This window comes from Triturus cristatus, chromosome 10 (assembly GCF_964204655.1).
Source record: "Triturus cristatus chromosome 10, aTriCri1.1, whole genome shotgun sequence".
In the NCBI taxonomy this organism is placed as follows: domain Eukaryota; kingdom Metazoa; phylum Chordata; class Amphibia; order Caudata; family Salamandridae; genus Triturus; species Triturus cristatus.
The window spans coordinates 477,488,001-477,632,179 of record NC_140593.1 but is presented as its reverse complement, the minus strand read 5'-3'; positions in this window follow the sequence as shown (position 1 = coordinate 477,632,179).

The window sequence follows — 144,179 nt, the reverse complement described above, 5'->3', positions numbered from 1 at the left end:
TTACAAGTCTGAGAAGCGCCCAAACAAAGAGAAGCAGAACTTAAAAGGGACCAGACCATTGGGTGCAGTGCCAGAAGGAGCATTAGAACAAGGCTCAGGGCCATGAGGACCAGGATAATCCAAACCAAGAAGACAAGGGCTAAGACGGTAAGGCCTAAGCCAACGAGAACACAAGAGGAAAGGTAGAGTGAGGGGACCAACAGGACCAGGAATAATGTGCTAGGAATCAGATGAGGAGAGTGAGAAAGATCGGAAGGATCAGGTTAAATGGATGAGGGTCAAGAGGATCAGAAAAGAAAAGCTAGGAGAATAGGGCCTGAAAGCACCAGGATGGCCAGAGGGACCAGAACCAAAGAATTAGGCACACATAGACCCAAAAAAGGATCAGAAATAAAAGGACAAGGAAACAAGGGAACAAAACCAGGTAGAGATTATGGACTGTCAGGACCAGAAATAGGAAGACCACTGTTCTGCAAACCAGACTGAGAGTGAGGACGACTAGGAGAAGAGGACTGAAAAATCAGGAGTTGGTCAGGCTACCAGAGCTAGCAGAACAAGAATTAATGGAACCAGGGCAAGGACGACCAGAGGGACAAGAATAGAGGGAAAGCTCAAGTCACAGAGGCCCAGGCGTATCAGGACCTTGCATACCAGGATAAGCAGGACCAGGACGTGATGGAAAAGCAGGACAAGGAAGGCCTGATGACAGGAGCTGTGATGACCAACCAGGTGGCTAAAAACACAATGACTTGAACAAGGAGGAACATGACAAAGTGGACATGTTATTACAGGATGACAAAGAGCAGGAAGCCCAGAACCAAGAGTATCGTGACTTGTTGGAGAAGGACCCGGAGAACTTCTCAGGTCAGGAGCAGGTGGAGTAGGGCCATTGAGATCAGGGACCAGATGGGGGAGGATTAGGTGGACTAGAAGGATCAGATTAAGCAGGACCAGGAGCAGAGCTAGGAGGACCAGAGAGGTTAGAACCAATATGACCAGGACCAGAAGTTCCACGTGGAGCAGGAGGACTGGGAACTCGGGGATTAGGACCAGCCGGGCAAGGATTTGGACAACCAGAGCCATGAGAACTAATGGGACCAGAACTGGATCAAAATTGCCAGTCCCACCCAATAGGACCTAATAAGGAGGGTCAGGACCAGTGGACGCAGTACTAGGTAGAGCCCAGGGACCAGGACACGGAGAATCAGTATGACCCAAACCAGGAAGACTAGGAGTGCCAGGTCTAGGAGAACCAGGACAACAGGCTAGGTGGATAAGGACCCAGAAGACCAACAGGTACAGGTTAAGGATCAGTAGTACAGTATCAGGAGGTCCAGCAAAGAATAATAGAAGGATCATCCAGGAGAAGGGCCAGGAAGACCAGGGTCAGGAAGGACTACAACTAGGAGCACTAGATTCAGGAAATTAGTACCAGGGTGACCACAACTAGTTAGCCAAGGGCAGGATGAGGAACAAAAAGGGGGACTTAGAACAGGACCAGGCAAAGGATCAACACCTAAAGGCACAAAAGGACCTGAAGGAGAAAAGAAAGACGACTGAAAGCAGGAGGACACCTATATGAGTCTAGGCCACATGTATTTGGATATCCCTTTTATAAATAGTTGTTATTCATCTTTCTTATGTGCCAAACCTGAGAAATCCCCACCTCTTCAGCCCCCATATAGAACTGCTAAGTATTTACTGAAAAAATCAGAGCAAACAAAGTGAGTAAAAAGCCAGGACTGTTGCACAGACCTCTCAGTGATAGAAGATGCTGTCTGATGCTGGCACAGTCCTCTGAGAGTGGATCAGAGAGCATAGGGGCTGAAACTTGGGAGAGGAGTTTAAAGGTGGATGGGTGAAAATGAGAGTGGTATGTGAAGGATGGCAGAGAGTGTTTGAGAAACTTAGATGGCTGAAGTCAGGAAAAAGTATCAATGGCTAACAAAGGGGCCAAGAAGCTATGACAATCAGCAAAGGGGAGCTGAGGATCATAAGAGGGCTCCAACAATATCATGTCAGATAGCTCAAAGAGAGATTCTGTAAGACTCCCAGATCTATGCGCTGATACCATGTGTGTGTATGTGCAGTGGGTATGTAGCTAGTGCCTATTACTAAGACTCTGTGAGTGATGAAAATCTATGTGTGTGGAACAGTGGGATGCATTTTGCATGACATGATGGAGAGTAGATATAGCTTATCTACACAGTAGTGTGTATTGACTGCATCACTGTGAATGGAGGGTGAAAATTGAGAAAAGGCTACTCAAATAAATGATATGACGTTCGTTTTAGCAAATGGCTGCTGATTAGTTCTTCTTGAGTGATGACATGGGGTAGATGGTAGGAGTATGGTGTAGGTCATAGGTTTCTCTTGTTGAAAGTTTTAAAGTTTATAAGCTGGGCTGCCCTTTTGTCTGTGCCTAATGACTGCCCAGAAAGGCTATTGATGGCCAGGTGGCTCCATTATGCCTTTCTTTTGGATTCTTCTGCTTAGAGCCAGCCCTATTGATCCTTCTGTGAGAACCATTACCTCGCTGTTTCTGAGTTACAGCCAGAGAATGATAATTGAAAGAGAATCACCCCAAATCAGTTCTGAAACCTCGCAAGTGGATGCAAATCCCCTGTCTAGAAAATTTATATTAAAGGGCAACTGTGAAATGATCGATCCGTAGGTTGCAAGAATGGAAGTAACAAAAGATCTCTGTTTAGTCAGTGTCTTACTTCTTACAATATTTTTAATAAAGTCGAAGAATAAATATCTCTGTGAGTTTCTTTTCTTCTGTGTCTTTGATGCCTATATGTCTTTCTGTGATCTACTAGGAAGATCCATTCATATTCCATTGACATTCAGTTCAATTCATTATAGTCCCATTCCTAGAATTTTCCCTCTAATGGCCCGACAGAGTTGGGACCATTGAAGGAAGGACTTGGTACTATCTACCGTATTTAGAATAAAACCTGGCTGTAAGGGACAGGAAAGAAAAATAATGACCCCGTCATCCTGGGAGAAAACTCCCAGTGTGTGAGACCATTAACTTTTTTGTTTTTATAAAACATACTCCCGCTTTCGGAGTTTGTTTTTGAAAAACTAAAAAGTTTTAAAGGTTTGCTGACTGGCCATGATGTCTGATGGTGCTATCTTTTATATGTTTTGTGCATTGACAGGAACCCCCATGACAGCAGTTCCTACCAATGTACAGAATTGTCCAGAGGCCAGCGGACAACTTAGAATTTGGCAGGCGGAGGTCCCTCGGGGTGGTGCAGGTATTGTCCTCTGCCATCCTGATGGAGTTAACTCTGTCCTCGAAACTCTAATCAGGCCCATAGTTTGTTCTTCCTTCTATCATGAGATTGGAGTGAAGCTCAATTATACTGGGTTGGTCCCTTCGTGAGGGGCCCTAAGCAATTGTTTTTATTTTGATATATTCACCTTAAATATCAGATGGCTCTGTGTCACTTGGATGCAGCATTTCCAGTAGTTCTGGATTTTTTATTTTACAAATCATTGTTTTCAGGTGTTTTAGTCTGATTTATTTAACTGAACTGAACTGGAATTAATCATTCAAGAATGCATTGATCTGCTGCAGAAAAAGAGGTGTTCTGATAGCATGGAGCATTTTGCTAACCCTATATCTGGCCCTTGTACATTGCCATGGCTTTGTGAGTAAGAGTGAGTACATAGCTTTAGAAGAGTAAACAGTTTCAACTAGTCATGCGAAGGTTCTAATTATCTTTATCATTAGTCACCTCTGCAGGTAAATGTAAAGGAGCAGGAGCATTTGTAGAGCACGAGACAGCTCCATATTGGGCCTCCCAAGTCGCTATGTCTTGTCCTATAGTGCAATGAAGCGGTCTTCTGTACCATGTCTGTCAAAATAACTTGGAAACATTCAAATATTTGGGACCTTTAGACATACATGCTCGTGTCTGCATCTATGCCAGTTTTAGCACTAAGGGACTCATGTCGCAAAGGGCCTCATGTCGAAATATTACAGGGTTTGTGACCACAAAAGTGCTTATCATTATGTACAAAACCCTTTTCATGAGCTGGCAACTTCTTTCAACTAGTAAAAGGACTTTTTCGATCATTTCCGAATTGCAAATTGGAGGGTTTACTGAAAGAGGTTTCTTCCCTCCCCTTCCCAAGTCAGAAAGGGATTTATTGATAGTTTATGACTGCAATTGCTGTTGTAAAAAGTGATGCGCTAAGGCCCCCTGAGTTGAGGTGGTAAATAATTTGCAATGGGAAAGGGGTTCCCTTAGGATCCCCTTCCCTTCTGGTATCATGATGTCAGACTTAGTGGGAAAACGGTTTTCAAACCGAAAACCTTTTATTTTTAAACCAGCACTCATTCCTTTAATGAACATGGACTGCTTTGAAATATATATATATTTTCCATTTTGGAATGCAGTCATAGGATGATGGTGTGCTGTCCCATGCAGGCCAACATCTCTGTGATTACAGCCAATCACATAAGGTCACAAACTGGCACCTGCCTTATGAATATTAATTAGGAAGGTCATTGCAATCCTCTGCTATTCAGTATTTTGTCAAACATCTGAACAGTGCATATCTTGGTTTACAAGATACTATTCCAGTTACAAAAAGTATGTGCATAAATTGTGACCACTTTCTGCAAATTAAATAATAATACATCAGCACCCTACCTTTCATAAGTAGATGGAAGCCAATTGTGTTCACTCCTTGTTTGCAGTTCTACCTAGTGTAAGTATCTGTTAAAATTTGCATAATGCATAATTAATACAAAATCAGGGCTGGACTGGCCGTAGCGGGCACCGGGCAATCCCCCGCTGCGCCGCACGGGTGGGGGCCGGTTTTGGGCTCGGCGGAACTCCCCCCCCCCCCCCCCTCGGCGGGGGGAGGGTGGGAGGGGGCCGGCCGGGCACGTTGCCAGGGCCGGTTGTGGTTCTCAGTCCGGCCCTGTACAAAATTACACTGTTTAGACAGAAGCTGGGTAAATAATTAGGTTCCTCTGCCTTTTGCATGGCTACTGGCCTCAGGAAATAATAAAGTTTCTTTTCAAGTTATTTTTTAGGTCACCAACCATACAGAGCATCATTTCTGTTAATTAGCCAGCTCCCGGTTAAATATGGAAATTTCTTTACTACTTGCCAGGCTACTGGTCAAATAATATAATATTTCTGTTATTTAACCAGCAGCCACGTATATAATTAAGTTTATTTGCATCACTGTTGGCCTAATTGTAAATTTCTGCTGTTTTGCCAGCAGCTAGGTAACGAGTGAAGTTTTTTTGTTTACTTGACTGCTGGACAAATAGTACAAAACCTCTACTATTTAGCCAATGGGCAGGTAAATAGTGAAGTTTATTTATTATTTGTATGACTGCCAGCCAAACAGTGCAGATTCTCTACTATTTAGCTAGTGGCTGGGTAAATAGTGAAGTTGTTCCGCTATTTTTATGGCTGCCAACCAAGCAGTGCAGAATCTCTACTATTTAGCCAGCGGCCGGGTAAATAGTGTGGTGTTTCTTCTATTTACACACCCACTGGCCAAACAGTGCAGATCCTCTACTATTTTGCCAGTGGCTGGGTAGATAGTGAAGTTTTTCTGCTATTTGCATGGCCGCAAGTGACCGAGTAATTAGTGAATTTGTTTTGCTATTTACATGGCTGCCCACCGAACAGTGCAGAATCTCTATTATTTAGCCAGTGGCCGGAATAATAGTGAAGTTCTCCTATTTTCAAGGGCTCCAGCCAAAAAGTAAATCATATCTACTATTTAGGCAGAGGCTATCTAAACAGCAGAGCAAATTCACTATTTACCGGGTGGCCGGGTAAATATCTGCGAACTTAAATCAACTCTACACATGTAGCAGACTTACTACATCCCTGTTGTGCTTATGAGTTCATGTTGAATAACAATACCAAACCATGCCGACAACAAACGTGACCTGAAATGGTAAACTTTTTGGGAACGGAGGTCAGAAGTCAATCGGCATCCCACCGGAACGTAAACATATCTTGCAAGATATGCTGGCTTTTGTAGGAAATTGAAACCCCAACAAACTTACTATATTAACGGTGTCTAATATTAAGGTGCCGATTCCAATCCTGTAAAACCTGGGTACAATTAGTTGTATGGAGCGTATACTCCATACGACTCGTACCCGGGAAATCCACCGTACAATCCAGCAAGTACGATTCGTACAGAAATAGCATTTCCGTACGATTCGTACAAAACACCGTACGGCTAAAAAATACCTACGAGTCCGATCCTGGACAGCGCGTATGCGACGTCCGTACGGAGTCAGGCAGCGTTTTACGGACCAGCAAGTACGATTCGTCCCTACGTCACTCCGCACAGCAATTTTTTTACGGCAGCTAAAAAAATCTGGAAAACTGAGTCCGATGCGAAAACGGAGCCCCGGTACGCAACGAACAGCCATGGACCCCATTCCTATGTGTCATCCCGGCCCTCTTAGCCTACGACCTGGTGCACCGAACCCGACGCACATGCTGCAGACGGTGAGAACAACACCCAGGGGCCAAGGGGGGGTGAGGGGCAGGAAACATACCCCCTACCCAAAATAAGAGCTACAATATTGAGGACATACATTACCTCCAGGGTCTGGTCACTCCGGGGGGTGTGTCCACCAATCCCTGATTCACGCAACAACGGAAGTGGACGTGTACGCGTACCCCTACGGCAACACTACAATAGTGATACGCACCGTACTCACACATCCATAGCGTGGGTACGGTCTGTAGCACTATATTAGTGGTGCCGTGGGGGTACACGTGGTATGGACCGTACACACGCCCTCAGAGCGTGTGTACGGTCCGTATCACCATTGTAGTGGTGCCATAGGGGTACGCGTGGTACGGACCATACACACACCCTCAGAGCATGTGTGCGGGCTGTAACACCATTGTAGTGGTGCCGTAGGGGTATGCGTGGTACAGACCGTACGCACACCCTCAGAGCGTGTGTACGGTCCGTATCACCATTGTAGTGGTGCCGTAGGGGTACACGTGGTACGGACCGTACACACGCTCTCAGAGCGTGTGTACGGGCCGTACCACGCGTACTCCTACGGCACCACTACTATAGTGATACGGACCGCACCCACACATACATAGCGTGGGTACAGGCCGTATCACCATTGGATTTGGGCCATAGGGGTACGCGTGGTACGGACCGTACACACCCTATAAATGCGGGGGTACGGTCCGTATCACACGTACCCCTACGGCACCAGTACATTTGGGATACAAGGCGTACACACGCAACGATTGTTGGCCTACGGCCTGGTGCAGCATATTACCTTTATATTGGTGTGTGTGTAGGCCCAGGACAGCAGTGTACTGCACCAAGGGGGTGGGTGGGTGGGTGGCTGCATAGGACCCCCAGCAGTGGACAGACATGTGAGGGGTTGGTGCAGAGGACTCCCAGCAGTGGACAGACACATGTGTGTGGGTGCAGTGGACTTCCAGCAGTGGACAAAGACATGGGGGTGGGTGCAGAGGACTCCCAGCAGTGGACAGAGACATGGGGGGGGTGCAGAGGACTCCCAGCAGTAGACAGAGACATGGGGGTGGGTGCAGAGGACTCCCAGCAGTGGACAGAGACATGGGGGTGGGTGCATATCACTCCCAACAGTGGACAGACATGTGAGGTGTGGGTACAGAGGACTCCCAGCAGTCGACAGAGACATGGGGGTGGGTGCAGAGGACTCCCAGCAGTGGCCTGCACTATGAGGGGTGGGTGCATATCACTCCCAGCAGTGGACAGACATGTCAGGGGTGGGTGCAGAGAACTCCCAGCAGTGGACAGAGACATGGGGGTGGGTGCATTTCAACACCAGCAGTGGACAGAAACATGGGGGTGGGTGCAGAGGATTCCCAGCAGTGGACAGAGACATGGGGGTGGGTGCATATCAACACCAGCAGTGGACAGAGACATGGGGGTGGGTGCAGAGGACTCCCAGCAGTGGACAGAGACATGGGGGGTGTACATCATTATCAGATGACCACAACTCCATGGGTGTATGTACGCATCCCTAACTTTTGACAATGATGATAGTGCCATAACAACACATCACTGACAGCAGTGTCCCACTCCCAGGAGGATGGATGTCCCTCCCCCACTGCATGACAAACCACATGTGGGTGTGAGGACAAATAACACATGCATACCCACCCCTGGCGGATGCAGCACAATACACACACTGAGATCATGCCACAAGACTATATAGTCATGTCACTGCCTACTAAACTAAGAGAGCCAAAGGGAACACACACTGTCACGCACATCCCAGGACTGATAGGAATGTTCAGGTGCTGGGCCAGTCACCAAGATGTTGTCTCTCATGGAAGGACTAGGGTGGAGTTCCCACAGATACAATGCCCACAATTGTGAGTCATGTGCCCAAATACCCTGCAGAACAAGTACCATATGTGTGCTGGGCCGGGAATACACACATGCATAGTGCTGAAAAGGGAGAATTTCTCCATGAAGGCATTTCGACATACTCAATACACAAGTACAGTGTCTAGCAAGGATGGCACAGACGATGCAGCCGGAGACATTGCTGAGCAGGCATGGCCATAGTTGAAGGGATCCGTCACCAACAAAGGAAATGTAGACACAGGTCAGCACAACAATTGTGCAACTCTTTGCAGGGAAGATGTCAGGTGCCACAGAGGAAGCAACACTCCTTGGGACAATGTCTCAAAACCAAAATAACACACACTACCAATGATTATTTGCAGAGACCTTGTGATGGCACGCAGATACCATGGTCCACCTCATGACCATCAGACTAGAACATTTCTCAGAACCATAACACATTACCACAACACCAACTCCTGGAGCCTCAGCACCAACATCAATACCTGAAATGCAATAGTGTTCAAAGTAAAAATAAAATGCTTTATTCAGCATAAAAAACAAATAATGAAATGACACTATATACACAGGCCAATGGCCAGTCCATAATAGAAGTCCTTGGGGGGACACATGGGCACGCGTCTCCCCTAGCTTGCCTGCACAGTGGAACCCTCAGGTTCGTCGACCGGGGGGGAACATCATGTGGGGAAGGACCAGGCACCGCAGGGACAGGAGGGGGAAGGGCAGGTGTGGTGGGTGCAGAAGTGGACATCTCCACCACAAGGGGTGGGGCAGCGCCAAAGGTGGATGTGAGCATGTCGCTGCACACTGCTGCCAGGGCGTCCAGGGTAAGCCCTGCACCGGAAGAAACCCCAAGGCCAACGGAGGGGGGGGTGGCCGAGGGATGGGGTGCAGCGCTCTTGGGGGAGGGGGTGGACAGGGGGTGGGACTCAACTACCCTGCCTGGGGACTTCCTCGCCCGCTTGCGGGGTGGTGTCACAGTGGTGGTGATGGGCAGCTCACCCATGTCGACCTCTTTGGGTGTCAGTTTGGCAGGGGAGCCAAAAGGAGTGCTTTTGGAGGGACTGGGTTGTGAGGCCTGCGGACTCAGATTGTGGCTGCGTGTATGTCATTTTGCCCAAGACCCAGTGGGTGTGCCTACATCCCCCTGAGTGTGCGTGCCAGGAGGTGTGCGCTTGCCCTTACTTGGTGGTGTTCTGCCTGTGTCTGGTGGGGTGCGTGCTTGGGAATGTCTGGGTGTGCATGGGACAGGTATGGGAGAGGGAAGTGTGGATAGGGCTGGGGTGGGGAGGACGAAGCGCTGCAGGAGACTCACTGCTGCCATCAGGGAAGAGTCCATGCACCGCAGAAACCTGCGTTGTTCAGACATCGCTGCTGACATGCCCTCCATGAACGACACCATCTGTGTCAGAAGTGTGGTGTGGCCATGGAGGACAGTCAGCACCGATGCCTGCCCAACCTGCAACTGCCGCAGTATGTCCACAGACTCTGCACTGAGGGCAGCAGGGGTGACAGGGGCAGGGGGTGCGGTGCCTGTCCCGAAGGAGACATGGTGGTGCCCTGCACGGACAGAAGGGACCGGATCAACTGGGAGGGCGGTGATGGGAATGGAGGAGGCGGGGACAGATGTTGGGCTGCTGCCAGGTGTTGTAGCAGCCTCTGCCCCCTCGATGAGGTCAGCCTCGGACCCGTCTGACTGACTCCCCCCACCCTCCGTGCCACTGGCTCCCGCAGACTCGCCAGCACTGGTGGCACTGGTGCTGGGTCCCTCCTCCAGGTCCGTACCGGTGTCTCCCTCGGTTTCCAATGATGATGCTGTGGGCAAGGTGAAGATACAGAAAAACATCAGTCACCTGTATACATCTGACACATGAGTACAAAAACAATAGGTCACAGTGCATATCAGGCAATGCATCATGAGTAACAGCTAGATTAATCCGCACATATGTAAGCCCTGTACTCCCCAGTTGGTAGACCCACCATGCCACTTGGACACAAGGAACAATAGGACACACCAGCCCAAAACTTGAATGAGAAAATACTGATGAGCTAGTGTCTGGGAACAGGTGAGCACAGCAATTCAATGAAGTCATGCCACCTCTTGTTTACCCTGAAATAAACAGTAGTGGTGCCCCCAAGACAAAGTAACACACCTCAATACCAAAGGTGTCCCCACACTCAGAGACCTGTAAGTACTTTTGAACACAAAACGAAAAAAAGTTTGTCCCTTGTGAATCACAATCGACATGGTCAGAATGTGGGTATGTGCCATTTTGTGAACAGAACACACACGTGCCTTCATAACAGATGGCTCCCAAGGAGGTGCACACAAAAATACATTTACCCAGTCATTGTAGAAGCTGGCAGCCATCCTTAAAGAAGCCACTGTTAGAAAGAAATGTTGTTGCAGAAAGTACATATACATGGGCCCACGGAGGTCTTGATGACTTGACACTCGTAAGTTGGTATCACCAACAACTAAGGACTTACCCAATTTCCACAACACTGGGGGAACATGTATATGTATAATCTGAAAAACAGTCTCATTAGAACAGTGCCTTCTGTTAAATTGTGCCAGCGTGTTCCCTGAAAGTGTAAAGGTGGTTTGTTGTGCACTTCCTTGGGAGACATCTGTCATGCAGGCACATTATTGTTCTTAACAACAAAACATCAAACTAAAGCATTTAAAACATGAAGACCTGTTGACAAGTGTTGTGAGTGCCAAGGTACAATACCTTGTGACTAACAACTTGAATTATGTCAGTTGTCACATGGCCATCCATTACCTGATGACACAGTTGCCAACACATCTGACCCACTGCCTGTCATGTGGAGTGGCACACATGTCCAAACCCAGGACAATGCATGAGCTAATGGGCCTGCAATTGTGTCGTAAAAAGGCATACCTGCACTGAGGAGACACCCCCATGGCAAGCCAGAATGTCCACACAGATGTCAGCACACAAAGACCAAACTACGTAGCATCTGGACCACACACTGGTGCAAAAAATGTATGAGCAGGAATCATGTATTTAAACAATTGACACATGCTGCAAAGCACAAACATTAAACCCTGCACAACATCACTGGGTCACTGCACATGGAGTCTCTGTCCAGCCAATCATCACACACAGGTCAGAACTGGCAAGGAGACATAAGGTTTGGCCATGCAGGCCTCGCCTGCACAAATCCCCCATACCTGAAACAATGTGATTGAGACAGATCAAGAAGTGACACCTCTTAATCAGGGTTTACAAAAATGTGCTGCAAGAATTCCCAAATGTACTCCACATCACCTCGTGAGGCCGCCAACACATATTTGTGACAAACAACCATGGACAGATAGTTGTGAATAGACACACAGTCACTGCCCAGTGTGATTATGCACAAGCCAAATGGGCTCTCCCTGTCCAGTCGACACATGTAGCACACTTTGGATAAATACAAATGAGGCCAGGGAACAATGCCACAGAGGCAAACATATGCGGAACACACTGAGAATGGACACAGTGTTGGATGACACACATGATTACGAGGCAAGGGTGTCTCAGGGGACTGTAGTGGGCACACTGCTCCTTGTACCTGGAATGATCTGACTGTAACATGAGCAACCGTCCTGGCACTATGCATATCTCCCACTCATGCACATCATGTCTGAGGCCACAACATTGGTCATGCATGCTGCAAGTGTGTTCATTTGAAACCTCACACTCCTATGTTGAGACTCATCATCAGTGCCAACAAATATGGACCCCCAACAAAGTGAACAGGACAGGGCACAGGCAAGGTACCAACACATGTCACAGACCACCCTCCCACATGATGCAGAAAGCAATGTGCACTTGGATCAACTGGCAGGCTAGATGACCATGTGCAATTGTGATTACACGCAGACCAGGGGACACATGTCGAGCAGGGGAAGGGATGAATAAGAGCAACGGTTGACTTAGGGGAACAGAATATGCACTGCACATATAAACCCTGGCAGTGTATCCAGGCTACAGAGCACTTCCAAAAGCTGGGGACACACAACACAACAAATAGACATGTACCTACCCCCTCCTTGCTGCTGTCCCTCCTGTAACTGCCTATCCAGGTCAGGGAAGACCACCGCCAGGACATGCATCAAGTGGGTGGTCAGGCATCGGCACCCGCCGTGGGGGCGTGGAGGTGAGAGCCCCAGCTGGACCTGGGCGATCCGCCGGGTCCAGCACCGGATGTCCTGCCATCGTTTTCGGACTTGGGCTACGCGCCGACTGCGACCCCCCGCCACTCTCACGGCCCTGACGATCTCCTTCCAGATCCCCTCCTTCTCGTAGGCAGTTACCTGTGAGGATGACAAAGTGAGACAACATCACTACACCTGCTCCATGTCACAGAGACACAAATTTGAACATCGATGATATGTTGAACAGGGCATAGGATGCTGCCAAGGAATAGCATCTTACTCATATAGACATTGGCCTCTGTGGAAGCCCCAATGCACTACATGGCATTGAAAGTACACAGGTGGCAGGAGGGGTGCGACACACTCCCTGATCATGGCACACACTGTGCATCACATGCAACACCAGGCTGATGGACAGCACCTCAAAGCAGTTACATGCCCCAGGCCACTGACGCAACCTCAGCAGAGTACACAGACACACACAGGCACAGATCAATCACCTGCCATTGGCAACAGCGGATACATACCTCACTCTGCACATGTGCCACTTGCCTGTGGGGTGTCACAGGTGTTGGGCTAGCTCAGCAAGTCAGACACACAGCACGGCTTACTTCTCACATCAGATGGGTAGAGCTGTTGCCTCCTCCATGCAGCTGTGGTGCAACACTTCACATAGACACTCACCCACATGACAAGGAAACTTCACACACATCAATGTCCAGGAGGGCGTACACATCACTTGGACACTCTCACCACAGCTTCACTCAACTCATACACATCTGTGGGTACAGTCACCTGTCACACCGGGGGGGACCACTGAATCACCTCAGGACAATAGCCAAAAAATGCCACCAAGGATTTGCCAGGCTGAATGTGTCATGCACTATGCAGTGAATGTCACAGTAAGCACAATGCAAGTGAGGAGTGCACACAGGAACTACATCATGCTCTGCATGACAGACATAAGCCTCCCCCCCCCCCCCCCGGGACCCACTCTAAACCACATTGCATGTCTGTCACATCTGGACACAATGCCAGAAGTGACAGTCACCAAAATGGTGCACAGTCAAAGGTAGTGGAGTTAGTACTCACCTGCTCCCCTGGTCTCCCATACAGGCTGGGGTACTGTGGGAGGAGGACATTCAGCAATGCCTCATTCTCCTCAAGTGTGAATGCCTGGGCCCTCTCCACAGTCCGCGACATGGTGCCAGAGGAAGCAAAGACAGCAGCAGTGTGGTCGACAGGAAAGTTGTGCAGGCAAGTGCCCTCTCATGGGTTCTGGCTGACTTATATCTGTTTTGCTGGGGGCTTTCATTTACAGGAGTACAGAGTGATTGGTCAGACTCATTTGCATCCTACGTTTCCTCCAATCCCTTTAAACATACACCAATGACACGAATTTGCATGGTTCAAATTTTGAGCATCATAGCAATGCAAACACCACTTTGCAATATTGTAATTTTTGGGCCAACTGACTTTTCAAGCCCACATGATGGCCACATTGCAACTGAAATCTCTGTATCCATGACAACCAGCATGCATTTTGGGCCTCATACTTGTCCCCTATGTAATTTTTGATTCAAAAAAACATGTACGGTGCGTTTCACACGTACCCGTACACGTACGGCACCACTACTATAGAGATACGGACCGTACACATGATGTGTGTACGGTCCGTACCACGCGTACTTGTACGGCACCACTACTATAGTGATACGGACCGTACACACGACGTGTGTACAGTCCGTACCACGCGTACTCCTACGGCACCACCGTACACACGCTCTCAGAGCGTGTGTACGGTGCGTTTCACACGCTTACACTGGTAATAGGAGGCGCACACGAAAGGAATGGAGGTCTCCAACTCGCACAAGGCTGTACATCAAGTCATTGTCATTGCAGACTTTCATGTGCAGGGCCTAGGTGTGTCAGGCAGTGATATTGCACATGTCTCCTCATGTAGTTGCACAATTGATGTGTGATGACCTGTGTACACCTGTCATGTGTGATGGGGCACTATGTGGCACACGTCCCCTTCACACTTTGCACATGTGTGCCTGTAGTACAAATGTGTCAAGCACAGCATCACTGGTATGGCACAGTCACCACCATCCGCAACTGTACCCTGATGCCAGGGACAGGGACACTAATAACTGACATTTCACGATCAGCGTACCCCGATGTCACTATGTCATATGTGTGTCATGTGTTCCCATGAGCTTGCTGTTGGTGTTCCGTCAACTACAACTGCTGTTGCTGCATCCAACATGTGTCTGTTGGAGATGGGCATGGCACACATCTACGCACACCATACCACATGTGGATTCCCACGTAAGCAGGGTCTGTATGCATCGGACATGATATTTTCACATGAGGACATATCTGCGTCGTCTCAATGTCTGTGTTTTCTGTTTTCACGTGTACCCCTTCGTCGCAATGTGTGTGATCTGTACATTTGACATTCCATGTGACCTGTGCGTCTAGCTTGCCGTCAGCTGTCTGTATGAGATGACATCCTTTAAATGCAGATATGTGGATGTTTGTCACTCCTGTGATGTCTCTGGCTGTTCACTCAGACTGGCCCCCAGCTCGTTTCAGGGCATGTCATGTAGACTTGCCAATCAACGGGTGTATCTGGCTTTTCGTAGGAGTATCACCAAGCTGGCATACGTGACTCTGTATTTAGCAGATGTGTAGTAGCAGTTGAGCATTTGCTCTGTTCATTGACATTGATGTTGTTATGCTCTCAATCTTCGTTATTCATTACAATTTTCTGCAGGGCACCGCCTGTCCCCCGACCAATGCCAGACTTGGGTGCCATGAGGGAACGTGCCTGCATCCGACGTTACAGATTCACTCAACAGTTGAGTGAGGACTTGACCACCAAGGTGGCACCACACCTCCAACCGCGACACAGGTATCCTACTGCGCTGACCCCCAAGATGAAGGTGATGGCAGCCCTACATTTTTTTGCCACAGGTACCTTTCAATTCACCATAGCTGATGTTGGTGGCATGTCACAGACAATGTTCGGTCGTGTCCTGCATGATGTTTTGGCAGCCATGTTGGAGCACCTTGATGAATTCATCCATTTTCCGACTCCTGAGGAGTTGACAGGTGTCAAGGGTGATTTCTATGCCCTGGGAGGGATGCCCCATGTCATTGGGTCCATTGATGGGACACATGTGGCTTTGGTACCACCACAGGCATAGGAGGTAGCCTATCGCAACCGTAAACATTACCACTCTATAAATGCCCTTGTGGTGTGTCTTGCTAACATGCTGATTTCTCATGTCTGTGCACGTTTTTCAGGGTCAGCACACGATGCCTACATCATGAGGCGTAGCAGGGTGCCGCAAATGATGCTGCGGCTGCACAACAAACGAGCATGTCTTGTTGGTGGGTATACTCTGTTTGTCCTGTGTGTTGCAGTATCTTTGGCTCTTACGGCATCTCCTGACCCACTTATTTACATGATGTTTCCATGTAGGGGACTCTGGCTATCCCAACATGCCATGGCTGATGACGCCTCTCCGCAACCCAGGATCAGCTGCAGATCACGGTACAACAATGCACACGGGCAGACCAGGCGAGTGATTGAGAGGACGTTTGGCCTCCTGAAGAGCCGATTCCGGTGCCTTCACAAGAAAGGCGGGTCCCTCCCATATGCACCGGCGAAGGTCTGAAAAATCTTCCTCATGTGCTGCATGCTGCACAACATGGCAGTGGAGAAGGCAGTGCCACTCATCCTGGAGCAGGATGAGCAGGAACATCCACCCGTGGAGGATGAAGGGCTTGGTCACGAGGCAAGTGAGGAGGAGGAGGAGGAGGAGGATATCCGGAGTCAGCTCAAACGCAACTTCTTCTCATAATGGTGAGTCACTGGGTCTGAGTGTGCACGCTTGGAGCCTTGGGTGGCATGTGTTGCAATGTGTGTGACCAGCTGACTGTATGCTAAGTGACTTAGATGTGTGTTCTGATGTGTCACTCGAGTGATGATGTCATTTCACACATTTTAGCTAAGACACTTTCTTTTAAATTAGCATGGGAACAACATTGTTCCTGGTTAGTAAATGATCATGTATGCGGAGAAAAATATTTTAGCTGACTTCTTGTGTGTCTGTCATTCCCAGGTTCTTGCGCATGTTGTCTGCTCGTGTCATCGTTGTCCTCCTGCTATTCCTCATGAGTATTGCAACGTGTGCTGAATCAGCGTTCCATGCACGGACATGGGGAAATGTCATTTTGGGTAAGGATTGCAGCAAGGCATTTTGGGTGTGGTACGTGTTTGTAATGTGTGGGGACTGCTTCTGTGCATGTTGTGTTACCATGCATACATGTTAAATCACCATGGGGCACATAACATGTAGCATGACTCACATGAATTGATAGTAACCCTTCGTGACAGTCATCTGTAATGGTTTTTGGATTCTAATGAAGGCATCAATGCGTGTAAAACTTCCCTCTGAAACATACAGGATGCTACGGGTGGACATAGTGTGGGACATCCCCATAACAGGCTCAATGGGGAATTGCAGCCTCTCCGTGTGCAGCAGGAGGTGTTTGGCTCATCCCCTTAACTTGTGTACCAGTTCATTTGGATTTACAACATCCGTGTTGTGAAGGGGGTGTCCAGCGTAGGTCCCACATGTTCAGTCAAATGACCTGTGAGTCTGTTCATATTGATGCATTTCCCTTGGTGTGAGCCTGAGTAATAAAGGTGTTTCTCACCCTCCAAAGTGCCTCATCTCTGTCAATGCAGGTCTCTTGCCACTTTGCATGCGTCATCTCTGGCATAGTTGTCAAAGATTGTGCATATGAGTCTATGTGTAGTTTGGCAGCATGCATGCAGTTCTTCATGACTTATAATCTCTATTGTGCATGAAGTCCATGGTTGTGTATGTATTTGGGCAGGTTGCTCCCCCCAACGGGCCGTCAACGCCTGCTGAGGGTGTGTCTCCTGTGCACAGCTCGGCCTTCTGTTTCCTGATCCTGTGTCAGTCATCTTTGGTGATTGTTCATCCATTTTCTCTGGGTGAGCCATGAGTAACCTGACACTCCTTCCTTTACATACGCCTGTTGCAGTTGTCCTTTCTGACATCCTTGTCTTTGTGTGCTACTTTCGGCCTAGTTTCCAGTACATGCCGCCTGCTGCTGCGGCCCCTGCGGCAAGGGCCCACCAAGTTCCCGGATTCTGCAACCCACACACCTCCAAGATGCTCCTCCCTTCCTCCCTCCACCCATTCATTAGGCTGTCATCAGCTTGTCTGTGCCACTGTTGCTGCCACGCGGTGCCAAAGGCAGGACCGTCAGCGCATGCAACGTGCACATTGCACGACCCTCATGTCCTTGCATGACCCACATCACCAAACAGTCTCATGTTGCAGCCACCCTCCAAGCAATGTCCAACCGAAAATCAACCGCATGCTCTCAGGCATACCCTAAGCGCACACACGACACCTTCGCATGCTGAGTGTGCAACTCCAACTGCTTACACAGCGCTGCCCCGCCTTCCAGGCCCTGTCACAACCATCAGGTCATGTCCCTCCTACTCCACACCGGCTCCGTCCACCAGCAAGCTATGGGACTCTGTTACCTCCTCAACATAACAGGCCCACACATCACCTTCATGATAGTGACCTGGATGAAAGCATCCTCAGCACACAACTTCTTCATTGCCATCTCAGACGGATACAAGAGCACCCGCAGGGACAGCACTAACAATCCCGGAGGATGAATTGATATCTATTCCCAAGTACGCACTCAGGTTCACAAATCCGGTTTAGCACAAACCCCCTGCAAACCCTCAGAGTAACACTCATCTACAAACCTCCAGGCCTACATCCACAATTCCGCAAAGCCATCGACACGTCCATCGTCACGCACGCCCACACATCCACAGGATACATGTGGCTGTGGGCCAGGAACTTCTGGCTGGATGAGAACCACAAGAAAACAAAGAGAGGGAGAGGGACAGGGTCACTCTTGTTCCCCCTGATATGTTTGCATAAACAACAAAAGAGTGATTACTATTAGACTGATAAAGCTAATAAAGTCGAACAGCGTGGGAAAAACCAAACAGATTGTTAAAAGAACCCTCACTCACCAACCTAGTTGGTGACATGCTTCATCATCGGGTTCCCACCAAGGAGGCCGAGTACCTCCCTGGTGTGCTACAACGCCTGAGTTACAGAGGAGCTGGTTTTTTGATGGAGTGGTAGTGCAAAGCATGAATTTAAAAGGTGAATGGTTTTAACCGATAACAATTTTTATTCTAGGTAAACCAAAGACCGTTAAAAATCAAGTGGGACGGACAAATACTGGCTGGTTAGGATAACCAAAGGTTGTCCGATTTAAGATCAGTGAAACTAGGTGGTCAACATGTTTCTGCTTGTCGTGCCAATTAGCTAAGCATTCTTCAGGACCAGTTGAAATTTCACGGCGGTATGCGCACGCTAAGGCGCACCCTAACCTGTGGAATATTGGTAAAACTTACGGTTCTGCCGAAAAGCCTTCTGGTATTTCCTGGGCTACTAAATTCTGTGGGAAAAAGAAAAACACAAACAAAACACACATAAACATATACATGTGATCTGTTGGTTATTTGCTGAATTAGCAAAAATTCGGGTGAAGAATAAATTTGGTAATCCCGTGCTGTGGAAAGGGAGTGGGTGTCTTAACAATTGAGCCACTACTGCCCTAAGGGCGAGTAACCTCTTCCTAAAATTTTTTGTTCCAAATTGATCAATATTCGAGGGAACTGAGCACACGTACATTGCCTGTGTGCAAAAAGCGGCATTCTGTAATTAGAAATGGCTTAACAGAAATATGCTTAAGTAGTGGCTATTCGCCGAGGTATTGTTGGCGACAGCTGACTCGTGGAAGTGATTTGCATGCGGCTCAAGCGCCTATAGTTTGTGCCAAGCGCTGAGGCACAAGTGCATGCGCAAACAAATCAAATGAGGATAAAATAAAACAGTATCATGAAGAAAATAATGGTCTGCTTACTCGTAAACAGTGTACGATATACGTCATGGGTCCGAGAGCAGGGTAGTGAGCTATAGTATCTAAAAGGAGGTAACAAGCACATAGATGAGTTAAAGCTTGGAACTCCGAATAAATTTCCATTGGACAAGAACCTCTGTGCCCCTGCAAGGACCCGGACTTACTTCCATGCTCACACACTCCCGCGATGGACCTGCCGGTATCCTACTCGGCCCGGATGTTACTGAGTTGTGGATAGACCTGGAAGTAAGTAGCCGGTGGAAACGATCACGTGACCTCCAACGTGTACACGTGATGTCTCGGGTCTCTGTACTAAGTGTGTGAACCTCTAGAACGTTGTTGTAAGAGTGAACTTTATTGGGCTATTCCGGGGACAAATGAACAAAATCACAGAGGATTGTGATGCCTATTCCAAAGCAATTACTGCGATCATTGTAGTACCCCTCTAGCGCGCTTAAATGTGCACACTAACATCTATACGAAAAGGGAGGTCGTGTGTAATTCAGAATCCCAAGCGTGATACTCCCTTGGGTTTGGAAAAGGCTAGAAAGGGAACAATTCAGCTGCCTATTTTGCCAGTTATGGTTAGAAACTAAGCAAAAAAGGGGTATTAAGGGCATCTTTAAAGATATGTCAAAGAGAGGCGGACAATTAGTTACCAAACATGGTGGGCTAGGTAGTCAAGGAAAACAGACTCTCCGAGGCTGGGTTGGCAGTGTTTATTAAAATCGCTGAGTTGGCACTTCACCACTTAATTACAGAGCTCCATGGGATATTTTCATTCAATCCAGCTCGATGTGTGGACAAACAATAAATCCACCGCTGTTCCTTCTCAAAGAGGGATTGTTGTGTATTGGGACCTGAATTGAGTTTCTCAATTATAGTCCATCTCAAATCATTAGTGGTGTGGTTCAGAAGTAAGAAATGTTCCGTGAGTTTGGTACTGATCTTGCGACACCGGATAGTACTACGGTGTTCGCAAATGCGCTGTTTAATTTTGCGCCCGGTCATACCCACGTATCTCAAACCACATGGGCAAGTTATTAAGTAAACCACATCCGTGGAATTACAATTGGTGTGGGTTTTTTGTAACCACTGTTTGCCTGGTTCCGGAGCAAGGTGTTTAGTGGGAGAGGTAAGGTGGCAAACGCTGCATGAACCACAAGGGTGGCGGCCAACCACTGGGGGTAAACCCCATGTACTAAGAACTGACTGTTCTGATACTTTATCCTTTGTTCTTGGGCGGGTGTGAACCAACGCATCCTTTATACTTCTCGCTCTCTTGTACGTGAAAAAAGGTTTTTTCCAATTGTGGTTGTTACCTTTTTAGAATATTCCAATGTCTCTTAATGGATTTACTCACTGCATTGGAAGCTGCATTGAAGGTGGTCACACATGTGAGCAAACTCCATCAAAAAACCAGCTCCGCTGTAACTCAGGCGTTGTAGCACACCAGGGAGGCACTCGGCCTCCTTAGTGGGAACCCGATGATGAAGCATGTCACCAACTAGGTTGGTGAGTGAGGGTTCTTTTAACAATCTGTTTGGTTTTTCCCATGCTGTTCGACTTTATTAGCTTCATCAGTCCAATAGTGAATCACTCTTTTGTTGGATGAGAACCACACCAGCATCCATCATTGGTCCATCCACATTAGCATCCACGTCTCCAACGAGCAACACACTGCCACACACCCCGCTACCAATCCCCCAAAGATGCTTGATGTAAGTCGACACAGACATGCTGTGTGGGACACTGGAACCAACACCACCGCCACACCCTGCAACCTCACACACTGGATCAGCAACTGATCCAACAATCTAGCCTTGTTGACGGACTTTCCTGTGACGCACATCAACAATTAAGCTACCTGTGACAAGGCAGACCTACTGAACTCATACACATCTAGCAGGACTCTTGTGCACAGCTTGCAACACAAATTACCATCAGTGGCCTTACAACCCTGGAAAACGGCACACACAGCCATCACCATATCATCAGCAAGGACAATTGGAGATCCTTCAGATGGGCCCGAGGCCCAAAAAACGCACAACATCAAGGAGCTCATCAGCATCGTGAGTGCACTGACATCAGCTCTCCATCCAAAAGACACCTCACCCTTGCAAGGCTGAGCCAATCCCTTACAACTTTCTACCACTGCAAGCTCATGGACATACACGCAAGCCTAGGCACACAGAGGCAGAACGCACTATTATACGCGGGACCAACCACCCTCAGGTTTTGGACTTCCATCATCAGCAGATACAACACACGGGTCATGTGCAACATTCCCTGGGGATCTCCATCAGGCTCCTTCCCACACAACATCTCAACCACATCATTCCCCATCCTTGTAGCCCACGTCCAGCACGTCATGTGTGTATCATTGGAGTTAGCCACATTCCATGGTAGATAGAGGCATGCAGTGACCCAGGCCCTTCTTAAACAATGGACAGCAGGAACGCTGGCTCTCAAGGAACATCACAGTGCTTCCCTAGCCAGCAAATGTCATCAGGAAGACAGTCAATGAGCAACTGACAAACTTCCTCCACGCAAAGAGCTCCAGGCAACCTGCACAAGACCGTCTACCACAGTAATCACCCCACTGCAACCGTCATCATTGCCACCAACACCGACAACTATGCCCTGCTCAACAATGGTGAGGCCACGCCCCTTGACCTCTCCACAGCATTATGCATGATGTGCTCACACACTGTCAGCTCACACATCTCCAACACTGGTATCCAGGGGATGGACCAGGATGAAATCACCAAGTAGCTCACCAGCAAGGCCATGGGAGTGGGACTCAAGCCTTCAGCATGTAGTACAGTGGCGTCATCTGGCACATGGCCCAGGGCTCATCTCTCCGCATGTCAATCTTCAATGTGTCCAGGACCATCCCCCAGGTCCACGACACCAGCCGTGTCAACTACAGCCCCGCCCTCTACGGAGCAAGTACAGCCAAACTCCCAGAAAACTTGTCCACATCCAGGGTGCATCTGCACACCTCAGCTTCAACATCCCGCGCCCCAGCCACATCACCGTCCACCTGAGATAGCTGCAATGGATCACTGTCTGCTGCAGGATAACCTTCATTCTCCTCACCCACACACAGGAGGCAGTCCACAACCCCAGACCCCAAACCAACCTTTGACGTTTGTCATCCAAGACCCCGTTGGGCCAACTCCGTGCATCCAACCTTGCCCATGCCAACATTCTTCACATCCACCGAACTCCAGCATGCAGGACATAGTTCTCCCACCTGGCCAAACATACCTGGGACTCCCTCCCCGGGAACCTCCACATGAGCCACGACCTCTACGCCTTAATGATACTCTTCCAAATTGGTCTGTCCGCACAGTATGGCAAGCCCCCCCTCAGCAGCTTGAGGCCATCACGGGTGAGTATTGTGCTCCATGTCTGTTTTGGATTATACATTGTGACCAAGGTGTGTCCTGTACCCGACTCAGATCCCAGGGTATGGATGACTGGAGTTAGTTCAACATTCAGGCATAGTTTGACATTTCCCCACACGTATGTTGTGGACTCATGCAAAATGACTGCAACATCTAATTAAAGAAATGTAGTTTTATTCTCGGTGGGGGGCGTGTTTTGTGGGAAAAAATAGGTGCTATACAGTGTGCCTAGAATCCAAAGTTCACAGGGGGAGATGGGATCCTTGGCATTTGAAGTCATCAGAGTCCAGACCACAGTGTTTGTCATCATTGGTCAGACTGTGACCAGCAAGTCCATGTGGCAGAGAATGTCAGTGAATGAGGTGCTGCTGTTGCGCATGAAGGCCAGGTGCCAGGCCAGGTGACCTGGGAGATGTGGATGGTCCGCTGCCTCTCACGGTCTTTTCCGTGGACGACCCACCTTCCTCGCGGGACCCTCAGATGCAGGCCTTGACGATGTTTGGGATGCTCCGTCGGATGAATCGTCCTCCTCCTCCCTCCCTGTGGCTGGTGGTGGTCTTCGCCTGGTGGCACAGGGAGGGTTGGCCATGTTGTCGGCGATCCGACGGAGTGAACGGCTGATGTCCGTTTGCACCGCCAGGAGCTTAGCCAGTCTTGAAATTTTGAAGTCTTGAAGCCAGTCACCTTCATGATAGTGACCTGGATGAAAGCATCCTCAGCACACAACTTCTTCATTGCCATCTCAGACGGATACAAGAGCACCCGCAGGGACAGCACTAACAATCCCGGAGGATGAATTGATATCTATTCCCAAGTACGCACTCAGGTTCACAAATCCGGTTTAGCACAAACCCCCTGCAAACCCTCAGAGTAACACTCATCTACAAACCTCCAGGCCTACATCCACAATTCCGCAAAGCCATCGACACGTCCATCGTCACGCACGCCCACACATCCACAGGATACATGTGGCTGTGGGCCAGGAACTTCTGGCTGGATGAGAACCACAAGAAAACAAAGAGAGGGAGAGGGACAGGGTCACTCTTGTTCCCCCTGATATGTTTGCATAAACAACAAAAGAGTGATTACTATTAGACTGATAAAGCTAATAAAGTCGAACAGCGTGGGAAAAACCAAACAGATTGTTAAAAGAACCCTCACTCACCAACCTAGTTGGTGACATGCTTCATCATCGGGTTACCACCAAGGAGGCCGAGTGCCTCCCTGGTGTGCTACAACGCCTGAGTTACAGCGGAGCTGGTTTTTTGATGGAGTGGTAGTGCAAAGCATGAATTTAAAAGGTGAATGGTTTTAACCGATAACAATTTTTATTCTAGGTAAACCAAAGACCGTTAAAAATCAAGTGGGACGGACAAAAACTGGCTGGTTAGGATAACCAAAGGTTGTCCGATTTAAGATCAGTGAAACTAGGTGGTCAACATGTTTCTGCTTGTCGTGCCAATTAGCTAAGCATTCTTCAGGACCAGTTGAAATTCCACGGCGGTATGCGCATGCTAAGGCGATTTGCATGCGGCTCAAGCGTCTATAGTTTGTGCCAAGCGCTGAGGCACAAGTGCATGCGCAAACAAATCAAATGAGGATAAAATAAAACAGTATCATGAAGAAAATAATGGTCTGCTTACTAGTAAACAGTGTACGATATACGTCATGGGTCCGAGAGGGGGGTAGTGAGCTATTGTATCTAAAAGGAGGTAACAAGCACATAGATGAGTTAAAGCTTGGAACTCCGAATAAATTTCCATTGGACAAGAACCTCTGTGCCCCTGCAAGGACCCGGACTTACTTCCATGCTCACACACTCCCGCGATGGACCTGCCGGTATCCTACTCGGCCCGGATGTTACTGAGTTGTGGATAGACCTGGAAGTAAGTAGCCGGTGGAAACGATCACGTGACCTCCAATGTGTACACGTGATGTCTCGGGTCTCTGTACTAAGTGTGTGAACCTCTAGAACGTTGGTGTAAGAGTGAACTTTATTGGGCTATTCCGGGGACAAATGAACAAAATCACAGAGGATTGTGATGCCTATTCCAAAGCAATTACTGCGATCATTGTAGTACCCCTCTAGCGTGCTTAAATATGCACACTAACATCTATACGAAAAGGGAGGTCGTGTGTAATTCAGAATCCCAAGCGTGATACTCCCTTGGGTTTGGAAAAGGCTAGAAAGGGAACCATTCAGCTGCCTATTTTGCCAGTTATGGTTAGAAACTAAGCAAAAAAGGGGATATTAAGGGCATCTTTAAAGATATGTCAAAGAGAGGCGGACAATTAGTTACCAAACGTGGTGGGCTAGGTAGTCAAGGAAAACAGACTCTCCGAGGCTGGGTTGGCAGTGTTCCTTAAAATCGCTGAGTTGGCACTTCACCGCTTAAGTACAGAGCTCCATGGGATATTTTCATTCAATCCAGCTCGATTTGTGGACAAACAATAAATCCACCGCTGTTCCTTCTAAAAGAGGGATTGTTGTGTATTGGGACCTGAATTGAGTTTCTCAATTATAGTCCATCTCAAATCATTAGTGGTGTGGTTCAGAAGTAAGAAATGTTCCGTGAGTTTGGTACTGATCTTGCGACACCGGATAGTACTACGGTGTTCGCAAATGCGCTGTTTAATTTTGCGCCCGGTCATACCCACGTATATCAAACCACATGGGCAAGTTATTAAGTAAACCACATCCGTGGAATTACAATTGGTGTGGGTTTTTTGTAACCACTGTTTGCCTGGTTCCAGAGCAAGGTGTTTAGTGGGAGAGGTAAGGTGGCAAACGCTGCATGAACCACAAGGGTGGCGGCCAACCACTGGGGGTAAACCCCATGTACTAAGAACTGACTGTTCTGATACTTTATCCTTTGTTCTTGGGCGGGTGTGAACCAACGCATCCTTTATACTTCTCGCTTTCTTGTACGAGAACAAAGGTTTTTCCCAATTGTGGTTGTTACCTTTTTAGAATATTCCAATGTCTCTTAATGGATTTACTCACTGCATTGGAAGCTGCATTGAAGGTGGTCACACATGTGAGCAAACTCCATCAAAAAACCAGCTCCGCTGTAACTCAGGCGTTGTAGCACACCAGGGAGGCACTTGGCCTCCTTGGTGGGAACCCGATGATGAAGCATGTCACCAACTAGGTTGGTGAGTGAGGGTTCTTTTAAAAATCTGTTTGGTTTTTCCCATGCTGTTCGACTTTATTAGCTTTATCAGTCTAATAGTGAATCACTCTTTTGTTGGATGAGAACCACACCAGCATCCATCATTGGTCCATCCACATTAGCATCCACGTCTCCAACGAGCAACACACTGCCACACACCCCGCTACCAATCCCCCAAAGATGCTTGATGTAAGTCAACACAGACATGCTGTGTGGGACACTGGAACCAACACCACCGCCACACCCTGCAACCTCACACACTGGATCAGCAACTGATCCAACAATCTAGCCTTGTTGACGAACTTTCCTGTGACGCACATCAACAATTAAGCTACCTGTGACAAGGCAGACCTACTGAACTCATACACATCTAGCAGGACTCTTGTGCACAGCTTGCAACACAAATTACCATCAGTGGCCTTACAACCCTGGAAAACGGCACACACAGCCATCACCATATCATCAGCAAGGACAATTGGAGATCCTTCAGATTGGCCCGAGGCCCAAAAAACGCACAACATCAAGGAGCTCATCAGCATCGTGAGTGCACTGACATCAGCTCTCCATCCAAAAGACACCTCGCCCTTGCAAGGCTGAGCCAATCCCTTACAACTTTCTACCACTGCAAGCTCATGGACATACACGCAAGCCTAGGCACACAGAGGCAGAACGTACTATTATACGCGGGACCAACCACCCTCAGGTTTTGGTCTTCCATCATCAGCAGATACAACACACGGGTCATGTGCAACATCCCCTGGGGATCTCCATCAGGCTCCTTCCCACACAACATCTCAACCACATCATTCCCCATCCTTGTAGCCCACGTCCAGCACGTCATGTGTGTATCATTGGAGTTAGCCACATTCCATGGTAGATAGAGGCATGCAGTGACCCAGGCCCTTCTTAAACAATGGACAGCAGGAACGCTGGCTCTCAAGGAACATCACAGTGCTTCCCTAGCCAGCAAATGTCATCAGGAAGACAGTCAATGAGCAACTGACAAACTTCCTCCACGCAAAGAGCTCCAGGCAACCTGCACAAGACCGTCTACCACAGTAATCACCCCACTGCAACCGTCATCATTGCCACCAACACCGACAACTATGCCCTGCTCAACAATGGTGAGGCCACGCCCCTTGACCTCTCCACAGCATTATGCATGATGTGCTCACACACTGTCAGCTCACACATCTCCAACACTGGTATCCAGGGGATGGACCAGGATGAAATCACCAAGTAGCTCACCAGCAAGGCCATGGGAGTGGGACTCAAGCCTTCAGCATGTAGTACAGTGGCGTCATCTGGCACATGGCCCAGGGCTCATCTCTCCGCATGTCAATCTTCAATGTGTCCAGGACCATCCCCCAGGTCCACGACACCAGCCGTGTCAACTACAGCCCCGCCCTCTACAGAGCAAGTACAGCCAAACTCCCAGAAAACTTGTCCACATCCAGGGTGCATCTGCACACCTCAGCTTCAACATCCCGCGCCCCAGCCACATCACCGTCCACCTGAGATAGCTGCAATGGATCACTGTCTGCTGCAGGATGACCTTCATTCTCCTCACCCACACTCAGGAGGCAGTCCACAACCCCAGACCCCAAACCAACCTTTGACGTTTGTCATCCAAGACCCCGTTGGGCCAACTCCGTGCATCCAACCTTGCCCATGCCAACATTCTTCACATCCACCGAACTCCAGCATGCAGGACATAGTTCTCCCACCTGGCCAAACATACCTGGGACTCCCTCCCCGGGAACCTCCACATGAGCCACGACCTCTACGCCTTAATGATACTCTTCCAAATTGGTCTGTCCGCACAGTATGGCAAGCCCCCCCTCAGCAGCTTGAGGCCATCACGGGTGAGTATTGTGCTCCATGTCTGTTTTGGATTATACATTGTGACCAAGGTGTGTCCTGTACCCGACTCAGATCCCAGGGTATGGATGACTGGAGTTAGTTCAACATTCAGGCATAGTTTGACATTTCCCCACACGTATGTTGTGGACTCATGCAAAATGACTGCAACATCTAATTAAAGAAATGTAGTTTTATTCTCGGTGGGGGGCGTGTTTTGTGGGAAAAAATAGGTGCTATACAGTGTGCCTAGAATCCAAAGTTCACAGGGGGAGATGGGATCCTTGGCATTTGAAGTCATCAGAGTCCAGACCACAGTGTTTGTCATCATTGGTCAGACTGTGACCAGCAAGTCCATGTGGCAGAGAATGTCAGTGAATGAGGTGCTGCTGTTGCGCATGAAGGCCAGGTGCCAGGCCAGGTGACCTGGGAGATGTGGATGGTCCGCTGCCTCTCACGGTCTTTTCCGTGGACGACCCACCTTCCTCGCGGGACCCTCAGATGCAGGCCTTGACGATGTTTGGGATGCTCCGTCGGATGAATCGTCCTCCTCCTCCCTCCCTGTGGCTGGTGGTGGTCTTCGCCTGGTGGCACAGAGAGGGTTGGCCATGTTGTCGGCGATCCGACGGAGTGAACGGCTGATGTCCGTTTGCACCGCCAGGAGCTTAGCCAGTCTTGAAATCTTGAAGTCTTGAAGCCAGTCACCTTCATGATAGTGACCTGGATGAAAGCATCCTCAGCACACAACTTCTTCATTGCCATCTCAGACGGATACAAGAGCACCCGCAGGGACAGCACTAACAATCCCGGAGGATGAATTGATATCTATTCCCAAGTACGCACTCAGGTTCACAAATCCGGTTTAGCACAAACCCCCTGCAAACCCTCAGAGTAACACTCATCTACAAACCTCCAGGCCTACATCCACAATTCCGCAAAGCCATCGACACGTCCATCGTCACGCACGCCCACACATCCACAGGATACATGTGGCTGTGGGCCAGGAACTTCTGGCTGGATGAGAACCACAAGAAAACAAAGAGAGGGAGAGGGACAGGGTCACTTTTGTTCCCCCTGATACGTTTGCATAAACAACAAAAGAGTGATTACTATTAGACTGATAAAGCTAATAAAGTCGAACAGCGTGGGAAAAACCAAACAGATTGTTAAAAGAACCCTCACTCACCAACCTAGTTGGTGACATGCTTCATCATCGGGTTCCCACCAAGGAGGCCGAGTGCCTCCCTGGTGTGCTACAACGCCTGAGTTACAGCGGAGCTGGTTTTTTGATGGAGTGGTAGTGCAAAGCATGAATTTAAAACTTGAATGGTTTTAACCGATAAAAATTTTTATTCTAGGTAAACCAAAGACCGTTAAAAATCAAGTGGGACGGACAAAAACTGGCTGGTTAGGATAACCAAAGGTTGTCCGATTTAAGATCAGTGAAACTAGGTGGTCAACACGTTTCTGCTTGTCGTGCCAATTAGCTAAGCATTCTTCAGGACCAGTTGAAATTCCACGGCGGTATGCGCACGCTAAGGCGCACCCTAACCTGTGGAATATTGGTAAAACTTACGGTTCTGCCGAAAAGCCTCCTGGTATGTCCTGGGCTACTAAATTCTGTGGGAAAAAGAAAAACACAAACAAAACACACATAAACATATACATGTGATCTGTTGGTTATTTGCTGAATTAGCAAAAATTTGGGTGAAGAATAAATTTGGTAATCCCGTGCTGTGGAAAGGGAGTGGGTGTCTTAACAATTGAGCCACTACTGCCCTAAGGACGAGTAACCTCTTCCTAAAATTTTTTGTTCCAAATTGATCAATATTCGAGGGAACTGAGCACACGTACATTGCCTGTGTGCAAAAAGCGGCATTCTGTAATTAGAAATGGCTTAACAGAAATATGCTTAAGTAGTGGCTATTCGCCGAGGTATTGTTGGCGACAGCTGACTCGTGGAAGTGATTTGCATGCGGCTCAAGCGTCTATAGTTTGTGCCAAGCGCTGAGGCACAAGTGCATGCGCAAACAAATCAAATGAGGATAAAATAAAACAGTATCATGAAGAAAATAATGGTCTGCTTACTCGTAAACAGTGTACGATATACGTCATGGGTCCGAGAGGGGGGTAGTGAGCTATAGTATCTAAAAGGAGGTAACAAGCACATAGATGAGTTAAAGCTTGGAACTCTGAATAAATTTCCATTGGACAAGAACCTCTGTGCCCCTGCAAGGACCCGGACTTACTTCCATGCTCACACACTCCCGCGATGGACCTGCCAGTATCCTACTCGGCCCGGATGTTACTGAGTTGTGGATAGACCTGGAAGTAAGTAGCCGGTGGAAACGATCACGTGACCTCCAATGTGTACACGTGATGTCTCGGGTCTCTGTACTAAGTGTGTGAACCTCTAGAACGTTGTTGTAAGAGTGAACTTTATTGGGCTATTCCGGGGACAAATGAACAAAATCACAGAGGATTGTGATGCCTATTCCAAAGCAATTACTGCGATCATTGTAGTACCCCTCTAGCGTGCTTAAATGTGCACACTAACATCTATACGAAAAGGGAGGTCGTGTGTAATTCAGAATCCCAAGCGTGATACTCCCTTGGGTTTGGAAAAGGCTAGAAAGGGAACCATTCAGCTGCCTATTTTGCCAGTTATGGTTAGAAACTAAGCAAAAAAGGGGATTGTTGGAAAACCACCCTCCCACACTGAAAGGGTGGTGGTGGTCTTCCGGACACACTGTGGTAGCTTGGCTCGAGTGGTCAGGAATCAGGCTCCGTGCTAAGCATTCAACATACCCAAACAATAACCCTGCGTGCATCCGTTCCAAAAACGACTCTACACCGTAAAAATTATGAAAATATCTTTCTTTATCTGCTTTTTCTCTTAGTTGCTGATTGGATGAATAAATAACAATCACAATATACAAATAGTGCAGGTCAAATAAATACTGGCTTAATGATTCGATAAATAGGGGTGATCATAAATAAAGAAGGCATAAATAGAAGTGCAATACATACAGGCAATTAAATATTCTGAGGCAATAAATACTGTAAACCAATAAATATTGTGCATCAATAAATACTGTGGACCAATAAATACAGTGGAACAATAAATAGGTTAATTACAATAAATACAGTGCCCCTAATAAATACTTAAAAGCTGACAGTGACACTCATGGAATCAGATCACTTTTGAATTCCTAAGGGCTGGTTTGGCCCAGGCACAGCTTGTGGGGATGTGGAAGGCTTGAGGGTGACTACTCCCTGGCTTGGACAAGGCTGAGGCCTAAACTGAGGTAGATCAAGTGGGGGAATACCAGGGACCTGGCTCTCTCCCTCCACACAACTTCTCTAGATTAGTCCCAGTTCACCCCTGGCACAGTCAGGTTGATTCCAGCACCTCCCTAGCCCCTTAGAGCAGTCTCTCAGGTCTCCACAGGGCCTTAGGCGCCCTCTACTCCACTTACTGCCCTTTTTCTGATGCTCCGACGCCGCTGGAGTCGTGTCGATGCCGTGAGGCGGTTCCGGTTCGATGTCGGCGGCCTCGGCACAATGTCAGTTCTTGACGACGCCGGTAGGCGGCTCCGTTTCGGTGTCGGCGGCCTCGGCTCGATCTCGACCTCCGATTCGATGGCGTCGGGCAGTCTTTACTCGATGTCGACTTCGGGCGGCTCCGGTCCGATGGCGACCTCGGATTCGATGACGTCGGCCGGCCTTGCCTCGATGTCGACTTCCGGCGGCTCCGGAGTGCGATCCTCACTCCCGACCTCCGGTGCTCCTCTCCTTAGGTTTCCGACGACTCCGGAGTGCGACCTCCACTCCCGACCTCCGGCACGTTTCTCACAGGTTCCGGCGACTCCGGAGTGCGATCCTCACTCCCGACCTCCGTTACACTTCACCTTGGTCTCCGACGACTCCGGAGGGCGGACTTCACTCCTCCGATGACGCCGCTCACTCGACCTCGGGTGACTTCCTCCTCGACCTCTGGTACTCCTCACGACCTCTGACGGCGCCCTCTCTCGACCTCTGGCGGCTCCGGGTACGACGTCTGCTTTTCCAGTCAGCGCCGCTTCTCCACCTCGGGCTCCCGGTCTCAGGCTACTCGACGTCGGACTTCAGGGAAACCAGTTTCCAGGTCAGGATCTTGCTGTTCTCTTGTTTCTAAGGCCTGTTCCTGCTGTCCAGGTCCTTAGGATGGTTTTTCTGACTTCTTCCCACACAGGGCTCCAGGCTGGGCTCAGTCAGTAGGGACTAGTATCAAGGGTGGGTTTATGGACCCCACTCCAGGCACAAGTTTCCACCCCTGCTGCTTCACTCCTTCCTCCTTCAAGTTTCTGCTGCTCACTCTTCACCAGTCAGGTGCCAACTGCCAGCTCCAACTGCCAACTCTCTCTCTTAACTTCCCAACATTCTAAACCGCCTCCAACTGTCACAGGGTTCTGGAATGTTCTGGAAGGTGCTGGTAGGTTCCAGTGGATGCTGGTGATGTCACAGATGGCCACCATTTTGTGCTCCAGGCCCTCAGACAGAAGTTTCAGGGGTAGGTAAAATGGCTCCCTGAATCTGCAGCAACACTAAAAATGAAAACAAATGAGGGAAAAAGGGCCAAGTCCTACAGGGATATTAAGGGCATCTTTAAAGATATGTCAAAGAGAGGCGGACAATTAGTTACCAAACGTGGTGGGCTAGGTAGTCAAGGAAAACAGACTCTCCGAGGCTGGGTTGGCAGTGTTCCTTAAAATCGCTGAGTTGGCACTTCACCGCTTAAGTACAGAGCTCCATGGGATATTTTCATTCAATCCAGCTCGATGTGTGGACAAACAATAAATCCACCGCTGTTCCTTCTAAAAGAGGGATTGTTGTGTATTGGGACCTGAATTGAGTTTCTCAATTATAGTCCATCTCAAATCATTAGTGGTGTGGTTCAGAAGTAAGAAATGTTCCGTGAGTTTGGTACTGATCTTGCGACACCGGATAGTACTACGGTGTTCGCAAATGCGCTGTTTAATTTTGCGCCCGGTCATACCCACGTATATCAAACCACATGGGCAAGTTATTAAGTAAACCACATCCGTGGAATTACAATTGGTGTGGGTTTTTTGTAACCACTGTTTGCCTGGTTCCAGAGCAAGGTGTTTAGTGGGAGAGGTAAGGTGGCAAACGCTGCATGAACCACAAGGGTGGCGGCCAACCACTGGGGGTAAACCCCATGTACTAAGAACTGACTGTTCTGATACTTTATCCTTTGTTCTTGGGCGGGTGTGAACCAACGCATCCTTTATACTTCTCGCTCTCTTGTACGAGAACAAAGGTTTTTCCCAATTGTGGATGTTACCTTTTTAGAATATTCCAATGTCTCTTAATGGATTTACTCACTGCATTGGAAGCTGCATTGAAGGTGGTCACACATGTGAGCAAACTCCATCAAAAAACCAGCTCCGCTGTAACTCAGGCGTTGTAGCACACCAGGGAGGCACTTGGCCTCCTTGGTGGGAACCCGATGATGAAGCATGTCACCAACTAGGTTGGTGAGTGAGGGTTCTTTTAACAATCTGTTTGGTTTTTCCCATGCTGTTCGACTTTATTAGCTTTATCAGTCTAATAGTGAATCACTCTTTTGTTGGATGAGAACCACACCAGCATCCATCATTGGTCCATCCACATTAGCATCCACGTCTCCAACGAGCAACACACTGCCACACACCCCGCTACCAATCCCCCAAAGATGCTTGATGTAAGTCAACACAGACATGCTGTGTGGGACACTGGAACCAACACCACCGCCACACCCTGCAACCTCACACACTGGATCAGCAACTGATCCAACAATCTAGCCTTGTTGACGGACTTTCCTGTGACGCACATCAACAATTAAGCTACCTGTGACAAGGCAGACCTACTGAACTCATACACATCTAGCAGGACTCTTGTGCACAGCTTGCAACACAAATTACCATCAGTGGCCTTACAACCCTGGAAAACGGCACACACAGCCATCACCATATCATCAGCAAGGACAATTGGAGATCCTTCAGATGGGCCCGAGGCCCAAAAAACGCACAACATCAAGGAGCTCATCAGCATCGTGAGTGCACTGACATCAGCTCTCCATCCAAAAGACACCTTGCCCTTGCAAGGCTGAGCCAATCCCTTACAACTTTCTACCACTGCAAGCTCATGGACATACACGCAAGCCTAGGCACACAGAGGCAGAACGCACTATTATACGCGGGACCAACCACCCTCAGGTTTTGGACTTCCATCATCAGCAGATACAACACACGGGTCATGTGCAACATCCCCTGGGGATCTCCATCAGGCTCCTTCCCACACAACATCTCAACCACATCATTCCCCATCCTTGTAGCCCACGTCAAGCACGTCATGTGTGTATCATTGGAGTTAGCCACATTCCATGGTAGATAGAGGCATGCAGTGACCCAGGCCCTTCTTAAACAATGGACAGCAGGAACGCTGGCTCTCAAGGAACATCACCGTGCTTCCCTAGCCAGCAAATGTCATCAGGAAGACAGTCAATGAGCAACTGACAAACTTCCTCCACGCAAAGAGCTCCAGGCAACCTGCACAAGACGTCTACCACAGTAATCACCCCACTGCAACCGTCATCATTGCCACCAACACCGACAACTTTGCCCTGCTCAACAATGGTGAGGCCACCCCCCTTGACCTCTCCACAGCATTATGCACGATGTGCTCACACACTGTCAGCTCACACATCTCCAACACTGGTATCCAGGGGATGGACCAGGATGAAATCACCAAGTAGCTCACCAGCAAGGCCATGGGAGTGGGACTTAAGCCTTCAGCATGTAGTACAGTGGCGTCATCTGGCACATGGCCCAGGGCTCATCTCTCAGCATGTCAATCTTCAATGTGTCCAGGACCATCCCCCAGGTCCACGACACCAGCCGTGTCAACTACAGCCCCGCCCTCTACGGAGCAAGTACAGCCAAACTCCCAGAAAACTTGTCCACATCCAGGGTGCATCTGCACACCTCAGCTTCAACATCCCGCGCCCCAGCCACATCACCGTCCACCTGAGATAGCTGCAATGGATCACTGTCTGCTGCAGGATGACCTTCATTCTCCTCACCCACACTCAGGAGGCAGTCCACAACCCCAGACCCCATACCAACCTTGGACGTTTGTCATCCAAGACCCCGTGGGGCCAACTCCATGCATCCAACCTTGCCCATGCCAACATTCTTCACATCCATCGAACTCCAGCATGCAGGACATAGTTCTCCCACCTGGCCAAACATACCTGGGACTCCCTCCCCGGGAACCTCCACATGAGCCACGACCTCTACGCCTTAATGATACTCTTCCAAATTGGTCTGTCCACACAGTATGGCAAGGACCCCCTCAGCAGCTTGAGGCCATCACGGGTGAGTATTGTGCTCCATGTCTGTATTGGATTATACATTGTGACCAAGGTGTGTCCTGTACCCGACTCAGATCCCAGGGTATGGATGACTGGAGTTAGTTCAACATTCAGGCATAGTTTGACATTTCCCCACACGTATGTTGTGGACTCATGCAAAATGACTGCAACATCTAATTAAAGAAATTTAGTTTTATTCTCGGTGGGGGGCGTGTTTTGTGGGAAATAATAGGTGCTATACAGTGTGCCTAGAATCCAAAGTTCACAGGGGGAGATGGGATCCTTGGCATTTGAAGTCATCAGAGTCCAGACCACAGTGTTTGTCATCATTGGTCAGACTGTGACCAGCAAGTCCATGTGGCAGAGAATGTCAGTGAATGAGGTGCTGCTGTTGCACATGAAGGCCAGGTGCCAGGCCAGGTGACCTGGGAGATGTGGATGGTCCACTGCCTCTCACGGTCTTTTCCATGGACGACCCACCTTCCTCGCGGGACCCTCAGATGCAGGCCTTGACGATGTTTGGGATGCTCCGTCGGACGAATCGTCCTCCTCCTCCCTCCCTGTGGCTGGTGGTGGTCTTCGCCTGGTGGCACAGGGAGGGTTGGCCATGTTGTTGGCGATCCGACGGAGTGAACGGCTGATGTCCGTTTGCACCGCCAGGAGCTTAGCCAGTCTTGCCTCCATCCGTCCTTGGTGTTCTTGTTGACTGGCGTGTTGCTCGGCCTGCTGGTTCTTAATCTCTGTGAGGGTCTCCACTACCTGGCTGATGGCCCTGGTGTCACGCCGGTATGCATCCATGATGTTGCGTATGTGTGACATACCGGTCCCTTCAGCTGGCTGGTCAGGGTCTCGCCTCCGCCTGCCTCCACTCCCACCACCCCTGCCCACACGAGCCTGGCCTGCCGTTGTGGGCACATCGGGTCTACGGGACCCCTGAGGGATGGCAGTTGCGGGGTTGTCTGCCTCCTCCTGGGTGCCCGGTGAACCTTGTCCCTCCAGGTCAGACTGGCTCAGTTGTTCAGTGCGGGCAGGGCTCCTGGGTGTCTCCTGGGATGTGGCAGGAATGGGGGTGGTGGTTGGCACAGATGTACCTGAAGCAGGTGCTGCAGGGGCTTGGACACCAGAGGGTCCAGGTGGGTTGGGGTCATCCGCGGAGTGTTGAGAGGCGTCGCTGCCGGTGGGATCAGGTTCCTCCCGAGCCTGGGACTGTGATTCTTCCCCCCCATTGTTGGGGGGAGATCCTTGACGTTGCCCTGTGTGTGAGAGAGAGACAATGTTAATACTGTTTCATGTGACATCCATGTTTCATACATATTCAAGTTGGCACAGTTCCTCCAGGTAGTTGTATGTGCCTAGCATTCCCCTCAATGTTCACTTGTGGATGGGTATGTTGCGGGGGACAGATTGATATGTTCTCCTGAGTGTTTGACATGTAGATTTTTGGCTTGGATGCTTCTTTGGCTATGGATTGATCTTGTTGTGTCACATGTCCATTGTGAGAGTGGGAAAATCCATTGCCTGCCCCGGGGGTGTGTGCTTGTGTAAGGGGTGTGTGTGACAGGGCTTGCTGGTGGGTGTAGTGTGATTTGGAAGTGGGTCTCCCAGGTGATGTATCTGTCCCCTCATGGAGCATGCTGCCATGACAGTGAGTGTGAGTTCCTGTCCTAGATATCTGAGCTTGTGGTGTTGGTGTTTGCGTTTACAGTGGTCACAGGAGGGCCTTGTGCTGCCTACAGCAGGGCCAAGTGTCAGCTACCTTGTCAGTACTTTGCCAGCCCCTGTGCATTGAGCTTGGGCATGGGTATGTACCTGGGCCATATGGGCTGAGGGAAATGGTGTCTGATTCTGAGTTGAAAAATGTGTTTTGTGAGCCCCACCCTCCCAGCATCCCGGACATCCAGTCTTGGGTTTGTGGTTCGTGTAGCCTGGGACATGGCATGGCCTTGCTTTGTGAATGGGGCATACACATGTTAGTGGCATGAGCGTTGTTTTTGAGTGTGGTTGTGTCCGGTGAGGGCTTGGGGGTAGTTGCGTGCATTTGGTGTAGTTGGGGTGTGGATGCCATTATCCCCATGTTACGTAAGTTGTTTGTGTACTCACCAGGCTCTGCAACTCCTTCGACTCCATGTACACCCACCGGCGGAAGCAGGGCCATCACCTTCTCCTCCCAGGGATGGTAATGTACCAGTCTGTGGGGCAGCCAATCTTCAGTGATGTTGCTCTGGGCATAGTCCTTGTTCATTTTCCGCTTGACTGCCCTCCGCAGATTGTACCACCTGGCTTGGCATTCATTCCTGGTCCTTCTGATGGGCGCAAGAGCATTCACCCTATCGACGATCCTCTGCCACAGGCGTGATTTTTTGGCTATGCTGGTCTGTCTGACCAATGTTCCAAAGAGCTGTGGTTCGACTCTGATGACTTCGTTGACAAGGATGTCCAGCTCCTCCCTTGTGAACTTTGGATTCTTGTCTGTGGGCATGGTGTGGGGTGAGGGTGTGGACGGTTGTGGGTGTGTGGGTGTGAATGTGAAGGTGTGTGTGGGAATGTGAAGAGGGGGTATGTGTGAAGGAGTTTGTGTGAAGGTGTATATGTTAAGGTGTATGGGTGCAGTTGTTGGGGTATGCTCTGTAGCTGCAGTGAGTCTGTTGCAAAGGCTCATGGTTTGTGTGTGTGGGCCTTTTTTATTGGTCCATTTGTGGGTGTGCCTGAGTTTGAAATTTTTGTGGGTGTGTTATAAGAGGTGGCTGTGAGTTTGGGCCTCTGTTTGCCTGTTTGAATGTGCCAGGTCAGTCATTTTGATGTATTTTCTACTGTAGACGTGTTTTGTGGTGTCGTGCGAGTCGAATCGACCCTCCTTGTGCTGTTTTACAGTGTCCTGGTTCAGTATGAGTCGTTTTCGCGAATGTAAGGTGTGTACATACGTGATGTTGTTGTACGGTGCTCGTATACGCAATGATGTTGTAAGGTCCGTACATATGCGATGCTGGGGGACGGTGCTGGGGTACGGTGCGTCCAAGTACGGAGCTGGGGTACGGTGCTGGGGTACGGTGCGTCCAAGTACGGTGCTGGGGTACGGTGGTACAAGTATGGGGCTGGGGTACGGTGCTGGGGTACGGTGCGTACAAGTACGGGGCTGGGGTACGGTGCTGGGGTACGGTGCGTCCAAGTACAGGGCTGGGGTACGGTGCTGGGGTATGGTGCGTACAATTACGGGGCTGGGGTACGGTGCTGGGGTACGGTGTGTACAAGTACGGGGCTGGGGTATGGTGGTGAGGTACGGTGCATCCAAGTACGGGGCTGGGGTATGGTGCTGGGGTACGGTGCGTACAAGTACGGGGCTGGGGTACGATGCTGGGGTACGGTGCGTACAAGTACGGGGCTGGGGTACGGTGCTGGTGTACGGTGCGTACAAGTACGGGGCTGGGGTACGGTGGTGGGGTACGGTGCGTACAAGTACGGGGCTGAGGTACGGTGCGGACATGGGGGGGTACGGTGCTGACATACGGGGGGTACGGTGCTGACATACGGGGGTACGTGCAGACTTACGCGGGGGTGAGGGGGGGCTGTACGACTCGTATCCTGGGCACAAGTTTACCCGGGATACGAGTGGTACAGAGTTCGCTCTGTACGGGACGTTTTACATACGCTTGTGTATTCGGAGAGGCGGTACGGATCGTACTTGTGCGCTCTGACTTTAGTTTTATGATTTGTACGTGAAACTGTCCGGGTACGTCTCGTAGACCTTTTCCCGAAGCGATTCGTATGTATTTTTCACGTACGAATCGTACTTCACCGGTGGGACGGGACTTGTACGATTTGTACGTAAAAATATATGGATACGAGTCGTACGGGATTTTTTTTTACCCGATCGGAATCGGCATCTATGCGTCAAGAAAAACTACTCTGGATCAGTCATGTTTTGTTACTAGCATTTAATTCCTGGCATACAGGCATGTAGGTACTGTTTTTGATGAATTGCTATCCTTTTATTTTGTAGGTCCGTTTTCACTGCTTCAAGTTCTCACCGCAACACACCTTTTAACCTGATAGCAGGCCCAATTCAACCTGGATTCACCATTCTATGTCAAGTGACAAAGTCCTTACTATAAACTTTCTACCACACTCAGCCTGACCTCTCTCTCTTGTAACCACCATATTTCATTGGAAAATTAGAGCTGGAGAAAAATATTCCAAGCCACAATGTTACCCACAAACTACCTTAAATATAAAGCGTGGCACCTACACTTCACACTAGTTACTTAGTGAGGCAATGTAGCAGAGTCTCCATGAACATTTACATCAAAGTCATCTCATCAGGCTTAGTGGTGATCAGGAACTAGATGAATGTGGGCAGCCAGGTACTGGTTCAAAAACAAAAGTGTGTTGTATGCAGCAAAAGTCCAGTCAGGTAGGTCCTGTGAGGTCAGATCCTAGGACTGAGAGTGGAGGCCCTGTAGCTGGAAGAAGTGCAGGAGGCTCTGCCGTAAGCAGACCCCTGCCTGGTGCACTGCCCTTTGAAGTCCTGGCTCACCAGGCATTGACTTCACTGGTGGGTGCAGCCCTAAATATGGTGTGATGGTGCAGAAGGCAGGTGAGCCCGCAGTGGGAGTACCAGCTGACCAGATGAGCTCTATGAAAGTTGAAGGGATCCTGAACATCAGGTGGTGGCAATTCTGTCTGGTGGGTTGCTGTGAGCTGTCCAATGAGCAGTTGATGAGTACTGTGCCTGGCAGACATCTGTTGGGTGCATTTTGGTTGTACTGCCTGGGTGGTTGCCAGTGGTGAGATTGTGCGGAAGGTAGGTGCGCTTACAATGGTGGTACCAGGTAGCCATGTAAGCCCTGTACATAGGGAAGGAACCCTGTGTTTCAGTCTGGGATCGTGTTAGCCACTTCTGTCTGGGAGGCTTGCTTTGGGCTGTCAAATGTACAACTGTAGAGGACTGAATCTGGCACACACCAGCATGGTGCCCTTCAGGTGAACCAGTCTAGGGTGCTGCCTTAGACCCCTCGGAAGTCCTGGTTTGCTAGGCAAGGGCTCAGAAGGTGGGGGCAGTTCTTCGCTGAGTAAAGTGAAAGGAGGCACTGTGCACCTCAAGGTGACCTTTTGAACCTTTCACATTGGGCACCTATATGGTCCCTGATTAGCCTTCGTGTTTATGGCATGGAGGCTGGGAAGTGGCTTTAAGCGGGGCCTGGGCTAGGCATTTCTGACTCAGTGCCCTTCCTGTTGAACCGGTGGGGCTGGAGGCAGTCCATGGGTGAGGGGTTACTGTGGTGGGTACACCTGGAGTGAGTCTTGTCTGGGGGCACACCATGATTGAACTTTGGACCTGTTAGGGGACACAGTCATCTCAAGAGGGTGTGGTGGCAACGTAGATCCCAGGGAAGCAAGTTTGGGTGATGAACTGCGGCCCAGTAAAAAGGATTGAATGGTGAACCGTTTAAATGAGGGTACTGGGTTGTGTATTCCCAGGAGGAGGAACACCCAGTGACCCATAGGGCAGGTTTTAGGCCTGTCAGTCCTGAGGCCCTGAACCCTTGCCCAGAAACATGTGGTGGATACAGCATTGCGTGACTCAGGGCAAGGGTGGGTCTAGACCTGCTCAGTCCCTGTGGGCAGTTAGTGTCCTGGATACCCCCGATCAAACATTAGAAGGGTTCTTAGTGCAGTCTGGGTTTCCTGAAGGGATAGGTGGGTGGTCTTAGCATGGAAAGGCCAGTGGAAGATCTCAGTGGCATTGGACAACTGACGAATGGTGTGCCAGGTCTGAATCTACTGCCACTTGTTACCGCTGACTAAGTAAGAGTACCCATGAGTGCTAGCTATCCCTTCCCTACTTTCAGCTGGTGGCTGCATGTGTTGCAATTGGGTTCCGCCTATTCAGTACACCCAGATTCTTTGCTTTTTCGATCACCCGGTTCTGGACTTTTAACTACGGGTGAGTCTCACTACATGTGTCTTTCCGACAGTAATCATATGGCAACTGGACTTCGCATGTTTATCGCCGGTGTCTGCCTTTTAAGATAAGGCTGCTGCAACAATACTAGGGCAAGGGGCTCTTGGCAGTTAAATATGAGCACATGAGCACGTGTGTGCACATGTGTGAGGTCTGTACATGTGAAACTACTGTCATGCCCAGCCCAGAAACTGCGCACAGGTAGCCTAATGCATAGGGGATCTGCCGGATTAGATATTGACCTGGGGTAGGCCTTAGAATGTTAGTGGACATTATAGGGCAAGTCAGTATGATGTGCGATTTACTGTTTTGTAGTGACACTTTACTATATACGTAGGGGAAAAACTGTCTTAGAGCGCAGTTTCACTTCCATTTGGCCTACAGAGTCCATTGACATATACAAATGGGTGGATAATATGTGAGATACCCATATCTGAGAGTTCCAAGAGGATATCTGTACAAACTATGGATCATCCAGGATTGTCATATTTCTCCGACTCAGCTCAGGATCTAAGCACACGTCTTTTGTCACCTGACTGTGCCAAGTTAATTTAATTTCTCTCCAGCAGCAGGAACAAAGGCCGCCCCACACAAGAGGAGTAATTAACAGTGCTTCCCTCTGGTTCTTAGGAGGGAAGGGTGGGATAACAAATCTGCATCTGTTAATTACCTGTCACACTAAACCAGGGCTGGGGACAGCCCAGGCCAACTCAACAAAAGAGGAAGCCCAGACAACTGGAGCCAACAGAGGAGGGGTGTCTCTTTGAACCTTTGGTGAGAAAGTCCCTGGCAGTGATGTCAGCTAGGGGTGGAGCAGATGTGACCAGTGACGCCATGTTGAACTGTCCCAGCATGCTGTGCAGGAGGGTTGGGACAGGGGTGGAGGGTGCCCAGCTTCTAGAACCTTCCACTCCTCCATCCTTTCACATGGGGGAGAAACTCTCTTGGTTGGTGTGTTTGTGCTTTTCGCTGCGGGACCCTGGGACTGTGACAGACATAACCAACTGGAAGGAGGAACCCCCTGATGCACAAATAGGACTAAGCACTCTGCCCCAGATGACTCCAGACCCAGTGGGTTCCCCCAAAGGTCAGTGTGGCTGTCCCCTCTTACAATCCCTTGAATCCTGCACTCAAGGACAAAGACCAGTAGGAAAGCTGGTGCAGGTAGCAAGAGGAACCAGATCCTTGCAGATTGCACCACTTTGCAGGTGAGGAGGTCTGCTAAAACTGCTCCTGGTAGAGCTCACCCCAGGAGTAAAATGAGCCAAGGTTGTCTGAATCAGCCCAAGCTGAGTTATGGCAGATTCAAGGTCTTCGACATTAGACCTTTTGCGAGGACCGGCATGCATGGGGCGTCACCGCATCTTTAAGAGTAACCTCTTGGGTTGGCCAGGGCCTGAGGGTTAGTGCAAGATGGATCAATTAATTTAGTCCAGGGAGGGAGTGTGTGTGGGCCCCTGACTCTTCTATTGGCATAGGGACCCCACCCTGGGCTGCATTTAGTGTAAAGGGGGCCAGAACACCATCCCAGCACCCGAAGCCAAAAAACAGGGGAAACACCATTGTACCCTCCGCCAATGATGGTCTGCTTGCCCCCACTCCCTATGTCAATGTTTTGGGGGAACAGGGCTGCCACCAAGAAGCAACACCCTGCCTGCACAGAAGGGGCAGGGGAGGACAGAGCTGCTGGCTCCTGCTGCAGTGAGAGAGAGAGACTGCTGCCTAAGAGCTGACAAGGCAGCTAGGAGTGGGCTCCCTGGGCTGTCCCAAACATGGGACACTCTTTGGGTACCAATCTGGGACTTGGCACCCCAGGGGAGGTAAAAAAACAGAAAAAAAGAACAAACTGCGTGGCGTGAGGTAGAGCGGCACCGCAAAATCAAGCGGTGAAGCCACCTAATTAATATTCACTGCTTCCCAGCAGGAGCGTCCCATAATGCCCATTTTGGCTAATTTGCCCTATGTGTTCTGTTAGAAATTGGGTTGTTGGATGCCTGGGGTGTATAACTTAGTCAAACAGCAATCACAATAATAGTCAAGTAAAGTGTCAGGGAAATCCTAAATTAACCTTTGCTCATTCTCTGGTATCCTGGTACAGAGCAGTCAGGCCTGACTTGGAGGCAATGTGTAAAGTATTTGTGCAACACTTTTCACAGTAAAATAGTGAAACACCAAACAAAAGGATACCACACCATCTCTAAAAAATGGTTTTGACAAGACCAAATGACAAAGATCAAACAGGTACAACTTGAGATATTGATTTTTTAAGTTTTAAGTAAAAATAGTGCTAAGAAGCATGGACTGCTAAAATTAGACATCTGGTTGCGCCAGACCGGAACAAAGGCAAAAGTTCGGACCAACTACGATGGAGCGTCGGCTGGCTACAGGGACCCAGTTAGGCCCCCTGAACAAAAGTACCTTAATTCGAGGTTGCAGAGCGTTGCATGGGTTTGGGTGTTAGGGTTTGTGCACAGCAAAGAGCATGTCCCCTCTCATTGCACTAGTGGTCTTAGTAATAGCTCTCTTTTAAACATACTATTGAAAGCCTTTCTTGTTATCTCAGCCCCCTCCCTAGGCTTCTGTGTATGTTGCTTAATGTATTCACAAGTTTGTATTTTTCTGTTTGATTGCACATTGGACCTTGCATTTACCAAGGCTTATTTAGAAAAACCCTCCCTAGGCCATGTGTTACTTCAACTCATTTGCTTAATAACTTAAGCTCTGCACCCCTTTCTAGAACATGGGCAGCAGGTGTTAATTCTACTCATTAGCATAATAACAGAAGCTCTGCACATCGGCATGTGAGAACCACACCCAGTTCTTTGAACAACACCCAGCTCTTCGAACCACACCCAGTCCTGTCTATAAAAGACAGCCCCTGAGCCTCATCCAGTCCTTGTGCTCGTCTACCTCCTGCTTACCTGAGGACGTATCCTTCGGCGCTGGCATTGCTGCTCTCTCCTGACCTTCATTGGCTTCAACGGGCGTGACTGCTGGCTCTTCCTTCTTCCGGTTTCCGGCTCCTTCCTGCCTCAGTCCCTCTTCTGCCCACTGCAATCAACCTGCAAAAGAGAAAGAGGACAAGGTTAGACTGATCAGTATCCCTTTCCAGCAACCAGTAAGTGCAAAACCTTTTATTACCTGAAAGAACTTTGACGGCGATTTCTGGATTCATGTATAGACAATTTGGAACAAGATAGCTCCCACGAACTTGTGGAAGAATACTTTGTGGAACTTAGTGAAATAAACATTGTTTTACTTGGAACTTTTGAAAATCGAACAGAGGAAATCATTGGCAGCAAGGCCAACAGTAAAGCAAGGACTTGAACTAATTACCTGCGTTATCTTGATGTAAAAGTACAGTATTTGTTTTATAAAAGTCTGGAAATGTGTGAAAAGTGAGTTTACAATTAAGAACTTCGGCTCTAGTTATATTAAGGTGAATGTTAGATGTTGATAACTCTGATAATGATATTCGTTTGATTTTTATAGGAATATAGGAAGTTTACAGTAATAGAAAACACATCCCAAAACAGTAACACATGCCAAACCTGGAAGCTAAAGACCAGGATCCAAGAGGTACTTGTAGAAGGGAATTTCTAATAGATTAAGGGTTAGTCAGGAACACATGTAGGGATAGGTTGCACTTATCTGTTCTTTGTTTATATTCCAATAGGCACCCGTTTCTACAGAAATCAGAGAGGGCCGCAGCTTGGAACGGCACTTCAACAGTGGAAACGCAAGAACGGTGTTGTCTCTCTCTTTTTTTATTTTATCCACTTCCCCCCTTCCCTTGAGCTTCTGGTTCTTAGTGCACTGTTTACACTAGTGTGCTGGAACAAGCGGTTTCAGGGTGGGGTTGGACTGTCTTCAACCTCCATCAGAACTGAACAGAAACTCAGGTGAGCTAGGCTTTGACAGAAGCACAAGCCTTTAAAATATTCAGTTCTGTTGGACGATGAATGCCGGGGAAGTTATAGAGGGCATTGACGCCACAGATATGGCGCAGGCCCTAAACAAGGACTTGACCCATAATGAATCTGTGTCTGGCATCTTACAACATATGCAAGAGGAAATAGAGAAATTAAAGTTGGAGAACACCTCTTTAAAACAGGAATTAAGCAGGTATAAACCTAGGGAATCTCAGTGGAACACAGCTTTTACGCCGTTGTTTAAACCCCCTTCAGAGACAGGGGCGCAATCTAGACATACAACTTTCCCTCCCCCAGTTGAGGTTACTGTTAATGTCCCTTATGCTGTGCCTTTAGCAGCACCTGACCGTTTTCATGGAGATAGAAACAAATTCCTTGTTTTTATCAATCAATGTCAATTACACTTTGTTTGTAAACCACAACAGTTCCCCAGAGACGCTACGAAAGTGGCTTTCGTCTTGTCTTATTTGGGTGGTACAGCAGCCAATTGGTCAATTCCTTTTGTGGATAGAGATGATCCCATCCTCCATAATTGGAATCAATTTAAACGTACTATGACCGGCCTTTTTGCAAGACACACTTTTATGCAGGCAAGTGATAATGAGCTTTTAAATCTTAAGCAAGGTAACAAGGATTTATTGACCTATCTCACTAGTTTTAATCGTTTACTCACCGAGACACAGTGGCCAGAAGAAAAGCGTGTCTCCCTTTTTTATAAAGGTTTGAGAGACGAGTTAAAAGACGCGTTGGCTCGTATCGTTGATTTGCCAGAAGACTATTCTAACTTTGTAGATTTAGTCGTGAAATTGGAACACAGACTAGGAGAAAGAAAGGGAGATAAATCTAAACTAGAATCACGGTTAACTTTTTTTAGACATGAGAAGAAAGACACAGATAATAAACTCCCTGAACCTGAGCCTATGCAAATAGGAACACTCAGAGGACCACTCACGTCAGAGGAAAAAGAAAGAAGGAGAAAACTTCAATTATGTTTATATTGTGGCAAGGCAGGACATTTTGCCAGAGAATGTCCAGTAAAACCTAAAACTTCATGAAGGGGTACTGCTTCCTCTATCTCCTCAACTGAGTCGGGAAACGATTAGGCTCGACAAGGGGGAGGTTACTTGGTCGAGTAAGCATCCTACTCAAACCTCTAATTCTGCAGCCTTCATCGTACCACACATACCTAGACGTTTCATAATTCAGAACTTTTTAATTGTAACTACCCAAGTTAGACATTCTCTCCCTGTCCTACTGGACTCAGGAGCAACAGGAAATGTTGTGGACAATAAGTTAGCTAAAACGTTAGGTCTTCCTATTTGTTTAAAGCCTTGTCCCGAAGCAGTATATGCAGTGGATGTGTCAGAATTGACCTCAGGATTAATCACAAAACAAACAAGTCCACTTGTCATGGTCTGTCAAAACGGACATACAGAAATGATTAACTTTGATCTAATAGATACCCCTAATTTTGGCTTGATTCTCGGGGTACCCTGGTTTACAACTCATAACCCAAGAATTGACTGGGTGAACCGAACAGTTACTTTGGATTCCTCATTCTGTAGAACCAATTGCTATCAAGAAGCAGGTAAAGAACAAAGCACGGTAATACACTGTGCTAGTGTTTCACAAGATGAACCAAGTCTCCCTCTTGAATATTCTGACTTTAAAGACGTTTTTGACCCAGTGAAGGCTAGTGTATTGCCCCCACATCGGTCATATGACTGCCGTATAGATCTTATCCTAGGGGCCCCTTTACCTAATAACAGAGTATATGCTTTGACTGACGAAGAGACCAAATATTTAAGAACCTATCTAGACGACCTACTGCTGTCTGGGTTCATCCGACATTCCACATCTCCAGTGTCATCTCCACTTTTGTTTATCCCGAAGCCGGATAAATCTTTGCGCGCGTGTATCGACTATAGAAGATTAAATAAGGCTACAATAAAAAATAAATATCCTCTTCCGCTAATACCTGTGTTGTTGGATCAATTAAGACATTCTACTGTATACACTAAACTTGATCTGCGGGGAGCTTACCACCTGGTCCGAATAAAAGAGGGGGATGAGTGGAATACAGCTTTTAAAACAAAGTTTGGTCTATTTGACCCTTTGGGTTGTGTAATGCCCCTGCAGCTTTTCAATTCTTTATAAATGAGGTCCTACACAAATTCTTGGATGTTTGTGTCGTAGTATACATAGACGACATCCTCATTTACTCTAAGAACCCGGAAGAACATACCCAACATGTTCGTGTAGTATTATCAAAGTTAAACGAAAATCATCTCTTTGCAAAATTAGATAAATTTACTTTTAATGTCAGCAAAGTGGACTTTTTAGGATACTGCCTGTCACCTCAAGGAATAACTATGGATGTAAAGAAAATTAGTGCTATCACTGATTGGCCAGAACCATCATCTGTGAAAGATGTTCAGAAATTTCTGGGTTTCGCCAATTTTTATAGGAGATTTATTTCTCAATTTGCAGACATTGCGGCCCCAATAACCACCTTGTTGCGGAAAGGGCAACGATTTCTTTGGTCTGATGAGGCAGCACACGCCTTTCAACTCCTGAAACAAAAGTTCACTTCAGCCCCAATTCTGACACATCCTGATCCTGACTTGCCATTTTTTGTTGAAGCGGATGCTTCACTAGTAGCTTTAGGAGGAGTTCTCTCTCAACGGAATGCTTTAGATGGCCAATTACATCCTATAGCATTCTATTCCCAAAAGTTATTACCAGCTGAACAAAATTACACTGTGGCTGAAAGAGAACTATTAGCTATCAAAGTAGCCTTTTCGGAGTGGAGGCACCATTTAATGGGAGCTAAGTACCCTGTTACCATCTTTTCTGACCATAAGAACCTACAGTTTTTCGGATCACTAAAAGCACTAACTCCACGGCAGATGCGCTGGTTAAATTTTTTTAGTACTTTTGACTTTGTTATAACCTATAGACCAGGTGCACAACAAATTCAATCTGATGTGCTATCTAGATACGGACATACCTCAGACATGAAACAAGACAAAATAGGAGAACCCATTATTCCTTCCCAAAAGCTTTTGGCACCAGTACAACAGAAGGATTTCATCACAGATCTATATAATGCATACATGCAAATAGCACCTCAAGATTGGTTAAAGGATTCCCATAACACAATACAACGAGGTTTATTGTATCACGACAACATGCTGTTAGTGCCCACCACAGAATTACAAACACAGGTGATAATTTGGCATCACGCCTCACCGTTGGCAGGTCATCCTGGCTGGGTAAAAATTCTGGAAAATGTGCGAAAACACTTTTGGTGGGATAATATGAGTAAGGACATTAAGCAATTTGTCACTACCTGTCCAGTTTGTGCAAGGCATAAATCTTCTCATAAGGCCCCTGAGGGTTTGTTAATACCAATGCCATCACCCAAACAACCTTGGCACACTGTGAGTGTAGACTTTATTGTAGGTTTACCACTAGTAAAATCCTTCACAACAGTGTCAGTGATAGTGGATTTTTTGTCTAAAATGGCACATTTTGTACCATTACGGAAATTGCTAACTGCTGCAGAATTTGCCGATATTTTTATAAGAGAAATTGTGCGTTTACATGGTTTGCCAAGTAAAGTGGTGTCAGGCCGAGTTAGACAGTTCAACTCTAGATTTTGGAAAACCATATGCAAAAAACTGAAAATAGATGTGGCTTTATCCACTGCTTTCCATTTGGAAACAGATGGACAAACTGAACGACTGAACCAAACCTTACTTCAAACGCTACGTTGTTTATTGGCTGATTATTCTAGTGAATGGTTGGAAGCTCTCCCAGTAGCGCAGTTTGTTTATAATAATACTGAACATGCAGCTCTACTTTGTTCACCATTCTATTTCATGCAGGGGTGTCATCCAAGAGCTATACCCATTTTGTTAGAAGATTCCCTGTTGCCTACAGTCACAGATAGACTAACGAGATTAGGTGACATACAAGACAAGGCCAGGAAACATTTATTAAAGTACAAAGAAAACATGAAAAACAAGCAGACAAACACAGATCAGTATGGCTCTCTACAAAGAACCTAAATATAGAGGGATCCCGAAAGCTGCAACCACGTTTCATTGGACCCTTTAGTGTAACTGCCATAGTAAACCCGGTAACAGTAAAATTGGATTTACCAAAAGAATACCCAGTACATGCTACTTTCCATGTGTCCTTGCTTAAGCCGTACAACCCAAAAACCCGACCTGAACCACCACCTCCACCCATACCAATTAAGGGAAATCTAGAATATGAAGTGAAAAGCATAAAAGACGCAAAAAATAATTTGGGGACGTCTGTTTTATTTAGTAGAATGGAAAGGTTATGACGAAACTGAGAATTCATGGGAACCAGCATCCTATGTACATGCCCCGCGGTTGATTAGACAGTTTTATCTCAAAAATCCAGGGAAACCCCGTCCAGTAGGAGGGCCTTTGAGGAGAGCGACTGTTAGGGTTTGTGCACAGCAAAGAGCATGTCCCCTCTAATTGCACTAGTGGTCTTAGTAATAGCTCTCTTTTAAACATACTATTGAAAGCCTTTCTTGTTATCTCAGCCCCCTCCCTAGGCTTCTGTGTATGTTGCTTAATGTATTCACAAGTTTGTATTTTTCTGTTTGATTGCACATTGGACCTTGCATTTACCAAGGCTTATTTAGAAAACCCCTCCCTAGGCCATGTGTTATTTCAACTCATTTGCTTAATAACTGAAGCTCTGCACCCCTTTCTAGAACATGGGCAGCAGATGTTAATTCTACTCATTAGCATAATAACAGAAGCTCTGCACACCGGCATGTGAGAACCACACCCAGTTCTTTGAACCACACACAGCTCTTCGAACCACACCCAGTCCTGTCTATAAAAGACAGCCCCTGAGCCTCATCCAGTGCTTGTGCTCGTCTACCTCCTGCTTACCTGAGGACGTATCCTTCGGCGCTGGCATTCCTGCTCTCTCCTGACCTTCATTGGCTTCAACGGGCGTGACTGCTGGCTCTTCCTTCTTCCGGTTTCCGGCTCCTTCCTGCCTCAGTCCCTCTTCTGCCCACTGCAATCAACCTGCAAAAGAGAAAGAGGACAAGGTTAGACTGATCAGTATCCCTTTCCAGCAACAAGTAAGTGCAAAACCTTTTATTACCTGAAAGAACTTTGACGGCGATTTCTGGATTCATGTATAGACAATTTGGAACAAGATAGCTCCCACGAACTTGTGGAAGAATACTTTGTGGAACTTAGTGAAATAAACATTGTTTTACTTGGAACTTTTGAAAATCGAACAGAGGAAATCATTGGCAGCAAGGCCAACAGTAAAGCAAGGACTTGAACTAATTACCTGCGTTATCTTGATGTAAAAGTACAGTATTTGGTTTATAAAAGTCTGGAAATGTGTGAAAAGTGAGTTTACAATTAAGAACTTCGGCTTTAGTTATATTAAGGTGAATGTTAGATGTTGATAACTCTGATAATGATATTCGTTTGATTTTTATAGGAATATAGCAATTTTACAGTAATAGGAAACACCTCCCAGAACAGTAACTCATACCAAACCTGGAAGCTAAAGACCAGGATCCAAGAGGTACTTGTAGAAGGGAATTTCTAATAGATTAAGGGTTAGTCAGGAACACATGTAGGGATAGGTTGCACTTATCTGTTCTTTGTTTATATTCCAATAGGCACCCGTTTCTACAGAAATCAGAGAGGGCCGCAGCTTGGAACGGCACTTCAACAGTGGAAACGCAAGAACGGTGTTGTCTCTCTCTTTTTTTATTTTATCCACTTCCCCCCTTCCCTTGAGCTTCTGGTTCTTAGTGCACTGTTTACACTAGTGTGCTGGAACAAGCGGCTTCAGGGTGGGGTCGGACTGTCTTCAACCTCCATCAGAACTGAACAGAAACTCAGGTGAGCTGGGCTTTGACATTGGGTCAAGGATGCGCCACGCAGCAGAGGGGATGCGCTGGTTCGCAAGATGTTGCAAGGCTGCTGTGTGAGATCCCAATGCGTCGACATTGAGGATCCTGTCGACAGGACTTACGATGCATAGACCGGTGTTGAGGATGCATTGCGTAGTTTAGGTAATGCGTCAGCTCTGATGAGCGGTAAAGCTGCCATGTTGTGTTTTGTCATCATCGCCGAGATTGCCATCGAAGAGAATGGCATCGCATAGTATTGGTCCGGAAGGCGATGCACCGATTCTGATCCACGCAGCAGCATTAATGCATCAGAGCCGATTCACACAGCAGCAGCAATGGGTCGGTTCCTATCCGCGCAGCAGTGGTGAAATGTCAGTTCCGCAGAGAATGTATTTATTCAGCTGGATCAAACACCGTAGGCCCAATTCCAAGGGTCCAGAACTGTGGTGGCACTACTTGGCAGAGCAGACTCACAGGTGAAATAGTCCAGGTGCACAAGTAGAGTGATTTTAAGTATGTTATGTTCCTGAGACTTCAGATCAGGAGGCCAGCCACCAAGCCCTTGGAGTCACTCTGGGTTCAAGTGATGCAGATACAGTCCTTCTCACCCAGGAAGGAGAACAGCAGGCAGCAGCAATACACAGCAAGGCAGGGTCCAGCAAAGCAGTAGTCCAGCAGAGTGGCAGTCCTTCCTCAGCACAGCAGTCCTTCTTCCTGGCAGAGTAGTCACAGGTCCAGAAGTGTACGGAAGTGGTGGGGTTGGAGGTCCAGTACTTAAACCCAGTTGGGCCTTAGACGTGGGGGAGACGTCAAAGATAAGTCTTAGAAGTTCACAGAGGTCCTGCCCTTTCTGCCCTGGCTCCGGACTCACTATGGGGGGGTAGACAGCCCTTTGTGTGGGGACAGATCACAACCTAGTCAGGTGTAAGTGAGGCTGGATCCAGCTCTAAAACTCCCAGGATTGTCCATCATTTCACACCTAAGCTCCCATTGTGCGCAACTGTCTATGATGAATATACAAAGCCCAGCTGTCAACCACCCCAGACAAGTGATCAGAGACAGGCACCAGGCACCAAATGGCTAAAGTAAGTTGTGATTTTAAATTGTGTTTCCAGAGACACCAAACTTGAAATGTTTATCTCTTTCAGAATGTCAATAACAGATGTAATATGGTAATCCCAATGTTGGTATACAGATAGAATATTGAGTTTAAAATGTCGATACACACAAATATTGAGTTGTAAATATCATGTTACAGAAATATATTCAGCAAGAATATCGTGGTCAAGAAAATCGACTTGCAGATAAGAAATATAGGGGTCGATTAGGATAGCGGGTGGATGACCGCCGGGTCGGCGGTGGCGGCCTTCTGCCTGCCGTCGAAATCCCGAAAAACGCTGGTTCGATTAGCATTGCGGTCATGACTGCGGCGGTGTGATTTTCTGCCCGCCACATTTCTGCCGGTTGCAGTCCGCCCGCTTGCCTTGCGGTCAGAGGTGGACCGCTGCAATTGTTGCGGATCAGGGCCAAGAACCACTGGCACGATTAGGATGCCGGCGGTAGCCAGCCTTTCCGCTGTGGAAGGACCGCCATTGAAAGGCTGGTGGAGACTGGTTCCGGGGGCCGATTGCGGGCCCCCAAAGTGGTTGGTGGGTGTGGGTCCACTGGGGGGTACCATGCATTTCCCTGCACCAGGTGGCAGGCACTGTGCAGTGCCTGCCACGCAGTGCAGGGAGATGTAGGACATGCTCCTTTTAACATCGTGGCGGTGCTGCTGGCAGCAGCAACCGCCGCAATGTTAATCGCCAGAATCCGACTGCCGCTGTCGGATTTCGACTGCGGAGCATCCTAATTGGACCAGCGGTTATGCCGCTGTCCTGGTGGGAGGTCTTTTCCCACTACCATGGCGGTCGGGAAGGATTTCCGGCCGCCATCCTAAGAGACCCCTTTTTGTTTTTGGAACTATCGAAGTTGTTAATATTGTTTGTAAAAATATAGTTGTTTCTAATATTGATGCTTAAATTAGTGTTATGTATTTTAGTATGTATTTTAAAAGTATGTGATGTATTTTATTGTATAAGAATTTGTTTTTAATATATGTGTTAAATTTTTAGTAGTTATTATTTTATATTAATTAAATTTTGCGTTTCTGTAGCGGGTTGTGGGTTTTTTAGGGGAATAGGGTGGGAAGTACTTTAATTATAATAAATTAATGAATATTTTTTATGTATAAGTATTTATTTAATTTAGATTTTATAGTGTTAATTGTGGGAATTAATTTATTATTAATTATTAATTAATTGGATGTTAATTATTATTAATTAATTATTTGGTAATTATGTTAATTGTGCCAGTTTTTTAGGTGCGAGTTGTGGGTTCATAGGGGAATAGGGTGGGAAGTAATTTAATTATAATAAATTAATTATAATTTTTTAGGTATTTATATTTAGTTAGTTTAGATTTTATAGTGTTAATTGTGGGAGCTAATTTACTATTAATTACTAATTAATTGGATGTTAATTATTATTTAATTAATTCGCAATTATGTGAATTGTGTAATTTTTTTAGGAGCGGGTTGTGGGATTATAGGGGAATAGGGTGGGAAGTAATTTAATTATAATAAATGTATTTTTGCTTATTATTTATTAATATTTATATTGTATAGTTTTAATTCTGGGAGTTATTTATTATTAAATATTTATGAATTGGTTGTTAATTATTATTAATTAATTAATTTGTAATTATTTATGGTAATTTTGTCATTTGTTTAGGAGTGGGCGGTGGGGTTTATAGAAGAATAGGGTGGGATGTAGGGTGGGATGTAATTTATTTATAATTAATTAATAATTGTTTGTTAATTAATGCTAATTAATTAATTAATTAAAATCAAAATATTGCAATTGTGTAATTAATTTTAGATTTAAGTTGTGGTGTTTATAGTGGTAAAGGGTGGGAAGTAAATTATTCTAAATTAATTGATAAGTTGTTAATTGATATTAATTTATTAATGTAAAATTAGTTATGGAAATGATTTTTAGGTGTGGGTTGTGGTGTTTATTGGGGTAGAGGGTGGAACGTATTTTATGTTTAATTCATTCATAATTAGTTGATTATTAATGTTAATTGATAAATATTTATGGTAATTGTTAATTTTTAATGTGTGTGTGTTTTGTTTTTATAGGGGTAACGTTTGGGGAGTGAATACATTTTTATTTGTTTTAAATTAATAATATTTGTTTAATTGATAATTAATTATGTTAATTATGGAGGTACATTTTTTTAAATTTAAATGTGGGTTGTGAATTGCGTGGTGTTATAGGTTAGGAAATAAAATAATTCTATTAAAAAATATTTTATTGTTTTTGTATTATTATTGAATTTTTTAAATAAACTTTTTAACATTCTAATTTGTTTCTACCTTTTGTAATATTTAAAACTTTTATATATATTTTTTTGTTTTCTAAAATCTTTTGTGTTGTTGTTAATTTGTTTTTATTAAAAGTTTTTAACTGACTCCAGTGGAAATATTCATTTTTACCCCAACACTTTCCCTACTGTTGCACCCACTCAAGTGGGAACAGTAATTTTTACCCCTCTGCTATCCAACACTTTCCCTACTGTTGCACTCACTGGAGTGCGAATAGTAATTTTTACCCCTCTGCTATCCAACACTTTCCCTACTGTTGCGCTCACTGGAGTGAGAATAGTACATTTTACTTTTCCGCTATCCATCACTTTCCCTAATGCAGTACCCACTGGAGTGGGAAGAGTAATTTTGACCTCTCCGCTATCCAACACTTTTCCTACTGTTGCACCCACTTGAGTGGTAATATTAAGTTTTACCCCTCCGCTATCCAACAATTTCCCTACTGTTGCACTTACTGGGGTGGGAATAGTAATTGCCCCTCCGCTATCCAACATTTTCTTTACTATTGTACTTACTGGAGTGTTAATATTAATTGTTACCCCTCCACTATCTAACACTTTGGGGCTGATTCCGATCCAGGTCGGAAAGCACTCCGACCAAGTCGGATCCGGAGTGTTTTCTGACCGAGCCGGACCCCTACAGTCCGACTGAGCGAGTATGATGCGCACGTATGCTGTCGGACTTGGTTCGGTCGGACTCCCATATAAGTCAATGGGAGCCAGTTGTACGACGCGTACATGCGCTCCAATTGACTGAATGGGTACGTCTCGAACAAGTGCACCCCCTACAGTGGGAACGCATCAGTGCCATCCGTACCGTACATGCCTGTGTGGGGGAGACCCATGGGTCTCCCCCTGTGTGCGAGTCGTACAGCTGTGGGTGTTGGGTGGTCCGACACGGACCATCGAAGTCTGACTCCGGGAGCTTTTGTGAGCTGGACACTCTGGCTCGCACAGGCTGTCCGACGCGTGCATCGTACTGGTTCGGTCGTGAATTGCATCCATTGCACGCCACGGTTAGCTTACGTACGGAGCGGTTCGGACCCGGAAATGACTCGGGGGCTGATTCCGATCCGGGCCGGAAAGCACTCCGACCAAGTTGGATCCGGAGTGTTTTCCGACCGAGCCGGACCCCTAGAGTCCGACTGAGCGAGTACGATGCGCAGGTATGCTGCCAGACTCGGTTCGGTCGGACTCCCATAGAAGTCAATGGGAGCCAGTTGTACGATGCGTACATGCGCTCCCATTGACGGAATGGGTACGTCTCGAACAAGTGCGCCCCCTACAGTGGGTACGTGTCGGTGTCATCCACGCTGTACATGCCTGTGTGGGGGAGACCCATGGGTCTCCCCTTGTGTGTGAGTCGTGCGACTGCAGGTGTCGGGGGTCCGACGTGGACCCCCGAAGTCCGACTCCGGGAGCTTTTGCGAGCCGGACACTCCAGCTCGCACAGGCTGTCCGACGCGTGCATTGTACTGGCTCAGTCGTGAATCGCATCCATTGCATGCCACGGTTAGCTTACGACCGAGACATACGGAGCGGTTCGGACCCAGAAACGACTCAGTCAGTGAATTTCATGTAGCTCGCATCGTACTGGCTCGCTCGTACAACTGTACGAGTCGGGCAGAAAACACGCGTACGGCTCATAGTTTTTCCGACCGGATCGCATTCGGTGCCCTTCCGACCAGGATCGGAATCAGCCCCACGGTCGGGGAATTTCATGTAGCCTGCATCGTACTGGCTCGCTCGTACAGCTGTACAAGTCGGGTGGAAAACACGCATACGGCTCGTAGTTTTTCTGGCCGGATCGCGTTCGTTGCCCTTCCGACCCGGATCGGAATCGCCCCCTCTATCTACTGTTGCACAAACTGGAGTGGGAATAGTAGGTTTTACCCCTCCGCTATCCAACACTTTACCTACTGTTGCACCCACTGGATTGGTAATTATAATTTTAACCCCTCGGCTATCCAACACTTTCCCTACTGTTGCACTCACTGGAGTGGGTATAGTAGTTTGTACCTCTTCGCTATCCAACATTTTTTTACTATTGTACTTACAGGAGTGGAAATATTAATTTTTACCCCTCCGCTGTCCAACCCTTTCCCTACTGTTGCAGAAACTGGAGTGAGAATAGTAAGTTTTACCCCTCTGCTATCCAACACTTTCCCTACTGTTGCACTTAGTGGAGTGCAAAATGTAATTTTAAAGACTATTACATGTTTTAATTTTTTAATTTATAATATTATGTTTTTTATTAGATTTTATTTTATAAGTGTATGTAAATTTATAAATTTATTTGTAATTTTGTATATATTTATATAATTATAAAATAAATTAAAATTAATAGTTGAATAATTGTTTTAAAGGCAATAGATATTTATTACATTTTGGTGCCGATTCCGATCTGTTAAAAAAGATTTGCGTACGACTCGCATCCGTAAATTTTTACGTACAATTTGTACAAGTGCCCTACAACCGGCGAAGTACGATTCGTACGTTAAAAATACATACGAATAGCGTCGGGAAAAGTGTACGAGAGGGAGCCGGACATTTTTACATGCAAATCGTAAAACAGAAATCCGAGCGCGCAAGTACGATCCGTACCGCCCGTCCGAATACACAACCGCATGTAAAAGGCCCCCTACGGAGCGAACGCAGTAGCACACATGTACACGGGTAAACTTGTGCCCAGATACGAGTCATACAGCCCCCCCTCCCCCGCATATGTCAGCACCGTACCCCCGTATGTCAGCACCGTACCCCCCCTCCGCACCGTACCCCAGGACCGCACCCCTGCCCTGCACCTGTACGCGCTGTGCCCCAGGCCTGTACCCCAGCCCCCACCTGTACACGCCGCACCCCAGGAGTGTACCCCAGCCCCGTACCTGTACGCGCCGCACCCCAGGCACGTACCCCAGCCCCACACCTGTACGCGCCGCACCCCAGGCCCGTACCCCAGCCCCCCACCTGTACGCACCGTACCCCAGGCCCGTACCAAAGCCCCATACCTGTACGCACCATACCCCAGGACCGTAGTGCCTGTACGCGCCACACCCCAGGCCCGTACCCCAGCCCCGTACCTGTACACACCGTACCCCAACACCATACCCCAGCACCCTCACCCAGCATCGCGTATGTACGGACCTTACCTATGCGAAAAAGACTCGTACAGAACCAGGACACTGTAAAACAGCACAAGGAGGGTCAATTCGACTCGCACAACACCACAAAACACGTCTACATGAAAAAATACATCTCAATGACTGACCTGGCACATCCAAACAGGGAAACAGAGGCCCAAAATCACAACCACCTCTTATAACACACCCACCAAAATTTCAAACCCAGCCACACCCACAAATGGACCAATAAAAAGGGCCCACACACACAACCCATGAGCCTTTGCAACAGACCCACTGCTGCCAGACCCCACAGACAAACAACTGCACCTTACTTACACCTTAACTACACCTTAACTTACACACCTTCAGACAACCTCCTTCACAAACACCCCCTCTTCACATTGACACACACACCGTCACATTCACACCCACACACCCACAATCATCCACACCCACACCCCACACCATGCCCACAGACAAGAATCCAAAGTTCACAAGGGTGGAGCTGGACCTCCTTGTCAACAAAGTCATCAGAGTCGAGCCACTGTTTGGAACATTGGTCAGACAGACCAGCATAGCTGAAAAATCACGCCTGTGGCAGAGGATTGTCGAGAGGGTGAATGCTCTCGCACCCATCAGAAGGACCAGGAATGTATGCCAAGCCAGGTGGTAAGATCTGCGGAGGGCGGTCAAGAGAAACGAAGAGCACGCCCAGACCAACATCACTGGAGGTGGTGCGCCCCGCAGACCAGTACATTACCATCCCTGGGAGGAGAAGGTGATGGCCATGCTTCCGCCTGTGGGAGTACATGGACTCCAAGGACCTCCAGAGCCTGGTGAGTACACAAACAACTTACGTAACATGGGGTAATGGCATCCACACCCCAACTACACCAAATGCACACAACTACCCCCAAGCCCTCACCCGCCAGAACCACAGTCACAAACAACGCGAATGCCAATAACATGTGTATGCCCCATTGAGACAGCAAGGCCATGCTATGTCCCATGCTACACGAAGCACCAACCCAAGAATGGATGTCCGGTATGCTGGGAGGGTGGGTGCACCAAAACGCATGTTTGAATTCCAAATCAGACACAATTACCCTCATCCCATATGGCCCAGCTACATGCCCATGCACAATGCCCAGGGATTGGGAAAGTACTGACAAGATAGCTCACACTTGGCCATGGTGTAGGCAGCACAAGGCCTTCCTGTGACCAGTGCAAACACGAACACCAACACAACAAGGTCAGATATCTAGGACAGGAACACACACTCACTGTCATGGCAGCATGCTCCATGGGGGGACAGCTACATCACCTGGGAGCCCCACTGCCAAATCACACTACACCCACCAGCAGGCCTTGTCACACACACCCCTTACACAAGCAGACACCACCAGGACAGGCAATGGATTTACCCACTGCCACAATGGACATGTAACACAACAACACCAATACGTAGCCGAAGAATCACCCACACCACAAATGGACATGTTAAAGACTCAGGCAAACATATGAATCTGTCCCCCGCAACATACCCATAAAGTGAACATTGAGGAGAATGCTAGGCACATACAACTACCTGGAGGAACTGTGCCAACTTGAATGTGTATGAAACATGCATGTTGCATTAAACAGCTTTAAAATTGTCTCTCTCTCACACACAGGGCAACGTGATGAACATCCCCCCAACAATGAGGGGGAAGAATCACAGTCACAGGCTCGGGAGGAACCGGATCCCACCAGCAGCGATGCCTCTCAACACTCCGCGGATGACCCCGACTGACTTGGACCCTCTGGTGTCCAAGACCCTGCAGCACCTGGTTCAGGAACATCTGTGCCAACCACCACCCCCATTCCTGCCACATCACAGGAGACACCCAGGAGCCCTGCCTGCAGTGAACAGAGCAGTCTGACCAGGAGGGACAAGGTGCGGCGGGCACCCAGGAGGAGGCAGACAACACCGCCACTGCCATCCCTCAGGGGTCCCGTCGACCCGATGTGCCCACAACGGCAGGCCCGGCTCGTGTGGGCAGGGGTGGCGGGAGTGGAGGCAGGCGGAGGCGAGAACCTGATCAGCCAGCTGAAGGGAACGGTATGTCACACATCCGCAACATCATGGAGGCATACCGGCGTGACACCAGGGAGATCAGCCAGGTAGTGGTGACCCTCACAGAGATCAAAAACCAGCAGGCCGAGCAACAAGCCAGTCAACAACAACACCAAGGACGGATGGAGGCAAGACTGGCTGAGCTCCTGGCGGTGCAAAGGGACATAAGCCATTCACTCTGTTGGATCGCCGACAACATGGGCAACCCTCCCTGTGACACCAGGCGCAGACCAGCACCAGCCACAGGGAGGGAGGAGGAGGAGGATTCGTCCGACGGAGCGTCCCAAACATCATCAAGGCCTGCATCTGAGGGTCCCCGGAGGAAGGTTGGTTGTCCACGGAAAAGACTGTGAGAGGCAGCGGCCCATCCACATCTCCCAGGCCACCTGGCCATGCACCTGGCCTTCATGTGCGACAGCATCACCTCATTGACTGACATCATCTGCCACATGGACTTGCTGGTCACAGTCTGACCAATGATGCCAAACACTGAGGGCTGGACTCTGATGACTTCAAATGGCAAGGATCCCATCTCCCCCTGTGAACTTTGGATTCTATGGTCCCTGCATTTCCCCATTTTCTGTGCACAAATCACGCCCCAGAGCTCGAAATTAAAAAATTAATAATTGAAATTTCATGTTGCAGTCAATTAGCATGAGTCCACAACCTACGTGTGGGGATATGTTAAAGTATGCCTGAGTGTGGAACTAACTCCAGCCATCCATACACTTGGATCTGAGTCCGGTCGAGGACACACATGGCTCACAATGTATCACAAAATACAGACATGGAGCCTAACACTCACCCGTGATGGCCTCAAGCTGCTGAGGGGGGGGGGCTCGCTATATTGCTCTGACAGACCAATTTGGAAGAGTTACATGAAGGTGTAGAGGTCATGGGTCATGTTGATGTGCCCGGGGAGGGAGTACCAGGTCTGTTTTGCGAGGTGGGAGAACTATCTCCTGCCTGCAGAGGTTATGTGGATGTGATGAATGGTGGCCAGGGCAAGGTGGGCTGCATGGAGTAGGGCCAACGGGGTGTTGGATGACACACGTGGTTGAGGAGTCTGAAGGTGATCCTGCAGCACACAGTGAGCCATTGTACCTCTCTCAGGTGGACGGTGATGTGGCTGGGGTGGGGGATGTTGCAGATGAGGTGTGCGGATGCACCCTGGATGTGGATAAGTTTTCCTGCATGTTTGCTGTTGTCCTCTGTAGAGGCCGGTGCTGTATTTGAGCCGGCTGGTGTCCTGGACCAGGAGGACGGTCTGTCTTGCCTTGGAGTGGATCTATCTGGGGGTCATCAGCAGCATGTGGAGGGTGTTGCAGCATGAGGTACAGATGTTGGTGAGTTGCATGTTAATTGTGAGTGATGGGTCCATGATGAACACCAGCTTGCCTGCGTGGCCACTGGGTGCTGTTGCGGTGCACAGACCAGTGGGATGCAAGGAGTTGACCCAGCCGTAAGGGGACAATCCTCAGATGATGACCTCTGTCCTGTCCAAGTCCTGCCCCAGATGGCTGATGTTCAGCCATTCATCAACGGATCTCATGCCTTATTGAAGTTTGGAGCTGGCAATGGCTGGCTCTTTGGTGAATTTGAGGAGCAGCTGGGTGTCAATGGCATACCAGATGATGATGAGGTTGTGTGTGCATGTGATGGTGGAGAGGGGGGTCATGGAGACATTGAAGATTGTCACGCTGAGAGAAGAGCCCTGTGGCATGGGCCAGATGACCCCAGTGTACTACATGTTGCAGGGTGGAGGCAGACTCCCTGTGCCTTGCTGGTGAGCTACTTCCAGATTGAATCCTGGGCCCTCCTCTGGATACCAGTGTTGGAGATGTGTGAGCTGACAGTGTGGTAGCACATGGTGTAGAATGCCGTTGAGAGGTCAAGGGTGGTGGCCTCACCATTGTTGAGCAGGACAAAGTAGTCGTTGGTGTTGGCAATGATGACGGTTGCAGTGGTGTGATTACTGTGTAAAACGGTCTGGTGCCTGTTGGCTGGAACTGGTTGCATGTAGGAAATTGGTCAGTTGCTTGTTGAGTGTCTTCCTGGTGACATTTGCTGGGTAGGGAAGTAGGGTGATGTACCAGGAGATCCTGCGGTACTGTCGTCCGTTGTTTAAGAAGGGCCTGGGGCTCTGCATACCTCCTGTAGCCATGGAATGTGGCTCACTCAAAGGAGACATTCATGACGCGCAGGACGTGGGCTTCAAGGATGGCGAATGATGTGGTTGAGATGTTGTTTGGGAATGGGCCTGATGGAGAGCCAGAGCGGATGGTGCAAATGATCCCGGTTGTGTTCTTGCTGCTGACAGGAGTCCATGACCTGAGGGGGGTTTGTCCAGCGGATAATAGTGCTGTCTGCCTCTGTGTGCCAAGGCTGTTGTGTATGGCCATGAGCTTGCAGTGGTACAAAGTTGCAAGGGATGGGATCTGCCTTGCAAGGGTGGGGTGTCTTGGATGGAGATCTGCTGTCAGTTCACTCACAATGCTGATGAGCTCCTTGATGTCGTGTGTTTGGGAGTCTCGGCACTATCTGAAGGATCTCCACTTGGCCTTGCTGATGAAATGGTGATGGCTGTGTGTGGTGTTTTCCAGGGCTGTAAGGAAAATTATGTCTCTTTGTGTTGCAAGGTTTGCACAAGAGTCCGGCTAGGTCTGTAGGTGTCCAGTAGGTCTGCCTTGTCCCAGGTGCCTTAACTGTTGTTGTGCTTCACAGGAAAGTCCGTCAATGTGGCAAGATTGTTGGATCAGTTGCTGATCCAGTGTGTGAGTTTACAGGGTGTGGCGGTGGTGTTGTTTTGAGTGTCCCACACAGCTTGTCTGTGGCGACTTACATCAGGCATCTTTGAGGTATCGGTAGCGGGGTGAGTGGCACTGTGTTGCTTGTTGGAGACGTGGATTCCAATGTTGATGGACCAATAATGGATGGTGGTGTGTGTCCCCTCCAGCAAGAAGTTACTGGCCCCCAGCCACATGTAGCCAGTGGAGGTGAGGGCCTGCACACAGATGTATGTGTTGATGGCTTAGTGGAATTGTGGATGTAGGCCTGCAGATCTGTAGATGAGTGTTACTCCGAGGGTTGCTAGGGAGTTGCTGCGAACCCGGACTTGTGACTCTGAGGGTGTACTTGTGAATAATTAGCAATTCAGACCCCGGGATTGGTGTTGGCGTCCCTGCGGGTGATCTTGGATCCGTCTGAGATGGCAATGAAGACGTCATGTGCTGAGGATGCTTTTGTCCAGGTTACTGTCATGAAGGTGATGTGTGGGGCTGTAGTGTTGAGGAGGTAACAGAGTCCAATGGCGTGCTGGTGGATGGAGCGGGTGTGGAGTAGGAGGCACATAACCTGGTTGTACTGACAGGGTCTGGTAGGCTGGGCAGTGCTGTGTAGGCAGTTGGAGTAGCACACTCAGCATGCGAAGGTGTCGTGTGTGTGCTTAGGGGTTGCCTGATGGTAGGAGGATGATTGTCACAAGGACATTGCTTGGAGAGTGGCTGAAGCATGAGCCTGTTGTGTGATGTGGGTCATGCAAAGACTAGAGGGTCGTGCACTGTGCATGTTGCAAGCGCAGACGGTCTGGGCTTTGGCACGGTGCTGGGGCTATAGTGGCACAGAAAAGCTGCTGGCTGCATTACAAATGGGTGGAGGGGGAAGGGCTGAGCATTTCTGAGGCGTGGGGGTTGCAGAATCAGGGCACTCGGAGTGGCGGGGACACAGGTGAGGCAGCAGCAGGCGGAAGGGGTTAGAAATCATGCAAAAATCAACACACAAAGACAAGGAGGTCTGCAAGGCACAGTGCAACAGGTGTATGTCAAGGAAGGAGTGTCAGCTCACTCATGGGTCACTCCCAGAAAGTGTATGATCAATCACCAAAAATGACAGCCACTGTATCAGGCAACAAAATGCGGAGATACGCAAAGGAGACACACCATCAGCAGGCATTCACGTCCCGTTGTGGGCAGCAACCTGCACAAATACATACACAACCAGGTACTTCATGCACAATAGAGATCATTAAACATTAAGCATTGCATGCATGTTGCCAAAGTACACATACACTCATATGCTCAATCTTTGTAAATTCTGCCATAGATGACGCATGCAAACTGGTAAGAGATCTGCAGTGACCGAGATGAGGCACTTTGAATTGTGCTGAACACCTTTATTCCACATACACACACAAAGGGATATGCCTCCATATTAACAGACTCACAGGTCAGTTGACCGAACATGTGGGACATACGCTGGACCCCCCCTTCACAACATGGATGATGTCAATCCCAATGAACTGGCACACAAGGTAAGGAGATGTGCCAAAGACATCCTGCTGCACATGGAGAGGCTGCAATTCCCCATAGAGCCTATTGTTGTGATGTCCCCCACTATGTCCACCCGTAGCATCTGCAATGTTTCAGAGAAGTCACCTAAAAAAATTCTAAACGCACACATGGAAGTGTACAAAACAGGAACAATGTTGGACACGTATAAATTGCCAATCAAGTCTCTCGGCAAAACTGTGTTGCATGACATCATCACTCGAGTGACACATCAGAACACACATCCAAGTCACTTTGCATTCAGTCAGCTGGACACACACATTGCAACACATGCCACTCAACGCTACAAGCTTGCACACTCATAGCCAGTGACTCACCATTATGAGAAGAAGTTGCGTATGAGCTGACTCTGGATACCATCCCCCTCCTCCTCATCATCACTAGCCTCGTGACCAAGCCCTTGATCCTCCACGGGTGGATGCTCCTGCTCATCTGGATCCAGGATGAGTGGCACTGCCTTCTCAACTGCCATGTTGTGCAGCATGCAGCACAGAATGAAGATTTTGCAGACCTTCTCCGGGGCATAAGGGAGGGACCCGCCTGTCTTGTCCAGGCACCGGAATCGGCTCTTCAGGAGTCCAAACGTCCTCCCAATCACTCGCCTGGTCTGGCCGTGTGCATCGGTGTACCGGTGATCTGCAGCTGTTCTTGGGTTGCGGAGAGGTGTCAGCAGCCATGGCATGTTGGGATAGCCATAGTCCCCTACATGGAAACATCATGTAAATAAGTGGGTCACGAGATGCCGTAAGAGACAAAGATACCGCAACACATAGGACAAAAAGACTATACCCACCAACAAGACATGCTCGTTCATTGTGCATCCGCAGCATCATTTGTGGCACCCTGCTACGCCTCATGATGTAGACATCATGTGCTGATCCTGGAAAACGTGCACATACATGGGAAATCAGCATGTTAGTAAGACACACCACAAGGGCATTTATCGAGTGGTAATGTTTGCGGTTGTGATAGGCTTGTTCCTGTGCCTTTGGTGGTACAAAAGCCATATGTGTACCATCAATGGACCCAATTACATGGGGCATCCCAACCAGGGCATAGAAATCCCCCTTGACATCCCTCAACCGCTCTGGACTCGGAAATTTGATGAATTCATCAAGGTGCTCCAACATGGCTGCTAAAAGATCACGAAGGACACGGCTGAACATAGTCTGGGACATCCCACCCACATCAGCTATGGTCAATTGAAACGTACCTGTGGCAAAAAAATGTAAGGCTGCCATCACGTTCATCTTGGGGGTCAGCGCAGTAGGATACCTGTGTTGCGGTTGGAGGTGTGGTGCCAGCTTGTTTGTCAGGTCCTCAATCAACTGTTGAGTGAATCTGTAACGGCAGATGCAGGCATGTTCCCTCATGGCACCCAAGTCTGGCATTAGTCTTGGGACAGGTGGTGCCCTGCGAAACATATTTTTGAAGAATGAAGATTGAGAGTTGGCAAACATCAATGTCAATGAACATAGCACATGCTACACTGCTAATACACCTCAGGTAACTATGGAGTTGGGTGTGTGCAATACATCCAGGACACAGATGGCAGCTTGCTGGCACTCCTACAAAATGCCTGATACACCTGTTGATTGTCAAGTCAACATGACATGCCCTGAAAAGATTTGGGGGCCAGTCTGAGTGAAGAGCCACAGATATCACCGGAGTGACACACAACCACATAGCTGCATTTGAAGGATGTCATCTCATCCAGACAGCTGACTGCAAGGCACACACACAGGTCACATGGAATGTCAAATGTACATGTCAAACACAGTGCGATGAAGGGGTACACGTGACAACACAAAGACACAGCCATTGAGACAACAAACACAGGTATGACTGAAAATATATGATGTCCCATGCACACAGACCCTACAGCCTTGGAAATCCACATGTGGCATGGTGTGCGTAGATGTGTTACATGCCCATCTCCACACAGACCCCTGTTGGATGCACCAACAGCAGATGCCATTGACGGGACACTTACATGAAGCTCATGTGAACACATGACACACAGCTGACATAGTCCCAAAGGGGCACGCTGATCGTGACAGGTCAGTTGATAAAGTGTCCCTGTCCCTGGCATCAGGAGACAGGTGCGGGTGTTGATGACTGTGCCACCCACTGCTGCTATGCATGAGACAGTTGGACTACAGACACACATGTGGCAAGTGTCAAGGTGATGTGTGCGACATCGTGCCCCATCACACATGACATGTGTCCACAGGTCAGAACACATCAAATGTGCAACTAGATGAGAGGACCTGTGCAATATCACTGGCTAACACACCTAGGGCCTGCACATGAAAGTATGCAATGACAAGTACTTGATGGACATCCATGTGCGACTCGTAGCCCTCCATTCCTGGCATATCACCATTGTAAGCGTGTGAAATGTGTACCCGTACGTGTAGGCACTGGTAGTACACGTACGTGTACAACTAGTGCGTACACATATGTGTACAAGTACGTGTACGCCCTGGTAGTACACGTACGTGTAGGCACTGGTAGTACATGTGCGTACACATACGTGTACAAGTACGTGTACGCCCTGGTAGTACACGTACGTGTAGGCACTGGTAGTACACGTACGTGTACAACTAGTGCATACACGTACGTGTACAAGTACGTGTATGCCCTGGTAGTACACGTACGTGTAGGCACTGGTAGTACACGTACGTGTACAACTATTGCGTACACGTACGTGTACAAGTACGTGTACGCCCTGGTAGTACACTAATGTGTAGGCACTGGTAGTACATGTGCGTGTACTACCAGTGCCTACACGTACGTGTACTACCAGGGCATACATGTACTTGTACACGTATGTGTACGCACTAGTTGTACACGTACGTGTACTACCAGTGCCTACACGTGCATGTACAACTAGTGCGTACACGTACTTGTACTCGTACGTGTAGGCACTGGTAGTACACATACGTGTACTACCAGTGCCTATACGTACGTGTCAAACGCACTGTGCAACTGGTGCCGTAGGGGTACGTGTGAAATGCACCGTACCTGTGTGTGGCTTTCAAAATTACATAGGGGACACATAAGGGACAAGTATTAGGCCCTAAATGCATGCAGGTTGTCATGGATACCGAGTTTTCTCTTCAAATGTTTCCATCAGGTGTCCTGGAAAAGTCAGTTGGCCACAAAATACAATGTTGCAAAGTGGTTGTTGACTTGACATGATGCTCTAAATTTGAACGATGCAAATGCTGTCACTGGTGTATGTTTAAAGGGATTGGAGTAAACGTAAGATGCGAATGATTCTGACCAATCACTATGTACTCCTCAAAATGAATGGCCCTCAGCAAGACAGATATAAGGCAGCCAGAAACCATGAGAGGGCACTTGCCTGCACAACTTTCCTGTCGACAACATTGCTGCTGTCTCTGCTTCCCTGGACCATGTCTCGTGCTGTGGAGAGGGCCCAGCCATTCACCCTGGAGGAGAATCAGGCCCTGCTGGACGTCCTCCTCCCACAGTACACCAGCCTGTATGGGAGACCAGGGGAGAAGGTGAGTGCTGAGTCCACTACCTTTGCCCATGCACCTGTTGTGTGCCTGTCAATATTGTGTCCAGGTGGGACTGACATGCAATGTTGTTCAGAGTGTGTCCCGGGGGGGGCATGCTTATGTCTCTTATGCAGTGCATCATGTAGTTCCTGTGTGCACTCCTCACTTGCATGGTGCTTACAGTGACTTTCACTGCATAGTGCATGAGACATTCAGCCTGGCTAATCCTTGGGGGCTTTTATTCATGTTGTCCTGAGGTGATTCAGTGGTCCCCTCGGTGTGACAGGTGACTGTACCCACAGATGTGTATGAGTTGGGTGGATCTGTGGTGAGAGTGTCCAAATGACGTGTATGACCTTATGGACATTGACGTGTGTGAATGTTCCTTGACATGTGGGTGAGTGTCTATGTGAAGTGTTGCACCACAGGTGCATGTTGAAGGGTACTGATCTAACCATCTGATGTGACAAGTGAGCCGTGTTTTGTGTCTGACTTGCAGAGCTAGCACGACACCTGTGACTCCCCCCTAGCAAATGGCACATGTGCAGAGTGAGGGTTGTATCCGCTGTAGTCAATGACAGGCCAGTGATCAGTGGCTGGGTGTGTCTGTCTAGTCTGCTGAGGGTGCGTCAGTGGAGTGGGACATGTGACTGCATGGCACGTTCTGCCCATCAGCCTGCTGTTGCATGTGCTGCACAGTGTGTGGCATGTTCATTGAGTGTTTTGCACCCATTATGCCACCTGTAGACTTTCAATGCCATGTACTGCATTGGCGCTTGCACACAGGCCTATTGCATGTTGTGAATGAGGCTATTCCTGTCAGCATCCTATGCCCTGTTCAACATTTCAAAGATGTTCTAATGTGTGTCTCTGGGACATGGAGCAGGTGTATTGATGTTGTGTCACTTTGTCATCCTGACAGGTAACTGCCTACGAGAAGGGGGTCATCTGGACCAATGTCGTCAGGGTCATGAGGACTGCGGGGGGCGTGATCGGCAGCTGGCCCAGGTCCGCAAGAGGTGGCAGGACATCCGGTGCTGGACCCGGCGGATCGCCCGGGTCCAGCTCAAGCTCTCTCCACCTCGCCGCCACGGCGGGCGCCGACACCTGACCCACCACATGAAACGTGTCCTGGCGGTGGTCTTCCCTGACCTCGATAGGCAGTTAGAGGAGAGACTGCAGCAAGGAGGGGGTAGTAAATGGCTTTTTGTTGTGTTATGTGTCGCCAGCTTTAGGTAGTGCTATTTTGCATGAATACACTCCCAGAGTTCATATGTGCAGTGCATTTTCTGTTCCCAAATGTCACCTGGGGATCTTTTTCATCCCTTCCTCTCCTTGACATATGTCCCCTGGTGTGTGTGTAATCACATTTGCACATGGTCATCTAGGGTGCCAGTACATCTAAGTGCACAATGCTTTCTGCATCATGTGGGAGGGTGGTCTGTGAGTTGTGTTGGTACCTTGCCTGTGCCATGACCTGTTCACTATGTAGAGGGTCCATAGTTGTTGTCACTGATGCTGATTCTCAACATAGGAGTGTGAGCTTTCAACTGGACACCCTTGCAGCATGCATGAGCAATGTTGTGGGCTCAGACATGATGTGCATGAGTGTGAGTTATGCATAGTGCCATGACGGTTGTACATAGTAGAGTCAGCTCATTCCAGGAACATGGAGCTGTGTGCCCACTACAGTCCCCTGAGACACCCTGGCCTCCTAATCATGTGTGTCATCCAACATTGTGCACATTCTCTGAGTGTGCTGCATAGGTCTGCCTCTGTGGCATTGTTCCCTGGCCTAGTTTGATTTGGTTAATATGTGCTACATGTGTCCACTGGACAGGGATACAACATTTTGCTTGTGCATACTCATACTGGGCAGTGCCTGTGTGGCTATTCACAACAATCTGTTGATGGTTGTTTGTCACAAATATGTGTTGTCAGCCCCACGAGGTGATGTGGTGTCAATGAAGCAATTTTGCAAGCACAGTTGTTGTAACCCTGAATAAGAGGTGTCACTTCTTGATCTGTATAAATCACATTGACTCAGGTATTGGGGGAGGGGGGTGCGGGAGAGGCATACATGTGCAACTCTGATTTTTCAGTGCCAGGTCTGACTTGTGTGTGAGAATTGCCTGGACTAAAATACACTGGGTAGTGCCCCTGTGATGCTGGCGAGTGCTTAATGTACGTGCTTTGCAGCCTGTGTAATTTTTGTAGCAACAATAATCCTGCTCATACATTTTGGCATGTGTGTGGTTCAGATGCAACGCAGTTTGGACTTTGTGTGCTGACATCTGTGTGTACATTCAGGCTTGCCATGAGGGTGTCCCCACAGTACAGCTGGTCTTTTTTACCACTCAATTGCAGGCCCATTAGCTTATGCATTGTCCTGGGTGTGGACATGTGTGCCACTCCAGATGACAGGCAGTAGGTCATATATGTAGCCAACTGTGTAATCAGGTGACGGATGGCCTGGTGACAAGTGACATGATTCAAGTTGTTACTCTTCATGAATTGTACCTTGGAACTCACAGCACTTGTCACCAGTTGTTCATGTTTCACATGTGGAAATTAGTTGATTTGTGTTAAGAACACTAATGTGCCTGCATGCAATATGTTGCACAAGGCAGTGCACACAAAAGTACATTGAAACTGTCATGGAATAAGCTGGCACCTTTTCGATGAAGCCACTGTTATAAACAAATGTTGTTGCAGATTCTCCCTATACATGTTCCCACGGTGGTCTTGATTTTGTGACACTCATTAGTTGTCGGTGATACAAACTAACAAGTGTCAAGACGTCCAGACCTCCGTGGGCCCATGTAAATGTACTTTCTGATACACCATCTATTTCTAACAGTGGCTCCTCCGAAAAGGTGCCAGCTTCTTCAATAACAGTGTCAATGTACTTTTGTATGCACTGTCTTGTGCAACATCTTGCATGCAGGCACATCAGTGTTCTTTTCGCAAAATGGCCAATTGGCATATCCCAAACATGTAGATTGGTTAAAGTTTTGTGAGTCCCAAGGTACCAACATTTGTTCGTTTTGTGTTCCAAGGGACTTACAGGTCTCTGAGTGTGGTGACAACTTGAGTATTGAGGTGTGTTAGTTGACCTTGAGTGCACCACTCCTGTTTCTTTCAGGGTAAACAAGAGGTGTCATGACTTCATTGTATTGCTGTGCTCACCGGTTCACAGACACTAGCTTCTCAGTGTATTGCTCATTCAAGTTGTGGCCTTTTGTGTATTGAGTCTCCTGGTGTCAAAGTGGCATGGTGGGTCTACCAACTGGGCAGTACAGGGCCTACATATGTGCGGAATAATCCAGCTGTTACTCATGATGCATTGCCTGATATGCACTGTGACCAATTGTTCTTGTGCTCATGTGTCAGATGTATACAGGTGACTGATGCTTTCTGGTTTCTTCTCCTTGCCCACAGCATCATCATCCACACAGGCGAGGGAGACACCGGCATGGACCTTGAGGAGAGACCCAGCGACAGTGCCACCAGTGCTGTGGAGTCAGCAGGAGACAGTGGCACGGAGGGCGAGGGGAGTCAGTCGGAGGACCTGTCCGCAGGCGAGAGCATGTACGACACCGACGGGTCCCAGGCTGACATCCTTGTGGAGGTGGAGGATGCAACAACATCTGGCAGCATCCCACCATCTGTACCCGCCTCCTCCATTGCCATCTCCGCCCTCCCAGTTGCTCCCGTCCCTTCTGTCCGTGCACGGTCCCACCGTGTCTCCTTCGGACCAGGCACCACAGCCCCTGCCCCTGTCACCCCTACTGCCCTCAGTGAGGAGTCTGTGGACACACTGCACCAGTTGCAGGTTGGTCAGGCATCGATGCTGCATGTCCTCCATGAACACACTAGACTGCTCACACAGTTGGTGTCGTTCGTGGAGGGCATGTCATCAACGATGACTGAGAAACGCAGCTTTCTGCGGTCCATGGACTCTTCACTGATGGAAGCAGTGTCTCTCCTGCGGCGCTCTGTCGTCCCCCCTACCCCGGACCCATCCACACTGCCCTCTCCCATGCCTGTCCAAAGCACACACAGACAGTCACAGGCACACACCACAACAGACACATCCAGCACACCCCCCACTAAGGCACAGCGCACACCTCCTGGCACGCACACTCAGGGGGATGTAGTCACACCCACAGGGTCTGAGGGCAAACGGCAGACATGCAGCCACTGTCAGAGTCTGCAGTCCTCATGACCCACTTCCTCCAAATCCACTCCCCTTAGCTCCCCTGCCAAGATGTCACCCAAATACACCTACATGGCTAGTCTGTCCCTCAGCCCCACTGTGACACCACCCCGCAAGTGGTTGAGGAAGTCTCCGGCCAGGGGAGTTGAGTCCCCCCCATGTCCACCACCTCCCCCGAGAGTGCTGCACCCCATCCCTCGGACCCCCCCCCTCTGTTGGCCCTGGTGTTCCTTCCGGTGCAGGGGTTCCTCTGGACACCCTGGCAGCAGTGTGCAGCGAGCTGCTCACCACCACCTTTGGCGCTGCACCACCCCCTGTGGTGGATACGTCCAGCCCTGCACCCACCACACCTACCCAACCCACTCCTGTCCCTGCGGTGCCTGGTACTCCCACTGATGATGCCCCCTCCCCCGGTCGACAAACATTGAGGTGACTTTGTGCAGGCAAGGTAGGGGTGGACACAGTCGCATACATCCACCCTTGGACTCGAAATATGGACTGGCCATTGGCCTTTGTAAATAGTGTATTATAACAATTTTGTTTTTTGTGTGCTGAATAAAGCCTTTTCATTTAGTTTCCACACTATTGCATTTCAGGTACTTGATGTTGGTGATGAGGCCCATGAAGTTGGTGTTCTGGTAATGTGTTAGGGTTTTGAGAAATGTTTTAGTATGATGGTCATGAGGTGGACCATGGTATCTGTGTGCCATCACAATGTCTGTGAAAATATTAATTGGTAGTGTGTGTTCCTTTGGATTGTGAGACATTGTCCCAAGGAGTGCTCCTTCCTCTGGGGCACCTGACATGTTCCCTGCAAACAGTTGCACAATTGTTGTGCTGACCTGTGTCAACATATCCTTTGTTGGTGACGGATCCCTTCAACAATGGCCATGCATGCTCACCGATGTCTCCTGCTGAATCGTCTGTGCCATCCTTGCCAGTCACTGTACTTGTGTTTTGTGTATGTAGGAATGGCATCAGGGACCAATTGCCCCTTTTCAGCACTATGCATGTGTGTAATCACGACCTAACACACAAATGGCACGTGTAATGCAGGGTATTTGGGCACCTGACTCACAATTGTGGGCATTGTATCTAGTCGCACTGAACCCTATTCCTTACATGAGAGACAACATCTGGGTGGCTGGAAAAGCACCTGGACATTCCTATCACTCCTGTGATGTGCGTGACAGTGTGTGTTCCCCTTGGCTAACTTATTTTAGTATGCATTTCCATGACTATACAGTCTGTTGGCATTAAATCAGGGTGTGTATTGTGGGGCAGCCGCCATGGGTGGGTATGCATGTGTTGTATGTCCTCACACCCACCTGTGGTGTGTCATGCAGTGTGTGAATGACATCCATTCTCCTGGGAGTGGGGCACTGCTGGGAGTCCTCTGCACCCACCCCCATATCTCTGTCCACTGCTGTGAGTCCTCTGCACCCACCCCCACATCTCTGTCCACTGCTTGTAGTGATATGCACCCACCCCTCATATGTCTGGGCACTGCTGAGAGTCCTCTGCACCCACCCCTCATATGTCTGGGAACTGCTGGGAGTCCTCTGCACCCACCCCTCATATGTCTGTCCACTGCTGGTAGTGATATGCACCCACCCCTTATATGCCTGGACACTGCTGGTAGTGATATGCACCCACCCCTCATAATGTCTGGGCACTGCTGGGAGTCCTCTGCACCCACCCCTCATATGTCTGGGCACTGCTGGGAGTCCTCTGCACCCACCCCTCATATGTCTGTCCACTGCTGGTAGTGATATGCACCCACCCCTCACATGCCTGGACACTGCTGGTAGTGATATGCACCCACCCCTCATATGTCTGGGGACTGCTGGGAGTCATCTGCCCCCACCCCTCATATGTCTGGGTGCTACGGGGAGTCCTCTGCACCCACCCCTCATATGTCTGTCCACTGCTGGTAGTGATATGCACCCACCCCTCATATGTTTGGACACTGCTGGTAGTGATATGCACCCACCCCTCATATGCCTGGACACTGCTGGTAGTGATATGCACCCACCCCTCATATGTCTGGGCACTGCTGGGAGTCCTCTGCACCCACCCCTCATATGTCTGGGCACTGCTGGGAGTCCTCTTCACCCACCCCTCATATGTCTGTCCACTGCTGGTAGTGATATGCACCCACCCCTCATATGCCTGGACACTGCTGGTAGTGATATGCACCCACCCCTCATATGTCTGTGCACTGCTGGGAGTCCTCTTCACCCACCCCTCATAAGTCTGGGCACTGCTGGGAGTCATCTGCACCCACCCCTCATATGTCTGTACACTGCTGGTAGTGATATGCACCCACCCCCATATGTCTGGCCACTGCTGGGAGCCTTCTGCACCCACCCCTCATATGTCTGGGCACTGCTGGGAGTCCTCTGCACCCACTCCTCATATGTCTGTCCACTGCTGGTAGTGATATGCACCCACTCCTTGTATGTCTGGACACTGCTGGTAGTGATATGCACCCACCCCTCATATGTCTGGACACTGCTGCACCCACCCACGCACCCCCTTGGAGCTGTACACTGCTGGCCAGAACCTACACACACAACAATTTGGAGGTAACATGCTGGGCCAGTCCTCTCTGCCCACATTCCTGGCGTGTGTACGCCTCGTATCCAAATTCTCCTGCTGCCGTAACGGGGTACATGTGGTATGGACCGTACCCACGCATGTATGCATGGGTACGGTCCGTACCTGAGTACTCATGGGGCCGTAGGGGTACGCACCGTACCCACGCATTAATGCGTGGGTACGGTCCGTACCACTGTTGTCATGGTGCCGTAGGGGTACGTATGGTACGCACCGTACCCACGCATTCATCCATGGGTAGTGTCCGTACCTGAGTACTCATGGGGCCATAGGGGTACGCACCGTACCCACGTTTTAATGCGTGGGTACAGTCCGTACCACTGTTGTCATGGCGCCATAGGGGTACGTGTGGTACGCACCGTACCCACGCATGTTGTTCTTACCTTCTGCGGCGTGTGCGTCGGGTGCGGTGCACCAGGTCGTAGGCCAAGAGGACCGGGATGACACGTACGATGGGGTTCATGGCTGTACGTCGCGTACCGGGGCTCCGTGGCGTAGCGGTTCGCGTCGGACTCTGCTTTTCCGGCTGTGTTTGGCTCCCGTAAACAAAGAGCCGTATGGAGTGACGTCGGTACGAATCGTACTTGCTGGGCCGGCAAACGCTGGTGAAATACGTACGGACGTCGCGTACAAGCATTTCCGGATCGGAATCGTGGGTATTTTTTTGCTGTACGGTCTTTTGTACGATTCGTACAGAAAAGGGCTTTCTGTACGAATCGTTCTTCCTAGGTTGTGAAATGAGTTTACCTGGTACGAGTCGGAATCGACCCCTTAATGAGAAAAAAAATCACACAAAGCAAAAAGAAGAATTTTTTAAGTAAGGTGAAGCAGAGTTCAATTTCAAATACGAGGAAAAGGAAAGATGATAAAAAAATAGTATCTGGTACTCAGAGACAAAAACAATTTCAAGAAATTCGTCAGAGACTTTTTCGATCTAGAGTGATTCAGAATTTATTGAAAACATACTGCAAATATAAAAGAAGAATGTTCCAATTCAAAGAGAAGCAGCGTATTGAAAGTATAGTGGATACTGCTTTCAATTTGAAACAGAAGTTGTTCATTTTGATTTTAAAGAGAATGAAAGTATTGGATAAAATAGTCAAAGTATTGAAAGACAAAAGTAGAAAAAAAAGATTTGTGAACAGAACCAACTTTTGTAAAATCTTTAGTGGACATTGGAGACATACTTCTAGTACTGAGCCTTTTTTTAATGAGGAAAGTTACTTCCAGGAAAATAGTTTATCATTTGCAGTTGATACTAGAGGTCGTTTCTACGAAGTTCAGGATGCTGTTCCTCTTCCAAAGGAGGAAATGGTTGGTAAAAGTGCAGAAGATTTAATAGCTGAAGAAGTGCAAGGGAAACGTCCACAAGCTCCCGTGTATAAGTGGAGTTGTAGTAGCATTTGTAGTATTCGATAGGAATCCATTGATATAATGCGAAATTTGCTATGAGAAAATACTCAGAAAAGTATAAAGCAGAAGATTAAGTTGTTACAAGGACTAGATCCATGTAATGTAAATAAATATACTGAGAAGTATGGGCATTCTCTGGCTTGTCTTTCAAGAAAAGTTTGTAAAAGTATTTTTCATCATTTGAGGATGTTAGCAGTACACCATTCAGGAATGCGGAACTTTGTAAAGAAACTGTACTATGTAAAAAGTCCTGCATTAAGTTTAAGCGAACTGAATAGAAGTCTTTTATATGGTTCTTTATCAGATGTTCAAAAAAAGTGTGATGATATTGAAATGCGATATTTTGGTTCAGAAGAGCAGTTCATAGAAAGTGAAAGTTTGATAATTACAAATGTTGGAGGAGATGAGAAAGTGATTAGCACTGATCAGTTTGAAGACGAAATGTCGTGTGCTCTGAAATACCAAACTATGTTTGTATTTGTTGTCGACGTACTCATTATAAAAGTCAAAGTAGGAATGTTGATTTGTATTTGAAAAGTGAAAAGGAGAACAATGGTAAGTGGGAAGAATTTGCAACTTACTTGTTTGTTGAAGGTCGATATGAGTTAGGTAGTGATCAACGTATATGTAAATATTGTTACAACAAATTAGAAGAGAAAAAAATGCCTGCTAGAGCAGTGCATAATAAGTTGGAGTTAGTAGCTATTCCGCAGGAGCTGGCCAAATTGAATACATATGAGTCGGTTCTAATTCAATCTGTTCATCCTTTTCAAACTATAATTCGGATGGAGCCTAAAACAGGTAAACTGCCACCAACAGACTTGCAAAGAGGGCTGAAAGGAAGAGTGGTGTACCTACCTTTGGATTTTAAGAAAAACATTGAAACTATTGCTGGAGAGAAAGAGGAAGGTGAGGCAGTAGTTATTTTAGTAAATGGTGTACCCACAAAGAGTCGGAAAATATGGCAAGAATTTGTGGATGTTAATAAAGTTGAAAAGGCTACCTTATATCTTAAAGAGAACAATATTTATTACAAAAATTTAAATGTGGATGAACAGGTAATACGTTTAGAAGATGATTTCGAAATTTCAAGTGGTCAAATAGAGAAAGTGGACAAGTCAAGGACTGAAGAGATTTATGAACACTATACAATATGTCCTTTGCATTCAAAAGAAGCGATAGGAAGTAGCATTGAGTTATTTCAAATGAAAAAATCACAGGGAACTCCAATGAATGTATGGGAGAAAAGCTTGGAAGCTCATTGTTTTCCACAGTTGTTTCCTACTGGAGAGGGTGGACGATATGATGACTGACCTGTACGGATTCCAGCTTCTGGATTTTCGGTCAACAAGATTATATTCTGAAGATCCTGGATTTCGACAGTGCATTCCATACATATTTCACCTTTTGTTTGAAAGTGATCTGTCTTCTCTCTCGTATGCAGTGAATCATATACTTAAAACTGGATTTCATGAATCACTTCTTTCTGCGAAAGAATTTGTGGAGAAAGTTCAAGAAACAGATGAAAATTTAGAAGCACAGTTAATCAATTTGATGGCATGTCAACGTGGAACAAATGCGTATTGGTATCGTCGTCATGGAGAACTCAAGTGCATGTTACGGAACTTAGGTACACCAACATGGTTTGTCACACTTAGCTGTGCAGAGTATACATGGGAAGATTTGCTTGAGTTTTTAAGAGAAGCGAATTAAAATATAAAAAATGTTGAAATAAACACTCCTGGTGAACTGTGTTCATTGGATCCTGTAAATGTGTGCAGATATTTTAATCATAAGTTTCAAGGTATGATGTCTTTTATCTGTAATAAAAAGAATCCACCTCTTGGAGAAGTTACCGATTTCTTTTGGAAAAAGGAGTATCAAGCAAGAGGTGCACACAATATACATATGCTAGTATGGATCAAGGATGCACCTAAATTTGGAAATGATTCTGATGAAACAGTATTGTCTTTCATCGAACAGTATGTGACATGTGAGATTCCAAGAGAAGGAGGAGATAGAAGCTTGAGACAGCAAGTTTTACGTTTCCAAAGTCACCATTGTGGAAAGTATTGCAGAAGAAAATACAAGTCTAAAGGAAAATTTTACACAAAATGTCGGTTTGGTTTTCCCCATCCAGTCATTTGTAAAGGAAGAGTAAATTCTTTTTTTTCTTCTGGGAGGCACACAATAACTCGGAAATCTCCAAAGAATACCTACAACTTAAAAAGAACAGAAGTGTCAAAGTATATCAATGACTACACTCCAGTCATTTTAAAAATGTGCAATGCGAACATGGACATCCAGGATGTTGCGGATAACTCAATTTCTGTTGCACGTTATGTTACATCGTACATAACAAAATCTGAAAAAACAGAGATGAAAAAAATGTGGGAAGAAATTGCACAAGAGAATATTCTTAGTAAAAAATTGTACAGCTTTAGTTTAAAATGCTTTCCCACTGAGAAATTGGATCGTATGAATGTTCAGACTGCTTGTGTTCTTCAGGTTTATATGCAAAGTCACAAGGAATCATTTGGGTAAGTTTAGGTCTTGCCTGCAAACAAAATAGAGTGCTGAAATCATTGAAAGAAATTGAACAATTAGCAGCAAATGAGCCAGATAGTACAGACATTCTTAAACCTAATATGTTGGACACATACTATCCGAAAAGGAGTCAACATCTGGAACAGCTATGTCTGTATGAAGTACTTCAACATTAGAGCTTCAAAAGAAATGTTAAAGAGAATTTAAAAGAAGGAAAGTTTGCAGTAGTTGGATGTCATGGTTGTTTAATAAAACATGCAAAGGGTAATCTTATAAACCACAAGAAACTTAGTTGTGAAACTCCAGATAAGTGAGAATTTTACTATTTAGCACTTCTGCAGCTGTTTAAACCATGGCATAGCGAAAGTGAATTACTTGGAGAGTTTGACTGTTACGAAGATTCTTTTAATGCCTGTAAAGATACCATTCGATGTCCAATTTTCTCTACATATTTAAAAATGTTGAATGATGAAGTTGAACAGGAAAAGACTATTATAGCTGAAATAGCTCATGAAAGTTCTCAAGATAGTCAAAGTAGTGGTCCATGTAGTCAAGATCCTCTTAGACAACCAATGCTAGAAAATGAAGCAGCGATTACTATGCATGAAGTCGAAATTGCAATGCAACAAGCACACGAGGAGAATATAACATTGGAAAAGTTAGAAGAACAAGTAAATGTTGAACAGAAAGAAATATATGTGCAAGTGAGAGAACGGATAGAACATGGTTTGTTGCATGAAAAAAAATAATATCTGTGTTCATCTTTTAAAACTCTTATGGTGTACATCAGTGGTCAAGCTGGGACAGGTAAAAGTTTTTTAATTACATTTTGACCAGTTATCTTTAAAAAACTACTGGTTCACATTTATGTTGTGTGGTAACAGCTCCAATTGGATTAGCTGCACACAATGTTAAAGGAGTTACTTTGCATAGATTATTGATGTGAGCAGTGGAACATGATAATAAATTAGAATATCAGAAGTTGTCTGGAGAAGCTTCTTATGAGGTGTCAAGAGTGCTGAAGAAAATGAAACTTTTAATTATTGATGAGGTGAGCATGGTCTCAAACTTGATGCTTGCTTTTGTACACTTAAGAATGCAACAGGTATTAAAAACAGATTACGACGTTCTCTTTGGGGGAAAACATTTAATTGTATTTGGAGATCTGCTACAACTAACCCCTGTAAAAGGAGAACCAGTGTTTAAAACTCTTCTACATGAAGACACTAAGAAATCTTTGGGAAGTATTGGAAATGTGAATCTGTGGTTACATTTTGAATATAAAGAAATCACTCAGAATATGTGACAAGCAATAGATGAAGATTATGGAAATATTCTAAAATATGTAAGAATTGGTGTTCTAAGCAAACATGGTAAACAAGCTTTTCAAAGTCGTCTACTAAAGAACGTGTTCACAAATGAAAACACAGACATCAAAAAGTGGCCTGAACAGAAATGCACCTTACTCTTCACTGTTGACACTAGAGGGGTTTCCCATATTTTTAACCCTCTCACATATGTATTCCTCATTGATAGTCAACAAGTGTCATGGTGCGTCAATTTATAAACAAAAAAATGTCGACATACCATCAGTCTCACCACCAATATTTAACAAGTGAAAGAAAGTGAGACAAGGGAGAAGCACCTCACGGTCGTAACACCAAGGGGGTTGCTGGCTGGTACTCGCCCGCACACCCACTTATCATCATAGGTTACTTTCTCCCCTACTAGAAAAATGTGTGTGTTCTATCGTGGAAGTCTCCAACCCAATAAAGTAAAGAGAAGGAAAGCAGTCAAAATAAAATATAAACAAGCTGTTAGTGCATAGTGTCGATATTAATGCCCAAAGGACCCCATATGAGAATCAAACCAACAATTCTCACAGTTAAAAAATGGGTAGGACTTACTGGTTTGGCGTAACTTTATTTAGTGCTGTAAGCCGTCCCAACTAAAAATGGTTTCAGTCAAACCATAATCAATTTCAAAGCCAACATGTTTCGTTGCAATCAAATCAAGAACTATTGTTGACAGAGAACGAATTCTATATTTGACAATACCTGACTGTAAATCTGTACCATTTTCCAAATTACTAAAAGAAGCAGATCATGAGATGATCTGTTCTCGTTGTAAATCAACAATGCTATCTACATTATGCTTACAAAGATATGGAAAATATTTGATTATAATGCTACAACGCTGTAGACCAAATGAAAGAAAAGTGGAAACCAAAATTGAAAATGTTGTTGCTAGTCAAGTATCTATTTCTGGAAGAACTTTTGCAACAGTTGCTATTGTTTTCCATGCTGGAAGTACTACCACAAGTGGACATTATACAGTTTATTTAAAGTGTAATAATGGTTGGAGTCACTGCAATGATACACACTTGGAAATGAAACCGAGATTGCCTTATGAATTACCCAACTCATACTTGATATTTCTGAAACAAAGATTTTAGATACACCATTCGGCTTTGTGGGAAGGTGTAAAGATAATTTAAGGAATTCATACTGGATGCTTTCAAGCGAAAGTTTTGATACAATATTTGGTGTATTGGGAAAATGTTCACAGAAACTACGAAGTAAATGTAAGATTTGAAGATTGGAAATAGTATTGGATGTGTTAATTGCGTATTATATTTGTGAGAATTAGGGATTTGCTTTTTTTAAACAAACTAGTTGATTGTTTTTTTCCCCCTGCTGTTTATGATGAAACTACTGTGACATTACTGTGAATAGTGAAGTTAAGTAGGAGCTGATGACAGCAAAAAAAGGGAGAAAAATTGTTTTCTGAATGTTAAATTATTTTGTATTATTTAAAAACTCACTGTAATTTGTGAAATATATTACATTACATAGTAGTTTTGCAGTTTATTTTATGTAGTTGAAAAGTTAGAAAAAAAAATAGTAATGACAAATAGCACAATAGTAGTTCGGTATTTAAAATACCTTTGAAATTCACTGAAAAAACCATAGGTTTTACAGACGTTATAGCTAGAAATTTGCATTTAAAAAACCTTAGAAATTCACTGAAAAAAGCATAGGTTTCAGGGACGTTATAGTTAGAAATTAGCATTTAAAAAACCTTAGAAATTCACTGAAAAAACCATAGGTCTCAGAGACGTTATAGTAAGTTGGACATTTGACTCACATAAAACCAGAGAAATTCGCCTGTTATAGTTAGTTGAGCTAACTATAACTTGCGCGCTCGCAATGCACTGCTGATGATGTCACATATCACTCATGACCTGGTCAGTGACATCACTCATGACATCACTGATGACAACTTAAATGACATCACTGATGACATCACTGATGACATCATCCACTTGATAGTCTGACACACCTCTTCACACTCTAATGTAACCTTTAATACATCTGCTCTAAAATACAGACTACTATTTTCGAAACCATAGATACACCAATACTAGATACCCATCCACTGATTCCTATCTATATACTGTGAGCCAGACATACACTGATACAGTCACTCATACATGCTGTCACTTATCATTGCATCAGTATAATATCCACTCATACACCTATACATACATTCACACAGTGCTACTGATCCATAGAGTTACTCAAACATCTACTCAGTCATGCCAAAAATCAATCACACACCCATGTACTCACCTACGCAGATATATACACACCACCTGACTTATTTATACACACACCACTTCCCTTATTTATATAGATACTATCACATACTTACTCTCTTATACAATCACTAATACAAGTACCCATTCGTGCATGTAGACACTCTTTCAATCATTCTCTCTCACGTATAGTCAATTATATACCCCAACACTCACATATACTGTCTAAAAACATATATAGTTACTCACATATATACAACTGAGACAAGAATTCACTAATCAACACACCTGTACACACAGTTAGCTACCCATACAGCCCTTCCGAGATGCAGTTTTGAATGTATAGAACCAGTGAAACAGCTATTCAGACATGTATGCACAGAGTCAGACACCCCCCACCCACCCAGATAGACACTCAGACACCCATACAGATACTCATGCAAACAATCAATAACCCATATAGACACTGATGTAGCTACTCACCGACCCATGCACCTACTTACACACCAACTGAGAGACTAATAGAGACATTCACACAGTTTAGTCACTAATCCAGGCATTCAGTGACATATGTTCAATCAGTGACTTATAGAGTCAGTCATGCATCTACTAAATAATCCATTCAGGCACTTATACATCGACTCATTCTTCAATAGACCTTGGCATAGATATATAAGATATATAAGAAAAAATATTTACAGTTTACAGAAAAACACATTCACTGGATGATGTCATCAGTGATGTCATCAGTGATGTCATTTGAGATGTCATGAGTGATGTCATGAGTGATGTCACTGACCATGTCATGAGTGATGTAATATGTGACATCATCAGCAGTGCATTGCGAGCGCGTGAGTTATAGTTAGCTCAACAACTATAACAGGCACATTTCTCTGGTTTTATATGAGTCAAATGTCCAACTAACTATAACGTCTCTGAAACCTATGGTTTTTTCAGTGAATATATATATATATATATATATATATATATATATATATATATATATATATATATATATATATACATATATATTATCTACTGGCGGTCGCCAGTAGATAGTTATAGTTAGGACCGTGTTTCCATAGGAAATCTCAAAATTCTATTTTGAATAACTTTGGCGCCGGTTGACGAATCGTCGCGAAGTTTTCAAAACTAATGGGGCGCTCCGCTCAGCTCCTACCCTGAAAGTCTCGGGGGGCCGAGAAAAAAGGGGGGTCCCAAAACGCGTTTTCCCCATGCATTTTCCCATAGGACCTTTAGTCGAAGGTACAGCCCGAACGGCTGAACAGAATTACTTGAAATTTGGCAGAGAGGTAGTCCTCAGGTCAGGGAGGTGCCTTTTGCATATATGGAGTCAATCTGTTCAGTAGTTCCTGCAGTTAAAAGCACATAGATATCTATAGCCGCGCACCGTGCGCGCACCCTAACAACCGCGAGCGTAATTCTGATTGGTTGTTACATGTCAGTCAACGTTCGAATCGGTCGAAATCAGGAAGTGTCGGCCGCCATTTTGTTTGTTTTCAGTGCGAGAGTGGAAAAGGAAGGTGGCGAACGTGAAAAGGGGGCAAGGTAGAGAGTTCCTGACCCCCTAGCCTTGGTCAGGGGGTCCCTGAAGGACCACGAAGGCAGAAAAAAACATTGACTTTTTTTTTTTTTTAATCGCGGAGGTGCGCGCACGGTGTGCGCATGGTTAAAAACCACTAAATTTAATACGTAATTTATTGAAAAATAAATATATAAAACAAATTATAATACATACATAACTTAGCATTTAAAAAACCGTACTAATTCACTGAAAAACCTATAGGTTTTACACACGTTATAGTTAGGAATTAGCATTTAAAAAACCTTGCAAATTCACTTAAAAAACCATAGGTTTCACACATGTTATAGTTAGGTGGATATTTCACTCGTAAAAAACCAATGAAATTCCCCCGTTATAGTTAGTTGAGATAACTATAACTCGCGCGACCGCCACTCTATCACAAGGATGATGTCATCAGTGATCTCATGAGTGATGCCACTGACCATGTCATGAGTGATGTAATATGTGACGTCATGAACAGAGCATTGCGGGCGCGCGAGTTATAGTTATCTCAACTAACTATACCGGGGGAATTTCATTGGTTTTTTACGAGTGAAATATCCACCTAACTATAACATGTGTGAAACCTATGGTTTTTTAAGTGAATATATATATATATATACATATATCCACCCCAAAGGTTCCTTTTTGCCGGTTACTCGCAGCGCTCTTCGTGGGTGCGTTGCCCCGCGGTTGAACCATACCGCTAATAATTTGCACAACAATCCTCCTGGAGGGGAGGAAAAACGGGCCGCACTCCCAAGGTATCAGTTGCAAACGTTTTTATTTCTTTACATCAGGGCCGTAGCAGAGCTAGATCTACACGTTTCGATGCCACCTGGCACCTTGCTCACGATCAACTCGCTCTCGGACAAAAGTCTCGTTAAAAAGCAAACCACTTGCTCTGACGTCATTTCCTGTTTGTTTACAGGCTCAATGGCTCATGGACGTTGTAGTCTGTCAGCGATATTTCTCTGAAACGAAGGGTTTCTTTACTTGCTTTTTTTAGGCTTTGATAACTCAAATGTCTTTTGAAACCTTGATGGGTTAGTGAAGTTACTCATTTCGTTCATGTTTGGGCTTCCCCTGATCTGCTCCTTCTCTCGCATCGATGTTGGCATGGTGTCTTACTTTACGCGGGAAACGGGTTCCCTTCCCATATAGATTGTGCTGTTGTTTCTCATTTTGTCAATAAAGTTATTCTGTTGCTTGTTCGTTGTTTCTTTTTATCTTTTTTTCCCTTATTGCTTTATTTGCTGATTCTGCCCCAATCCTCTGTGTTGAGTTTATCCTTTATTTGTGAGGTTACTGAGTTTATCATGTCGGGGCTTCCCCTGATCAGGTGCTCCTCTCACATCGATGTTGCCAGAGTAACTTGCGTTTCGCAGTAATTAGTTTCCCATTTTTTTATTATTAATTTGTTATTTTTCATTTTTGCAAGAGGATTGTTCTGCTTCTTTGTTTTTTTGTTTTCTCCTTCTGCTCTACTTATGTGTGTTAAATTTTTGCTGGGGGTCGCATTAACTCACTTCATTTGTATGTTGTCTTGCTCCATCAATTTTCATTTTTGGTTTTCTGGTGTCTGATTTTGAGGTGAATGTATAACTCCTCTGATTGATTCAGGCCATGGGGAGTGAGAGTTCTCAGGTTTATGATGTAGCGCGACTCCTTCTGGCGCAACATTTTCTCACGATCTCCTCCGCGTTCTCTTTTTGGAATTGTCTCTATTCCAAAAAATTTCAGTTTCTTCCAGTCTCCTTGGTGCTTCTGTTCCATATGTTTGGATACTGCGTTGGATCTGTCTTTGTGGATAGTTGCCCTGACATGCTCCATTATTCTCTTTTTTAATACACAGATGGTGCTCCCCACGTACCTGAGTGGGCAAGGGCATTCCATCACATAAATTGTATATTGCGTCTTGCAGGTGATAAGTTGGCGAATTTCCCAGGTTTTATTGTTGGCCAATTTCACCTCTTTAGTTGGTTTCGCTATTTGGCACATCTTGCAAGAATGGCATTTTACAAATCCTTTAGTCTTTAGTCATTTTCTTTGATACGGAAATTTACATCAAAAATAATGAGATCCATACCACGCTGCACAGAAAAGTAACAGCAACAAATGCTACCCTAGAGGCGACCAGCTTTCATCAAAGCTCCCTTATCTCCAGCATCCCATTTGGAGAATTCCTCAGAATCCGTAGGATCTGCAGTGAAGAAACAGAATGGCAAACCCACAGTGAGAGAACAGTAAAACGATTCAGGAGGAGACAATACAATCCTGGTATAATAGCTCGCTGTTTGAAAAGAACCAACGAAAAAACTCGAGGGGAATGCCTGGCGGCAAAACAAACAAACAACAATGAGAAACAAGAACCGATAAGGATGATCATGGACTTTTCTCAAGAAAGCACTCAAGTCACAAAAATATTGAGGAAAAATTGGAAGATACTGCAACTGGACAGTACGGTCAAAGAGATAGTGGGAAAACATCCCACGGTAACCTACAGAAGAGCTAAAAATTTGAAGGACCATCTGATCCACAGCCATTTCAAAGCCAAAAAGAAAGAACAAACATGGCTAAAGACTAAAGGATTTGTAAAATGCCATTCTTGCAAGATGTGCCAAATAGCGAAACCAACTAAAGAGGTGAGATTGGCCAACAATAAAACCTGGGAAATTCGCCAACTTATCACCTGCAAGACGCAATATACAATTTATGTGATGGAATGCCCTTGCCCACTCAGGTACGTGGGGAGCACCATCTGTGAATTAAAAAAGAGAATAATGGAGCATGTCAGGGCAACTATCCACAAAGACAGATCCAACGCAGTATCCAAACATATGGAACAGAAGCACCAAGGAGACTGGAAGAAACTGAAATTTTTTGGAATAGAGACAATTCCAAAAAGAGAACGCGGAGGAGATCGTGAGAAAATGTTGCGCCAGAAGGAGTTGCGCTACATCATAAACCTGAGAACTCTCACTCCCCATGGCCTGAATCAATCAGAGGAGTTATACATTCACCTCTAAATCAGACACCAGAAAACCAAAAATGAAAATTGATGGAGCAAGACAACATACAAATGAAGTGAGTTAATGCGACCCCCAGCAAAAATTTAACACACATAAGTAGAGCAGAAGGAGAAAACAAAAAAACAAAGAAGCAGAACAATCCTCTTGCAAAAATGAAAAATAACAAATTAATAATAAAAAAATGGGAAGCTAATTACTGCGAAACGCAAGTTACTCTGGCAACATCGATGTGAGAGGAGCACCTGATCAGGGGAAGCCCCGACATGATAAACTCAGTAACCTCACAAATAAAGGATAAACTCAACACAGAGGATTGGGGCAGAATCAGCAAATAAAGCAATAAGGGAAAAAAAGATAAAAAGAAACAACGAACAAGCAACAGAATAACTTTATTGACAAAATGAGAAACAACAGCACAATCTATATGGGAAGGGAACCCGTTTCCCGCGTAAAGTAAGACACCATGCCAACATCGATGCGAGAGAAGGAGCAGATCAGGGGAAGCCCAAACATGAACGAAATGAGTAACTTCACTAACCCATCAAGGTTTCAAAAGACATTTGAGTTATCAAAGCCTAAAAAAAGCAAGTAAAGAAACCCTTCGTTTCAGAGAAATATTGCTGACAGACTACAACGTCCATGAGCCATTGAGCCTGTAAACAAACAGGAAATGACGTCAGAGCAAGTGGTTTGCTTTTTAACGAGACTTTTGTCCGAGAGCGAGTTGATCGTGAGCAAGGTGCCAGGTGGCATCGAAACGCGTAGATCTAGCTCTGCTACGGCCCTGATGTAAAGAAATAAAAACGTTTGCAACTGATACCTTGGGAGTGCGGCCCGTTTTTCCTCCCCTCCAGGAGGATTGTTGTGCAAAATATATACAAATATATATATATATATATATATATATATATATATATATATATATATATATATATATATATATATATATATATATATATATATATATATATATATTCAATCCCAATCCTGGCGGCAGCAAAACAGTCAGGCACAGACTCCGTGAAGTAATGGCAAAAATAAAGTTTAATCCAAACAAAAGGAAAGACGCGTTTCGACGGCGAACCGCCTTGGTCACTTCGTCTTAAACACACTTCTGTGGCACATAAATACGTTTCTTTACAGTTGTCAGGGCAACCACAACTATGTCATCATAGACACAGACAAACACTGTGTCGTTTTTGACATGAGATAGCAAAAACAAAGGAAAATAAATAGCATGACAGTTGTGCTGGAAATAAATAAAAAAAGGGAAAAAACACGAACAATAGATACATGTATTGATGGCATACACATACCGGATTGATGAAGTAGTGTGTAAGGATAACTCATAACTGATCGTGTGTCAGAACGTCCTGATTACAGATGTAGACATAGAAGACATATAGGAGTGCCTAAGGGAGCTCAAGGAGTAAAGAGAAGTCTACATCCCGAATGACAGGTCGGTTTGCTTAAATACATCTACCTACTAATAGCGTGTGATACCCGAGATGGAAAATAAGGACTCTGATTGATAGTTCCCCACCCGGGTGTCTGAAACGATAGTATATATTCCAAGTGAACAATAGGGTCGGAAACAGACAGGGGGTTGGAAAGAGAGTTATGCGCAGTACAAGTGTAGACATAACGAAACAAAGAGAGTCTGTGAATATCAGTATAATAACAGCGGGTAAGTAGATAAAAAATTGGAAAATCAGAAAATTATCGCCCAAGTGGGCTACAGGGTGGGGGACCTATTGAGTAGACAACCAAGACCTAGATATCAGTACTTGGTGAAAAGTGCTCCCTAGGGCAAAGGTTTATAAAGTGAAAGCAGGACGTGGATAAAGACACAGAAAATTGAGAAGAAAACAGGAGGGTTGCAGAGAAATGTTAAAGCAAAGGAATACGTTAGAAAAACATATATTACATGATGAAAAGAAAGTGTGGATAAAGCGTGACAGAATTGAGGAGAAAGGACGGGACGGACAGCGAGGGACAGAATTACAGGTGTACAGTTAACCCTTCATCCGCATTCATTCCATTGGGAATTTTAGAATTGTAAAGGATGATATAGCGTGATTCCAATCTCCTAAGGGCTAATTGTCTGTTGCCTCCCCTAGGGTTTTTGGGGATGGTGTCTACCACATAGAAAGACAGATCTTCCGCCTTGACTTTGTGGACTGTGTTAATGTGTCTGGCAACGGGATAGGTAAGGTCGTTGTGTGTGATGGCTCTCAGGTGTTGCAATATGCGAACATGCACAGGGTGGATAGTGCTACCCACATACTTTTTTTCACATGTGCATGTTAAAACGTATACTGCAAAGTCTGTTTTACATGTGTAATGCCCTCTGATTACATATGGGGATTGTCTATGTCGTACTTTAGAATTTGGGACCGCGTAGGAGGCAGGGCCCTACCCCTGTCTATCCCGGTATTAGTGAACCGCGAATGGTTAATGCGGTATGTACAAGTGCTTTGTGTAACGTTTTAGCTATGAATGCACTGTGTATACGCTATTATACATCACTACGTGGGTTCCATTTTAGAGCGGTGGCCATCTTATGGTTGCCCTCACATAGGCTACATAGCATGAAGCGAATACGGGCCTTTTAGAGCACATGTGCCTTTCTTTGACTTTTCTGTGACCTGGGCAGCTTGGCTCCGCTGCCCCAGGTCAAACTGGTCCCACGAGTTCCCCGTCCTCTGGCCACCTGTGATTAGCATCAGGGTTTGACACACCATAAAGTCTTTTCATCCTACACGAGCCTCCAGCTAAATCTCTTTCGCACCTGACTGTTCCTGCTTTATGGCTTGTTTTCCAAACAGGAGATGCTCATGTTTATTGGGGCCTATCGATATCTGATGTGGGATCTGAGCCTTGTTGTGTAAATAATTGCGGGCTGGCTTAACTGGAATGTGGGATGGTCATCATGACTCTGCCTTTTCGTTTGTAATGTATACATGTAATGGCCATATCGTAAACTAAGGAATGTATGCCTGAAGCAGGATATTCTGTATTTAAGAAGAAGCCAGTTTCTGTGATTTTCAGCAGTCTCCTGAGAACATACACGCGGTTGTACTTCTAGGACGCCTGTAATTGGTCTGCAGCCAATAAACTAATCTTTGACTTCACCCAGAAGACTCTGTGTTTCTGTAGGTCTGAAACAGGAAGAACCCGAAGTCATAGGGTGTGTTCCCCTGCACCGCTGGGCTTAAAATACCCAGTACTTCAGTTGGCGCCCAACTCGGCGCGATTTCAGCAGTACCGGTCCAAGCCAGAGGTTCGTGAGGAGCTTCGTGTGGAAATTCTGGAGGAAGGCCGCCACTTCATCGACCCCTGCATGTCGACGTGGTCCGAAAGTCTTTTCTGCGAGGTTCTCTGCGTCCCGACGGCTACGAAGGACTGCTGCCCTGATTAATCGCCCTGTTTTGGACCCTTGACGATTTTTTGGTAGAGCGAAACAATCGAGAGAGTCTTCTGGTGACGCCATCGATCATCAATATTCAATAAGTATAAGTGGAGCGTCTCCTAGTTTGAATTTGGTATCCTTCGGGATCATTTTGATTTGGTGCTTGCAAGTCCCAAAGCCAGAGGACTCGTGTATTCACGAGACTATCGTATTCGATAATCCTTTGACGTTTGAAACTAGACTAGTGAGCGAAGAGGCCTGGTTCTAGTGTATTTTGTAGATTGTTTTGTTTGGGTTGTGGAAGGGATTTCCAGTTAGAGGATTCATGTCCGGTTCCTCCAATTGGAACTCCAACTTATGAGCTTTATGTAAAACATGGCGTGGGCCCCATTGCATATAATGAAATATGGATCCGATACACCAGAAAGGACGGTGTTTTAAAATGGCCCCAAAATGGTAGTTTCGAAACAGATATCTTAGATAATTTGGAAGTTAAATTGTTTAAAAAGAAAGCCCGGGGGCGTGGCCAAGATGGCGGGGTGAGCGGACGCTTCCTCCCGTAGCTCCTCCGGCCCGGCCAAGCTAGAGCCCTTTTCTTATGCTTTTCTCCCCCCGCTGAGGCTCAGCGCGGGAGAGGAGCGTGGCGGAGCATCAGGGGTACACATTGGTGCTGTTTTGGTTCGGATCGCCTCGGGGGAACCCCCCCCAAAAAAAAAAAAAAAAAAAGTTCGATCGAGACCAAGGAACGACGACGGCGAGCCCGAGGGGCGGAGCGCATTGGAGAGCTGTCCGGGCGCCTCGGCTGGGCCTGGTGCTGAAAGTTGCGATCTGGAGGGGATCTGGCCCGCCGTTCGACGGTGACTGAAGGAGCCTTGCGGGAAGGGACCCGACGGTGTGGAAGGCTTGGGACGGGTGCCCCGGCACTCAGACTGGTGACGGCGACACCTCGCACTGCGGAGGCCCTAACCCCTAGCCGAGGTACAGCGGACTCCCTGATGGGGTTGGACCATCTGGGCCCCTGTGCGGGACAGACGGTGGTGGAACTTATTTTACTGTGGGGTGCCTCGGGGGCCCCGGTGGTGTCGTTGGGCCTGGTCGTTTTGGCCTGCTCCGCCCGGCCGCCATTTTGTCCCCGAAGGAGCAGTGGTGGCAGCCTTCGCCGGAGTCCTAGCTGCTGGATGCAAGTGACCCCCGCTGCTGCTGGGCTGATTACCGGAGGGATGTGCTGATGAGACCCCTCTGCTGCGGCCCCCTTGGTTGTCTCACACAAGCTCTTGCGGCTGACGGTGACCGGACTGGGCCGCCATTTTGTCACCTGTGACGCAGCGACTTCACTCGTGGGGGATACCCAGGTCGAGTGCTAGCCGGCGGCTGAGCATCCCTGGAGCGCCTGGATCGGTGCCCGACTGCGGAGCTAGCGATGTCTGGAAGAGGAGGCCCGAAGAAAGGGGACCGTACCCTGCCGGACATGCTTGGCAGGGCCCAGCACTTGCGAGACAGGACGCAGCCCTCGCCGGGGCCCTCCCGGGCTCCGGCGGATGTGACTGGAGGGGAGCCACCCGTCACGAGGGCCTTTATGGAGGAACTGTTCAGCTCCCTCAGGGAGGACTTCCAGACACTGAAGCGGGAGGTGGCCAGCGAGGTCCGAGAAGTGCGCAGGGAGGTGGAGGGCCTTGGCGAGCGTGTGGAAGCGGTGGAGACGGAGGGCCAACAGCGAGCGGAGGAGATAGTCCACCTCCAGCAGGACGTTCTTCGCCTCCGGGAACAGTGTGTGGAGCTCCAGGCCCACTCCGAGGACCTTGAGAACAGATCTCGGAGGAACAACATCCGAGTGCGTGGCGTGCCGACTGCGGACGAGGGGTCCGATCTGGGGAGCTACCTGCGGGCCCTGTTCCGAGAGATCCTGGGGGAAGCTGCGGACTTTCCCATCAGCATTGACAGGGCGCACAGGGTTGGCCGGCAGCGCCAGTCATCGGCACCTCCACCGGACATTCTGGCCTTCCTGCCCGACTTCCCACTAAAGGAACGCATCATGGCTGAAGCCCGCAGGAAACAGCCCCTGACTTTCCGGGATCGGCCGGTGGCGCTTTACCAGGACCTCTCCGCCATCACTCTGCAGAAACGCAGGTCCTTTAGGATTGCCACTGACTTTTTGCGCGAGCATGAGATGCCGTACTCTTGGGGTCACCCCTTCCGCCTGATTTTTCGGTGGAACGGAGTGTTACATCAGCTACGCTCCTTGCAAGACATTTGTGGTGTCCTGGGGCTCACGGCGGCGGAGGAGGAGGGAGCTACGCCGTCGTGGAGGTCCTCGGAGAGACGGAACCGGCGGAGGTCAACGAGGCGGCGCTCAGTGACCAGTGTGGGGCGCCCGGACTCCCCTACCATCAGAGCGGACATGGCCGACGCCCTGAGGGCGGCGGCCGGGGACTCGACCGGCTCCTCTAGCGTGGCCTTGACGGCCTAACACACACTCCGGGGGGAGATGTCTTTAGCTTCTCTACATGCTTGGTACGGGGCGGGGGGGTTGGGGGGGAGCGGTTGGAGGTGAGTGGCTGGACGTCCACTTCGCTCTTTTCTACGGACTTGCCCGTTTTGGGGCTTGACTGAGACTATGGGGTGTTTGAGTTTGTGGGTGGCTAGTTGCCAGGGTTGTGTTGTGGGTGGGGGAGGGGGTTGTTTTGGGGTTGGGAAGGTCCCGTCCGATGTTGTCTATGCCCGCTTTGTTTTGGCTTGTCCTGCGCTGCGGCCCCGCGCGCCCCACCCGCTGATTCCCTGCCCATTGCATGGCGCTCCCGACCCCCGCGAGGAATGCCGGGCCTAAAGGTAGTGACCCTTAATGTTCAGGGTCTGAACAACCCGGTGAAGCGCAGAGCGATCCTGTCGTTGCTGGAGGGGACGCAGGCGGACATTTGCCTTTTGCAGGAGACACACTTATTGCCCCGAGATTGCCATAGGATGCGCTCTGCTAAGTTCCCTACCCAGTTCTTTTCCTCGGCAGCGAACAAGACGGCGGGGGTAGCCATTCTCCTAGCGAGCTCCTTTCGGGGGGAGGTGTTGCATAAGTGTGCTGAACAGAAGGGGAGGCTCCTTGCGTATCGCATGCGCCTGGGAGGCATAGCATTTACGGTCGGCTCCGTTTATAGCCCAAACGATCACCAAGAGCGCTTCCTAGATTCCGCGCTGGTGGATGTCACTGCTTCCCCCGACCGCCACATTATCTTGGGGGGAGATCTCAACATTGTCTTTGACTCTGTGATGGACAGATCGGCGCAGCGCTTCCCGCAGACGGGGGAACTGTCCCAGGCTGGGAGGGCCCGGATTGCGGAAATGGATCTGCACGACCTCTGGCGCTCCATGCACCCCACGGATAGGGACTACTCTTACTTCTCGCACGCACACCGAACCTACTCACGGCTGGACTACCTCCTGGTGAGTGGACCGATGCGTGCCGCTGCCACGGCGGCGGACATCGGGGTCCTGGCCCTGTCTGACCACTCCCCAGTCACCGGCGTTTTCCAGTGGCCGGCGGCCTCCCCCTCTCGGGGGGTGTGGCGCCTCCGGGATACACTTCTACACAAAAAGTCGGTGGTGCAACGCATCGGGGAGGTCATACAGGACTATCTCACCCACAATAGCAACACTGACACCTCGCAGGCGACACAGTGGGCGGCATTGAAGGCCGTCCTCCGGGGGGAATTCATCTCTATCTCTGCAGCTGAGAATAAGGAGCGGCAACTGAAGAGGGATGAGCTGACAGCTCAAGTCCGGGAGTTTGAGCAGGTCCACCGCCGTACGGGGGCGCCGAGGGTGTGGAGGCAGTTGAAGGCAGCGAGGAAGCTCCTGTCGGCTTTGGATCTTGACAGGGCGGAGTACGCCGCCCTACGCTTGAAACATGCCTACTACACTGGTGGGGACAGATGTGGCAAGCTCCTAGCACACCGGCTCCGGGTTGCGCAACAGCGCAGCGTTGTGAAAGAATTGGTGGGCGCGGACGGGGGGGTTGTCTCCGGGGACGCGGAGGTAGCGGAGTCTTTCCGCGGCTTCTACGAGGCGCTGTATGCTGAGGAGCCCTCCTCGCCGCGGGATGCCGACGGCTATTTGGAGTCGGTGACCCTCCCGGTACTGGATCCGGCTCAGGCTGACCACCTGGAGCGGGACATCCATGTTGAGGAAGTGATTTCAGCTATCGCGCGGCTGAAACATGGCAGGGCCCCGGGCCCGGACGGGTACACGTCGCTATTTTACAAGACTTTTTGCACGGCCGTGGCCCCTGTCCTTACTCGGCTATTTAACTCTTTCTCCGAACCGGGAGCCATCCCTCCGGATCTCCTGAGGGCGACGGTCGCGGTAATCCCGAAACCTGGGAAGGACCGGACCCTCTGCGGCTCGTACCGACCCATCTCGCTTTTAAATGTCGACCTCAAGTTGTACACGGGGATTCTCGCGTCCAGGCTGAGTCCACACCTCCCCGACCTGGTGGAGGCGGACCAGGCTGGTTTTGTGCCCGGCAGACAGACGGTTGACAACACCAAGAGGGTGACGCATGTTCTGGAGAAGGCCTCAAGGATCTCGGGGGAGCGGATGTTGCTGTCCGTTGATGCGGAGAAGGCCTTCGACAGAGTTCACTGGCCGTATCTTGAGCTGGTCCTCAAGAAATTGGGAATCGGCGATAAGTTCCGCACCATGGTCTTTAACTGCTATAAGCATCCTTCAGCGTCGGTGCGGGTCAACGGGTGTAGCTCCGGTGGCTTTGCCATCGAGCGCGGCACGCGGCAGGGCTGCCCTCTTTCACCGCTCTTGTTTGCCCTCTACATGGAGCCGTTTGCTCAGAGGATTCGTAATAATCCGGATGCTGTCGGGGTCCGGATGGGCCAGTACGTCCACACCGTCAGTCTCTACGCGGACGATGTCCTGCTGACTTTGGACAACCCTAGGAGGTCGCTGCCTGCTTGCCTCCGAGAGCTGGACGCCTTTGCGGGGGTGGCCGGCTTCAAAATGAATATGAGCAAGTCGATGGCATTAGACGTGTCCCTGGCTGCGGAAACCAGGAGGGATCTTCAGCGGCTCTTCCCCATGCAGTGGTCCTCGTCCACGGTGCCGTATCTGGGGATTCTGCTGGCGCCTACATTACCGGAGATGGTTACGGCCAATTATGCCTCCCTCAGCAGGAAGATCAAGGACGAGCTTGGCCGCTGGAACAAAGGCCTGCTGTCCTGGCTGGGGCGAATCGCGGCGGTCAAGATGACGGTGTTGCCCCAGATACTATATCTTTTCCGGGCCCTTCCGCTCCAACCCCCGGTGGGCTGGATACGACAAATGCAGGCTGACATCTCCCGCTTTGTCTGGCAGGGCCGCAGGCCACGCATGAAGAGGGTCCTCTCCACGCTTGCTCCGGAAGCGGGGGGTCTCGGCATTCCGGACCTCCGTAAGTACTTTCAGGCGGCACAGCTCCGCTATCTGGTGGAGTGGAGCAGGTGGGAGTCCGACAAACATTGGCTCTTCCAAGACCAGGCAGTGGCGGGCCGCACCTTACAAGAGGTTCCATTCCTGCGCCGTGCGCATCGCCCCCCTAATCTTTACGCTTCCTTTGTTACGCGGGTCCCCCTGCGTGTGTGGGACGCGGTCTGTGGGGCCCGGGGCCTTACCACCTTCCCTTCGCCGCTCACGCCCATTGCGGGCAACCCGGACTTCTCCCCAGGGATGGAGCCGGGGGTTTTCTCCCACTGGGTGCAGGCGGGCTGCAGGGCACTCTTCCAGATCTATGGCCCGGAAGGAGTGGTTCCTTTTCAGCAACTCCGCCAGGAGTTCGGCCTAACGGAGCTGGACAGATTGCGCTACATGCAAGTTCGGCATTGGGCCCTCCAGCCCCAGGTGCGTGCCACCGCCGCCCGTCCAATTACACCGTATGAGAGGTGGTTGGCTACTCGGACCTCCGACGCTAAACTGATCACCGATCTGTACAAATACCTACAACCCCCGCCGTTTCACTATTACAACCCGGGGAGGGAGCGTTGGCACAGGGAATTGGGTAGGACACTCAGCCACAAGGAATGGGACAAAATTGCGTATCGGGCGCGGCACTCTGCATATCACACGGGCCTTACGGAGACCTTTACTAAGGTGTCCACATACTGGTACTACACCCCGGAGAGACTGTATGAAATGCATAAACACACTGACAGGGGGTGCTGGCGGAGCTGTGGGCAGGAAGGTACCCTTACACACATTCTTTGGGATTGCCCAGTGCTGACCGCCTACTGGAAGGAAGTCTTGGACGAGGTGGATAAGCACTTTGGGATAGAGCTGCCGCGATTCCCGGCGTATGTCCTGTTGGGCCTCCCCAATGGCCTAATGTACCCACTGAAGTCCCGTAGGGGTAGGCAGATCGCAATCGCGCTGGGGTCTGCGGTTCAGAACATTCTAATCCACTGGCGCACAACCACCGTCCCCTCCATCACCGGTTGGTTGCATAGGCTCTGGCATGTGCTGGGGATGGAGAAGCTGTCGCTTACGGTTGCGGGGGAGATAGACCAATTTGAAGAGCTATGGCAACCCTTTCTAGCGCTGCTGTCCACTGAATTCCGGGAGCTCACCTGCCCGAGGTATCTTAGACTTCTCAGGCTGACGCCGCCGGTGACCCCGGCGGACTAGCTTATATGTGAGACGGGGACCCCCCGGGGTGGGGGGGGGGTGCGGGGCTTCCTGGTTAGGATTACTCCGATGCGGGACCATAGGACGGGGGGGGGGGGGAGTGTTGTTGTTTCGTTACTGGGAGGATGGGGGATGGGGGATGGGAGAGGGGGGATTGTGTTCTATTGGGGTGTTGATGGGGGGGGGGTTTATTGCTTAGATTTGGGGTGTCGGATACGCGTGCGGGGATTTCACAGCTTGTATTTCCAGCTTTCATTTACTGTGTTTTTCCCCCTGACCTACCGCGCTACCTATTGCCAACCCTCTGGAGTTGCACCCTTTTTCTTTGACTGTATTCCATGTATCCTGCCCTCCTATCCCCCTCCCCCATGGTTTGTTTTGTCTCAATAAAAACGTTTTAAACATAAAAAGAAAGCCCGGCCGGCGATGTTTGATTCTTTCCGCCTATGGCGAAAGGAAGCCAAACAGAAGGAAATTAAGCTAGCGAAAAGAAATAAGAGAGAGAGAGGTATGTCAGTGATGCAAGCAGCTGTGCAAATTAAAGATAATGAGGAGGAACAAATGAAGGAACAGTTACATAGACAGCGCAAACTAGGGATTGATAAATGTTACCCTGTTTTGTCACCCCTTGTGCAAGATGAGACAAAAGAGAATGAGAAAGATTCCCTAATGTCCTATTTGTTAAGTTCGCCACCCCCATATGCGCAAAATGCCACCGCACCTCCACAGCTTGTAAATGCGCAACCTCCAGTAAATATGCCGCAAGCCTTCCCACAGGCGCCAGCTCCTCCTCAGCCGGCTCCTATCCCTCCAGTGCAGCCCTCTCAAGGGCCGCCAGTTTTGCTACCTGTTGCCCCTGCGCTTCCTGCGACTTTGCCTAGCAAGGCAGCGGCCTCCTCTGGCGCTCCTTCTTGCACTACCCCGTACCTGTATCTGAATCCGTTTTTCTTCCCTCTGTCTATCCCCCTGTTTTCACCTCAACTTCTCCTTCAGCACGACAACGACTAGCTAATGTAGTTACTAGTTTAATGTCGCCTCTCTTTGGGTCATCTAGTGCGACTCCTGATTTACAGCGTAAGCAATTGCGCAGTCAGCTTCCTGATCCTGAAGAGAAAAAGACATTAGATCATATGGCGCGTAGGTGGATTATTTTTTCATCACTCTATGATGTGGAATCAGTTGTTGACGTGTTTCATCAATGGGATGCCCCGAAACAGAGGTATGTGTTCCAGAAAATGTGTGAAATCCTCTGTGAGGAATTGGATGATCATGGTAGAGATCCGAGCCCGCAGGAGTTGTGTCGAGGGAGATTCGATTTTGGAAAAGGTACGATTGTGGGCCCCGATGTCAATAGAGCAGTTGCGATCTTATTATCCTTGAGGAATGATGATTGTCAACAGTCGTTGTTTGCACAAGATTTCCCTGTGGGGAGAAAGGGAAAAGCGCGACAATACCCTATGAGAGAAGTCCCTCCGGTATGGAAGGAAGCTGTTGCGGCTGATGCCGCTCATGGTATTGCTGCTATGCCAGCACATTTTCAGCGTGTTTGGGTGCATGTCCCTTGGAAACGATCTGAAGTAATAGTGCTTAAACAGACATTGCCTGATCCCCGTAAAAACCCTGCAGGATATTATAAGGAGTTATCACAAACTGCAGGATCATGTATCATGAATTTAGCTGACATTGATATGTTGTTTGGAAATGTTGTTCCACGGGGGCAGAGGGGCAAGATGGCGGCGGTGTCTTAGACCGCTGTGAGATCTCTCTGACCGGCACTGGCTCTGACTATAATGGACTAAACGGGTGCCTTTCATTATCGGAAGAAATATACAAACTTATTATTTTCTAACCTATGCTGAACTATGCTGAAGCTTCGAGATTAATTTCAAAGGACTCAAGGGATTTAAGCGCTTTGCGAGCCTAATGGAGCCGGGGGGAGGCTCGGCGATTTCATTTTCTAAGCACTCTCACCTGCGGGTCCTGGCTTCTCTGATCGGCTTCGTAGTGCTGCGGGCAGTCGGACGTTCACGGCTGACTGGAACCTGCATTGAAGCCCCCGCTGCTACTGACCGGGGAGACGACACAACGACTGCTCAAAAGTTAAAAAGTACGCAAAATACTTTTAGCGTGCTGGTCACGGCAGGCTTGGACCGAGGCACTTCAATGGCTCCAAAGAACGCCGCAGCAGCCTCGGCAGCCTCCAAAACCCGAGCAGCGAAGCAGGCACTCAGAGATCGCGAGCTGGCAACGCGACGCGACGCGGGGAGATTCTTGATTCGGACAAAATTAGCTGCCCAGACGTAGCCTCCGTGAGACCGAGTAAGACATCAAAGCAACTCCCGCTTACTCCGGGACCCGGCCCTTCGGTAATGGAGCTACTTCAAAAAATGCCCGGGAATCCCTCCCCCGCTCCCCTGTCCACCCCTGTCGAGTTGGTCTCACTGATCCAGAATGACCCGCCTGGAGCTGGTACTCTCGAACAAGAAAAAACTATGGCGAGCTTACCTGGTACTGGATCAGTAAGCAGTATATCGGGAAATCCAGAAGGAAAAGGAGGAGAGGGGGGAGAAGGGAGCATTCAACCACCGACCTCTGAAGTCCATGTGCAAATGATTGAAGACTTCGAAGGTAGGGTTGCCAAAGTTATTTGTCCCCCTTCACTAGCTGCTGTGGTTTCTAATGTCCCTCTTGTGTCTGTCGATTCCTCTGCAAATGCCAAAAATGCCAAAAAAAAATGCGTACATCGCGCCCTGGTTCCCAGTGGGAAGGCGTATGCCTCTGACTCTTTTGATACCGATAAAGATCCCTCGGATTTCTATTCTATATCTGAAGGTTTGGAGGAGCTTAGATGGTCTCAAGAGTCAGATTCGGACTCAGACTCAGACTCTAAAATTAATACTGGTCTTGATACCGCGCCAACTGAAAGCGATTATGATTCAAATCATGGAGAGTCTAGGGAGAGCAGGCGGTCTGTGCTGCGGAAGAGAAGGAGCCTTCATATAGCATCGGGGTCAGCACGGGATCATTCCCTAGCGGTGCTATCAAACTCACAGGACCATGCCTCTGTGTCTCATTCTGAGTTGCCTGCTATTGAGCCGCAAAGCGCTACATTATCAGATGTTATGGATACAGTACTCCAGGCTATCGCTTCCCACCGGGAACAGACTTCCAGGGATGGCCGCAGGGCGCAAGTAGCCCTTAATAAGGTTCAAGGTGTGGTCCGGAAGCTTTCTAAAACAGTTACAACCTTCAACACAAGACTGACGGAGATTGAAGATCGTATAGTTACCAACGAAACTGAAACCGCTACAATTCAGAAAAAAGTCGAGGCTCATGAAGACGATTTGAAAGATGTCAGGTGGAAAATGGAGGAAATGGAAAATCGCCTTCGACGCAACAACCTTCGTGTACTTGGAATACCAGAGAAAATTGAGGGGGATGATGTACGCTCATTTATAATTCAACTGTTCAAAGACACACTCCCCGAGCTGGCATCTTGGAACTGGGACTTAGAAATCCAACGTGCTCATAGAGTCCCAATTGCTTTAAAGTCCTCACCACAAGGGGGGTACCCCCGTGCAATTTTGTTTTTTTTCGGTAATTTTTTACTCCGACAGGCTATCACGGAGAAAGCAAGACCTGAAGCTCGGCGTAACAGAGGCACTATCTCCTATTTTGTGAGGCCTGATTTTTGTCACACTACTGTTGAAAGGAGATGGCGTCTCCGCCAATTGATCAAACCCTTTCAGGAAAAAAAAATACAGGTGTATCTTAACAACCCTGCAAAGTTAAAAGTTATTCACAATGGTCAGGCTAAATTTTTTTCTTCAGAAATGAAAGCTAAGGAGTTTTTGGATAGCCTGCCCTGAACTTAAACCTTTAAAAACTTTAAACTATCTTGTTTATACCATGCATACTACATATTACATATACTAGTAGTACTTGTAGCACTGAGTGCGGAAATGGGTTGGGCTGCTTAGCTTTTCTACCCTTTTTTTTTCATTTTTCTCTCTTTATCTTTTTGCTCTTTTTACTACGATTGCACCCTTTTGGTCTTATTGACTTTTCACTCTTGATGGTTATTCTTTATATGCTGGTTAGGGTATATCTCTCCATCGCCTCAGACTCCTTTGGAGTCTCATGCCCTGTTGGCCGTCGTTTGGGGAGGGGGGGGTGGGGAGAGGGAGAGGGGGAGGGGGAGGGGGGGAGAGGGGAAAAAAACACAAAAATGAGCAAATTCATGCAAATAAGGTAATCTTCAGTTTTTTGTACATGGAATATATCCAAGTAATTAGAGGGGACCAGATTAAGATTTATGTTTTGTTTTCTATACAACCTATCTTCTTTTTTGTATTTAGATCTGGAAATTTTTCTTGCTTCTATAGATGGGGAGAATAAAACTTTGTAGTTGGAATATTGCGGGCTTAAATTACAGAAATAAAAGGGCACAATTATTCCAACTCTTGCGGCAGGATCCTGTCGATATTTTATGTTTACAAGAGACGCATATTTCTGAATCTGATAAAGAACTGCTTAATATTCCAGGATATAATGTTATTATAGCAACATCACAAACAACTAAAACACGCGGGGTTGCTATTCTTGTAAAGCCCTTAATCGGTGATCCTATTCGAACATTGGCCGATAGCCATGGCAGGTGGGCCATAGCTCAATTAAAATCTGGTCTCGTAATTTGTGCAATCTATGGCTCAAACCTGGACGATCCCCTACTCTTTAGAGATCTAGAGTTGGAATTAGCCTCTTGGTCTGGACCCCTTATTTTATGTGGGGATTTAAACATTGCTACAGGGAGTCATTTTTATAATCAAAATTCTACCAATTACAAGGGACGTAAACCTAGGGTATATAGGGCCTTGCGTCAATTGATGGATAGCCATAATTTACAGGATATATGGGGGCTAAAAAAGAAAAATGATGACGGATCTACTTATTTCTCATATCCACACAACAAATATGTCTGAATTGATTATATTATGTCATCATTAGAGCTCCAGCTTTTGGTAGATATAATTAAATCCCCGAAAACGACCTCAGATCATAACGCACTTACCCTTATATTTGATTCCCCAAACAATACGAAGCCGAAAACGCAATGGCCCTTTGATAGAAAGTTGCTAGTTAATTATCAATACATAGCCCATATTACATCTTGGGCCCAGGAATTTTTCGACTGTAATCAGTTTAGTGCCTCGAGACTGATCGTATGGGACTGTTTTAAAGCTGCATTAAGGGGGGAGACTATTGCGTTCGTTGCTAAACGTAAAAAGATAGAAGACAATATTAATCTGAGCTTAATGCGAGAATTGTCAAACCTCGAGACACAGCACGCTACCCAGATACAACAGGGAGCTCCAACTCTCGACACTCTTCAAAAAATACTGGTATTAAAAGCTGAAATTAACGGTACCTTAACTAGGAAAGCGGTAGAAACATATGAAGCTAATAAAAACAGATTATATGAATCCGGAGAGAATGTAGGCAGATATCTAGCCCTTCGAACACGTCAAAAATTATCTCAAAACAAGATCCAGAAGATTGAGTATGAGGGTCAGGAATATGAATCTTCAAGCGAGATTGTAGAGGCATTTAGAAAATATTACCAAAAACTGTATCACAACGATAATCCACACTCTGATAATGCCTTAAAAACTTTTTTTAAAAATTGGCTATCGGGTCAGGACCTTAATCCGGTGGTTGACGATTTAGTTAAAGAAGATCTCGAAAGAGAAATTTCAATGTCGGAGCTGGAGACTGCACTTTATGATTTAGCAAATGGGAAGGCTGCCGGACCGGATAAAATTCCACTTGATCTGTATAAGGTGCTAGGCAAACAAATTCTACCTTATCTACTGGACTTGTTTCTGGGGGTTCAGTATCACTCACTTCCACCGGAGTCATGGAAACATACCAACATAGCCATTTTCCTGAAAAAAGGCAAACCCCCACATAATCCATCCTCCTATAGACCTATATCTTTGATAAACTCTGACTCAAAATTATATGCTAAAATTCTAGCTAATCGGTTGAGTGGGATCATCGAACATCTTGTCTCCCCATGGCAACATGGCTTTATCCCAGGTAGGGGTACCACGGACCATACGCGGAGAGCCATCACCCTTTTTAATATCATGGGCAGCACGGGGGGCGAGATGTCGATGATCCTTCTCGACGCCGAGAAGGCATTTGATCGCGTATCATGGAGCTTTCTTTGGAACATCCTGGATTTTAACAACTTTGGGAATAAGTTCATCAGAGCTATAAAATCTCTGTATATCGATCCTAAAGCAAAAGTCTCCATTTGCGGTGCTGAGTCGGAGTTTGTTGATATACAGAGAGGCACGAGGCAAGGATGTCCCTGCTCTCCTATATTATTTTCTCTTTATATTAACCCATTAATTGTTAAATTGCTTTCCTCACCCGTTATCCGGCCTATTGATATTGGTGTGTCATCGACGAAAGTACTGGCCTATGCCGACGATGTGGCCATTTTAACTACAAATCCTGCTGAGGCCATTCAGGAAATCGAATCAATCACTCAGTCCTTTGGCCTCTTTTCAGGTTATTCCCTCAACAAGGATAAAACAATGGTTCTGTGCACAAATAATACGGTCTTTGATAGTCCCCTAAGAGTGAAACAAGCCACCTATTTAGGTATATGTCTCTCTTCTGATGTAAGGGAAATTGATCATCTTAACTATACTCCCTTGATTAATAAAATTAAGGTTGACCTTAGGAGAATAGATAATTTACATCTATCTATAATTGGCAGGGCCAATTATTTAAAAATGAATATTTTCCCAAGAATACTCTACCTGTTTCGAGCAATCCCGCTTTTACCCGGAGATAGTTTTATTAAGATTATTGATTCCTCCATGTCTAAGTTTATTTGGAGCTTTGGAAAGATCAGAAGAGCCCTATCGTTTTTAACTTTGCCCCAGAGGAGAGGAGGGCTCGGTATTCCCAGTTTAAAATTATACTTATGGGCAACATTTCTTCAACAAATGGCTCCATTATTTAGGTATAAAACTACCATCTCGCCTAGTATGGAATATTATATCCCTTCTATTTATGAGCTGAGTCTTGGAAATAAATGTCAAGGTTTATTTTTAATGCAGGTTGAGCAACTATACTATAAAAAAATCAAATTAAGGGTAGTCACGGATGCTTGGAAGGTTTGGAAATCTGTATCTAAATACTTATCGATTCCAAAATACTCGAAATACACCCCCTTATGGCGCAGTGCAATTATACCTATTAGTCTTAATGATTCTACCACCCGTAGGTGGGAACTTTTAGGTATTAATACAGTGGATGATTTCTTTGGCAATGATATTACTCTGTCATTTGGACGGTTACAACAGAAATTTAATGTTCCATCCACTGACTTTCTGAAATACCTGCAGGTGTTTACAAGCATTCGTGACCGGATTCCCAGTATTAAATTGGACGACATTAAGCTGTTTTCCATTATTGGGAAACATTCTACTAGGATTGGCACTTTTTATCAATTCCTGAACCAAAGTACTCCAGATGATTTAGAACGGGTTGAACAGGCCTGGGCCATAAGATTAGCTAATCCAAATGTTGATGTTGATCTTTGCCTGGTCCTTTCATCTGAGCTTTTTATTCCCTCGAATCTTAAAGCCCAATATTATAGAGTTCTTTATAACCTTTATTTTACCCCCGCAAAGCTATTTTCTTGGGGTCTTCGGGCTGATGATAGTTGTCCGAGATGTAATCAATCCCAAGCGAATTTAGTACATATGTTTGCAAGCTGTCCCAAATTAGATTTATTAAAAGCTTCGTTCATGGGCTTTTGGAACCGACTATTTGGTCATCATATTCAAGATTCAATAACTCTTTATTTATTGGGACATGATGAATCGCTCGGTCATAATACGGAAGAACAAAGGATACTTTTTTTGGGTACTGCTATTTTTCGTATTATTTTAGCTGCACGGTGGGAAGATACAGATTCACCTACTTTTCAGATGTGGCTTAGCCGATTTTAAGCAACATATAAACAGGAGCTTTTAATTTATAGTTCTAGAGGTAAAAAAGCCCGGCTTCTCGGGGCCCAGATCTGGGCTCCTATTTCTAAATGGTATTTAAAACATAGATCTAATGATCCACCTCTTTTGAACTAAACAAGCTGTCTGCTGGGCTTTATATTTGCTTATTTGTTTAAATTTTGATTTGAATCCTTATTTCAGATTTGTTACTGTATTTCTATGTACTGTTTGACGTATTATGCTGTATGAATTTTGCTCGAACAAAATAAAAAAAATAAATAAAAAAAGGAAATGTTGTTCCACAGCCTTTGTGGGGGTCAATTCGCAATGTAGATCACGATGCAGAACTAGGTGCTACATGGGCTAATATTATTGCCGCAGACACTAGACAAATTGGTGGTGCAAAACCTGAGCCTTTGGTAGCAGAGCTCCCTGGTCGAATTATTACCTACATGAAAACTATAATGCCCGCGATGCGCGTAAATTGGGATAAACTATCCGCATGTAAGCAGAAGAAAGATGAGACAGTGTCTGATTTCTTTACCAGGTTTGAAGAAACGTTAATCGACCACAGTGGTCAAGACATGAGCACTGAAGGTGGCCAACGGTTATTTGTTGATAAATTTGTGCAGAATCTACTTCCTGAGTTGTGTAAGAAATTAAAAGACTCAGAAAGTTCTTGGGCTGTTTCCTCTTCAGCGCAAATACTGGCTACTGCACAGTATTATGAGAATAGAGACAAAGATGAGAAGGATAGAACAGATAAGAAAACGAAAGAACTAAAGACAAAGGTCCTTTTGCAGCAGGCCTATCCGCCACGTGGAGGACAGAGTAATTATAGGCAAACACAAGGTATCTATCAGCAACCCCAACAATTTCAGAATAGTCAGCAAATAAATGGGTATTATCAACCACGAATCCCTGTAGGTCCCAACCAATGTTCATATTGCAAAGAGGAAGGTCATTTTAAATATAGTTGCCCTAAATTAATGCAGCGTAACAGTAATGCGTACGGCACAAGAGGTAGAGGTGGTCAGCAAGCTCCTAGAGGCAGAGGGCATGGAAATATTCTCCAGAACGCGCGTCCTCTTCCGCCTCAAAATACCATAAATAGCTTTGATCAGCAAGCCAACGCGACTGGTAATACAGCTCAGTACTACAATAACGATTATTATGCGGAAGACAACAATGTAGAAGATGATGATTACTAGGACAGCCGTAGACAGAGAGAGGGAGTTGTTTCAGTGCCAGTGGATCAGAGCGGACCTTATGTTAAAGTAACTACAGCAAATGTAATGGAGCCCTTTCTGCTGGATACTGGTGCTGCAAAGAGTTCAATCATGCATTCAAAACTCCCTGGCGCGCCTTTGTCTGGCGAAATGAATGTTTCAGTAGGTTTTTCTGGCGCCCCAGTTAGGAACCCGATTTCTAGTCCTATGTCACTTTCTGTTGGACCTTGTGAGCTAAAAGCATCCCTCATCCTAACCACAGGTTGTGGTGAAAATTTGCTAGGCTTAGATTTGCTAAAAAGATTGCATGCAACGCTATATTGTTCTCCCTCAGGAGTATAACTTACATTAGGCAAGAAAGTGATTTCCCCAATGTATCTGTCTAAAAATGCAATGCCACCTGAATTGTCATCCCTTCCGGATGTCCTTTGGGCTACTGGTCCCAATGATGTGGGTCTTTTGGAAATACCGCCATATGTGGTCACTTTAAAAGCCAATGTCAGATTGCCACGTATTCCCCAGTACAAGATCTCCAATGAAGGTCAGAAAGCATTGTTAGCAATTGTCAGTGATTTGATTAAAAAGGGTGTAATTGAAGAGACAAGAGGCAACGTTTGCAATAATCCTGTTTTACCTGTCTTAAAACGAACGGACCCTTCACAGCCTCCTGTTTACAGATTTGTGATTGATCTTAGAGAGGTTAATAAGATTGTTGTGCTACAGTTTCCAGTTGTCCCTGATATAACTGCCTTGTTAACCATGATTCCAGCCTCCGCTGCATGGTTCTCAGTAATCGATTTAAAGAATGCTTTCTTTAGCATCCCAATTGCAGAGGAGAGCAGAGACATTTTTGGCTTTAGTTTAGGAGGTCGCAGCTTCCGCTTTAAACGCGCTCCCCAGGGCTACTGTGAAAGTCCATCAATATACAGTCAGGCTTTAAAAGCGCAGCTTGATGCACTGGTTTTACCCAGTGGCGCTATCCTTATTCAGTACGTTGACGATTTACTAATCGCCGCAGATACTGAAAAGATTTGCAAAGAAGCTACATTGTCATTGTTGCGTCATTTGTCTGCCTTTCATCACAAAGTGTCTCTCTCAAAGCTGCAATATTGTCGACAAGAAGTGACCTACTTAGGTCATCTCTTATCGAAGGAGGGAAGGAAACTGACCCCAGAAAGAATTCAAGCCATTGCACAGTTGAGTGTGCCAAGAACACAGAGAGAATTGCGTGCTTTCTTGGGCATTACTTCATACTGTAGGCATTGGATTCCCAATTTTTCCTTGATGGCAAAACCTTTGTTAGCATTAACATGCAAAGACACACCGAATCCTATCCCATGGTCTGAAGAGTGTCACAAAAGTTTTTTGGAATTGCGTAAAGCATTGTGTTCAGCTCCTGTGTTGGGTACCCCTGACTACAGTAAGCCTTTTACATTGTATGTTCATGAGAAAGATGGTTGCGCATTATCAGTGTTAACACAGCCTTTTGGCGACAGATCGCGTCCGTGCGCGTATTTTTCGTCAACCTTGGACCCGGTAGCGAGGGCATTGCCAAGTTGTCTGAGAGCCACAGCCGCTGCAGCTATGTCTATTCGACAGTCTGCTGGACTAGTAATGGATAATACATTGATTGTTATGGTTCCACATGCTGTGGACACATTGTTTTTTTTTTTTTTTTTTTTTTTTTTTGTAAAAACATTTATTGACATTTCAACAAAAGACAAGTATGGGCCTACAACCCCCGGGGCCGGCCGCTAAGCAGTCAGAGTAACAGAAGCAAATTTTAATCACAGGCAGCACCTCGGGGAGCAGATTCTCCATGCTAGCATACTCTTGGCCACTGAACAGCCCAAATAGGGACCAGGATACAAAAGGTTTTCATTTTATAATAGGGGATAGAAGGATCAGGTGCCAAACAATTTCCCAGCAGCAAAAAAATGGCAGGCAGAATAGTAAACGCCAACAATAAACAGCAATCTATCCAGGCAATGGCGCTAAAACAGGAGGTTCAGGATGTGGAGGAATATCACGGCCATTTGCGCCTGCAGTCCCCTGCCCTAAGACCCAGAAATCACCACGGAAATTGAGGCACACATAAAAAAGCAGTGATTGGCAGCAAAGGAGACCTACCGTGCTGACCCCAGAAAAGAAGACAAAGAAGAATAAGAGAAGAAAAAGGAGGCCATAGAAACAAAGTAAAAAACTAAAGAATCCCCTCCCCCAACCCCCCACCCTGCACCTCTGCAGATGAGTACGGCCCCCCCCCCCCCAGCAGTGTGCCTGTCGCCCCGGAACCAGACCCGAAATATAGAAGAAACAGAGAAAATGGAGTAAGAAAGGAAACCCCACCAGACGGGGGAGTAAAGAGAGTATTAATAAACTGGAGGAGGGCCTTCAAAACATGCCCCCGGCTTCTCCCTCCCGCACAATATGTTCCTCCCCAAAGCAAACAGTAAACAAACACAAAATTGACCATGTCAAAGAAAAATGGGGAGCATTATGCACCTATTACACTATTAGTTATGTCGTGAGAGCACGCAACCCCTGTGCCCGCCCGCCTGTTGGATGACAACCTCTGAAGGATCAGCCTTATCCTTGGCCACTCTTTGCGAATCCACCCATGCATACCCATCGACCCAGTGCCATGTCCAATGTTACGAGGAAGAGGAGCGTCCAAAAAAGACCAGGAAGCGACACACACATGTAGGGTGAACGTCTCTGAACACCAACACAGTCAACATTATGGAGGACCATCTTTCCCAGTACTGCCACAGGATCTGTACTGCACACAAGGTCCAGGAAGGCGGAATCAGCCAGAGCAGGCGACTGTTGCTGGAATATTGCCTGGGTCACCGGAGGTTCCGCGTGGGACAAAGCCACCACCCCCCGCTCAAATCCAAAACCTCCGGAACAGACCGGACCCACAGCCAGCCGATCACACGTTGGCACATTGTCCGAAGTTTCCAGCTTTCCCCTATTCACAGGGGCGGCCACGACACTGTCCTCCTGTGTGAAGTGTGACAAGTCCCTGTATGCCTGGGGACAGGCAGATTGCAACTGTTCCGACGCTGAAGCAACACTATCAAGCTTTATCCCCAATACCGAGGCGCCGTGAACCAGGGTGGAATGAAGGGCACCGAGAGCTTCGAGAAGGTCACTGTACCCCAGCCCAGCTCCCGGCGCCCGCTCCGCTACGCTCCTCTTAGGCACACACTCCCAATCTTGCGGAGACCCAGTGTACAGGATGATAGACTCCATCCTAGCAAGATGGCCGCCGGGTAGGTTCATCCCAGATTGGGACCGGGACTCAGGCACAGGCGCGTCAAGTTCCATGTCACTGGAAACAGGGTTCCGGGGGCAGACAAAAATATATATCCAATGTGTGGCCACAGGTAACTGTCATCCCCACCACGGACCAGCGCTCACGAGAATCCGGGAGCAGCCCACGGAAATCGGGACGCGTTCCGGGCAGCGTCCGGGCAGCTCACCGGCGAAGGCTCAGGCAATTACCGGAGAATCCTGGAATCGCCACCCCGGGCATGCACTCGTTCCGCTACGCTCAGTGGTAGGAATGACCACAGCGAAATTCAGGCCAATATTCGCACCGCTCCGGTACTCCGACTCCACCCAGTCACCAATGGCCGCTGTTGTTGAACTGCCGCCCGGCCTTGTTGTCCACCCGAGGTCCCGGTTCCAGGGTTGCACAGGCCGCAAACTTCAAATGGACATTTCTCCGGCGGTACCGCCGCCAGAAACTTCAGAATCACACGATCGGTTGCCGCTCTCAGCCACCAACACAGGCATATAGCGCAGGCTGAGGATCTCATGCAGGATATCTGTGCGGGATGTGGAGGTTCACGGAGCCGGGAGCCTACGCTGCCGTCCCGATCGCCATCTTGGCTCCCGATTGTGGACACATTGTTAAACAGGACCAAGACACAGCACTTAACTAGTGCGCGATTATCTGGTTATGAGCTGACACTGTTAGCAAACCATATACACATAAAGAGATGCAACACGTTGAATCCAGCTACACTATTACCAATCCCAGCAGACCTAGATGAGATTGAGCAACATGATTGTCTGTTCAGAACAGAAGAAGCGACGAAAGGGAGAATAGATCTTAAAGATACTCCCCTAACTGAGTGTGATGGTACTTTATGGGTGGATGGTTCGTGTTTTAAGCTTCCGAATGGTGATACGACTGCTGCATATGCTATCACGACTTTGCACACGATTGTTACAACTGCACGTGTGCCACAAAATTCGGCTCAAGCAGCAGAATTGATTGCCCTTACGAGAGCATGCGTGTTGTCTGAAGGAATGAAAGTGAACATATATACGGAGAGCCAGTACGCCTTTGGCGTGGCTCATAGTTTTGGGCGATTGTGGAAGGAACTTGGGTTCCTGACTTCGCATGGAGCTAAGATTCAGAATGGCAAGTTGGTGAATGATCTCCTTGAGTCGCTGACCCTACCATCACAAGTTGCGATTATGAAATGCAGTGCGCACAAGAAAATCACTGATGACGTTGGTCGTGGTAACGCGTTTGCTGATGAAGTCGCGAAAGAAACAGCAAAAGATGTAAAGACTCGAATGTATGTTGCAGGCCCTGCCAGATGGGTTGGTGATGATGGAATGTGTGAAAACACAATAGAGAGTGTGAAGTCCCTTCAAGCTGAAGCCACAGAGAAAGAGTTAAGCAAGTGGAGAGAAAGTATGGGTAAGTTGGATGAGAATGGTTGTTGGATTGATTTGTCAGAACATAGGCGATGGTTGTTACCTGATGCATATGTGCTTCCAGTGGTTACTATGGCACATGGAATGGCACACATCAGTACGAAAGGAATCTGTAAGTTGTTGGCTCCAGTATGGCAGAATGCTGGAATTCCTAAGTGTGCAGAGAATGTGGTCAAGAATTGTATGGTATGCTTGAAGTACAACCCTGGTAGGGAAACCCCAACTCCAGCTGGTCATTTTGCGCCTCCATCATATCCATTTGAAGTTTTGCAGTTGGATTTTATCAACATGGAAAGATGCAAAAACCTGAAATATGTATTGGTGGTTGTTTGCGCTTTCTCAAAATGGATAGAGGCCTATCCTCTAAAAGATAACACTGCTCTGTCCACTGCCAAAGCCCTTGTGAAGGAATTTTTCCCTAGGTTTGGAATGCCAAGAATGGTGTGGAGTGATAATGGGAGTGAGTTTGTGGGCCAAGTGATGAAGAATGTGTGTGAGGAACTAGGTATTAAGCAGAAATTTCACGCTGCAAATCACCCCCAATCAGCTGGATTAGTAGAGCGCTACAATGGCGCTCTAAAACTCAAACTGGCCAAAATCCAAGCGAGCTCAGGTCTTAAATGGCCTGACGCTCTGCCTCTAGCACTCCTGACCACCAGAATGACCGTGCATTCACGAGTGGGACTTAGTCCCTACGAGGTCGTTTTTGGCCGCCCGGCTAATGTATGGGGTGTGCCAAGACCGACGAAATTCAGTGAAATCGAGCATCCAGTACTGCTTGATTACTTGTATGATTTGACGGTTAAACTGCGTGTTTTACACCAACAGGTGCACGATACTCTTCCCCAGGCTTCTGAGGCTCCAGGACACCCCATCGACCCTGGCACGTGGGTCTTGGTGAAAAATTTTCAGCGCAAGAGCAACGATGAGCCTCGTTGGATTGGCCCTCGTCTCGTGCTCTTATCTACAAGATCAGCTGTTCGAGTAAAGGGGAAAAAGAACTGGATCCACGGCGCCCACGTGAAGAGGATCCCTTTGCCTCTGCCGTATGACCAGTGGGTCCAGGAGGGTATCGCTGACTCTGAAACAGACACTGCACCTCGTTTTGTGCCGTTCAGTGATGCACGCATAAAAGGCACAACTTCAGCACAGGAAAGTGACGATATTTTGCAAGAAGCTGTGCCACCGTCAATTCGATTGGACACCACAGAGCCTGAACTCTTGTTCCAAGATCAAACAGTACCTGGCCATCTCCATTACAATCTAAGACCAAGGCCTATGGACAAATAAATATTCTTTTTCTTTTACCTTTTTATTTTTTGATAACCAGAGCTCTCCCATCTGAAGGACTTTCTTGATTTTTGTTTTTCGAACCACCATCCGGGTTCAGCCGCAGGGTCGCGGTGCCAAGACTTTGGGGTACAGGCCGAAGACGTTAGGTCGACGGTTCTGGTTGGTCTAGGGCGTTCCCTGGACTGACAGGCATACTCCTTAGCAGAAGATACTCACCCGCCGCGAGCGGCACGATTAGAGGATGGAGTTTTTTAAGATGGAGAGACTCACTGAGGAAATGAACTTTAAAGCAAGAATATGTAAAATAATGAAGAGCAAACGTTTTGTATTTTTATGCCTGTTTGTATTATGTAGTATGGTAGTGTTTACTGTAGGATTTGTATTCTTCTCCTCTCAAGAGCCCATTGCACCCACTGTACAGCCTATACCTCCTCCTACTATCTCCTCACACTCTTTTCACCCTCTGCCTGAACATGAACAAGCTAGACGGTCTGAATTTGTGAATAACTTGTTTATTCAGCTCCTGCACCAACACCAACTAGTCATGAATACAACCAATTGCTGGGTGTGTGGTTTAATGCCACATACCATTAATAAGGGTATTCCCTATCTAGTGCTGCCGTATAGTTACAATGGATCGTCATGGGCATTCCAGACCATGTTTCTCTATGCACTAGATGCGTACTCCCCGCGACAACCGCGTTCCATCAGACCTAGCACCAATAATAAAGCTTTAATGAAAGGAGTTGCCGATATGAGCAGAGATATCGACGCATACTCATCTATTCCCAAAGAAGAGTTGAGAGCTTATGTAGGGTGGAACGCGACGGGGTATAGTATTAGTCTGGGTGAAAGATAGCGAAAAATGTCATCCCCAATCTGGGTCGTACCCCACATAGGTCGGTTCTGTTTACAAGGTAATGGTCAGAATCCTAGAGCTCAACTGGGAAGAAGTGACTGTACTGAAACGTACACTTTTCCGTCACAGTTTTCCCCTGCGTTTTTGGCTGCCAAGGGTACATATTTTATCTGCAATGACCGAGCATATACATGGTTGCCCCCTGATTTCTCGGGCACATGCTTTATTGCAAATCTGCTACCGCCAACATTTACTGCTGCCTCCGACTATCACAAGACCAGAGTTGTGAGAGGCGTGATTAGTAAGGAGGATACTGCCGGTCAGGAAGCGGGAGATTTCTTTTTGGGTTTCCTGCCGTTTTGGGGACCTATGGTCAATAGTAGGAACCTGAGACAGCTGACTCGTGTGGTTGAGTCCACTGTTAATGTTACGGCTGGTGCCCTTGGTAATTTGACAGCTGAGCTCCAAGCGGATCGCCTCATGACTTTGCAGAACCGCATGGTTCTAGACGTCATACTTGCAGACTGCGGTGGGGTATGTAAGGTTATCCAATCCAGTTGTTGCATTTTCATACCAGACAATGCTCCAACAGTTTATCAAGCCATCTCCAAACTACATAAAATATCTGAGTCCATACACGTGGACAAAGGAGATTGGTCACTGGTGGGGTGGTTCTGGGAACTGATATCTGCCTGGGGTTGGAAAGTTCTGATGGTCATTGGAATGATCTTAGCCATCCTTTTCCTGTTCTGTCTGTGCGTACAGTGTGCTCCTGCGATATGTGGCCTCTGTGCTACATTATGTGTAAGGAAACCTGTATCGAGGGACGAGCTAAGTAATAGGATGATGCTACAGCAACATCTCCATGACTTCATGAATATTGACCTAGACTCGGATTGAAATGAGTATAGTTATTGCCTATGTAAGGGCAAAAGGAGGGTCTGTCGTACATTAGAATTTGGGACCGCGTAGGAGGCAGGGCCCTACCCCTGTCCATCCCGGTATTAGTGAACCGCGAATGGTTAATGCGGTATGTACAAGTGCTTTGTGTAACGTTTTAGCTATGAATGCACTGTGTATACGCTATTATACATCACTACGTGGGTTCCATTTTAGAGCGGTGGCCATCTTATGGTTGCCCTCACATAGGCTACATAGCATGAAGCGAATACGGGCCTTTTAGAGCACATGTGCCTTTCTTTGACTTTTCTGTGACCTGGGCAGCTTGGCTCCGCTGCCCCAGGTCAAACTGGTCCCACGAGTTCCCCGTCCTCTGGCCACCTGTGATTAGCATCAGGGTTTGACACACCATAAAGTCTTTTCATCCTACACGAGCCTCCAGCTAAATCTCTTTCGCACCTGACTGTTCCTGCTTTATGGCTTGTTTTCCAAACAGGAGATGCTCATGTTTATTGGGGCCTATCGATATCTGATGTGGGATCTGAGCCTTGCTGTGTAAATAATTGCGGGCTGTCTTAACTGGAATGTGGGATGGTCATCATGACTCTGCCTTTTCGTTTGTAATGTATACATGTAATGGCCATATCGTAAACTAAGGAATGTATGCCTGAAGCAGGATATTCTGTATTTAAAGCCCGTTTCTGTGATTTTCAGCAGTCTCCTGAGAACATACACGCGGTTGTACTTCTAGGACGCCTGTAATTGGTCTGCAGCCAATAAACTGATCTTTGACTTCACCCAGAAGACTCTGTGTTTCTGTAGGTCTGAAACAGGAAGAACCCGAAGTCATAGGGTGTGTTCCCCTGCACCGCTGGGCTTAAAATACCCAGTACTTCATCTAAACGGTAAAGCAACCTCTTTGGTATTTCTGCCATGCTTACATGCCTTACATTTGGCGCATTTGAAGAAACCTTTAGGCAATTTAAGCCAAGAGCTCTCAGATTTAGTTCTGCTAGGGGCGTTGTTAACTATTTCCTGCCTCAGAGATTTGGCTCTTCTGAAGGTGATTTGGGGTTTCTTACTGATGGTTGCACCAAGAACAGGATCATTTCTGACTGAGTTCCAATGCCTGTAGATGATTTTGCGAACTTGGGCATGGTAGGCATTAAAACCAGTGACTAGTCTCGGGGTGTTGATGTTAGAACACTCTTTAGTTGCTACAGGGGTGGCTGTCCCTATGGCTAAAAGCTCTTTACGGGTCTTGGTTGCTACTTTAGATTTAGCTTTGGCAAGGGTTTCTTGGCTGTATCCCCTGAGAGCTAATCTATTACACAGTTCGCCTGTGGTTTCTTCAAAACCAGCATTAGTGCTACAATTGCGTTTCATACGGAGGCATTCAGCATAAGGTATGCTGGCTTTGTGGGAGATATATATATATATATATATATATATATATATATATATATATATATATATATATATATATATATATATATATATATATATATATAAGCACCCGATCGCGAGTGCGAGGGAGCAAGACGGAGAGTGAATGTGATATATATATATATATATATATATATATATATATATATATATTATCTACTGGCGGTCGCCAGTAGATAGTTATAGTTAGGACCGAGTTTCCATAGGAAATCGGAAAATTCTATTTTGAATAACTTTGGCGCCGGTTGATGAATCCTCGCGAAATTTTCAAAACTAATGGGGCGCTCCGCTCAGCTCCTACCCTGAAAGTCTCGGGGTGATTCCTCAAGCGGGGGCTGTGAAAAAAGGGGGCTCCCAAAACGCGTTTTCCCATGCATTTTCCCAAAGGACCTTTAGTCGAAGGTACAGCCCGAACGGCTGAACGGAATTACTTGAAATTTGGCAAAGAGGTAGTCCTCAGGTCAGGCATGTGCCTTTTGCATATATGGTGTCAATCTGTTCAGTAGTTCCTGAGAAAATTGCAGTTAAAGTACATAAATATCTATAAGCGCGCACCGTGCGCGCACCATAACGTGCGCGAGCGTAATTCTGATTGGTGGTTACATGTCAGTCAACATTCGAATCGGTCGAAATCAGGAAGTGTCGGCCGCCATTTTGTGTGTTTTGTGTGTGACAGTGAAAAAGAAAGGTGGAGAACGTGAAAAGGGGGCAGGGTAGAGAGTTCCTGACCCCCTAGCCTTTGTCAGGGGGTCCCTGAAGGACCCCGAAGGGTGAATTTTTTTTTTTTATCAAAAAATCGCGGGGTGCGCGCATCGTGCGCGCACGGTGAAAAACCTTAAAAAAAACAAAAAAACATTTTAAACGAGCCATTCCATATTACAGGATACAGTCAATCTATAACTATATACATAGGTAGCCTATTGTAAAATAAATATATGAAAAATATAATAATACATACATAACTTAGCATTTGAAAAACCTTACATATTCACTTAAAAAACCACAGGTTTCACACACGTTATAGTTAGGAATTAGCATTTAAAAAACCTTGCAAATTCACTTAAAAAACCATAGGTTTCACACATGTTATAGTTAGCTGGATATTTCACTCGTAAAAAACCAATGAAATTCCCCCGTTATAGTTAGTTGAGATAACTATAACTCGCGCGACCGCCACTCTATCACAAGGATGATGTCATCAGTGATGTCATGAGTGATGCCACTGATATACCCATTTTTTCTTCCATCGACCTTGAGATATACATATATAAAACATATGTAATTTTCAGAAAAACACACATTCACTGGATGATGTCATCAGTGATGTCATCAGGGATGTCATTTGAGATGTCATCAGTGATGTCATGAGTGATGTCACTGACCATGTCATGAGTGATGTAATATGTGACGTCATGAGCAGTGGATTGCGGGCGCGCGAGTTATAGTTATCTGAACTAACTATAACGGGGGAATTTCAATGGTTTTTTTACGAGTGAAATGTCCAGCTAACTATAACATGTGTTAAACCTATGGTTTTTTAAGTATATATATATATATATATATATATATATATATATATATATATATATATTCACTGAAAAACAATAGGTTTCAGGGGCGTTATAGTTAGCTGGACTTTTCACTCGTACAAAACCATAGAAATTCCCCCGTTATAGTTAGTTCAGCTAACTATAACTCGCGCGCCCGCAATGCACTGCTGATGATGTCACATATTACATCACTCATGACATGGTCAGTGACATCACTCATGACATCACTGATGACATCTCAAATGACATCACTGATGACATCACGGATAACATCATCCAGTGAATGTGTGTTTTTCTGAAAATTACATATGTTTTATATATGTATATCTCAAGGTCGATGGAAGAAAAAATGGGTATATCAGTGTCTAAATGGATGATTTGTTTTTGAAAAATTGATTGTATAACTGACTGATTAAGTGTATCTTAGTGAATACATGGCTTAGTGAGTAATGTTTAAATATGTAAATATCTGTATCAGTCTCTCACTTTGTGTATAAGTGGCTGCATGGGTTGGTGAGTAGCTACATGAGTGTCTATTTAGGTTATTAGTTGGTTTTTTGAGTATCAGTATAAGTGTCTGATGTCTGTATGGTTCGGTGGGGGGTATTACGTAGTGCATAGGTGCATGAATGAGTGACTCACTGTTTGTATGTGTTGAAGACAGCATGTGTGCAGGACTGTATGGGTGGATGAGTGTGTGCATGGGTGTGTTAGTGAGTGAATGACTGTCTCAATAGTGTCTCTATGAGTAACTACATATGTTTTAAAATAGTATATGTGACTATTGGTGTATATAAGTGAGTATATGTGAGAGTGAGAGATTGAAAGAGTTCCTGTATGAATAAGTATGTGTTTTTATAAGTGATTGTTAAAAAGACTAAGTATGTATAAGTTTCTGTAGAAGTAAGTGTGGTGGTGTGTGTATAACTGTATATGCAGGTAAACGGATGTTTGATTCTTTATTAGCATGAGTGACTATGTGTGTGAGTAACTTTATGGATGAGTGGCGTTGTGTAACAGGATGTATAGGTGTATGAGTACATATGAGTGAGTGAGTACATGTTTGAGTGACTGTATAGGACTGTTGGTGAATGAGTGGATGTGGATGTGGATTTTACAATTACTGAATAGGTTGTTGTAACTGGTATTGGTATGTCCATTGTTTTGAAAATTTTAATTTCTATTTTTGAATGTGTGTATCAAAGGTTATATTAGGGGGAGAGGAGGTCTGCCACTCTATCGCAAGGATGATGTCATCAGTGAGGTCATCAGTGATGTCATGAGTGATGTCACTGACCATGTCATGAGTGATGTAATATGTGACGTCATCAGCAGTGCATTGCGGGCGCGCGAGTTATAGTTAGCTGAACTAACTATAACGGCCCCTGAAACCTATGGTTTTTTCAGTGAATTTCTAAGGTTTTTTAAATGCTAATTCCTAGCTATAATGTGCCTGAAACCTATGTTTTTTTCAGTGAATTTCAAAGGTTTTTTAAATGCTAATTTCTAGCTGGTCCCTAGGGTCCAACTAGACCACTAGGTACCTCCAGTAAGCGCCACAGAGCTGCGTTGCAGAGAGGTGTAAAAAGTGGCACGGCCTGCACCACCTCTCTGCAACGCAGAGCAGTGGTGCTTACTGGAAGCACCTGGTGGGCTAGTTGGACCCCAGGGTCCCTCAGGATTGAAAGGGAATTATTTCCCCAACTTAAAAACGCGCCACAGGGCCTGTGGGCGTTCTGAGTTGAGAGATTAAGTCCCCTTGAATCCTAAGGGTCCCTAGGGTCAAACTAGCCCACTAGGTACCTCCAGTAAGCGCCACAGAGCTGCGTTGCATGGAGGTGTAAAAAGGGGCGTGGCCTCAGAGCACCTGTCTGCAACGCAGCTCCCTGGCGCATACTGGAGATACCTGTTGGGCTAGTTGGCCCTCAGGGACCCTCAGTATTGAAGGGGAATTAATTCCTCGACTTACAAATGGGCAGGGGGCGCGTTTGCAGAGTGGTGCAAGGAGGGGGCGTGGCCTCCAGCGCGATGCCAGTCTTTTATTTATTTATTTTTAAGAAGGAGCGCTGTGTGGCCCCCTTTCTTTTTCTAATTTATTAGCCCTGGGGACCCCATCCCCCAGGGCCTGCACCCTAATTTTTTTTGTTGAAAAAAATTAATTTGGCCCTCCCAAGGCCTTAATCGGCCCCGGGGACCCCAACCCCCAGGTCATGGCCTTTTTTAAATTTTTTTATTCTTTAGGAGGGGGGCTGTGTTGCCCCCCTCCTCAGGCCACTTATGACCCCATCCCCCGGGCCGACCTTTGTTTTTTATTTTTTCTTAAAATATATATATTTATAGAAACACCTAGGACATGCTGGACAAACCGTATGTACCTATCACCATGACGATTTGCGTGATATTCATTAAAAGGCGACTATGCATACAATGAATCCATATAGAATGTATTCACACCGGTAGTGAAGCTCTGACATGTCTGACACCCTACCGTGCCTAATCCCGGCGCCCCCGCTGGTGGGTACTCTCCAAGTAGACACCCTTGTCGTTTATTTATACAAACATGGGTAGCTATTGACGGGCACATTTAATACACATGCACACCAAGCCATTCAAAGGGGATTCGACAAAAATTCGACCAAACTATGCAAGAAACCCCCTCACGGTTAATAAAACACACATCCACCGCCGGATGTGTAATACTTTTTATTTTACTCTCTGGAAAGGAGACAAACCTCACTTGAGAGTCACAGCGTGCTCCTGGCTGAGCCCAATGCTGTGTTACACCCACCAGTGCCCGCCGAGTGCCACACACCTCTGTGTTGTATTCCACCAGCTAGTGCGTATGCTATGACACTCTCTAGCCCATGTGCACTGTAACACCACCCCATGAATATGTCATGCCACACTTGCCTTCGCACGGGTTATATTGCCCCATCTAACGTGCCTTCCTCGATGCCTATGTTATAAAGCACAGCGCTATGCCATACATATTACAATCTGGGATCCATATCTTTGTCACAGTGCATATGCAATGTTACACTACCTCCTCCCTCCTGCCATGCATGGTCTGATGTGCTGCCACTGCCCTGCATTTAGCATTATGTACCAGTCCACTCATCCTGCCCTCCATTGCCCAATTCTATGGCCCATCATTGACCTCCTGCTTAGCCTCTGTGCTTTGCTTGCTGCCCCTATTCTCCTTCCCCCTGCCCTCCGATGTCTTTGTGCATGCCCCTGCTCCATCCTTTTTGACCACCATGTTCCATGGACCTGCCACTCCTATCTACTCTGAGTGTTCTGTTGAGCTGCCACTCCCCTACCACCTGCCTAGCATTGTCAGATGACTGTAACCTGTCCCTGCCACCTCCACCCTGCCTGTCCACATGCCATGCCCCTATCCCCTTCCTCCTGTCCTCCATGGTCCATTTTACTGCCACACCCTTCTGCCCTCCCTGGTCTGTTGTGCTGCAACTGCTCCTCCTGCCTGCCCCGCGCGGTCTGTTGTGAGGCCCCTTCCCCTGAACTCTCTTGTCTGTGCCCAGGTCCTGACCCTCCCTTCTATCCTCCATGGTCCTTTGTGCATGACCCTGCACCCTCCTTCTTGCCCATCATAGCCATTGTGCTGCCACTAACCCTCCCGCTTGCCATGCATGGTCTTCTGTGCTGCCATGGCCCCTCCCACCTTCCCTGTGTGGTCAGCTAGCTGCTCCTGAACCCCTCCCACCTTCCATCCATGGTCTGTGTGTATGCCATCATAGTCTCACTGTTGCTCTCCATGGTGTGTCTTGTTTCTAGTGCCCATCCTGCCTGACCTCCGTGGTCATCTTGCTGCTCCTGCCCTGCCCCCTTGCCCCCAGCCCTCTGTTTCCATGTGCAGACCCCTATTCCCTCCCTCCAGGCTTGTCGGTTCCATTGTAATGCCCCTTATCCGTCCCTCCTGCCCTTTATGGTCTGTTATGCTGCAGCTTTCTCTCCTGTCTTTCCATTATGGTCAGCTAGCTACCATTGCCTCTTTCCCCTCTGTTGTCTGTTGTTCATGTGCATGGTCCTGTCCCCTCCCTATTGCTTTCTATGGATTGTTGTGCTGCACTCCCGTCTCGCATGCTCTGTGTGGTCTATTGTGCTGCTGCAAACCCTGATGCCTGCCCTGCAGGGTCAGTTTGGTGCACCTCTCAATGTCCCTCCTGTCCTCTGTTATCCGAGTCCATGTCCCTACCCCAATTCCTCCTGCCTACCATGATCCAATGTACCATACTTGCGAACATTTTGAACTTGGTAAGAGGGAGATTTTGAAATAAAACTGGGGTATTGATTTTTCCCTTTGAGTTACATTGAAGAAGAGAAGATTGTAGACAGGAAACAGATCAAGTAAAGCCCAATTGAGCTTGAAAACATTGGACGTTTCCAGGCTGAAATGGGTCTGTTGGCATGTATGGTTGTATGACCACTGCCTCTTCCTTCTGCCCACAATGGTCTATTATATTGCCACAGCCTCTCTTGCCAGTCCTGTATTGTTGGTTTGTTGCCCCTGCCCCCCTTTCCACTGCCCTTCATAGTCTGTTGTGCTGCCACTGCTCTTCCTGCCTGCCTAGTGTGGTCAAATTGTTGCCTCTGCACTCTCCTACCTGCCTTCAATTTTCAGAGTCCGTGCCCCTGGCCTCTGCCTCTCAACAGTATCCCAATGAACAACTAGATTGCTAACATTCTATATTTATTACAAAAGTGTGTAATGCCTGACGTCATCTTGATGTAATCAAAACTGTAATTCCTAGAGCATTTCCGTTAGAAATTACATATATGAGAGGGTCTTATTTGCATCAAAATTATGGTTAGTGCTCTAAAAAACTAAAATGAGGACATATTTTCTGAGTTTTCAAATAGCGACAAAGAACTTTTAAATTATTTGTAATCTTAGTTTTTTTATCCAGTTGACCACTAGATTAAATGTTGCATCCAAGGGGAGAGGGTGTGGTGTTACTTCCAGAGCTGCATACTTTGCAACTGGGGAACCAGGTTGGAGTTTCTGCTTCAGCTCAACATTCTGTGATTCTGGTCAAATCACTTAATCTCCCCATGTCTACAACCAAAATGAATTTGAACTTGTGTGATGTAACCAATGTTCATGTAAAGCACTCCAATACCTGACAAGTCTGCACTATATAAAACTGCAAATACACAAAAAATAAGTGTTTTGCACACTTCTGTCATTGGGCTACATTTGGGCTACATCTGGGTGATATTTGGGCTACATTTGGGCTCTTTTGTCTCTGGTGGCCATTTTAGGAGATTTATTTATTATGAAGTTTCCTAATTTCCTCATTTACTGCAGTCTCCTCAGTAGGAACTGCTTTCATTTTTTTACTTTGATTCCATCAAGAAGGTATTCAGATATGTCACACATTTGCCATAAATTCTGAATGTTAGCACTCTAGTCGCTCATTAGATCACTGTAGTAAAGCTACTGCTCACCACAGAAGTCTGCTGCTAGTATTAGAACTGGTTGTATTTGGGAGGAGTTAAGGAGCTTTACAATTAAAGGATTAATCACTAGGGCAAATAATATCGGGGAACAAGGACAGCCCTGCCTAGTGCCTCTTTTTACCTCTATAAACTCTGACTCAAAGCCATCAATAAATAGTTTAGCTCTAGGGCTGACATACAGAGCTTTTAGAGCTTTGATAAAGCCTGGGCCGAAGTTATTGTATTCCATTATTTCCCATAAGAACCGCCAAGACACTCGATCAAATGCCTTTTCGGCATCGAGTAGGACCATTGACATCTCTCCCCCCATGACGCCCATGATGTCAAATAAGGCAATGACTCTACGGGTATGGTCAGTTGTTCCTCTCCCCGGGATAAAACCGTGTTGCCATGGGGATACAAGATGTTCAATGATCCCCCTCATTCGGTTTGCGAGTATCTTGGAATATAGCTTTGAGTCAGAGTTTATAAGTGAGATAGGTCGATATGAAGATGGAAGCTGGGGGGGTTTCCCCTTTTTTGGAAATATTGCTATGTTAGTATGTTTCCAAGACTCTGGTGTAGCTGAGTGATATTGTATTCCTAGAAACAGGTCTAGTAAATAGGGGAGTATCTGTTTGCCCAGCACCTTATATAACTCTAAAGGGATCTTGTCAGGACCAGCCGCTTTCCCATTAGCTAGATCCGACAAAGCAATTTCTAACTCTACCATTGTAATTTCTTTATCTAGTTCTTCTCTGTCTCCTTGATCAAGTACTCTAGATAGCTCTGATTCCGGCAACCACTCGCTAAGAAAGGTTTTCGTATCTCTTGTAGATAGATGCTCGTTATCATTTTGATATAATTTTTGGTAGTATTTTCGAAAGACATCTACTATATCTTGAGGGGAGGTATACTGTTGGCCCTCATATTCAATATTCTTTATTTTGTTGTATGTCTCTTTTTGTCTAGTTTTGAGAGCTAGTTGCCTCCCTACTTTTTCCCCTGCTTCATAAATTCTGTTTCTATTGGCTTGATATATTTCCGCTGCTTTTTGCGTTAACGAGCTATTAATTTCGGTTTTTAAAATCAATAATTTTTGTAGTATGTCAGAAGTTGGTGTTCCTTGCTGGATTTGTTTGGCGTGTACTATTTCCAAGTTGATAAGTGCCGCCTTATGTTGCTTATTAATATTGTCCTGAGTTTTCTTACATTTAGCAACATACGCTATAGTCTCTCCTCTGATTACTGCCTTAAAACAGTCCCATACACTAAATCTGGATGCACTATATTGATTACAGTCAAAAAAAGATTGAGAAACTGATGTAATATAGTTGATATAATCTGGGTTCAAAAAAGCTTCCGGTCAAACGACCATTGGATATTAGCTCTATTAAAACTATCCAATTCAAAAATTAATGTAAGTGCATTGTGATCAGAAATAGTTTTGGGATCTTTAATTATATCAATTAAGGCTGTCCTATGTATTGATGTCATAATATAATCTAATCGAGCATACTTATTATGGGGATAGGAGTAATAGGTAAAGCCATTATCATTCTGCCTCAGAGTGTCCCAAGTATCCCTTAAATCATGACTATCCATCAGACAAGATATTGCCCTATAGACTTTAGGTTTCCGGCCACTGTAGTTCCGTGGGAGTCTATTGTTTACTAATTTTTCTATATTTATGTTAAAATCACCACACAGGATAAGTGGACCAGCCCAAGAAGCCAATTCTAGTTCAAGTTCAATAAAGAGTTGTGGGTCATCCAGATTAGAACCGTAAAGTGAGCAAATGGTTATATCCAATTCCAGTTGAACCACAACCCACCTACCATATTTGTCGACGAGTCGACGTCTAGGACTCCCCAAACCGGGTTTTACCAAAATAACAACCCCACGCGTTTTAGATGTTTGAGATGTTGCTGCCATCAGGTTATATCCAGGAAATTTTAACAAATTTTTATCGCATCCAGCTATGTGAGTCTCCTGAATACACAGAATGTCAGCTGGGTCCTGACGTAGCAGTTGAAACAGTTGGGCCCGCTTTCTCCCATCATTGAGACCCGCTACATTCCAACATCGCAGTTTTACTCTCCCCATTCAAAACTATTCCCCATTAGACCAATACCACCAATGCTAAATAATTTGCGCCACCACCAGCCAACTTTGCATTCGATATTTACTCCGTTCCGATCAATCAAAATAGTTGATGTAAAACTCCAGTCACTTACGAAGATTATAATAACAAAAAAGCCTTTAAAGGTTCCTATACTACAGATCAAGCTCTTTTCTACATTTTTCCCCACAAGTATCCCCTCCCACCCCCCCTCCCAGCAGACCCCTGCACCCGACCCTCCACCCTCCCCCACCCATGATGTGAGGCAATTAGACTCTATAAGAGTCTTTAGTGATGGAGAGATGCTCCCAAGCCACCCAAAAAAAAAAAAAAAAAGAAGGGAAAAAGAAAGCCCAAAAAAAAAATAATAAGGAAGATATAGAGAGGCTTATAGAAGCATATAAAGACTAGTAATTCTTATATATCTTTATATCATTCTATCATTCTATCAATCTATCTTTATAAACTCCGAATGATGTCCAATCCACTCTCAATTCTCTCCCTTTTCGTCAGCTCTTATTTCCAAAATTCTCGATTCTCTATTCTGTATATATCAGTGTTTCAGTATAACAGGTTTCTTCCCATTCTCAATATCACTGATAGACCATTAAGTGATACTGTCTAAAAACTCTTTGGCTTTTACTTCCGAAGTAAAAAATTTGGTCTGGCCATTGTATATAACTTTCAACTTAGCAGGGTTATTAAGATAAACTAAGGCTTTCTTCTCCATAAAGGGTTTAATAAGTTGTCGCAGACGCCATCTCCTCTCCACCGTCGTGTGGCAAAAGTCCGGTCTTACAAAATAGGAAATGGAGTCCCTAGTCCGTCGAGCTTCTGGCCTGGCTCTATCCGAGATGGCTTGTCGAAGAAGAAAGTTTCCAAAAAACACAAGAACTGCCCGTGGATAATTGTCTTGCTTCCGCGTGGGTCGCATAGTGATTGGAGTTCTATGGACCCGTTGCACCTCATTCTCCCAATTCCATGAAGAAAGCTCAGGAAGTGTATCTTTAAAGAGTTGAATAATTTTTCTTTCTTCAGCACTAATCATAATTTCTATGGCAAAATGAACCCCCTCATTGTGTTCCTTTTTAAATTAAATGTTTTAAGTGTTACCAGTTTATTCCAATCAAGATGGCTTCAGGTGTGCCATACTTTTGTCATAGTAAGACAGTAAGCGCTCTAGTTGTTCTTAAGAACACTCTGGGACATTCTGTCATTGGGCTATACTTGGGCTACATCTGGGTGATATTTGGGCTACATTTGGGCTCTTTTGTCTCTGGTGGCCATCTTGGGAGATTTATTTGTTATGAAGTTTCCTAATTTCCTCATTTACTGCAGTCTCCTCAGTAGGAAATGCTTTTATTTTTTTACTTTGATTCCATCAAGAAGGTATTCAGATATGTCACACATTTGCCATCAATTCTGAATGTTAGCACTCTAGTTGCTCATTAGATCACTGTAGTAAAGCTACTGCTCACCAGGCAAGTCTGCTGCTGGTATTCAAAGTGCATGTTTCAGTCTGCATGTCAGAATGTTTTTATGAAATAAAAGAGGATTTCAGAAGTCAAAATGTGCCCTAGTTTTTCTTTCTACAGCACTAATCATAATTTATATGGCAAAATGAACCCCCTCATTTTGTTCCTTTGTAAATTAAATGTTTTAAGTGTTACCACTTTATTCCAATCAAGATGGCTTCAGGTGTGCCCGACTTTTGTCATAAGTAAGACTGTTAGCGCTCTAGTTGTTCTTTAGAGCACTCTGGGAAGCTGCAGTAGAACACAAAGGAATCAACTGACAGTCTCTGCCCTTTTTGGATGTACATGTTTTACTGAGAATGTCAGACTTCATTCTTACATGACTGAGAAAGATAATGTGATTTTACAGAAAATATGCTCTCAGTTTAGCTTACAGATTACCTTCCAAACCTCTGCAGGGGTGTGGAATTTTCCAAATAATCTAGTTGTCCAAGGGACAAAATGCCACTGAGATCTACATGTCCTGTAAAATCCACTTGTCCCACCTACCCCCGTTCCACATCAAACCTAAGGGCTCCAGCTGACAGAGAAACATTAATATATTTTTGCTTTATTAAAATCAGTAAACCATTGAATGCTGTGCAATAATAATGCTAAAGGAAAACTTGTCAAGCGATATTATCGCGTCCCTGCCCCCCTGCGCCCCCTCCCCTTAACCCTGACGGCAATTCTTTTATTTCTATTCCCCTTTTTTTCCATTTTTTTTGGCTGTGTATTTATTCCCACAAAATACGTACATTTCAAACCATACGTAATGTGCTAATTTACCGTCATCCTTGGCTGTGTATTTATTCCCACAAAATACGTACATTTCAAACCATACGTAATGTACTAATTTACCGTCACCCTTGTAAAAACGTATGGGTGGGATATAAAAGGTGTCAGCCTGCGTGCCTCCTGCCATTTCCCCCTCACTTTTGCAGCTGGCCAGACGTGAGCCCTACGTTCCTTGCGAATCGGTAAGTTGTATCAAAAAAGAAACAGCAAAGTTGGGAGCTTCCTTTAATAATAAGAATCGTTTTTTCGCCAAATGTACCCTCTTTGCAACATTAATCAATTGTGTAATGTATATTTGTCGGTGTGTTTACGCAGTTATGGGCTGAAAGTTAATAGCTCACTATTCTATATTAGGACTTTAAGTTATAAATTGCAAGTCACCAACGGATGTCTCTTTTGAAAGCATTAATCCACAGATCTGTTCCCATCCTATGCACTCTGTAATCGACTTCGTACATGTTCTTTGCAGCAGGCATATTAACCCTCTGCACTAACTTCACCGAGGTCACAACCTCAACTATACAAAACACGGATCTCTTTCCAGGATGGTAATTCATCACACAAGTTTCCTACACATTTCTGTGAGGCCTGGTAATTGCCGGCGGAAAGAAACGCTGCAGCAGGTGCTTCGAAAGCTTTTAGTGCTGGCTGCGCCGTCTGCGACAATGTTTTTTTGCCCATAAGCCAAAGGAGTGAAAGTGTAGGAGTCACATGTCACCCATACTGGTAGACAGTAGTTTAAGAGTGCTTGGTGTGGAGAAGCACAAACGCAGAGTCGAAAAAGAATCAGCAAAGTTGGGAGCTTCCTTTATTAATAAGAATCGTTTTTTCGCCAAATGTACCCTCTTTGCAACATTAATCAATTTTGTAATGTATATTTGTCGGTGTGTTTACGCAGTTCTTGGTTGAAAGTTAATAGCTCACTATTCTATATTAGGACTTTAAGTTATAAATTGCAAGTCACCAACGGATGTCTCTTTTGAAAGCATTAATCTTCAGATCTGTTTCCATCCTATGCACTCTGTAATCGACTTCGTACATGTTCTTTGCAGCAGGCATATTAACCCTCTGCACTAACTTCACAGAGGTCACAACCTCAACTATACAAAACACGGATCTCTTTCCAGGATGGTAATTCATCACATGAGTTTTCTACACATTTCTGTGAGGCCTGGTAATTGCCGGCGGAAAGAAACGCTGCAGCAGGTGCTTCGAAAGCTTTTAGTGCTGGCTGCGCCGTGTGCGACAATGTTTTTTTGCCCATAAGCCAAAGGAGTGAAAGTGTAGGAGTCACATGTCACCCATACTGGTAGACAGTAGTTTAAGAGTGCTTGGTGTGGAGAAGCACAAACGCAGAGTCGAAAAAGAATCAGCAAAGTTGGGAGCTTCCTTTATTAATAAGAATCGTTTTTTCGCCAAATGTACCCTCTTTGCAACATTAATCAATTTTGTAATGTATATTTGTCGGTGTGTTTATGCAGTTCTGGGCTGAAAGTTAATAGTTCACTATTCTATATTAGGACTTCAAGTTATAAATTGCAAGTCACCAATGGATGTCTCTTTTGAAAGCATTAATCTGCAGATCTGTTTCCATCTGCGGTATGAAGGCTCCGGACCAGCGATGTTAAACCCGCGTTGCGATGGCATCGCGTGAATCTGAATTCGTTGTAATGGGTGTTTCCCCCATGAAGCGATGGTAGCGCAGCGCGCCTGCTTGCGATACGCTTTTTTGACGTCCTCATCTGAGGTGCCGAGGCGGGCCAGGCCTAGGCTTTTGTACTAATTAATTTACCCACGCACGGTTGCTAAAAATATAAATAGAAGAAAATCCCAGCACCTCCATCACAATATCACAAAATTCAAGCGGGCAAAACTGCTTATTTTACCTGAATGCTTATTGCAAGCCTCGTGGCGGCCACAGACTACTGCTTGCAGAGGCTGAGTGACGTTTCACTCCCCCAGTCAATCACTGGCTAGAGCCCAGTCATGGGCTGCTAGCCAATCAGATGCCGCCAAAGGCTCTCTGCAAGCTTCGGATTGACTGTGAGCCCCAGAGTGCCCACAGCCTGTTGTTTTAACGTGATTAAAACGTGATTAATGTCTACATGTCCTTCGGACATAAATAGACAATAAATCTTCTTGCCCGTCAATATAAACAACATAGTTTGGGCGTCGGGCGATATGATTCCCCCAGCCCTGCCTCTGTGGGAAAAGTATGAGAAAATAGTTTTCTCTCAAACATGGTTCGTGATATCACAGCAGAAGGCTTTTTCACATGGTAAAATCACCTTAGAACACACCACAATTCCTAAAATGAGTATTGTACCATCAACAAATGATTTATAATGTAACTAAAGTCTTAAAACCTTCTATTAACTGCAATGCTTTTTAATGAGGTGCTATCATGTAAATTGGTCCCAAGATGGCTGCCAACACTTCTTGGATGAAGTACTGACAGCCAATCAGATCTCACGATGAGATGTGTGGTTAGGCTCCGCCCAGATATGTATGTGATTTTACTTTTGATTTTCTCAGGAACTACTGAACAGATTGACACCATATATGCAAAAAGGCACATGCCTGACCTGAGGACTACCTCTTTGCCAAATTTCAAGTAATTCTGTTCAGCCGTTCGGGCTGTACCTTGGACTAAAGGTCCCTATGGAAAATTGAATGGGAAAAACGCGTTTTGGGACCCCCCTTTTTTCTCAGCCCCCGCTTGACGAATCCACCCGAGACTTTTAGGGTAGGAGCGGAGCGGAACACCCCACCTATTTAGAAAATTTCGCGAGGATTCATCAACCGGCGCCAAAGTTATTCCAAATAGAATGTTGCGGATTTCCTATGGAAACACGGTCCTAACTATAACTATCTACTGGCGACCGCCAGTAGATAATATATATATATATATATATTATCTACTGGCGGTCGACAGTAGATAGTTATAGTTAGGACCGTGTTTCCAATGTCCAATGTTTTTAAGCTCAAATGGGTTTTATTTGATCTGTCTCCTGTCTACAATCTCCTCTTTTTCAATGTAACTCAAAGGGGAAAATCAATACCCCAGTTTTTTTTCAAAATCTCCCTCTTACCAAGTTCAAAATGTTCGCAAGTATGGTACATTGGATCATGGAAGGAAATGGGGTAGGGACATGGACTCGGATAACAGAGGACAGGAGGGACATGGAGAGGTGCACCAAACTGACCCTGCAGGGCAGGCATCAGGGTTTGCAGCAGCACAATACACCACACAGGGCATGCGGGACGGGAGTGCAGCACAACAATCCATAGAAAGCAAGAGGGAGGGGACAGGACCATGCACATGGACAACAGAGAACTGAGGGGCAAGAGGCAATGGTAGCTAGCTGACCATAAAGGACAGACAGGAGAGAAAGCTGCAGCATAACAGACCATAAAGGGCAGGTGGGACGGATCAGGGGCATTACAATGGAACAGACAAGCCAGGAGGGAGGGAGTAGGGGTCTGCACATGTAAACAGAGGGCTGGGGGCAAGGGGGCAGGGCAGGAGCAGCAAGATAGCCATGGAGGTCAGGCAGGATGGGCACTAGAAGCAAGACACACCATGAAGAGCAACAGTGAGACTGTGATGGCATACACACAGACCATGGAGGGAAGGTGGGAGGGGGTCAGGGGCAGCTAACTTACCACACAGGGAAGGTGGGAGGGGCCATGGCAGCACAGAAGACCATGCATGGCAAGTGGGAGGGTTAGTGGCAGCACAATGGCTATGATGGGCAAGAAGGAGGGTGCAAGGGCATGCACAAAGGACGATGCAGGATAGAAGGAAGGGTCAGGACCTGTGCACAGACAAGAAAGTTCAGGGGAAGGGGCCTCACAACAGACCGCACGGGGCAGGCAGGAGGAGCAGTTGCAGCACAACAGACCAGGGAGGGCTGAAGGGTGTGGCAGTACAATGGACCATGTAGGACAGGAGGAAGAGGATAGGGGCATGGCATGTGGACAGGCAGGGTGGAGGTGGCAGGGACAGGTTACAGTCATCTGACAATGCTAAGCAGGTGGGAGGGGAGGGGCAGCTCAACAGAACACTCAGAGTAGATAGGAGTGGCAGGTCCATGGAACATGGTGGGCAAAAAGGATGGAGCAGGGGCATGCACAAAGACATCGGAGGGCAGGGGGAAGGAGAATAGGGGCAGCAAGCTAAGCACAGAGTTTAAGCTGGAGGTCAATGATGGGGCAAAGAATTGGGCAATGGAGGGCAGGAGGAGTGGACTGGTACAGCATACTAAATTGAGGGCAGTGGCAGCACATCAGACCATGCATGGCAGGAGGGAGGAGGCTAGTCCATGGATTCACACAACAGAGGATAGGGAGGAGGGGGATGGGGCAGCAAGCTAACTGTTCAGAGAAGGCGGGTATTAGGAACTTTATTGTTTTTAAAACGTGTGTCTGTGCGAACTACTTAAAATATGAACAAGTATGCAGCATAATCTCACTTTTATTCAGGAAGAAGAGGACGTTTGTGACTGTGACTCCGGGCTCACTTGGCAGAAACACCCCCTGACCCTCCACCCCCTATCGCAAAATGTAATGCCCGTGAACAGGGTAGGTGAACACAGTGTTTTATAGAACATAGTCCTGAGAGCACGATTGAAAATGAAAACTAGATATAGTGTATGGTATAAACTATGCACCAAAAAGTGTGATACAAGATGAACCGGGCATGAAATATAATATGCAATACATTGTGCGCAATGACAGATTCATTGGAGAGCGCGAGATAGCATAGGCACTAGCGCGTGCTATGCTATATGCGCCTTGGAGTGTAATATGCACAGGGCAGTGTTGTGTAACCTAACTAGTCTCTAAAGTTGTAATATAAAATATGTGCTGGGGAGTGTAACGTTGCATATGTACTGTGACAAAGATATGGATCCCAGATTGTAATATGTATGGCATAGCACTGTGCGTTTTAACATAGGCATCGAGGAAGGCACGTTAGATGGGGCAATATAACCCGTGCGAAGACAAGTGTGGCATGACATATTCACGGGGTGGTGTTACAGTGCACATGGGCTAGAGAGTGTCATAGCATATGCACTAGCTAGTGGAATACAACACAGAGGTGTGTAGCACTCGGCAGGCAATGGTGGGTGTAACACAGTATTGGGCTCTGCCAGGAGCGCGCTGTGACTCTCAAGTGATGTTCGTCCCCTTTCCAGAGAGTAAAATAAAAAGTATTACACATCCGGCAGTGGATGTGTGTTGTATTAACCGTGAGGGGGTTTCTTGCAAAGTTTTGGTTGGATTTTTGTCGAATCCCCTTTGAATGGCTTGGTGTGCATGTGTATTAAACGTGCCCGTCAATAGCTACCCATGTTTGTATAAATAAACAACAAGGGTGTCTACTGGGATTAGGCACGGTAGGGCATCAGACATGTCAGAGCTTCACTAGTGGTGTAAATACATTCCACGTGGATTCATTGTATGCATAGTCGCCTTTTAATGAATATCACGCAAATCGTCATGGTGATAGGTACGTACGGTTTGTCCAGCATGTCCTAGATGTGTCTATAAATATATATTTTTTAAAAATAATAGAAAACAGTGGCCGGCCCTGGGGATTGGGGTCAAAAAAATATAATTAGGAGACAGGCCCTGGGAGATGGGGTCATGAGGGCCAATAAATTAGAATAAGAAGGGGAACCACACAGCCCCCCTTCTTAAAAAATTAAAATAAATAAAAGACTGGCATCGTGCCGGAGGCCATGCCCCCTTCTGGCAGCACTCTGCAAATGCGCCCCCTGGCGAGTTGTAAGTTGGGGAATTAATTCCTCTTCAATACTGAGGGTCCCTGAGGGCCAACAGGCATCTCCAGTATGCGCCAGGGAGCTGCGCTGCAGACAGGTGTTCTGAGGCCAAGCCCCTTTTTACACCTCTCTGCAACACAGCTCTGTGGCGCTTACTGGATGTACCTAGTGGTCTAGCTTGACCCTAGGGACCCTTAGGATTCAAGGGGACTTAATCTCTCAACTTAGAACAGCCACAGGGCGCGTTTACACAGTGGTGAAGGGAGGGGACGGGGCCTGAGGTGACGTGTGCAAACACGCACTACGGCACGTTTTAAATTGGGGATATCATTTTCCTTCAATACTGAGGGCCCCTGGGGGCTAACTAGCACACCAAGTGCTTCCAGTAAGCGCCACTGAGCTGCATTGCAGAGAGGTGGTCCAGGCCGTGCCACTTTTTACACCTCTCTGGTACTTACTGGAGGTACCTAGTGGGCTAGTTGGACCCTAGGGACCCTCAGGATTCAAATGAACTTAATCTCCCAACTAAAAACGGACACAGGGCGTGTTTACACAGTGGTGAAAGGAGGGGACGGGGCCTGAGTTAACGTGTGCAAAAACGCCCTGTGGCCTGTTTTAAGAGGTAGTTTTAATCCCCCTGCCCTATTATATACTAGGGGCGTACAGAGGAGGTCATGCTAATCACAGGGGGACCCCAACGCATAATGTTCCCTAGTGTACGTAGGTGTTTTCACTGTATTCTGAGTGTCTTTTAACATAGCGCTGGCTCTAGGACTGGTTAGTCAGACTCAGTGAGCACCAGTATCCGTCTGAAAAAGTTGAGGGTACATGATGATTTTGCGACAAGGCTTCTTTCTGCTCTTCTTTTTGTTCTTTCTGCACGTTATCCTTCTTCCTGCACTTTTCTTCGTCTTTGAGGACTTCTGTTGCTTCTTTCTGCACTTCTTTTTTTTCTTTCTGTACATTTTTTCTTCTTTCTTCACATGTCCTATCTCTGTAGGCATAGTTAGAAATTAGCATTTAAAAAACCTTTGAAATTCACAGAAAAAACCATAGGTTTCAGGCACGTTATAGTTAGGAATTAGCATTTAAAAAACCTCAGAAATTCACTGAAAAAAACATAGGTTTCAGGGGTGTTATAGTTAGCTGGACTTTTCACTCGTACAAAACCATTGAAATTCCCCCGTTATAGTTAGTTCAGCTAACTATAACTCGCGCGCCCGCAATGCACTGCTGATGACGTCACATATTACATCACTCATGACATCACTGATGACATCTCAAATGACATCACTGATGACATCACTGATGACACCATCCTTGTGATAGAGTGGCAGACCTCCTATCACCCTAATATAACCTTTGATACACACATTCAAAAATAGAGACTAACATTTTCAAAACAATGGACATACCAATACCAGTTACAACAACCTCTTCAGTAATTCTAAGATCCACATACACATCCACTCATTCACCAACAGTCCTATACAGTCACTCATACATGTACTCAATCATCATATGTACTCATACACCTATACATCCTGTTACACAATGCCACTCATCCATAGAGTTACTCACACACATAGTCACTCATGCTAATAAAGAATCAAACATACATTTACTTGCATATACAGTTATACACACACCACCACACTTACTTCTACGGAAACTTACACATACTTAGTCTTTTAAACAATCACTTATAGAAACACATACTTATTCATACAGGAACTCTTTCAATCTCTCACTCTCACATATACTCACTTATATACACCAATAGTCACATATACTAGTTTAAAACATATGTAGTTACTCATAAAGACACTATTGAGACAGTCATTCAGTCACTAACACACCCATACACACACTCATCCACCCATACAGTCCTGCACACATGCTGTGTTCAACACATACAAACAGTGAGTCACTCATTCATGCACCTATGCACTACGTAATACCCCCCACCGAACCATGCAGACACTCAGACTGATACTCAAAAAACCAACTAATAACCTATATAGACACCCATGTAGCTACTCACCAACCCATGCAGCCACTTATACACAAAGTGAGAGACTGATACAGATATTTACATATTTAAACATTACTCACTAAGCCATGTATTCACTATGATACACTTAATCAGTCAGTTACACAATCAATTTTTCAAAAACAAATCATCCATTTAGACACTTATATACCCAGTTATTCTTCCATCGACCTTGAGATCTACATATATAAAACATATTTAATTTTCAGAAAAACACACATTCACTGGATGATGTCATCAGTGATGTCATCAGTGATGTCATTTGAGATGTCATCAGTGATGTCATGAGTGATGTCACTGATCATGTCATGAGTGATGTAATATGTGACGTCATCAGCAGTGCATTGCGGGCGCGCGAGTTATAGTTAGCTGAACTAACTATAACGGGGGAATTTCAATGGTTTTGTACGAGTGAAAAGTCCAGCTAACTATAACACCCATGAAACATATGATTTTTTCAGTGAATATATATATATATATATATATATACTGATGATTGTTTAAACCCCTGACCAAAGGTGCTGTGCAAAGGACACAACACTACCAGTGCATGGTATTTATATCACCATGTAGGTCCTTCACCATTCTTGTTGTAGCTTGAGAATACCTCACGAAACGTTTTAGCTACCATCTCAAGACTCTTCGTGAAAAACACGGGAAATGTTTTATAAATATTCAAGAGGCTGCTTGACCATATTTTGGAAGGCTTTCTATGAACGGGGTCCGCTTATAGCCTTATCTCCATACGGAAACCTTGACAAGCATTTCCAATGTCAAAAGGTCTGGTATTAAAGTTTACAAATACAGACATTTACGAATGCGCAGCGGCGAATGCTTATGTTTTCCTGTCTTAGCAAGTTGAAGCCAGACCTAATGGCATTTCCAGTGCTTGTCTTAGTTTGCTGTGGAACTTGCTTCTACTGAGGTAGGTTTCCTCCCTATTTATAATTCTACCCGATTCGAACAAAGGGTATTTCAGTCCCAAATATAACTTTAAGTTGTAACCAACTAAATGGAACATTGGAAGTTCCTCTTCTTGTTGGGATCCACCTCTTGCTTCTGGTCGCTTTCATTGGATAGCTTGGTTTGCATACTTGAGTCAGCCGTCAATGAGTGGTATTTTTCGACTACACATTCCTTCTGTCGGGAGACTGATGTTTAACGAGAAACCTCCGATTGCAGGTATGTCGGAATGCCCATGGTTTCATAGTCTTGGTAAGGCAAACCTTTCCAGTAGCCACAATGCCACAGACACTTGGTAGCGCTTATGCAGATAATGCCTGCCAGAAGGAGCCCCAGATGAAGGAAAAAGCCTAAGGGCAAAAAACGTCCTTGATGGAAGCTAGACTCCAGAGGGATAAAATGAAGGAAAATACAGGTGGACTGTTAACATCCAGAGAGCTGAAAAGTAGAAGAAACTTTGGAATGGCATAGAGACAGGAACAAAAGGAGACTGACAAACCCAGGAAAAACCTAGAAATGATCAGGAGCAAGAAAAAACACAAACACCTGACGAAGCACTGTGATGCACGGAGTGAATGGAATCATAGCCTTTATACCCAAATACAGGAAATTACATAACAGGCTGTGGTGTCGCCATAATAGATTGGGGAACTTCCATAGGAACCAATAGAACAACTGCCATCTTGGATGGGGCTACATTTATATCCCAGGAATCCTTACAAGAGGATTCTGGGAAGCAGAAGGACACAGAGAGATAGAGGCACTAGCGTGTCCCCCAGAAAGCCACCCCTCCCTTGAAACTCTACACAGGAGACTGCACCGGCAGGCCATCCACTATAAGGTAAGACCATTAAGGGAGCGCAGTGGCACACCAGGTCCTGCTCACATCCGCACCCTTCCTGCCCAAGGTCAACTCAGGAATTGTCATCGGGTGGGGCACTGGCCACAGCGCAACAGAATGCTTCCCTTGGAACCTCTGGGTTTATCTGGATATTGTCAAAAAAGCGTGAATCAGAATTGGGCATGATCAAAAGAAAAATCCTCCTAAGATCTCTGACTAGGCGAATAACCTTTCCAATGAATTAAGAATTGCAGTTTCCTCCTAGGAAACATGAATCACAAATCTCTTAGACCTCAAATTCAGGAATATAGTCAGCCAAAATAGGAGGAGGCCTAGGAAACAATACACTGAAAATGATCCCTCTGGCAAGGTTTCAACTGGGAGGAATGAAACACAGGATGAATCTTCCAAGTTAGTGGTAACTGGGTCTTGAAGGCCACTGATTTTGTTTTCCCTTTAGAGTCTTGGAGATTAGAAAAAATCTTCTGCCTGATAGTTTGTAACTGCTGAAAGAAAGTGACAGCTACTGGAACTGAGACAGAACCATGGGAAACAGAAAGAATAAGATTTGAGATGAAGGCCATAAAGACAAAATAATGATGAAGATTTGGTGCTACTGTAAACAGAGCTGTTGTCCAAAAACCCTGCCAGGGATATGAAAAAAGATCAGTCAATCTGTGTTAGTTGTTAAAACATCAGAGAAACTGCTCAATACCCGGGGTGAGCCGTTCCATCCGACCGTTGGTCTAGGAATGAAAACCAGAGAACAAGGCTCCCTCAATCTGCATGGATTTACAAAAAAGTTTCCAAACACAAGAGACATACAGAGGACCACTGTCAGAACCAATAGTAGCACATGTAGATGGAAAATTTCTTGGAACAAAAGTGTCCCATGGTCTTGGAAAACTGATACTCAAAAAACCAACTAATAACCTATATAGACACCCATGTAGCTACTCACCAACCCATGCAGCCACTTATACACAAAGTGAGAGACTGATACAGATATTTACATATTTAAACATTACTCACTAAGCCATGTATTCACTATGATACACTTAATCAGTCAGTTACACAATCAATTTTTCAAAAACAAATCATCCATTTAGACACTTATATACCCAGTTATTCTTCCATCGACCTTGAGATCTACATATATAAAACATATTTAATTTTCAGAAAAACACACATTCACTGGATGATGTCATCAGTGATGTCATCAGTGATGTCATTTGAGATGTCATCAGTGATGTCATGAGTGATGTCACTGATCATGTCATGAGTGATGTAATATGTGACGTCATCAGCAGTGCATTGCGGGCGCGCGAGTTATAGTTAGCTGAACTAACTATAACGGGGGAATTTCAATGGTTTTGTACGAGTGAAAAGTCCAGCTAACTATAACACCCATGAAACATATGATTTTTTCAGTGAATATATATATATATATATATATATACTGATGATTGTTTAAACCCCTGACCAAAGGTGCTGTGCAAAGGACACAACACTACCAGTGCATGGTATTTATATCACCATGTAGGTCCTTCACCATTCTTGTTGTAGCTTGAGAATACCTCACGAAACGTTTTAGCTACCATCTCAAGACTCTTCGTGAAAAACACGGGAAATGTTTTATAAATATTCAAGAGGCTGCTTGACCATATTTTGGAAGGCTTTCTATGAACGGGGTCCGCTTATAGCCTTATCTCCATACGGAAACCTTGACAAGCATTTCCAATGTCAAAAGGTCTGGTATTAAAGTTTACAAATACAGACATTTACGAATGCGCAGCGGCGAATGCTTATGTTTTCCTGTCTTAGCAAGTTGAAGCCAGACCTAATGGCATTTCCAGTGCTTGTCTTAGTTTGCTGTGGAACTTGCTTCTACTGAGGTAGGTTTCCTCCCTATTTATAATTCTACCCGATTCGAACAAAGGGTATTTCAGTCCCAAATATAACTTTAAGTTGTAACCAACTAAATGGAACATTGGAAGTTCCTCTTCTTGTTGGGATCCACCTCTGGCTTCTGGTCGCTTTCATTGGATAGCTTGGTTTGCATACTTGAGTCAGCCGTCAATGAGTGGTATTTTTCGACTACACATTCCTTCTGTCGGGAGACTGATGTTTAACGAGAAACCTCCGATTGCAGGTATGTCGGAATGCCCATGGTTTCATAGTCTTGGTAAGGCAAACCTTTCCAGTAGCCACAATGCCACAGACACTTGGTAGCGCTTATGCAGATAATGCCTGCCAGAAGGAGCCCCAGATGAAGGAAAAAGCCTAAGGGCAAAAAACGTCCTTGATGGAAGCTAGACTCCAGAGGGATAAAATGAAGGAAAATACAGGTGGACTGTTAACATCCAGAGAGCTGAAAAGTAGAAGAAACTTTGGAATGGCATAGAGACAGGAACAAAAGGAGACTGACAAACCCAGGAAAAACCTAGAAATGATCAGGAGCAAGGAAAAACACAAACACCTGACGAAGCACTGTGATGCACGGAGTGAATGGAATCATAGCCTTTATACCCAAATACAGGAAATTACATAACAGGCTGTGGTGTCGCCATAATAGATTGGGGAACTTCCATAGGAACCAATAGAACAACTGCCATCTTGGATGGGGCTACATTTATATCCCAGGAATCCTTACAAGAGGATTCTGGGAAGCAGAAGGACACAGAGAGATAGAGGCACTAGCGTGTCCCCCAGAAAGCCACCCCTCCCTTGTAAAACTACACAGGAGACTGCACCGGCAGGCCATCCACTATAAGGTAAGACCATTAAGGGAGCGCAGTGGCACACCAGGTCCTGCTCACATCCGCACCCTTCCTGCCCAAGGTCAACTCAGGAATTGTCATCGGGTGGGGCACTGGCCACAGCGCAACAGAATGCTTCCCTTGGAACCTCTGGGTTTATCTGGATATTGTCAAAAAAGCGTGAATCAGAATTGGGCATGATCAAAAGAAAAATCCTCCTAAGATCTCTGACTAGGCGAATAACCTTTCCAATGAATTAAGAATTGCAGTTTCCTCCTAGGAAACATGAATCACAAATCTCTTAGACCTCAAATTCAGGAATATAGTCAGCCAAAATAGGAGGAGGCCTAGGAAACAATACACTGAAAATGATCCCTCTGGCAAGGTTTCAACTGGGAGGAATGAAACACAGGATGAATCTTCCAAGTTAGTGGTAACTGGGTCTTGAAGGCCACTGATTTTGTTTTCCCTTTAGAGTCTTGGAGATTAGAAAAAATCTTCTGCCTGATAGTTTGTAACTGCTGAAAGAAAGTGACAGCTACTGGAACTGAGACAGAACCATGGGAAACAGAAAGAATAAGATTTGAGATGAAGGCCATAAAGACAAAATAATGATGAAGATTTGGTGCTACTGTAAACAGAGCTGTTGTCCAAAAACCCTGCCAGGGATATGAAAAAAGATCAGTCAATCTGTGTGTAGTTGTTAAAACATCAGAGAAACTGCTCAATACCCGGGGTGAGCCGTTCCATCCGACCGTTGGTCTAGGAATGAAAACCAGAGAACAAGGCTCCCTCAATCTGCATGGATTTACAAAAAAGTTTCCAAACACAAGAGACATACAGAGGACCACTGTCAGAACCAATAGTAGCACATGTAGATGGAAAATTTCTTGGAAAAAAAGTGTCCCATGGTCTTGGAAAATGGTAAACTTTCCAAGGTAAAGAAATTAGCCATCTTGGGAAAAAAATCAACAGCAACCATAATTACTCAATCACCTTTCGACAAAGGTATTGCTTTAATGAAGTCTGTAGAAATGGTATCCCGGGGTTCAGAGGAAACAGTCGAAGGTCAAAGAAGGGCAGAAGATCGAGAGTGTGGGAAGACTTATTATGTGCACAAAAAGAGCAAGAATTTACATAGAGTTCTGCATCCTAGGGCACAGAAGGTCACTAGAAGGAGCGAAGTATGAGCTTCAAAAATCACTTAATGCCTCTGTGACCAGCAATGGGTGAATCCTTACATATCTTGAAAAATTCAGTTTTAGTGCCTTAGAGGGAATAAATAAAGACTTTCCTTTAAGCACTAAGGGCCTGATTTAGAGTTCAGCAGACAAGTTACTCAGACGGAAATACTGTTCACCACATTAAAAGTGCATTATATCAGATGGCACTTCTAATATGACTCACAGAATATCCGTGACATTGTGACGGAGTAATCCGTCCGCAGAACTCTGAAATAGGACCTAAGTAGGCTTGCCTTTGAATTAGTCCTTGTAAGGATTTCCATTCTTTCCTAGTGACCTTTGAGTAGCTAGCTTGTACTTTTTTAAGGAATGATTGTACTGATCCAATAATTCATTGTGAAGGAAAGATATTCTGTCCAAAGGTTGACTGTGACTCTTGACATCTGTGAGAAAGAGCATCTACCAAGGTTTTTTAGTGTCAGGGATATGAGTATTTGGAGAAGTCATACTGATTAAAAACAATAGGCATAACAAGGCTATTCTTGCACTGCATATTTCTGAGGCACTGGAGGTTATGATGGTTAGTTAAAATTTCGAAGGGTTTACAAAGCCCCATCAAGAAATGCCTCTACTCAGAGCAGGCCTTTTTCATAGTAAGGAGTTCTCTTTCCAGGAGGGATTAATGTCTTTCAGAATCAGATAAGATTTGGAATAGGTAGAAAATGGGATGTTTTAAGCAATTGTCCTATTAGAGCTGTAGTTGCACAGCCCGAATGGCTCAGTCTGAAGCATCAGTTTCAACAGTACATCTTTTTGTAGGATCCAGATGCCACAATATTAGGACTTCCATAACCACCTTTTTTAACTTAGTAAAGGCTTCATCATCTCGAACATCCCATTGAAAGCTATTGCAAGCATATCTTTTTTTCAGGATTCTGGTAATTTCACTAGTCAAATTAGTGAACTCTCAAATAAACTGCTGGTATAAATTGATAAACCTAAGAGAGCACTGGGTCTCTTTGCATTAGAAGGGGTTGGAAAATCTAGAAAAGTAGAAACCTTATGCTGATCCATGATACTCCAGTGCGGATTATTCAGAAACCTAGGTACTCCACCTCAGGCTGATCAAACTCACATTTCTCAAGTTTACAAAATAACAGATTTTAGTGGAGTCTGTTTAATAATAGATTGACATGCTGATGATGTGAAAGATGATCTTTTGAACAAACAATTTATCATCTAAGTAAACCATAAAGAATTGGTTAATCATGCCAGCCACAGGGTGATCCATAAAACATTGGGAAACAACCGTGGCATTGTTCAACCCACAGGGTGTTGCACTATATTCAAAGTGTTTAAGTGGAGTTCTATAGTCTTGTATTCGTCACCTTCCTTGATTCGCAGTCAAATCATTTGATGGCACTTAAATCCCTGGAAAAGTTCTTGGCAATTTCCTTTAGGGTCCAGTAATCTTTAGTTGAATAGCAAAAATTATGATAAAACTGGGAGAGTAGTGCACAGCATAAGACTAGCACTTCACCACCATCTCCTCAGGACATTCCTGTCTGTGAATATTACACCTGAAGAAAATTACCATACTGGATGGCAAATACTGACTGAAACTGCTCTCCAAGTGTCTGTTGCCAAGTGTCTTGCTCTATGAATACAAAAAGAAGGACTGCTGCCTTCAACTAGGCTCACGGTTAGGTCTCAAGGTATGCGGACTCATAGAGAGCTGCCCAGCTATCGCTTTTGGCCTTTCTCAACTGTAACATTTTGAGAACGTAAAAGTGTCTAAGTCTGAAAATAAACAAATTTGAATGGGTGAGGTGGCAAATCTGTCCCAGTGAAGAAGTAGCTTCGGAGACTACACAATACAGCTTTGTCATGCTTGCAGCTTAAGCACCAAAACCAATGGCTATAGTGGGAACTCTATGATGATGTATCCAACTTCGAGGGACCCTCGAAGTTTTGCCTTCTTGAAGGATTCCAAATTTCATAAAAAAAGGCTAAAGGACTTATATAGAGTTTGAAAGATGGGATACTCCATCACAAATGTGGCAGATTTCCTTTCTGCCATAGTATAAGTACATTATTGTCTATGGCACTTGTAATATGGCGGATGGGATATCCAAAATGTTTTGACAGAGTATGCTATCTGTCAAACTCTGAATAAGGATCTAAGTCATAAGGTAAAAACATTGGACCGATTCACAGAACTAACTTAAGACAAAATCCTAAACTTACTACCATTTTGGTATTCACAGAAGGCACTTACTCATTTTGGTACTCACAGAAGGCACTTACTCATTTTGGTATTCACAGAAGGCACTCACTCATTAATGAATACCAAAATGGTAGTAAGTTTAGGATTTTGTCTTAAGTTAGTTTTGTGAATTGGGCCCATTGACCGTGACACCTTAATTACGGTCAGCCTTAAATCACGCCAAGTCCCCAGCCACCTGCAAACTGATATTTTTCAGTGGCACTTTTCTTTTTTCTAGGCGCTTGTTTTGAATATTTGAAAGCTCATATCTCTGTTTCCCTTGATTAGATTTTAATAATTGTAGTATCTTTTGCTCATTATTTCTCTCCTTGTGTAAATTGGTTTAAGAATGTTATTCTATTGTTTTCTTGGCTTACAAATTGCTGGCACCACTTGAACTTACCAAACAATTCTCTAGCAATTGACTGTTGATTATACCACAGACAAACACCAGGGGTTGAACACATATTCTCTATGAACTTTGTTTTAGCATAAACAAATTGTTATTAAGTTGGCAGGGGTTGCCCCTTCCCAAATTAATATCCACATTTCTTACAGCCTCCATGCTGCTGTACTGGCCGCACAAGAAGATTGTCCTCTTCATCAATATCTTCCACTTGGCCAGTAATAGGGCCAAATTGACAAAGTAACAATGGGAATCCTCAGATTTAGGGTAACAAACCTATGTGGGGTGGTAAAAGTTATGCCTTCCGGTCATCGGAGGCTGCAATTCTGTTACAGTTTTCTAAAGGGCCTCAATTTGTCAACACAACTACATCATATGAAAGAATGCCATTGGACTTCCATCAGAGAGGAGAGGAGTTGGCCTAACGGTTAGGGCGCTGGACCTTGGACCTGGGGGAACTGGGTTCGAGTCTCGGTAATGACGCTAAAACATCCTGTCATTCTGGGCAAATCACTTAATCTCCCTGTGCCTAACAAAAAATGAATGTGTGTCCTCATGTAACGTAACTGGTGCTATGTAAAGCGGTCTGATACCTGATTGGATTCGGGTCACGTTCGCGCTATATAAAAACTCTGCAAAAAAAAAAAATCACAACTGGGACACATTTGTGGAACCCCTGAGTATGTGTTATTTAGCCATTTGGGTATCAAATAACTGAACCATATAACTAACATGAAGACACTTGCATTTCACATTTCTTGAATCCCTGGCCATATTGCTCAGCCATTCCAAAAGTTGGGAGATGAACTTGGAAAGGACCAAGATTCTTTGAAGCATTCGTTGCAGTGAAGTGTTTCTAGGTGACAATTGTTGGTCTGTGAAGAGTGTCTCCATTTATTTCAGACCTTTAGTTATTTTTTCATGCAGTGGGAGGCTTCTAGTTTCTGAGCTTTGAAAATGATGCAAGTTGATCGGAAGGAAGTGAAGTCACAGTCTTTATAAAGTGAAGTAACTGTCTTTACAATAACAGTTTACTCTTGGGTCTGTTCCAATGAAGAATGGTCTGTTCCAATGAAGAAGTCCTTCTCCATTGCATTTA